The 134,277-nt window shown below is 42.2% G+C and overlaps 7 protein-coding genes and 1 long non-coding RNA gene across 11 annotated transcripts; 2 read left to right on the top strand and 6 right to left on the bottom strand.

Moving 5' to 3' along the window:
• Positions 1-4,589: 4,589 nt before the first annotated feature.
• Positions 4,590-10,789, bottom strand: rab9b (RAB9B, member RAS oncogene family). Of its 2 annotated transcripts, none has more exons than XM_063000346.1 (2): positions 10,714-10,789; positions 4,590-6,086 (listed from the first exon to the last, which is right to left on the bottom strand). In XM_063000346.1, exon 2 carries the CDS (start codon positions 6,055-6,057, stop codon positions 5,440-5,442), a length of 618 nt encoding a protein of 205 aa, XP_062856416.1. In that variant the 5' UTR covers positions 6,058-6,086; positions 10,714-10,789; the 3' UTR covers positions 4,590-5,439. The 2 variants fall into 2 exon arrangements, with proteins under 2 accessions (XP_062856416.1, XP_062856415.1); XM_063000345.1 differs by lacking the exon at positions 10,714-10,789 and adding an exon at positions 9,142-9,190.
• A 2,666-nt stretch (positions 10,790-13,455) lies between these two features.
• On the top strand, positions 13,456-17,809 carry fut11 (fucosyltransferase 11 (alpha (1,3) fucosyltransferase)). The gene is made up of 3 exons (XM_063000341.1): positions 13,456-14,155; positions 15,486-16,108; positions 16,936-17,809. The coding sequence occupies exons 1-3, from the start codon at positions 13,472-13,474 to the stop codon at positions 17,075-17,077; spliced, it is 1,449 nt and encodes a 482-aa protein (XP_062856411.1). The 5' UTR covers positions 13,456-13,471; the 3' UTR covers positions 17,078-17,809.
• A 3,589-nt stretch (positions 17,810-21,398) lies between these two features.
• Positions 21,399-39,099, bottom strand: znf185 (zinc finger protein 185 with LIM domain). The gene is made up of 26 exons (XM_063000938.1): positions 39,080-39,099; positions 38,894-38,974; positions 38,676-38,756; positions 37,640-37,693; positions 37,501-37,548; positions 37,289-37,381; positions 36,571-36,663; positions 36,312-36,410; positions 33,982-34,047; positions 33,556-33,615; positions 32,660-32,743; positions 31,637-31,711; positions 31,328-31,402; positions 30,301-30,363; positions 29,549-29,632; positions 29,385-29,453; positions 27,992-28,042; positions 27,855-27,890; positions 26,984-27,028; positions 26,672-26,734; positions 25,209-25,244; positions 23,986-24,057; positions 23,817-23,894; positions 22,975-23,031; positions 22,638-22,743; positions 21,399-21,757 (listed from the first exon to the last, which is right to left on the bottom strand). The coding sequence occupies exons 1-26, from the start codon at positions 39,097-39,099 to the stop codon at positions 21,659-21,661; spliced, it is 1,788 nt and encodes a 595-aa protein (XP_062857008.1). The 3' UTR covers positions 21,399-21,658.
• Positions 39,100-40,525: 1,426 nt separating this feature from the next.
• On the bottom strand, positions 40,526-40,974 carry LOC134319278 (uncharacterized). Its single transcript, XR_010013483.1, has 3 exons — positions 40,900-40,974; positions 40,664-40,690; positions 40,526-40,571 (listed from the first exon to the last, which is right to left on the bottom strand). It is a non-coding gene; the product is annotated as an uncharacterized LOC134319278 (long non-coding RNA).
• Positions 40,975-53,140: 12,166 nt separating this feature from the next.
• Positions 53,141-59,190, bottom strand: nsdhl (NAD(P) dependent steroid dehydrogenase-like). The gene is made up of 7 exons (XM_063000342.1): positions 58,986-59,190; positions 57,434-57,595; positions 57,163-57,309; positions 56,659-56,787; positions 56,406-56,548; positions 54,705-54,807; positions 53,141-53,720 (listed from the first exon to the last, which is right to left on the bottom strand). Exons 1-7 carry the CDS (start codon positions 59,004-59,006, stop codon positions 53,388-53,390), a joined length of 1,038 nt encoding a protein of 345 aa, XP_062856412.1. The 5' UTR covers positions 59,007-59,190; the 3' UTR covers positions 53,141-53,387.
• Positions 59,191-60,896: 1,706 nt separating this feature from the next.
• On the top strand, positions 60,897-64,962 carry cetn2 (centrin, EF-hand protein, 2). Its single transcript, XM_063000348.1, has 5 exons — positions 60,897-60,968; positions 62,477-62,635; positions 62,721-62,849; positions 63,649-63,786; positions 64,804-64,962. The coding sequence occupies exons 1-5, from the start codon at positions 60,966-60,968 to the stop codon at positions 64,891-64,893; spliced, it is 519 nt and encodes a 172-aa protein (XP_062856418.1). The 5' UTR covers positions 60,897-60,965; the 3' UTR covers positions 64,894-64,962.
• Positions 64,963-67,143: 2,181 nt separating this feature from the next.
• Positions 67,144-79,028, bottom strand: gcna (germ cell nuclear acidic peptidase). 2 transcript variants are annotated; one of them, XM_063000327.1, is made up of 13 exons: positions 78,944-79,028; positions 76,429-76,522; positions 75,904-76,087; positions 74,436-74,499; positions 74,254-74,303; positions 74,101-74,167; positions 72,751-72,830; positions 71,255-71,650; positions 70,968-71,127; positions 70,076-70,220; positions 69,459-69,594; positions 69,155-69,359; positions 67,144-68,135 (listed from the first exon to the last, which is right to left on the bottom strand). In XM_063000327.1, exons 2-13 carry the CDS (start codon positions 76,516-76,518, stop codon positions 67,904-67,906), a joined length of 1,809 nt encoding a protein of 602 aa, XP_062856397.1. In that variant the 5' UTR covers positions 76,519-76,522; positions 78,944-79,028; the 3' UTR covers positions 67,144-67,903. The 2 variants fall into 2 exon arrangements, with proteins under 2 accessions (XP_062856397.1, XP_062856398.1); XM_063000328.1 differs by lacking the exons at positions 75,904-76,087; positions 76,429-76,522; positions 78,944-79,028 and adding an exon at positions 75,103-75,179.
• A 2,501-nt stretch (positions 79,029-81,529) lies between these two features.
• On the bottom strand, positions 81,530-115,058 carry ogt.1 (O-linked N-acetylglucosamine (GlcNAc) transferase, tandem duplicate 1). 2 transcript variants are annotated; one of them, XM_063000320.1, is made up of 23 exons: positions 114,653-115,058; positions 112,211-112,361; positions 111,285-111,528; positions 109,727-109,795; positions 106,227-106,343; positions 106,059-106,138; positions 105,395-105,590; positions 105,073-105,213; positions 104,881-104,981; positions 94,461-94,614; positions 94,254-94,355; positions 91,539-91,718; positions 90,331-90,489; positions 90,163-90,252; positions 89,962-90,087; positions 89,711-89,881; positions 89,500-89,616; positions 87,107-87,271; positions 86,680-86,727; positions 84,385-84,537; positions 84,040-84,292; positions 83,822-83,945; positions 81,530-82,440 (listed from the first exon to the last, which is right to left on the bottom strand). In XM_063000320.1, the coding sequence occupies exons 1-23, from the start codon at positions 114,687-114,689 to the stop codon at positions 82,260-82,262; spliced, it is 3,159 nt and encodes a 1,052-aa protein (XP_062856390.1). In that variant the 5' UTR covers positions 114,690-115,058; the 3' UTR covers positions 81,530-82,259. The 2 variants fall into 2 exon arrangements, with proteins under 2 accessions (XP_062856390.1, XP_062856391.1); XM_063000321.1 differs by lacking the exon at positions 86,680-86,727 and having other exon boundaries at positions 114,653-115,056.
• Positions 115,059-134,277: the final 19,219 nt, after the last annotated feature.

Raw genomic sequence — 134,277 nt, 5'->3', positions numbered from 1 at the left:
AAAAACGAGTTCATAAATGTGCAATGTTGCCACAGGCTGATGTCACTGATAACGACGTGTTTTATTTTATAATGCAGGAGAGCTTCTCTTCAGGGTTTTAGTTTATTTTTTGCACATATACTACAGTATATGGACAAAAGTATTGGGACACCCCTTCTATTTACTAAAATGTGTACTGAATCAATCATATAAAGGGAATTTTATGCATCCACATTTCTATTCCTGATCCAGCATGAGTGTAGCTCGGTTTAAAGAAACTCCAGTGTCCTGCACAGAGTCCTGACCTCAACCCTACTAAACAGCTCTGGAATGAACTGGAACCAGAACCATATGAACCTTTTTTTGACCAAATGGGCACAAATTCCCTTAGACATACTGCAAACTTTTGTGAGAAACCTTCTCAGAAGAGCGGCTGTTTTTCTAGCTGAAAGGATCTAATACAGTAGCAGTCACTACATTTACATTTTGTAGATTTTGCAATGACAGTGTACACAGATCAGTATTGTGTTGGTCCCCCTTTTGCTGCCAAAACAGCCCAGCAACTGTGATGCTCTGTGTATTCTGACACCAATCAGAACCAGCATGAACTTCTTCAGCTGTTTGAGCTACAGCAGCTCATCTGTTGGATCAGACCACACGTGCATCACTGAGCCTTGGTCGCCCATGACCCTGTCGCCGGTTTACCACTGTTCCTTCCTTGGAGCACTTTTGATAGATACTGACCCCTGCAGACCGGGAACACCCCACAAGAGCTGCAGTTTTGGAGATGCTCTGACCCAGTCGTCTAGCCATCACAATCTGGCCCTCGTCAACTCGCTCAGATCCTCACGCTCGTCCATTTTTCCTGCTACTAACATCAACTTTGAGGATAAAATGTTCACTTGCTGCCTAATATATCCCCCCCACTAACAGGTGCCGTGATGAAGAGATAATCAGTGTTTTGGTCATATAGTGTATGATGTAACATGTTCTTACCTGGGTTTAATGTTTCTTTGTAAGCTAGAACAGATGAATAAAACACGCCACACGTTGTCGGTCGTTAGGTTTATTTATTACACGGGTTTTTGATATTCACATCATGTCCAGTCCATAAACAAAAGCAGTCTCGGCCTCGGTCATCGCGCCGGCGGATAGATGATGACATGAAGCACATAAAGAGAATACATGTGGCATGGCGGACATTATGTTCCGATTATATCAGGACGGTATTTGGAATAAACATCCAGTGGAACCCAAACAGGATTAACTATCAGTCTTAAAGCCTGTGCTTACACTGAGGAAAAGAACATCAATCAGACTGACCATTCTATACGTGTAAATGGATTTTTTATATAAGAAATAATGTCTAATTGCTGCCCTATTAAAGGAAAATACCAGACAAGTAAAGAACACGCAGTTATAAACTCATCCTGGTCTGTTACTGTATTTTCCTTTACCAGGACAGTTCGGATGGGCGTTAGCCTGCTGATCCCTTTGCCACATTTCATTTCCATCAACCGATTTATCCTGGTCAGGGTCACAGTGGGTCTGGTGTATACGTTTATACCAGGAAACATAGTAAGGCAGGAATATCTCGTATAGGGTGTCAAACCATCACAGACGTAGCAGATCGTGTCTGTTTAGACGTCCAGACGGCACCTCCGAGATTCGAACCTGGAAGTCATCGATGGTGGGGTAGCGTAACAGACCGCCGTGCCACACAAGCACCCCATAATTTAGAAGGAAAAGCCATAAACAGCATTTTGTAGGGGCTAGGTGATGTTTAGTCGGTTATATTAATTAAAAATAAGGATTAAACTTCAATTCCAACCTGCTAGCCAATCAGAATCAGAGATTTGACGTGGCCGTGGTACACCTAATGATGACAACCTGGGCACTCGGCATGCTGCGCTCTGCTACCGGCAGGCTGGGCGCCGATACGGACAATGATCGGCTCGTACGAGGGTGGGAGTGTCGTAAAGGATTCTTAATACCTGCTGCAGTTATGACCTCTGCTGGTCAATCGATGGTACTGCACTGCACAGAGACGGGGGATAATAGAGATCAGTGCATGACTCTCAGTGTGCAATACAGTGTTCATCTCCATATGAACCCGCCTCATGTAGGTGAAAAGAAGCGGTGGTCTGGGTCAGGAGTGGAGGTCTGCAGCAGTAGAGGAAACGAATAGCGATCAGGTAATTGGATATGATGGAAATTATGGAAAAAATACATTAAAAAGAAAGAAATGAATCACAGTGAGCTCAGTTTAACCCGGTGCCTCGATTTCATGCTCGGCCTCCCACAGGCAGATAAATATTGACTTCTAATACCGAGAATTAATACTAGTATTGCTGTACGTAACAGAAATAACACAGTGTCACGACTGCTTCACAGTGAACAGTTCTCAATAAATACCCACGTACCTGTGTGTACCTGCGATGCGTGAACATTTCCGTTTTTACATTCGTAATAAAATACAAATATAAATAGTCAAGAATCGACATCCTTTCAATAATCAGCCCACATATTAATACTTTTAATACATATTAAGTCTTTTCATCCATTCCAGTAAACATATTTTGTTTGTTTGTACGATTCCTTTGGCCTTTTTTCTGTAACTTAGGTGATTAAACCCCCTAAAAAAGCACAACAAATAAATATGTCATGTTTTTAAGCTCATCATATATTCATTTATTTGTGTGTGTATGTGTTGTGGTAGGTGGGAGAAAATCAAAGTGCCGAGTACAAGGCGCAAGGCTCGAACCCAGGTGGTGCAGCAGGACATTCCACTAGCACACCAGCGCCGAGTTTCTGAACTCCTTTCGACTGGGCGCCATCTAGCGGGCATAATTGGCAGTGCCTGCAGCAGACACGTTTCTGCTAGGGAGGGATGACCGGACTATGTTTGGGTGGGGTCTTCAAACGCTGTGTAAGGACGCTGATTGGCAGATGGAGAGGCGCCTGTGCAGAGTGCATGGGTGAAAAAGGGTTCCGTTGAGGGCTGCACGGGGGTCGGAGGAGGCGTGAGCAGCAATATACCCACCTCGACTGCAATCAGGGATCCACCAGCAGCAGAAGACAGATTGTTTCTAATATTTTGGACGACGGAAGATGCTCGTAATAGACGTTTAATTGCATTTAATGCGAGGAATTACACTCGTATACATAATTATGCTGACGTCCTAACATATTAGATACTTTTTAATATGTAGTGAGTGAGTTTGAGATGCAGGAGCACATCTCGGTGTGAATTAATGCAGTTTTTTAACCGTAATAATACTAATACAGTCAGTGCTGGATCTGTGCAGCCTTAGTGCATGAAGATAGTACGCTAGATAAAGCACAGTGGGGTGAGAAAATGCGGTACTTTATGCCACAGCAGCGAAGACGAGGACCATCAATCAGGTTAATGCAACACGGCACGGACTTCTCAGGCCCGAGCGAACTCGGAACTCCATCGACTACAGGAGAGACCAGCGAATATCAGGTCTGGTGCTGCTCACACTGGAAGAACAGGGGTGTCGTTTCAATAAAATTAAAATCCTTATATGTATTAAAATCGTACCGAAGTAACAGGACGTCTGTGTTAAACACAAGACGCCAGTAAATGTGCTTCGGTTGGTTGTTTTTTCAGTACATTCAAACAAGAACAAACATCTTTTCCAGCTTCGGAAGTACAAGGCAGCGAAGCGATGAGGCGTGGAAGTGCTGAACCCTTAAAAAACCCTAAAGCACGAGCGCTCCTGACTGTTACCTGCTCTGGAGCGAGATGCCGAGGACCGAACGTGAACACAAACGAACGTATGTGGGTTAACCGAGGCCTAAACGAAGCACGGACGAACTGTGTTATCGCAGACAGCATCGTCTATTTTCGTTACACCACGAGTACACACAGATCAGCCATAACATTAAAACCACCTCACTGTCCATTTTATCAGCTCCACTTACCATACAGAAGCACTTTGTAGTTCTACAATTACTGACTGTAGTCCATCTGTTTCTCTGCTGTTCTTCAATGGTCAGGACCCCCACAGAGCAGGTATTATTTAGGTGGTGGATGATTCTCAGCACTGCAGTGACACTGACATGGTGGTGGTGTGTTAGTGTGTGTTGTGCTGGTATGAGTGGATCAGACACAGCAGCGCTGCTGGAGTTTTTAAACACCGTGTCCACTCACTGTCCACTCTATTAGACACTCCTACCTAGTCGGTCCACCTTGTAGATGTAAAGTCAGAGACGATCGCTCATCTATTGCTGCTGTTTGAGTCGGTCATCTTCTAGACCGTCATCGGTGGTCACAGGACGCCGCCCACGGGGCGTTGTTGGCTGGATATTTTTGGTTGGTGGACTATTCTCAGTCCAGCAGTGACAGTGAGGTGTTTAAAAACTCCAGCAGCACTGCTGTGTCACACCACCACCATGTCAGTGTCACTGCAGTGCTGAGAATGATCCACCACCTAAATAATACCTGCTCTGTGGTGGTCCTGTGGGGGTCCTGACCATTGAAGAACAGGGTAAAAGGGGGCTAACAAAGCATGTAGAGAAGCAGATGGACTACAGTCAGTAATTGTAGAACTACAAAGTGCTTCTATATGGTAAGTGGAGCTGATAACATGGACAGTGAGTGTAGAAACAAGGAGGTGGTTTTAATGTTATGGCTTCAAAAATCTAAATCTAAACGAGTTCCAACATCAAAAACATCAAACACAAACATACAAAAATAAATTAATTAAATCTAAACCTGCATTAAACTCAATAAAAACAGGAAACACAAACGTAAACCGCTGACAAGCCGAGCGCGGACATCTGCGTGTTTTGAGGAACCGAGAGCGCCAGGAACATCGCGGCGGCTCTGTGACTGAAAAAAAACCCAGACACGTCTCAGGGCTGAAACTAGCGCACCATCGTACAGTCAGTTCCTCCTGCTCGTTGTACCCACTAACATGGGGCGGCTTTTAGGGCGTTGCGCTCATACGGACATTCGGGGGTTCGTCAAAAGCGTTAGGATTAGCATGATGTCTCTGAGATCTCGAAGGCTGCGAGTTCGAATCTCTCTGCTACGCGCAGGCTGGCGCTGCACAGAGGTCGGTGCATGACTCTCCGTGCGCGATACGGATCTCCAGGTGAAAATAAGTGGCGCTACTGGACAAGTGTCGGAGGGGGAGGGTGTTAGTTACAGCCCTCTTCAGTCAGGAGTGGAGGTCAGCAGGAGTACAGGAGGTGAAATGCGACCGGGTAATTGGATACGACTAAATTGCGGGTGTGGGGGGGGGGGGGGGGGGGTACCGGAAATATTCTGTACCGTAGGAACCCTTCAAATACTGCACCAGTAACACACTGCACCAGTCTACGTACCAACTGTACCTATGTAAACCCAGTAAAGACAGAACCAGTGCCCTTATCGTACCAGTTATCTTAGCGAGGTTAAAACTAGGACAATAACGCAACACAGCGAGATCTTCAGCAGCAGGACGAACGCGGTGCCTTGCGATTCCCGTGCAGGTCGATCATACTACCGAGCAAGGCGTGATCCACGTGGTCCTCGCTGGCCAGCACCTCGCGGACGGCGGCTTCGAAGGCGGCGCTCACGTTGGTATCGTCCTTGGCGCTGGTTTCGAAGTACGGGCAGCACCCGTTCTCCTGGCACCAGGCCCTGGCCTCGTCCTCGCCCACCTGCCGCTCGCCCTCCTCCGTCTTGTCCACCTTGTTCCCGAGCACCACGAAGGGGAAGCGGTCCGGCTCGCGCACGTCCGAGTAGCGCATGAACTCCTGCTTCCAGGCGCCCAGGTTGTGGAAGCTCTGAGCGTCGTCCACGGCGAACGTCAGCAGGCAGCAGTCGGCGCCCCGGTAGAACGGCGTGCGCAGGCTGCGGAAGCGCTCCTGACCCGCCGTGTCCCAGATCTGCAGCGTGACCGGGCGGCCGTCCACCTCCAGGTCGCGGTTGAGGAACTCCACGCCGATGGTGTGGAAGGAGTGCGAGTCGAAGCGGTCGCTCACGTAGCGGTTCATCAGCGAGCTCTTGCCCACGCCGCCGTCGCCGAGCAGGATCACCTTCAGCAGGAGGCTCTTCCCGCTCATGATGGACGAGACGGCAGGATCAACGTGACCTGAAAAAAATACTTTATTTATTTAATCATTACGGTTTTTAACGTCATGTTTTACACACTTTGGTTACATTCAAATCTAGCCGAGGTGAAACACTCCATAGTCTTTCCATACAATATCATTTTTTTGCATTTTCCCCCAGTTTTCCTCGCCTATCTAGTCATATCTAATTACCAAACTGCCTTTCGCTTCCTCTCCACTGATGCTGACCTCCACGCCGACCAAGCAGAGTCATGTTCATACAATATAATGATGAGAAACGCTAGTAAATGGCCGCGGTATAACACAGTCTTTACTGTCCTGTCCACTTAGCATTGTTGTCTGTCTGTCTGTCTATCTGTCTGTCTGTCTGTCTGCCTATTTATCTATCTATCTATCTGTCTGTCTGTCTGTCTATCTATCTATCTACAGTGTATCACAGAAGTGAGTACATCCCTCACATTTCTGCAAATATTTCATTATATCTTTTCATTGGACAACACTATAGACATGAAACTTGGATATAACTTAGAGTAGTCAGTGTACAGCTTGTATAGCAGTGTAGATTTACTGTCTTCTGAAAATAACTCAACACACAGCCATTAATGTCTAAATAGCTGCAACATAAGTGAGTACACCCCACAGTGAACATGTCCAAATTGTGCCCAAATGTGTCGTTGTCCCTCCCTGGTGTCATGTGTCAAGGTCCCAGGTGTAAATGGGGAGCAGGGCTGTTAAATTTGGTGTTTTGGGTACAATTCTCTCATACTGGCCACTGGATATTCAACATGGCACCTCATGGCAAAGAACTCTCTGAGGATGTGAGAAATGGAATTGTTGCTCTCCACAAAGATGGCCTGGGCTATAAGAAGATTGCTAACACCCTGAAACTGAGCTACAGCATGGTGGCCAAGGTCATACAGCGGTTTTCCAGGACAGGTTCCACTCGGAACAGGCTTCGCCAGGGTCGACCAAAGAAGTTGAGTCCACGTGTTCGGCGTCATATCCAGAGGTTGGCTTTAAAAAATAGACACATGAGTGCTGCCAGCATTGCTGCAGAGGTTGAAGACGTGGGAGGTCAGCCTGTCAGTGCTCAGACCAAACGCCGCACACTGCATCAACTCGGTCTGCATGGTCGTCATCCCAGAAGGAAGCTGACGCACAAGAAAGCCAGCAAACAGTTTGCTGAAAACAAGCAGTCCAAGAACATGGATTACTGGAATGCCCTGTGGTCTGACGAGACCAAGATAAACTTGTTTGGCTCAGATGGTGTCCAGCATGTGTGGCGGCGCCCAGGTGAGAAGTACCAAGACAACTGTATCTTGCCTACAGTCAAGCATGGTGGTGGTAGCATCATGGTCTTGGGCTGCATGAGTGTTGCTGGCACTGGGGAGCTGCAGTTCATTGAGGGAAACATGAATTCCAACATGTACTGTGACATTCTGAAACAGAGCATGATCCCCTCCCTTCGAAAACTGAGCCTCATGGCAGTTTTCCAACAGGATAACGACCCCAAACACAACCTCCAAGATGGCAACTGCCTTGCTGAGGAAGCTGAAGGTAAAGGTGATGGACTAAACCCAATTGAGCACCTGTGGCGCATCCTCAAGTGGAAGGTGGAGGAGTTCAAGGTGTCTAACATCCACCAGCTCCGTGATGTCATCATGGAGGAGTGGAAGAGGATTCCAGTAGCAACCTGTGCAGCTCTGGTGAATTCCATGCCCAGGAGGGTTAAGGCAGTGCTGGATAATAATGGTGGTCACACAAAATATTGACACTTTGGGCAAAATTTGGACATGTTCACTGTGGGGTGTACTCACTTATGTTGCAGCTATTTAGACATTAATGGCTGTGTGTTGAGTTATTTTCAGAAGACAGTAAATCTACACTGCTATACAAGTTGTACACTGACTACTCTAAGTTATATCCAAGTTTCATGTCTATAGTGTTGTCCCATGAAAAGATATAATGAAATATTTGCAGAAATGTGAGGGGTGTACTCACTTTTGTGATACACTGTATCTATCTATCTATCTATCTATTTGTCTGTCTGTCTGCCTATCTCTCTATCTGTCTGTCTGCCTATTTATCTATCTGTCTGTCTGCCTATCTATCTGTCTGTCTGCCTATCTATCTATCTATCTATCTATCTATCTATCTATCTATCTATCTATCTATCTATCTATCTATCTATTTGTCTGTCTGTCTGCCTATCTCTCTATCTGTCTGTCTGCCTATTTATCTATCTGTCTGTCTGCCTATTTATCTATCTATCTATCTGTCTGTCTGCCTATTTATCTATCTATTTGTCTGTCTGTCTGCCTATCTCTCTATCTGTCTGTCTGCCTATCTACCTATCTATCTGTCTGCCTATCTATCTGTCTGTCTGCCTATCTATCTATCTATCTATCTATCTATCTATCTATCTATTTGTCTGTCTGTCTGCCTATCTCTCTATCTGTCTGTCTGCCTATTTATCTATCTCTGTCTGTCTGCCTATTTATCTATATATCTATCTGTCTGTCTATTTATCTATCTATCTGTCTGTCTGCCTATCTATCTATCTATCTATCTATCTATCTGTCTGTCTGTCTGTCTGCCTATCTCTCTATCTATCTGTCTGCCTATTTATCTATCTATCTGTCTGTCTGTCTGTCTATCTATCTATCTATCTGTCTGTCTGTCTGTCTATCTATCTATCTAACTTTCTATCTGTCTGCCTATTTATCTATCTATCTGTCTGTCTGCCTATTTATTTATCTATCTAACTTTCTATCTATCTGTCTGTCTGCATGTATGTCTGCCTGTCTGTCTATCTATCTATCTATGTCTGTCTATCTGTCTATCTATCTATCTATCTATCTGTCTGTCTGTCTGTCTGTCTGTCTGCCTATCCATCCATCCATCCATCTATCTATCCATCTATCTCAAAGCATTTGTTTCCTGTTATCTCTTGCATATCACAACAGATGCCCCTACTCCCAAATCTCAAACTCCCTTTAAATTTCCATATGCAAACGACTCTTACTGTTCACCTGGAGTATCTACTTAATCCTGATCAGATAAAAAAAGCCAGACCTGTCTGTAAGTTGATGCCGAGCATGCTGAGCGAAGCCTGCAGTGACACATAACAGAAAAATCCCAGTGAACCAAACACCTGTAGTGCAGGAGTGTTTATCTGGCTGGACGACCCTGAGACTTTGGACAGATCGACTCCCTCTTACGGAACAGTGGGATTGGTTGACGACAGTCATCTGTATTTTGTATGAGAATGTCTGAGTAACCGGGTAAGACTCATTACTCTAATAATAAAGGTGATGTCAGCGACGCTACTTTTAGATGCATGGTCACATCTTGCAAAAAACTGCACCACAAAACTGTGGAAAACCTTCTACTGACTTATAAATCATGTTTGATTACTTAGTTAACTAGTCAAATGATTTGTGCAACTATGCACTAGTGTTGTTGCTGTATGTTATGCATAAATAAAACATACAACAACAAAATGTGGTAAAAATATTTCACCACAGCCATCTCCCCCCTCAAAAATAGCCAGTCACGTCTGTATGTAGTCTGTTGTGATGTGTCTAGAATCAAACTGGACCCAATATGCCTGGGTCAATGTGGGCTCATTATTTACAATGCCCAATGCCAAGTCCAAGGAACTCTCTCTGGATCTCTGTGATCATACGGTGCCAATGTGCAGATCAGGGATCAAGAATATAAGACAATATCTAAAGCTTTGAGTGATTTCATGATCACAATGGCTTCAATCATTTTCCAATCAGTCCGGCAGTGACAGTGAGGTGTTTAAAAACTCCAGCAGCGCTGCTGTGTCTGATCCACTCATACCAGCACAACACACACTAACACACCACCACCATTTCAGTGTCACTGCAGTGCTGAGAATCATCCACCACCTAAATAATACCTGCTCTGTGGTGGTCCTGTGGGGGTCCTGACCATTGAAGAACAGTATGAAAGGGGGCTAACAAAGCATGCAGAGAAACAGATGGACTACAGTCAGTAATTGTAGAACTACAAAGTGCTTCTATATGGTAAGTGGAGCTGATCAAATGGACAGTGAGTGTAGAAACAAAGAGGTGGTTTTAATGTTATGGCTGATCGACAAATAGTACTTTGTGAAATATAATAAGGATACTCCTTGACCAAGATTAAGACAAAAAACATCATCAGTTAATCAGAAATGCACCAAATATTAATTAATTTTTATAAAAACTGACTATAAAGAGTTTAATACAGAGGAACCTGGTACCAAACAGTAAACAAATGAGCACTACTTCGCGCATGCGCACACCTCAGTGACAGGCACTTTATAGCTAGCGGTTACTGAAAGTATTATTTTACACATAAAGTATATGCTTTTATAATAAAATTATAATGGTAACGTTTTATAAATATTATGTCGTTTTAGTTAGCGTTACGGACATAAATAAATCAATAAAACAGGCTATTGTAAATGTTAGAAATAGCGCTACATCATCTTCACTGCAGGTCTGCTGCTACTATAAGGAGAAATTAGGGTTAAACCAGCTGTATTTTAAAGGTTCAATAACAAATACCACATAACACAATAACAAAGTTCAATTACAGTTTATCAGTATTAATAAATCGCTGTTAATATTTTACCTCATTATGAACAGTGCAGTATTCAGTCCCTGCTGATCTGTAAACGCTCTGCTGCTGCGTGTCGCTCCTCCACCATCATCAGCCGCTCCGGGTCCTAAAGCCCGTCATTAGTATATACACGGATTCCCATACTACCATAAACAAACAAAACTTTATCTAACATGGACTTATTGTTTTAGACATAGTTTTAACCTAAAGTAAATTCATTCCTATATTTTCTTGACTATATTAAAACTCGAGTACTTAAAAAACAGACACTGGGCCGCTCAGGTGGCGCAGCGGTTAAAACACACGCTGGAACCAGAGCTGGATCTGGAATACATCGTATCGAATCTCAGCTCTGCCTGCCGGCTAAGGCTGAGCGGCCACATGAACAACGATTGGCCTGTTTTTCAGATATGGGCGGGACTAAGCCGGATGGGGTCTCGCTCTCTCATGACCGTTGCAATTACGACCTCTGCTGGCTGATTGACTGCACAGAGATGAGAAAAGAGTGTTCTCAGGGTGTGTCTCTCCGTACACAATGCTGAGCTGCACTGCACTCGTCAAAGTGTAGGTGATAAGATGCATACGGCTGCTGCCCACGTGTCGGAGGGGGCGTGGGTTAGCTTAGTTCTCCTCAATCAGAGCGGCGATCGGCATTGATGGAGAGGAATTGGGCAATTGGGCGCGATAAAAAGGGAGAAAAAGGGAAAAAGTGCATAAAGAAAAAAAAACAGACACTGAAGCATGCAACACTTCTTACAGACAGTGACAGGAGACGAGGATCAAACCCAAGTGCTCAGAAACCATGTTGCGGCACCAACTGGGTGCCCTTCTACCAAACTATCACCATAAAAAGAACCTTTTAATCCCAAAGTAATTTTGTGGCCATAAAATACAGTGCTGTGAAAAAGTATTTCTTCTATTTTTGCTATGTTGTCATATTTAAAAGTTTCAGATCCACCAATAATATTAATAGAGGACAAACACAACAACACAACACAAAATACGATAGATAGATAGATAGATAGATAGATAGATAGATAGATAGATAGATAGATAGATAGATAGATAGATAGATAGATAGATAGATAGATAGATAGATAGACAGATAGACAGACATAGATAGATAATTTACTGAATATAGATAAAAGACAGAAAATTCATTTAAATTCGGGTGGCACAACAGTCTATTACTTTGGCACAGCAAATTTGAGTAGATTTGTAAGAGAGTAAAAACCTTTATTTTGAAAACGCTAGTTCTACACTGCAACGTTTGCATACTTATGTTTGGTCTCAAATCGCACCATACTCCCTATTCCCTACAAAGTGCGTTTAGTGTGCCCTACATACTCTGTGCAGCTACTTAGTACACTTTGTAACGGATATTGTGTGATTTGGGACAAACCTCACCATATTGGTTAGTGAATCTCCAAAACGCTAGAGCTCATAAGCTGCTGTTGTGTGTAGATGAGGAATACAGAAGAAACTAAGAAGGAAAGTCTGAATGTAGTCCTTCACTGACTGAGCTCGCTGTTTCTGTCCTGTTTGTCAGCAGCTGAAGACCTAATGAGGTGAAATTTGAAGCGAAAGGTAATAAATTACAGTTACAGATGTATGCAAAAGTTACGAATAGAAAGGTTCACATTCTCTAATTCTGCATTGTACCATTTTAACATCGTGTTACTGCAAATGTTATTATTATTTATATTTATACACTTTATATTTATGTTTTCTAAACATATAATAATAAAAAAGAAGACTCACAACTTCATTAAATTGTCAGGACTCACTGGACTGTTTAAGAATTGTCATTAGGAATTCATTCATTCATTAATGGTCTATTTTACCATCTTTTTTATCCTGGTCATGGTCCCAGTGGGTCTGATTCATTGGACGAAAGGCAAGAAAGAGAAGAGAAAAGCCAAGAGAAATTCCTTGTACACCGATCAACCATAACATTAAAACCACCTCCATGTTTCTACACTCACTGTCCATTTTATCAGCTCTACTTACCATATAGAAGCACTTTGTAGTTCTACAATTACTGACTGTAGTCCATCTGTTTCTCTGCATGCTTTGTTAGCCCCCTTTCACCCTGTTCTTCAATGGTCAGGACCCCCACAGAGCAGGTATTATTTAGGTGGTGGATGATTCTCAGCACTGCAGTGACACTGACATGGTGGTGGTGTGTTAGTGTGTGTTGTGCTGGTATGACTGGATCAGACACAGCAGCACTGCTGGAGTTTTTAAACACCTCACTGTCACTGCTGGACTGAGAATAGTCCACCAATCAAAAATATCCAGCCCACAGCGCCCCGTGGGCAGCGTCCTGTGCCCAATGATGAAGGTCTAGAAGATGACCGACTCAAACAGCAGCAATAGATGAGCGATCGTCTCTGACTTTACATCTACAAGGTGGACCGACTAGGTAGGAGCGTCTAAGAGAGTGGACAGTGAGTGGACACGGTGTTTAAAAACTCCAGCAGCGCTGCTGTGTCTGATCCACTCATACCAGCACAACACACACTAACACACCAGCACCATGTCAGTGTCACTGCAGTGCTGAGAATCATCCACCACCTAAATAATACCTGCTCTGTGGTGGTCCTGTGGGGGTCCTGACCATTGAAGAACAGGGTGAAAGGGGGTAACAAAGCATGCAGAGAAACAGATGGACTACAGTCAGTAATTGTAGAACTACGAAGTGCTTCTATATGGTAAGTGGAGCTGATAAATTGAATTCACTACTCCAGTGACTTTGTTTCCTCTGTAGATGGGTGCAGCATCTGGGCTTGCACTTTTCTTCTGGCTCCTCCAGCTGTGTTTGCTATCATGCATGTGTCAAGAGCCGACAGACTTTGATGAGCGGGGTGCGTTCCAGCCCCAGAGTGCCCTCACCGACATGGAGTTCGTGAGCGTGAGCACCTACCGGGGGCCGGGCAACAAGGACACCCGCAGCAACAAGGAGCTGCCCATCCTTCTGTGGTGGAGCGCCAACCTGTTTCCACATTTCCCCGGAGACACCGAGCGTATAGACTGTGCCCGCTCGAGCTGCCTGGTGACCCGGAACCGAAAAGTCCAACTGCAACGGCGCACGCCGTCGATCATCTTCTACGGCACGGATTTCCGCGCGTACGAGGCACCGCTGCCCCGCCTGCCCCACCAGACGTGGGCGCTCTTCCACGAGGAGTCGCCCATGAACAACTATCTGCTGTCTCATGGGCCCGGGATCCGCCTGTTTAACTACACAGCTACTTTCCGCAGGGGGTCGGACTACCCGCTCACGCTGCAGTGGCTCCCCACTCTCGAGTACCTGCTCCAGCCTCCGTCTGTCTCTCTGGAGGAGAAGAACCGCTGGAGGAAGAGCGGTCTGGCCCCGGTGCTGTACATGCAGTCTCACTGCGACGTGCCCTCCGACCGGGACCGCTTCATCCGAGAGCTCATGAAGTACATCCAGGTAGTTTATTACATTTAAATTTACTGTATGGCCATAAAAATTGGTAACTTGGAAAACCAGAGCAGATGATTCACGTCATTTCTATTAGTACTTGTGCACTGCGAATTGGTATCCTAAAAAAGACCACTCCCATCAGGATGGAAATATCTTATTGTCTCATTATGTCTCATTAACTAAACTATATGGATGAAAGTATTGGGACACCCCTTCTAACCTTTGAATTCATGTGTTTCAGCCACAACAGTTGCTAACAGGTGAAATAAATCAATAAAATAAAGGAAATTATATGCTTCTAGCTTTGCAGCAACAGTTTAGGGAAGGCCCTTTCCTGTCCCAGCATGACTAAGCTCTATAAAGCCATTAAGGAAAGCTCAGGTTAAAGAAACTCCACTCAACAGTTTTGGAATGAACCGGAACATCAACAGTGCCCAGTCATATACTGTAGATGCTCTGTTGACTGAATGGGCACAAATTCCCACATACGTAATCCTTCAAATGGCTGTTGTTCTAGATAAATAGATCACATAGAGTTCACTCTATTTTAATACCATTAGTTTTTGAGCTCAGTGGTTAAGGTACGGGACTAGTAATTGGAAGGTTGCTGGTTCAAGCCCCACATCTGTTGGGCCCTTGAGCAAGGCCCTTAACCCTCAATTTCTTGCAATGTATACAGTCTCAATTGTAAGTCGCTTTGGATAAAGTAAATGTAAATGTGTCCAAATACTTTTGGTCATACACCGATCAGGCATAACATTATGACCACCTTCCTAACATTGTGTTGGTTCCCTTTTGCTGACCCATCGAGGCATGGACTCCACTAGACCCCTGAAGGTGTGCTGTGGTATCTGGCAGCATCTTGGTGGGGCCTCCATGGATCGGACTTGTTTGTCCAGCACGTCCCACAGATGCTCGATTGGATCGAGATCTGGGGAGTTTGGAGGCCAAGTCAACACCTCAAACTCGCTGTTGTGCTCCTCAAACCGTTCCCCAGCCATCATCCTGCTGAAGGAGGCCACAGCCATCAGGGAACAGCGTCTCCATGAAAGGGTGAACATGGTCTGCAACAACGCTTAGGTAGGTGCTACGTGTCAAAGTAACATCCATATGGATGGCAGGACCCAAGGTTTACCAGCAGAACACTGCCCAAAGCATCACACAGCCTCCTGTCAGTGCCTGGCTTGCCTTCTGTCGGTGGTCATAATGTTATGCATGGTGGGTGTATAGTGCATATCATACACTTGAACTCAATTTAGATCTTTGCAGATTTATTAGGGTTTTTCCTTTTATTTGTCACTTGTATGTAGATAGATTAGTTGTTTCTGTTTTTCAGGTGGACTCGTACGGGAAGTGTCTCAACAACAAGGCCCTACCCGAATACCTGGAGGACACCAGCACGGCGACTGGCGAGGATCCCCGCTTCATGAGCTTCGTATCCCGCTACAAGTTCCACCTCGCCTTCGAGAACGGCCTGTGCCCCGACTACATGACGGAGAAGCTGTGGAGGCCCATGCACCAGGGCTGCGTTCCCATCTACAGGGGCTCGTCCTCCGTCTCCGACTGGCTCCCGAACGACCGCTCGGCCGTTCTGGTCCAGGATTTCGCCTCTCCGCAGGAACTGGCCGAATTCGTCAAGTCTCTGGATGAAAACGACGCCGAATATTCGCGGTACTTAAAGTACAAAACGCCCAGCAGGGTCACCAACCTGCGCCTGCTGGAGGGTCTTCGGGACAGAGAGTGGGGCGTGAACGACATGAGCAAACCCAACTACCTGAATGGCTTCGAGTGTTACGTGTGCGATCGAGAGAACGAGCGACTGACCGCGGCGAAAATGCACAAGCGCGACCCTGAGACGTACCCGGCACCTCGACCGAAAATGGCCGATAACGCACACATGGGATGCCCGCTTCCCAGTCCTGGCTTTGGGACTGTAGAGGAGATCGATCCCAATGATAGGTAAGTAACACGGGTCCTGGGGGTTTGGGTGTGGTCCTCATCGTCAACCACTGTCTATTATGGTGATGCGGTGGGTAGCACTGTTGCCTTACAACAAGAAGGGTCTGGGTTCTGTTCCCTTCTGTCCTCCTGGTGTCCCAGTTTCCTCCCACAAGTCCATAGAAAGTGTGTGTGTGTGTGTGTGTGTCCTGTGATGGACTGGCGACCCATCTGGGATGTTTCCTGCCATTCGCCTAGTGAATCAGACCCACTGTGACCCTGACCACGATGGCTAAACAGACAGTGAATGAATGAATGATATTATATAACATATTAAATGTATTAAATATATATATTAAATAACACCTGATCAGCGGGGGGTTCTATGGGTGTCGCATTTGAATAATAAATGAGGTGCTGGTTGTGATACAGTCAGTAATTGTATAGCCATAAATTCATCTGTGTGGTAGGTCAGTGAACCAGTAATCAGAAGGTTGCTAGATCAAGCCCCACCGCCAAGTTGCCCCTAAACAAGGCCCTTATATCTCAATTGTGCAAACTGTATGGGTCAGGAGTAGCTCAATGGTTAAGGTACGGGACTAGTACTCGGAAGGTCACTGGTTCAAGCCCCACATCTGCCAGCTCGTCACTGTTGGGCCCTCGAGCAAGGCTCCTAACCCTCAATTGCTTGCAATGTATAGAGTCTTAGTCGTAAGTCACTTTGGATAAAGTATATTAGCTAAATGTCAGGTTCATTAGGTGTACCTAATACAGTGCCCGGTAAGTATGGCACGTCATGTAGAGCATATTAGCTGTTTAACCTTAACCGCGTTTGTTTTTGTGTTCAGCTGGTTGCAGACATGGCCGCAGGACTACTGGCAGAGTCTGGACCAGGCGGGAGGTCTGGTGTCACTGATAGCCCATAACGAGTCTGACCCTGGACGGCTCTGGCACCACATGCACAGAATGGCCGTGAGGAGAGGTCAATAACACGAGAGGTTTTTTTAGGAGAAGAATTTTCACATGAAGGACAAACTTTGGTTGATCCGCTGCATTTGGACCGGACGGAGCCACCGGCTGACGGCACTGAACCGCAGTGCGCACTACAAAACTCTCGCAGTCTAGTCATAAATCCAAATTAAAAATAAAACTCCATGTGTAACTACAGAAATAACACAGAAACAGAAAGTCTGAAAGCAAAAAAAGGATTGACTTGGATGCATAATCAAGGCTGCGTGGGATCAAACAGAACCAAAATCCTGTAAAAGTGAATCCACTTTATATTTTATATGTTTGCACAGTGAATGACTTGTTCTATTGTTTGCAGTATTATAAAATACAATCTTATTTAAGGTCTGCATGTAAATAGCATCCAGATGTGTTTATCAGTGCAGCTGTACTGAACAGTGGTTTATAAATCATTCATTTGTCAGGAAGCTCTAGCTGACATTTAAACAAAATCTGCTGTTCAAATATAGATTTTTCTCTTACGTGCTGGTATTTCTAGCATTTTAAATATGCATGTGTGTACATTTCATTTACAAACCTACAATAGTGTATAAGAGCTGCTGTCAAAAAAAACTGAGTTTTAATCTCAAGAATAAAGACAAAATGATTACAAGAATAAAATTGAAATTAGGAGAATGAATTCATAATGATTACGAGAATAAATTAGAAATGGTTAGGAGAATAAAATAAAATTATTAGGAAAATAAAATTAAAATTATTAGGAAAATAAAATTTAAATTAATAGGAAAATGAAATAAAAAATATTAGGAAAATAAAATGAAAATGTTTACAAGAATAAAATTACAATTATTAGGAAAATAAACTTGAAATGATTAGTAAAATAACATTAAAATGATTATGAGAATAAAATTACAATTATTAGGAAAATAAAAATTGAAATGATTACGAGAATAAAATTAAAATTATTAGGAAAATAAAATTAAAATGATTACCAGAATAAAATTATTATGAAAATAAAATTGAAATGATTACGAGAATAAAATTATTAGGAAAATAAAATTGAAATTAGGAGAATAAATTCATAATGATTAGGAGAATAAAATTGAAATTAAATTAAAATACACCAGTGGCTCTAATACACCGTCATACAAACCCCATTTCTTTATATTTATGTCCTTTTTACTTCTGTAAAGTATTTTGTAGTATTTCTAAAAGAAAACAATGACAAATGAAAGTGCTTTACACGTTAAACTTTATTTGCTGTCTGGTTGATGCAGTAAATGAAAGGGAAAGAAATACAGCCGGTATTTCACCACCATAAGTGTGTTCACAGTATTTAGAAACATACTCAGCTTCAAAAGTAAATAAATTGTGCCGAAAGACACGTTAATTCGTAACATAAGTATTAAGATGCTAGAAAAGTAAAACCCAGGTAAAATGTCAACCTAAAGCTAAAGGGGGAACCTCAAATCAGTGCTTTTTTTAGACCATTAAAACCTCCCAGTACCTAAAAATCATCTAACAGCAACACATATACATACTGGTTTTTGGACCGGGTGCGAGTAAATGCCAACTCTGCACTGGTCAGTATTTTGTTTCTCGTACTATTAGACCTTTAATACACTTTTATATGCTTTAATCATATTATTGTAAGACCTGTGTTAATAAGAACCTGTTTTGAAATATAACTGGTCCGAACTGGCTTGTTTACATCCATATTACAGACACTCCAACATGGGCCTTTAATCCACCCCCACCTTTACTGCTCACAACCGCTAACATGGCAGACTCCTATTCATCTCTATAAACTACTGCTGTAGGACAAGAATGTTTTACTTCATGCACCTCTAAAACTAGATGTCACAATAATAGCTGGCATAGTTGGCGCAACTAGGACAGTTAATGCCACACAGCCAAAACGGGTGCAGGGATCCATCTAAGTTTCCATCAAAGCATGCAGAAGGTGGACTGGCTAATCTAAACGTACTCTAGTTGTGATTAAGTATCTGATGCCCAGGAGTAAATTTAACACCCTGTCAGAGCTGTACGTCTGCCTGGCATACAGTAGTTCCAAGTGGATGGGTAGTGGATGGGTAACCGATGGGTATTACTTAATGCTAAACACACTCTACATTATTCAAATAGAAATACAGCTCGTGTTTTATAATACAAGTCAGGTATATATGTATGTATGTACAGTGTATCACAAAAGTGAGTACACCCCTCACATTTCTGCAGATATTTAAGTATATCTTTTCATGGGACAACACTGACAAAATGACACTTTGACACAATGAAAAGTAGTCTGTGTGCAGCTTATATAACAGTGTAAATTTATTCTTTCCTCAAAATAACTCAATATACAGCCATTAATGTCTAAACCACCGGCAACAAAAGTGAGTACACCCCTAAGAGACTACACCCCTAAATGTCCAAATTGAGCACTGCTGGTCATTTCCCCTCCAAAATGTCATGTGATTTGTTAGTGTTACTAGGTCTCAGGTGTGCATAGGGAGCAGGTGTGTTCAATTTAGTAGTACAGCTCTCACACTCTCTCATACTGGTCACTGAAAGTTCCAACATGGCACCTCATGGCAAAGAACTCTCTGAGGATCTTAAAAGACGAATTGTTGCGCTACATGAAGATGGCCAAGGCTACAAGATGATTGCCAACACCCTGAAACTGAGCTGCAGCACAGTGGCCAAGATCATCCAGCGTTTTAAAAGAGCAGGGTCCACTCAGAAAAGACCTCGCGTTGGTCGTCCAAAGAAGCTGAGTGCACGTGCTCAGCGTCACATCCAACTGCTGTCTTTGAAAGATAGGCGCAGGAGTGCTGTCAGCATTGCTGCAGAGATTGAAAAGGTGGGGGGTCAGCCTGTCAGTGCTCAGACCATACGCCGCACACTACATCAAATTGGTCTGCATGGCTGTCACCCCAGAAGGAAGCCTCTTCTGAAGTCTACACAAGAAAGCCCGCAAACAGTTTGCTGAAGACATGTCAACAAAGGACATGGATTACTGGAACCATGTCCTATGGTCTGATGAGACCAAGATTAATTTGTTTGGTTCAGATGGTCTCAAGCATGTGTGGCGGCAATCAGGTGAGGAGTACAAAGATAAGTGTGTCATGCCTACAGTCAAGCATGGTGGTGGGAATGCCATGGTCTGGGGCTGCATGAGTGCAGCAGGTGTTGGGGAGTTACATTTCATTGAGGGACACATGAACTCCAATATGTACTGTGAAATACTGAAGCAGAGCATGATCCCTCCCTCCGGAAACTGGGTCGCAGGGCAGTGTTCCAGCATGATAATGACCCCAAACACACCTCTAAGACGACCACTGCTTTATTGAAGAGGCTGAGGGTAAAGGTGATGGACTGGCCAAGCATGTCTCCAGACCTAAACCCAATAGAACATCTTTGGGGCATCCTCAAGCGGAAGGTGGAGGAGCGCAAAGTCTCGAATATCCGCCAGCTCCGTGATGTCGTCATGGAGGAGTGGAAAAGCATTCCAGTGGCAACCTGTGAAGCTCTGGTAAACTCCATGCCCAGGAGAGTTAAGGCAGTTCTGGGAAATAATGGTGGCCACACAAAATATTGACACTTCAGGAACTTTCACTAAGGGGTGTACTCACTTTTGTTGCCGGTGGTTTAGACATTAATGGCTGTATATTGAGTTATTTTGAGGGAAGAATAAATTTACACTGTTATATAAGCTGCACACAGACTACTTTTCATTGTGTCAAAGTGTCATTTTGTCAGTGTTGTCCCATGAAAAGATATACTTAAATATCTGCAGAAATGTGAGGGGTGTACTCACTTTTGTGATACACTGTATATACTATATGGACAAAAGTATTGGGACACACCTAACTACAATGCATTTTTGACTGAATGGGCACAAATTCCCACAGTCTTGTGAGAAGCCTTCTCAGAAGCTGAAACGATCACATGGAATACCAAGGTAACTCGATTTTAATAACGTTTGTTTTTAATAGGACGTCTGACAGGGCGGCACGGTGGCTCGGTGGGTAGCACTGTCGCCTCACAGCAAGAAGGTCCTGGGTTCGATCCCCAGGCGGGGCGGTCCGGGTCCTTTCTGTGTGGAGTTTGCATGTTCTTCCCGTGTCTGCGTGGGTTTCCTCCAGGAGCTCCGGTTTCCTCCCACAGTCCAAAAAACATGCAGTCAGGTTCATTGGAGACACTAAATTGTCCTATAGGTGAATGGGTGTATGGGTGTATGTGTGTCTGCCCTGCGATGGACTGGCGCCCCGTCCTGGGTGTTACTGTGTGCCCTGTGCCCATTGGAAAGCTAGGATAGGCTGACAAGCTCGTGGTCAGGTGTCCGAATACTTTTGGCCATATAATCAGTGCCCACAGCAGCAAATTGTCCAAGGTGGTACACCAGCGGTACTCAGAACCACAGCTCCATCTAATCAGACAATTTGTACAGCAAAGTATGAGAGCACATGCGAAACGCAGAAGAATTTAATTAGCACGAGCACTTTCTGTTCAGATAAAAAAACACAACGTTAGACTTAAAATGACACAAGACTTTTTACAGAGTCATGCAGGAGGAATAATCAGTCCAGAAATCGGATCTTAAAAGACGTTCTCGTAGCAGCTCTCACAATGGACCGTCCCGCGGTGCAGGAACATGCTGTGGATAAAATCACCCATCGGCTTGCTGCAGATACCACACTGCGGGAGAAAGAGAGGAGGGAAAATGAGATTAAGCCTCAGTCTAGCAAGAGTGGTTCAATCAGCGCTGCCTCGTTTTACCTCGTTCTTCAATAGAGCTGCAGGATAAATCGTTATGTATTGATTATATAAAGCAACATCTGCATTTGGTGGCCCTCAAAGGACCGATTGTAACGTATCCTGCTGTGATTGCAGTCTGCCTTTTAATTCTTGGACAGTTTGTTGTTTTTCTTGTTGTGTTTACACAGATCAGCCATAACATTAAAACCACCTCCTTGTTTCCACACTCACTGTCCTTTGTATCAGCTCCACTTACCACTTACATAGAAGCACTTTCTAGTTCTACAATTACTGACTGTAGTCCATCTGTTTCTCTACATGTTTTGTTAGCCCCCTTTCATGCTGTTCTTCAATGGTCAGGACCCCCACAGGACCCCCACAGAGCAGGTATTATTTAGGTGGTGGATCATTCTCAGCACTGCAGAGAAAGCTCTACCCACTAGGCTACCACTGTCCATACAATGTTAATCACTCACACTATATGGACAAAAGTATTAGGGTTTAAGGTACAGCAGGTGTAAAAATGAGCTGTATAAGGTAAAGCAGCTTTGCATCAACAGTTTAGGGAAGGCCCGTTCCTGTTCCAGCATGACTGTGCCCCTGTGCACAAAGCAAGCTCCATAAAGACATGAAAACAGCTCATTTTAAATATACAAATGCTCATTTGACTGAACAGGGACAAATTCCCACAGACATACTTCAAAGTCTTGTGAAAGCCTCCTCAGAAGAGCAGCTGTATTTGTATTTTTTGTTCCACCCAGGTTGTAAAATGGAAATGATTTAAATCATAACTAAAGCCGCTGTATAAAGCAGGATGTACCTTGAAGCACTCGGGATGACAGGAGATGTTGAGATGGTCGATGGTGATCTTGGAGTCGCTTCCCACGAGTTTGCCGCAGTACGTGCAGTTGGACATAACCTCCGCGCTAAAGCAAGAACAGCGGAAAAACATAAGCGATTATAACAGCTCGTTTTTATAGCTCATTACTGGCTGTGCTGCTGTTTGTTTCATTGCTGCTGAGCAGAATTTGCCCTTCCAGAAATGACCCAGAATCCTTCCTCTTCAGAGTCATTATCTACAGCTGTGTAATAACCTTTCTAACACCGTGCTCTGGGACTCGCACTAGCGTTAATTAGCCCAGCGTTGTTTATATTACCTGGGGGGGCTGCTGTACGCGTAGCTGGAGGTGCTGGAGGTCACGAAATCAAAGTCGCTGTGGGAGAAAACACACACAGATTGGAATTTTACAGACATGATAAGTACATTATAACACTCGCCTCACTGCACCGGCGGTGTAAATAAACATAATAAAAAAAACACGACAACAGCTCCGGGTTTTCCTCATTAGTGCAGCTCTGTGTGCAGCTCTGTGTTCACTTCTGTATACTGGTGTGTGCAGTTATGTGTGCAGTTGTAAACGCACTTCTCTGTTTACCTCGCTCTGCAGTTCTCTGTGCAGTTCTGTGTGCAGTTAGTTGTATGTGAATGCCTCTGTTTACTTCTCTGCGCAGTTCTCTGTGCAGTTAGTTGTATATGCATGTCTCTGTGTGCAGTTAGTTGTTTATGCATGTCTGTGCAGTCCTGTGTGCAGTCAGTTGTATGTGCATGCCTCTGTTTACTTCTCTGTGCAGTTAGTTGTATGTGCATGTATCTGTGCAGTTCTCTGTGCAGTTTAGTGTGCAGTTCTGTGTGCAGTTAGTTGTGTGTACATGTCTCTGTGCAGTTCTGTGTGCACTTAGTTGTGTGTACATGTCTCTGTGCAGTTCTGTGTGCACTTAGTTGTATGTGCATGTCTCTGTGCAGTTCTGTGTGCAGTTTTATGTGCAGGTCTGTGTGCAGTTGGTTGTATATATACATAGTGGTGCTGTAATAAAGTGTGACCTGGTGTCCACATACTTTTGGTTATCCCTGATATCAGAAGAATCCTCACAGATAAGAAAGGGTGGATGTAGACAATATTTATCATAAATGTAAATACAATAGAAGTTTAATCCATACCTTGAGTTGTTGTAGCGGCTGCTGCTGTAACTGGGCGGCTCAGACATGTTCACGTACGATTTGACGTAAACCACACTCCTGAGAGGGAAGAAAAATGCAAAATGCAAAATATATTAACACAAACTTTAATTAATGAGCATAAAGCTCTGATGTATGTGTGCATACATACTTTCTGGAGTCAAATTCGGGCTCTGGGGGGCTGTTGTTGCTGTACACTGTTTTGCTGGTATATGTGTAAGTTCTGTGTACAAATGAGAAGGAAACAATATTGAATTGAAGTATTTTTCTCCACATTACATGAAAACTAGAGACACTAAACACAAATGTGACCATGATAGAGATGTGCATGAGGTTCTGTCCTCACTTTACCTTATTGTCCATTTGCCACCAACAGAAATGCATTATTTAATAGACTGTGCTCGTCGTGACGTCTGGACTTTTCTACCATCACAACAAATTGACCAGCCTGCTGTGACCAAATACTTGCTATGCATACGTGTCCATTGTGCACTGATTGACCCAAGATGTAATTAATGCTGTGGGTATGATTTATTGAGTAGGAAATACACCGGACAGGTCACCAGTCCATCACAGGGCACACACACTCACATTTAGGACAATTTCCAGTAGGTCCAGTAAACCTGACTGCATGTCTTTGGACTGGTGGGAGGAAAACACCTTGCTGTCCTTCAGTTTCTCTCATTCATCTATATTCAGAGCTCCATTTTAGGGAATGAATGCACATAAAGACTTGGGGTGACATCCAATGTCAGAAGGTGGCACTGTGGTGCAGCTTGGGACCTGGGTGCCAGTGTAGCTTCACTTAACTGCCCACAGTTATGAGTGAGTGATCAGATCAGTGTGTTTTGTCCTGCAATCAGCTGACCCATGTCCACAGTGCAGAGTCACAGTGACCCAGACATTGACAAACCAATTAGTGTAAAATGAATTTCAGATTTCATGCTTTGGATTTCAGTGGTTATGTTTTAACAGCGGGCGGCACGGTGGCTCGGTGGGTAGCACTGTCCCCTCACAGCGAGAAGGTCCTGGGTTTGATCCCCAGGCGGGGCCATCCGGGTCCTTTCTGTGCTGAGTTTGCATGTTCTCCCCGTGTCTGCGTGGGTTTCCTCCGGGAGCTCCGGTTTCCTCCCACAGTCCAAAAAACATGCAGTCAGGTTCATTGGAGACACTGAATTGCCCTATAGGTGGATAGGTGTGTGTGTGTGTCTGCCCTGCGATGGACTGGCGCCCTGTCCAGGGTGTTACTGTGTGCCTTGTGCCCATTGAAAAGCTGGGATAGGCTCCAGCACCCCCCACGACCCTGATTGGATAAGCGGTTAAGAGAGTAAGTGAGTGCGTGAGTGTGTTTTAACAGAAGGGAAGTACACTTACGTATCCAGTGGTTGTGGGTCTGGAACCGCTGGCTCGCTGTAACAAAACACAAACCACACATGAGTTCAGTGTAAATAATTGATATAGTGTTTATGAAACAGTACAGAAACTTGTGCTTCTGATAGATTTGCTTATTATTTTATTATTGCGTATTGTTTTATAAAAAATTAATATTAAATATAAAGCAGGGGTGTCAAACTCATTTTCACCGAGGGCCACGTCAGCATTATGGTGGCCCTCAAAGGGCCGATTGTAACGTATCCTGATGTGATTGCAGTCTGCCTTTTAAGTCTTGGACAATTTGTTGTTTTTCTTGGAGGCTAAACTCTGTGTTTGGTGTCAAAATTCTAAATTTATTCTGTATATTTATAACGTATATCTACATTTATATTGTTCTTCTTTACCACAGACACGGCCTCATAACACAAGAGACGTACCGCATTCTCTTCTCCAAGCACACACTTGTTTTCACTTTCTCATCTTTCATTAAATTTCCTCCTTCTGCTTCAATTTTCAATTTTCTTTTCTTGGACATTTTGGGATTATTTGTAAATATTTCTCAGCGTCACTTGTTGGAAAACCTCATCAGTTAAACACCGATGTGAAACACGGTCATCTAGTGGTGGGATGCGGTCACTTTGCGGGTCACAAAATCGGCATGCATTGTGGGAGATGCAGTTTATGCACAATTTTACGGTGTATTTTAAGACAATCGTACGTCTTTGTGGGCCACATAAAATGACATGGCCGGCCGGATTTGGCCCGCGGGCCTTGAGTTTGACACGTGATATAAAGGAACTGAGTGGATGTATAAGTATACAGTATATATACATACATGCATAATACAGATTTATGACTGAAGTGCTTTTTTCCGGCTGTAAGGTTGACCGTGTTTAACATTTCACAGCCATTTCTCAACTCTTCGACACATTGCAAGTAGTACTCGGGTTGATGAACTACAGCTAAAGTAAATTGAATGCCTATTCTTCAGAAAATGAACATAGCGGGGGAAAAAAGCTAATGGTATAAATTAGCAAATTTACTCTAATAAGAGCACAATGTACTTTCATTAAAATCATTCTTACATGTGCAATTTAACTAAAAATAGTCCATGCTGCAGTTTTCCACATGACTTCTGGTGCATTACAGGTGCACTTATAGTGTCTGACAAAATAAATGAGGCGGCACGTTGGTGCAGTGGGTAGGGCTGTCATCTCACAGCAAGAAGGGCCCGAGTTTGATTCACCGGTCCTTTCTGTGTGGAGTTTGCATGTTCTCCCTGTGTCAGATTAATTACTAATTGGAGCTACTAAAATTGTTTGTGTGTGTGTGTGTGCCCAGTGATGGACTGGCAAACTGTTCAGGGTTTTTTCACTTGTGCCCAATAAAACTGACCCACTGTGACACCGACCAGGATAAAGTGGTGGTAAAACAGACAATGAATGAAATGAAATGAAGTTTACCTTTCCTCCGTATCCATAGTAGGTATTGCCCATTTGGACCATGGTGAGCTGCTCGTAGACGATCTAAGAAATAAAAATGTCGTACATTTTTAGTATGAATTCACTAAAGAGCCACTAGAAATGTCTCTTAAACTCTAAACGATTCTACTACAGAAATGTCAGGCTGGCTGTTCGCTACACACTAGCATGGATCTTTTGTTTTGGCAGCGTAATTAGGTCTAGGTCGCTGGGTAGAGCCTGCAGATCGATTATGTGTAATGTGATTATTGTATTGTGACAGAGGAGGAATGTGGGGAAGAGGATATGACTCACTTCTGCTCGAACGTGACTGAGACGGTCGACTGCTGGTCCTTTTTGCTGGAAAAAAACACAGCAAAGGTCAAACGTCAGACTGCATCATTTATACAGAACTCTCTTAGAAATGTGCTAATGCGTATCGTAAACTAATCATATAATCAATAGTATGTGAACGCTGCTTCTAACTAGCAGTTTCGGAAGTTTATTAGATTATTTACTACAGTAGGTCTGTAAGTTACATTTCTACCCTGCTAGAACGTCTAGTAAATAGAAGTATATACTTAAAAGAGGCATTTGCAATGGCTATTCTTGCACATTTAAAAAGATTTCATAATTGGGTGGGTAGCACTGTCGCCTCACAGCAAGAAGGTCCTGGGTTCGATCCCCAGGTGGGGCGGCCCGGGTATTTTCTGTGCGGAGTTTGCATGTTCTCCCCGTGTCTGTGTGGGTTTCCTCCGGGAGCTCCGGTTTCCTCCCACAGTCCAAAAACATGCAGTCAGGTTAACTGGAGACACTGAATTGCCCTATAGGTGAATGGGTGTGTGTATGTGTGTGCACCCCGTCCAGGGTGTTACTGTGTGCCTTGCGCCCATTGAATATAATTAGAAATGTGTTCCGAATAGTGATTGAAATTAATTAAATAAATAATTAATCCACACGGCACAGTGGTCACGGTTCAATTCCCTCCCTCAGGTCACTGTCCGAGAGGATCATGTCCAGTTCAAGCATTCCGGTTTCCTCCCAAAACATTGAGGAGGTGAACTGGCTGTTTAAAATTGCTCCTCTTGCTCCTGTGTATTTCTGTTTCTATTTAGTGCTTCTGGGTTTCTCTGGACCCACCGCGACCCAGCTCAGAATGAAGCAGCTGTTTTCTTTGTACACTTACCTATCAGACAGGAGAGGATCGAAGAGCTCTACTGGACTGCAGAGGAACAGAAAAGAGAAGAAAAGGTGTTGGGTCTGTAATAAATGTAATGTGCACACAGGTGATCGCATATGTCGCGTTTAAGCCCGAATTATTACCTCTTTGTAGTCTCGGCTGCCGCTGGAATCGGATCGAACGGATCAGCGGAGCTGAAAAAAACACAATTTCACACTGAATTCACTCTGAGAGGAGAGAATACACACTGGTACATGCAGATTTCATTCTGATGTGATTGGTAATCTGTTTCACGCAGGCTTTTCTGTTCCTGATCGGGGGTCGTGACACTGGTTTGTGCTGCCTTTAGTAAACTAGTTGTTGTATTACAGTGTTGTATAATTAGAGGGGGTCCTGATCCTGCTTCATACCCAATAATAATCTAATATCTGCATTTTATTGGAAATCTGAACTGATGCTTTGCAAGAACCCTAAGACATGATTAGGGTTTAGGTGAGATTTAAACATTTTGACCAAAATCACCACCAACAAACAGCGATAATAACCTAAAATTAGAGTACTATAAAGCTAAATGGTAACAGACATAACTGTTTTAATACAAATGTGATCCAAATTGTGTTTAACCTGTCTTAACCTCCCTGTTTTAAGTGCAACTCTAATTAAAAATATCCTGTATTACTAAGGGGCGACACATTGGCTCAATGGGTAGCGCTGTTGCCTCACTAAGAAGGACCTGGGTTCAAGTCCCTGGCCTTTCTGTGTGGAGTTTGCATGTTCTACACATGTTCACCTGGGTTTTCTCCAGGTGCTCTGGTTTTTCACCCAATGAACTAGACCCACCACGACCCTGACCAGGATCGAATCATGGTAAAGCATTATTATATTATTTTATTTTAAACTGTGTGTCACTGAACATAAATTGCTCTGAAATATAATAGGAAATATTATTTAGCTCATTTGATAGTAAACAATATGAAATGCACCATCTATCCAGGGTTCAAATCTCAGCTGTGCTATCAACCCATCGGGCGTCTGCATGGACATGATTGGATTATGTCCGAGGAGGAAGGGGGTGGATGGGATAACCCTAACTTGTCAGTAGAAATAGGAGGGTTGCGTCAGGATGGGCATCCGACATAAAAAAAATTGTGCCAAGTTTGGTATGAGGACCAGATGGTGCCCCCTACATTTACGGCATGTAGTAGACGCTTTTATCCAAAGCGACTTACAGTCTAAGCAACTGAGGGTTAAGGGCCTTGCTCAAGGGCCCAACAGTGGCAACCTGGCACTGGTAAGGTTTGAACCAGCGACCTTCTACTTACTAGTCCAGTAACTTAACCGATAGGCTACAACTGCCCTACATACGGGAGCCTCAGTTGTTTCTACTACTACTTTCAAATTACAAATCCCACCAGGCCATTTCAGACTAGATTATGGGCCAATTTTGGTCCCTGGGGTGCATTTTTACACCCCTGCTTTACTTCAGCTACTGAAACCTAATAATTAAATCCTGATTGAAGGAAAGGGTCACTGTACCTCTTCTTCGTCGTCACCCTGGTGGTTGTTGTCGTCTCTGTGGTGCTTCTCTTTTTGTCCTGGCTCAGTCTGTAATAAAGGTAAAACAGAATGTGTGATAAAAATACAGCATATAACATCATATTTTAATATTAATCAGTTTTATCTTGTGTATGACAACTCACTTGTCTGTGTTGGTGTCGATTGGAATGGCATCAAATGCCAGCAGGTCCCGAGATGTACTTGTCTTTTTGGATGAGGGCAGAGAGCTGAGGGAAGAACAGATTAGAAATTCAGACATTGGCATTCTCAAATAATAAAAAATAAACTACATATCAATAGTTTGTTAAACCTGTGACCTCAAACTGAAAATGCAGAAATACATTTTAGGGTGGCCCTGAATTTATTTCTTTATTTATTTTCTCTATCCACTCTTACCTGTTGATTTTACATGTAGATAAAAGTGATGAATAACAAACATACTAGTTATATTTGTGTATTCAAGTTTATGATCAGATCTGACTACACACAAGTTAAACATATAATGAATAGGGGCCAAGCATAATCATAGGCGGCACAGTGACACAGTGGGTAGAGCTTGGGCCTGGGTTCAATTCCCTGGGTCCTTTCTGCGTCTGCGTGGGTTTTCTCCGGGCGCTCCGGTTTTCTCCCACAAGTCCAAAGCCATGCAGTCCGGGCCAATTTTAGCTACTACAAATTGCCCTGAATATGTGTGTGTGTGTGTGTGTGTGTGTGCTCTGTGATGAACTGGCAACCTGTCCAACATGTTTCCTGCCTTTCCTGTAATCATACATCATCTCTATAGACCTTGACATCAAAATCAACTCACTATTTATTAACCGAGTTTAAAACCCTATTTAAAACAATATCTAAACTAATAAAAATGTAAATCCAGTGTATAAAAGTGTTGCTGTACCTCTTGGTCTCTGTCGTCCAAGTTGTTTTGGTCGTCTCCATCTTGCTTTGTGTTTTGTCTTTGCTGATTCAGGAAGACAGAGAAAATGTAATATTTCAATATTTTTTAATGTGCATATGTTGGAACAAATTAACCTCTAAGAGAATAGAACAAAATATACAGTATATTTCATAATTCTTGAATGTACAAGTATTAATATCAGTACCTACATATACTGTCGTTTTGTTTTTTGCTTTTAGTTGCTTAATATACCTATAAAAACATCTCTCCCTTATGGTACTTGAACCTTTAACCTTCCTATTAATAATTCAGTGCTCTAACCCCCGAGTCCAAATACGTACTGACGTCTTACATTTTGGCATGCGTTTACTGAAAATCTAAGATGAATTTACCTTCTTGAACCTTCAGTTCATGGGATGTTAGAAATTCCATTTTAAAACCATGGGCTTTAGGTAGTGTCCCACTTTCGCAGCTAAAACAGGCTCCACTCTCAAACCACGTCTTTATAGTCCCTGCTTCATGCTGCCTTGTAAATGGTCTTTCACAAGCTGATGTCACGAGGTTAGAAGTAATTGATTTTATATGCCTGTTATTACTGTTTGTGGAGTTATCAAAACATCAGCATGTGATAATAGTGCTGTGGTCGTGGTGGGGCTGTGATTTATTGATTGATTAATTGATGAGTTTGTTTTTTTGATACGTTTTAGAAAAGTTAGATTTAATATCAGATGAGCTGTGCTTGTGTTCTGTATTTTTTTTTTGCTGTGTTTTGCGAATTTAGTACTAAACTGATATATGCGAGTCCTCAGTGTATAATAATGAGCTCTCCATCCGGCATGAACACCACAAGCAGCACCAACTCGGTATTTTTATAGTTTACAGCTATTTTTACTTCCCCCTAAACTGTTTACTCCAACACCTTAAACTTTAAACTACATTCCTAAACAGGTTTTACTGAGTTTTACTGAGATTATAAAAGGCCAGTAAAAGTGTTTCATAAAGGTGCTTTTACAGGAGGAAAACTCACTTGTTTTGAGTGGGATTGTCATCAAATGTCAGCAGGTCTTGAGAAGTGCCTGTCTTCACTAATGAGGACGAAGAGCTGAAAAAAGAACCAATCAAACGTTCAGATCATCACACAGTTTGATATTTTTATAGTGCATAATATGAACAAAAGTATGTGGACAGCCTTCCTAATTATTCCAGTGTTTCAGCCACACATATTGCTATCATATTTGTAAAATAAATTAATTATTAAAATAAATTGTTTCGGAAAGGCTTGTAACTGTAAATGTTTCCATCTGATTTAATGTTATAATCATAAGTGTCACTGTACCTTTTCACCTCCTTCTTTGTCTGCACCACAGTTTTCGTTGTCTCCACTGTGGTAGTTCTTCTACCAGAGATTAGTCTGTGTAGCAAGAATGAAGCATCAAATTAGTAAACCAGCAGCATGTTTTTGCAATTATTTTGGTCTACAATTCTTAATTTCACAACACTTATCATACAATCAGCTCTATTTTTTTTTATTTATGGCCGGATATTTCATTACATCTATGATCTTAGCTCTCGATAAAACAGAAGAACATTTGCCCTGACGTCCAGAGGTTCTAAACTACTGCATGGATTATGCTGCAAAGATGCTGCAAGCTGGTTGGCTTTGGTCTTTGGATGTAGGGGATACCTGTCTTTTCTATCCAGCATGTGACGCCAGCCATTCACAGGTATCTGTGAGCTTGAATTTGTGCCTCTTTCAAGCACGCTGATCCGATCAATGACAAGAACGGGAGACCTGAGGGTAGCAGTAAAGTGCGGTACTTCTATCGTTCTTCTTTTATGGTTTGTGGTGGAAAAATGGAAGTCAGATGTTAGCTTTTCTTCGCAGTCCACAACACTTTTTCAAATCAGTTTTTCAGTCAAAATCTCTCCCTGCTTTCATGTAAAATGTTTGAGAAGTGTTGTTGTTTTGTGTTCAGGAATATTTACTTTACTTTGAGTGATTCATAGCTTGGTTGCTCACTAACAATACATTATGTAGGCATTTATGACATTGACATTATTGTTTATTAACCTCCAGGTCAACCAAGGAGGATGAAGGTCCCTGTTGAGTTTGGTTCCTCCTTGTAAATGTAGGAGTTTTTCTTTGCCACCAACTGTTGCCCTCAGCTTGCTCTACAATGTAAAGCTGCTTTGAGACAGTGGTTGTTGTAAAAAGCCCTATACAAATAAATTTGACCTGACTACACTGAGTAAATTGGCATGAACTAATTTAACGCTATTTAATTTGACTACGCATATAATAAAGTACTGAATTAACCACCGTGCTATGTCGTCATTCTTAAACAAATCAAAAGTTTACTTGTCAGTGCTGGTGTCGATGGGGATGACGTCCACCGCAAGCAGGTCCAGTGATGCTTTGGTCTTCTTACCCTTGGGAAGAAAGCTTTAAAAAAAAAAATACAAACATAAATCCTATAGCATCTGGATTACACAGCTGGATGTTTACATAGGTGCCATTTGAATGTTATATGGTAAAGATATGGTAAGGTAAACTAAAAACAAAATGCTTTGGTGTTTATGTACTTGTTAATTAAATATGTTTGTCTTATGTGATGGTTTAATTTAGTAAGTTGAATTCTGAGGTTTGCAGCTACGGATAGACAACAGTTTTATCCTCGTCAGGGTCACAGTGGGTCTGGTTTCCCAAAATCACCTGGTGAAATGCAGTAACACACCCAGGACAGGACGCAAATTTATCACGTAACCTCAGCCACCTCAGACATAGCCAAGCCAGACCAGTCAATAGCACCATTGGGGATTCAAACCTTGGATCCCAGTAGTAGTGGGCTAGTGTAATTTACCACTGTGCCACCAGAGTGCCATCTTAGTGTAACATATTTATTCATTAAAAGCCACTGAACTCATGTGGGGTGATTTGGTATGTTGATTACAAGTCATCCCATCTGATCCAACATGAGTGCCTGGTTTTCACCAATGTTCTTTGTACTTAATGGGCGTAAATCCCCTCAGACACACTCCAAGATGTTGTATTCCCAGAGAAGTGTGGGTTGTTAGAGCTGCGAGAGGGTGAGTTGGTGTGGTGTGGTTTGACATAAAACGGTGTCCAAGTACCCTTGGGAATATAATGTATATCTAATATATAGGGCAATGCGAAAACAGTATATTATGCTTTAAAATGCATTTCCTGAGTGTACTGGGTCAGTGCCGAGCAGTGAACAGTGGGTATTCTCTCACCTGCCAGTTTCTATTAGGTCTGAACCCGAGGGCACGGGGTCCACCGATTTCTGTGAAGTGCTGCACAGATGAAAGGAGAAGAGATGTGTATGTGCATTACTTATGTGTGAATGGAATACAAAATGCATGCTCATGATCACACACTGCACAGCAAAGTGCCCACTTCAGATCAGCATCAGCAGCAGTTTGCCTTTAAATACAGACGTACAAAAAGCATCTCCACCATTGGCAGAGCTCTGGTGCCCTCTGTTGGCACCGGGCTCATGTATGCTAATAGTACAGTACTTTATCTGTATGGCAAAAAAGCATTAATGTTGTAAAGAAATATTTAATGTATTTGCAAATTAAGCAAATAAAAGTAGTGACAGTCTATAAAAAGTGGGCATTAGTTCATTATACTTTAAATACCGTGAGCATCTTACTGACCTTTCATTCAAACCCAGCAGATCATCGTCATTCAGCCGGCTGTTCTCCTCTGGCTTTGGTTTAACACTGAATAAACAAAAACACCAACACACAAGATAAGAAAAGCCTCAGAGGGGATTTATGTCTGTATTCTTCTGCTTTAAAACGATTAGTGTGTATCTTTAATTAGCTTAGCATCTCTTAGTAGATTAGCACTTAGCCTATCAGCACTACATTCTACACACAATGTGGTACAGCTGTGATATTAAAAAAAACTCTATCTACTCAAAAAAGACAATATTTTAAGCTCAATTTATATATGTGGCATCTAGTTTATTTGTATAAAGTATAAAAGTACAAGTATATTTTGAAAAATGAAGTAAGGATTGTTCTATTAAGCATGTAAACCACTTTAACAATGGAGCCGATCCCATACCTACAGAAAAACAACATAATAATGTACAGAATAAATACATTTTCTTTCTTTTCTCTGAACATGATTTGTGACAACAGGTAAGTAGTAAGTTACACTTTGAATTTAGGTGAGGTTAAAAGTACTTTATAAAACCACAAGTAGATACACTAGTATCCTATAATCTTAGGATCTATGATTGCGGTGGTAGGCCAAAAAATTTGAAGACTCCTCCTAATTATTAGGCATGGCATGATTTTCTGATTCCTTGATTTATTGACTGTTACTAATGACTTCTTTGTGCCCATATAAATAGGGCTAGTTTGAGAGCACCCATTAAAAAGAACAAGGAATTGTGGTCTCTTGCCACAGTCAACAAGAAAATCCAAAAGATCTCTCTATGTATATCTCTGTAGTATACTAGTGTACAGTAAACATTCACTCAGGCATTCACTGTGTTTGCATAACTGCTATCACTGACATGTTAACAATTACATCCTTAATTAATATGGGTTTTGTTAAAGTGTCTCAACTTGTAATCGTGTCATTTTAAATCATTAAACATCTTGGTAGAGGTTCTGAGGTGGTGCAGCAATCTAATGTGCTAATCCACCATGGCTGAGACCCAGAGTTTGAATCTCAGCTGTTCTATTGTCCAGCCAGGTAACTACACAAACACGACTGGCTGTGTGTGTTGGGAGGGGCAGAGGACCTCTAATGTAAACAGAACTTATTTTTACTGAAAAGATGGTTCTTAGCTGGAAAAATGTAATCAAGCAACCACTTCCTAGTTAATAATAATAATGTATTCACATAATATAAATGTAATGAACCTTGTTTTAGGCGTGGCCTCTGGTTTAGGTTTGATTACAGGTGCTGTAGGTGGGACTTCCTTTGCTGTCGGTAGAGGTGGAGCGACCGGTATGGTGGCACTAAACAAAAACACACAGCATTCCAATAAGTGTGACACATCCATGTTCTGACTTATTATATCCAGTCATGAATAACATTCGTCATTGAGATTATGCTCTTAACATCACTGATGATCAGATCTTTTGCTATTTTTCCGTGCTGTAGAATAAATAATCTTAGTGTTTATGATTACTAATGATGTAGGCCAAAAATACGTGGAGACTCCTCCTAATTATAAGGCATGGCATGGTTTTCTGATTCCTTGATCCTTTGACTGTTACTAATGGCTTCTTTATGTCCATATAAATAGGGCTAGTTTAAGAGCAGTACAAGAAAACCCGAACTATCCTTCTATGTAATTAGTAGGTTTGTCGAGACAGTCAGATCTTGACCACTGAGAAACAGGTCTGCAATTAATTAGAATCTAATAAATAAAATGTGGATAACACTGCACACAGTCAAGCAAGCTGAACAAAAAAGAAGCTCCATTATTACTATTTTTTTCATCCACGTGATTAGCAATGTTTGTCCTTCTTTTTTTGTCCACTTGAGTTCTACTGGCAGTCATACAGCCCTCAAGCATAATATTACTATGTCCATGGTGGACAGTAGGTACATTGTTATTTAAATGTGGTTTAAATGCCCTAAACAATGTTTTTTCCATCTGACCACAAACCACAAACCCACAAAATAAGCACTAAACTTTAGATGAGTTTTAAAGGGCTGATTTATTTCTCCATATAGATGTAAAGCATGACTGTGGGGAGTTACATCTGTGTTCCATCAGCTTGTAATTTATAGCAGACCTGTTTTAAAGCTCTTATTTTAGAGTATAAAGTCACTGAAAGTATAACTTTTAATCATTTAGTCTCAGAAAAGTTACTGTACATGTCCCTCACTAATGTGTGTGAACTTTTAAATGAGTGTCTATACTATTGTAATCATCATAAGCTATGAGTAAAGTGTATTAAAATGTTTGCATAACTTTATACAATTGCATATCTTAAATAATATAAATGTAATGAACCTTGGTTTAGGCGTGGCCTCTGGTTTAGGTTTGATTACAGGTGCTGTAGGTGGGACTTCCTTTGCTGTTGGTAGAGGTGGCGCGACCGGTATGGTGGCACTACAAAAAAACCACACAGCATTCCAATAAGTGTGACACATCCATGTTCTAACTTATTATATCCAGTCATGAATAGCAGATCTATAACAATAATTCTAGCTCCATGACTGGTTTCAGTAAAATGTGAAATCAGCTCTAATGCGAGGTAAATATTATTCACCTTGGTTTTGGAGTGGTGTCAGGTGTTGTAGACGTTTGCTTTAGAGTAGCAACAGGAGCAACAATAGTGGCTGCAGCAATCGGCTCATAGATACTAAAACAGAGAAATTAAAACTAAATAAAATAAAGAACAGACAACTGTGGTAAATATAATTAGCTCTCAGATGCTATTTGTTGGTTAAGTATCAAGTAAGTGTGCTAATAATGAGCCACAACTAATAATGAGTGTCGCTGATGGTCACTGATGTATTAGTAGTGTTTGCATGTAGGGGTAACAATGTGTGGATCCATCTGTACGGCTCCAAAAAGGTTTTACTGCCTTCGAACAGACTGAGCTCCTCAGAAAATAGATCACAGAATGCTTATTAGCATATTAGCACATTTGGGCTAAGCACAAATCCATACAGCGAGCCTGCGGCGAGATGGCCAACAAAGCTAGTACATAAAGGGCCTTTTTATGCTAAATAAAGGGCGAATTAATGCTAATGAAGCATAGCAACTGCCTGATTAAAGAAAATGCCACTGTCTGTCATCTGCACATCTATTAAGCTATAATGGCATGGCAGGTGGGTATGATTCTGTGACCTGAACCCCCTGCCAATCTCTATAGCAGGTGAGCCCGTTTTACCCTATAAACAATTTCTACCGCTTCACATAGGCAAACATAGCAATTTACTGCATATTTAAATCCTTAATCTAATACCACAGACGTAACAAACCTCTGTTTAGGTGCGGGCTGTGGTTTGACTTGAGTCTTTGATGAGACAGACTTTTTGACTGAAGCTGCCGGTTCATCTACGCTCATCTCCAGGCTGCAGGTGAACACAGACAGTTATGTACAGCACAGATTCTCCACATGATTGTTACAATTACTTAGATTAATTAAGATTTGGTTCAATAAAGTTGCATTAATTGTTGCAGCCTGTACTACCTTTCTTTCAGAGGTGGCAGGTTGTCTTCATCGTCACTAATAACTACCCTACACACACACAAATAAAGGAATATCATTAATCCCAAAGCACACCATGTTTATTAGCCATGTGATTATGACTGCACAAAATACTTCATACCTTTTGGCAACAAAAGACTTGGGCGGTGAACTTTCTGGGTTCTCTGAAGTCGAACTAAAAAGATTTAAGAATATTGACACATTAACAAAAAAGTAAAGACCCCCAGTGAAAAATCACATAAATATGTACAATACACTGACAAAATGCCTTTATAAAACTATGTGGACACCCCATTCCATAACTATGGGCATTGTGTGTATATTAGTGTGTGTGTGTCTATTTAGTGAAAAATGCAGGTTCAGAACTGATGGTGGATGGGTAGGTCTGGTTTACAATACTTTCATTCATTCCAAAAGTGTTTATTAGGGTAAATTATAGTTATGCTGGTTACAAAACATGTCTACACTATTTACTTTCCCAAAACAGTAGAAGTTTATGATATAATTTTATATAAATTATTTAAACACCGGGCGGCACGGAGGCTCGGTGGGTAGCACTGTCGCCTCATAGCAAAAAGGTCCTCGGTTCAATCCCTAGGTCCTTTCTGTGTGTAGTTTGCATGTTCTCCCTGTGTCTGCGTCGGTTTCCCCGCACAGTCCAAAAACATGCAGTCAGGCTCATTGTAGACACTGAATTACCCTAAAGGTGAATGGGTGTATGTGTGTGTGTGTGTGTGTGTGTCTGCCCTGCAATGGACTGGCGCCCCATCCAGGGTGTTACTGTGTGCCTCGCACCCATTGAAAAGCTGGGATAGGCCCCAGCACCCCCCCTGTGACCCTAATTGGATAAGCGGTTAAGAGAGTGAGTGAGTGAGTGATTTATACACGTAGTAGCAATGGTTTTGGATGGTACAGTACACCTGAACTTGATAAGAGGGGTGCTCACATGCATTTCACCATATTATGTACTCTCCACCAAATGTGGCAATAATGCAACACAGGTTGGCACACTGCAATTTGTAAAGGACATAAATGATTAATCTAATGCTGTTTTACGATTTTAAGCTTTAGAAGGAGACCGAGGACCTAATTTCATATAAGAGGACTTAATTTCATATAAAAGGAACTCCCTTTGTGATAGGTGAACCTGAACGTACTCATATTTCTTTGCAGCTGAGAACACGTATGATCTCTGTTTTCCTGCTGAGCTCTTCAGGACTTTACTTGCAGCCTCCGTCCTAAAACACACACACGCATGTTAAATATGACCAGCAGGGTTCAGGCTTTATTTTAATCAGAGGAATATAATTATTGAAGAAAGATGTTAAAAAAAAAAAAAACAGAAGCTGAATAAATGGTAGGCAAATCTTCTTACCTTTTCTCCTGTTCATCTGCAGTGACCGCCGGATCAGACTGATCTGTCTTCTCTACACTTTGACGAACAGTGTAAGGAGCTCTGAGAACAAATAACATGGACACTATTTACTAACAACACGGAGCACAAAAGATAGATAACCAATGTGCCCAGACCTTTTAGTTCTTGCCAAAGCCCTTTATGTACTCTTGCAAATCGGACCACATGAGGCCAAATGCTTATTGTATTAAGAAACATACACTTCTAAGTGACATATTATTAAAATTAAGTTCTGCAACAGTTCTTTATGACAGAATGATTGAAGAATATACTCCTGCTGGGTCAAAAATATACACACAGCACATCTAATATATGGTTACATGTCCCACATAGTTTATTTGTTCACTTTGACCAGGCATTTTTAACCATCAACCAATTCTTGGCATGACTCTGGTTGGATCATTGACTCTACTTTACAAAACTGATTGTGTTTAACCCAGTTGATGGGATCAGTCCTTTGTAGTACCATCCACATTTCCTAAATAAGCTTTCAAGTGCTGATGTTGGCACAGAATCACAGCAGCTGCCTGTTTGACTGTGGGCAACATCACCAATGTCTCAGCTGCTATGAAATCATGGAAATAATGGTTTTCTTTCAGCATTAGGAGACAGATTGGTTGTTTTTTTTTACTCTGGCAGGAGACAACTGTGACAACCTGACTTATACGAACACAGGAATCACCAACTACAGTCAACAGGAATGTAGCAGTTCAAGCCACAAAGTTATATGATGTTACAGAACTGTCTACACCGCAGATCTAACAATCTAAATTAATGTATGGATATTTATGACCCAGCTGATTATGTTCATAACGCATGGTTTATTTATTTATTTATACGTTTTCTCCCCATTTTCCTCCTGATTTCCGCTGCTGAGGGATAACCGATTGCATCTGAGGAGAGCACGTCGCTGTACACGCCTTTTCCGACACGTGCACAGCCTTCCTCTTCCTGCCCCTGCATTCTGTACAGGCGTCTCTTCCGCCAAGCAGGGTCCTTACACAGCGTATGAAGACCCACCCACCGACACATAGAGTGGCCCCCACCGGTCAGTATTTGCTGCAGGCACTGTCAATTGTGCACGCCAGATGGCTCCCAGCCGACCACTGGCAACCGAGGAGTTCAGAATCTCGGCGCTGGTGTGCTAGCGGAATTTCCCGCTGCGCCAGCTGGGCGCCTGGGTTTATTTATTTTATTAAAAAAGGATCTACTGATGAGATCTGAGGATCCAGGGTTCAAATCTCAGCAGTGCTATCATCTGATTGGCTATTGTCTACTATTTAGTCTTGAAATGAGATGTTTGACAAGCTCATGGTCAGGTGTCCAAATATTTTTGTGCATATAATGTTGTGCCAACATTTGGAAGCCCATAAATAGTTCCATATAATTAAAACTTGATCATATAACATCAGATCTTCATTTCATTACATACATCTTCTTGTATTCCTCTGAGGTTTTTTTGTTGAAACTGGATCCAGATCCACTAGAATAAGGAAATAAAAAACAAGATTCATGATCACATTTCTGTATTAAAGCAATCTTCTCTTCTGTAATTAAAACAGGTAGCCGGTGGTGGACGTACATGTAACCGTTGGTGGATGTCGCAGCTGGTTTGTTGTCGCTCTTTGTGAAAGCACCTCTGCAAAATAAATTGTGTGGTTCATAATTTTAAAAAAAAACCCTGAAGATTCAATAGATTCATCACATAAACATGTAAAGATGTTTGCTTACCTGATCAGGTATCCTGAATTCTGTGTCCTGGAAATGCAGAAGAACAAAGATTACAGAAACAGTTTAGCTATCAGGTGCACTATATGGAAAAAAGTATGTGCTGGACAGGAAAGGTCCTTTCCTAAAATGTTCCTGAGCTCTATAATTAGAAAGAGTGTGCACATACGTTTGTCACTATAGTGCATTAGGTGTTAAGCTTTGGGCTCGACATTAGAGGGTAAAGTGTGAGATTTTACCTGTCGGTGCTTGTTGGAGGTTTTGTTTTGGGTTCAGTAGGTGTGTCTTCTACAGGCTCACTGTTCAGGCGACCTGACCGCACCTCAGCGAGCCTACAGTTGTAATAACAGCAATTGGGGCATGATGTACACATTATTAATAAAATAAACTTAAATAAATTACCTACACACTCTTAGCGGTGCAAACTCACCAGGGTTTTTCATCCTCTTCTTCGTTATTGGCCTGCTGCCGGCTGATCCAGCTGTTGTCCCCTTTCAGCGTCGTCCGAACCTTCGCTTTGCGTAAAACGGTCTTTCTGTCCCCCTCTAGACAAAACACAGTAAACCTTTCTTAAACAAGAAATGTACGCACTGGTTCATACAACAATAGAGGACAGGCCAGCCGTAGCCTAGTAGCCAAGGTGTTGGACTAGATGATAAAGTCCCTGGTTTAAGCCCCACCATGGCTAATCTACTAATGTTGGACCCCTGAGCAAGGCCCTTAATCGTCATAATAGCATCTGTTAAATATTAAAAATGTAAATAGCCTATTAATCCAAATATATGAGCTATGTATGACTAAAAATGGGTTAAAAGAAAAATTCTTGATAGTAACTTAAGTTTAAGAATGAGATTTGCAGCCGCTCAGGTGGAGCAGCGGTAAAAACACGCGCTGCAACCAGAGCTGGATCTCGAAAGTGCGTAGTTTCAAATCCAGCTCTGCCTTCACCGGTCAAGGCTGGGCGGCTATATGAACAACGATTGGCCTGTTGTTCAGGTGGGGGGGGCGGGATTTGAGACCGGAGGGGATACTCTCTCAGGACTGGGGCGGTTGCGCCCTCGGTGGCGCCTGCATGGAGACGGGAGGAGGTGCGGCGGAGTGTGTGATCCTCCGTGCACGGTGCTCTGCCGCGCTGCACTCGTCATGTGGGTGATAAGACGGTCGATTGGCTGTGCACGTGTCGGAGGAGGCGTGGAACGGCCTCGTCAGCCCCGATCAGGAGCAGGGACCGGCATTAGTGAGAGGATGATTGATGGGATGAAATTGGACGCGCTAAATTTATTTACAAAAATAATAATAATAAAATTTTAAAAAAGAATGAGATTTGCTCATAATTTGTAATTGCTATATTAATTAGATTGCAAAAACAAATCAATCCACCACCCGAGCACTTGAGTTTAAAGCTCAGCTGTGTTATCGACCTGGCCAGGCATCCAACAGGCACAATGTGCAGCACCTGAGGGAGGAAGGTCAGACGGGTTCTACATTGCTGCTACAACTGCTGCCTCTGCTGGCCGATCGATACACCTGCACATCAGAGGATCGATTCACATACGCCATGCGGCCCTCATGTCAGACTTCACCTCTGGCAGCAGCGGAGGAAGTTATGGGGAATTAGGGAACTGGACATGACTAAAGTGAAAGGAAATGATTGAAAATGTAACAAAAAAGTAAGAATTATTGGAGGAGGGGATACGTCCTGTGACATCCCAATTATTCTTGACCTTCAATCATTGTTTCATGCTGGAACCAGAACCACTGCGACCCTGACCAGGATTAAGCATGAAAATAAAATTAAATATCCACCCAGTAGAAGAAGCCTCCACAATTTTTGACCATGCATTCTGGGTTGGAATTTAGCAGACCCTTATCCAAAGCGACTTACAATTATGACTATAATTTTCGAGCAATTAAGGGCGAGGGGCCTTGCTCAAGGGCCCAACAGTGGCAACCTGGTCGGCATTGAGGCTTGAACTGGCAACCTTCTGCTTACTAGTCAAGTATCTTAACCTCTGAGCTACTACTTCCTATGTGTGGGAGCCGGGGTTCGAATCTCAAGCGCTGCTATCAGCTGGTCTGGCATCTACACACAGACATGATTGTTTGCGTCTGATCAGGGGTGTGGCCGAGGCCCTGTAATGGATTGGCATCCAGCCTGGGTGTGTTACTGCATTCCACCCGGTGAATCCGAGGAAACCAGACCCACCTCGATCCTGATCAGGAAAAAGCGCTGGTGAAAACATCAAGGAATGAAATGACAAACTATTAAATAATAATCAGGCTTTAATTAAACCACGTAGATCCGACCTCTCAGAATTCTACACATATAACGTGTGTAAAAATGGATAAATAAATAATTCTACTCTGTGTGAGAACGTGCATGTATTTCTTCCTGCATTCTGTGATGTGGAAGAACTGGTTTTGATAAACTGGTGTGAATGAGCAAATGAAGGAAGAAGTAACAGTACAGTATTCACGATAATTGCAATTACATTAGTCACAGCGATGTTGGGTTTGGCACCGAGAATTCTTACTAATTCTTAAGTTACGTTCATGTAAAAGGAAACAAGACTGTAGGGAGGGTAAAAGAACATGACTGTAGCTCACCTGTAGCCATGACTGGCAGCTTTATATCCAAAATGTCTTTAAGCGAAACCTGGTTTGAATAAAAAAAAGAAATAAACTTTAATACTTTAACACGTCATATTTAAACACATGTGGACGCCTGACCATGAGTTGCTGGACATCACATTCCAGTACCAATGGCCTTGTTCTATTCTTCAGAGAATGGCATTTGGAAGACGCTAAAAAGCCAAAGCAATTTACACAATTATAAGCAATTACAACTGTCAACGATAATTATTAAAGTTCAAGTTCTTAGGGTTTCTTTAATACCTTTAAAAAGTATCATGCAAATTAGCTCATAATCTGAGTGGGTGAAGCTACATAGTTCTTGAAGCTTGTTTGTAAGTCAGCGTTTTTTTTTTTTAAAAACCCTTTAAAAAGGTTTAAGGTTGCTCCAAACTTTTTCTACATCAAACTGAGGCCACTTTGGTCCCGGGGACATTCAGCATAAGCCTTAGATATTGTTTATACCCTTGGCCTGAGGGTATTACAAAATTACATTTTGGCCTTGTTATGCCATATACCTCATTCTGCCTAACTTAGACCTGTTGTCCCCATTAGTGGACACTTTTGTCTGCCATCTAGTGGTAGCAAAAGTACTAGATAATAAATAAGGTAAAACAAGATAAAAATGCATTGAGGTTAAAAAAAAAATTCACTTAACGACCCACATTTTGTCGGTGATTTTTACTGCAACTCAGGCAACACAAACAAAACACAAAACGATATATAATTAATTAATAAAAATGGTGGCAATCTGGTCCCAATGTGGTTTACAAGATGTAACTTAAAGCCTTGTGTACAAGTTTATTTTGCGTTTATGTGCCTGTTAAAATTTATTTTAAAATTCGGGGTAAAAGCTATATATACCATATAAATACGCTATGCTATAGCGCCATGATCAGACCGGTCGAGCTGACCTTGAGCACCTGAGCACCTCAGTAGTGGGGTGCAACTACCTGCTGACCAAGTCTCATGTCCGAATGACTTATGGTTTGGTCTGTGTGTTTCGTTTTATAGGAGAAAAAGAAGAAGAAAAATAATAGGGTTCCAGCAACATGGACGGTTTACAAAAGGAATCCTGGAGAAAAGGAAAACAACAAGAACCAAGAAGATGAGGATGGTCATAAAGAGACTGTGGGAGAGAGTTCCAGAGTTTGGGTTGCAGTGGAACTGAAGGACCTAGTGTAGTACGTGGGACAGCCAGCAGTCCAGAGCCAGCATATATAATAAATATCATATAATCAAAATTTCCCACCTGTTAATACTGAACTTGATCATTTGAAGTGGTGTCCACATATTTTAAGTTAGACAGGGCCTTTACTCTCTAAGATAACAATTCATCTCATGTTTAACCTGATTTAGACACATTTAGGAGGACCTACATTCTTCACCTATCAGGATTCCTGAGTAATAGTTCCACCCTGCCACTGAACCGGTCTCTCCACTTTCATCACACACTCTTACTCACACACACACACACACAAACACATATTTTACATAACAGTAATCAGTGAGTTTCAGTTACATCTTCCAACCACCTATTTTGTTCATTCATTCATTAATTGTCGTCTTTACTACTGTTTTATTTTGGTAAGGATCGTGGAACACTGGAGAACATGCAAACTGGAGGCAACAGAGCTGCCCAATGTGCCACCTCCTGTGCGGCACGCCTCATTTATTTTGTCAAACACTATAAATGTACCTGTAATGCTTTAGTAGTCATGTAGAAAACATTAGCATGTGCTATTTCTTAGTTAAATTGCACATGTAAGAATTATTTTGATTATTTGAGTACTTGGTGCTCTTATTCTAATAAATTTGCTATCAAATTCAATTTAGCTGTAGTTCATCAAAAATAGTTCATCGGCTATTATTTGCATGTGTCTAAGATGGCTGTAAAATGTTAAAAATGGTCAACCTTATAGCCCTTCTTGACGCAACCCTCCTATTTCAGGACATGGGACCTGCATTTAGAGCGCACGGACACCCCCAACATTCCCCTTCCCTGCCGCCCTGAACATTAGCCAATCATGTCCATGCAGACACCCTCGTATCTCCGGACCTCAGTGCTAGTGGGCTGGCGTACTTTACTGAAGAACCTAGTGAACCCTGAAGGACCTAGTGAACTGCTGCGCCACCTGAGTGCCACATATGTTGAGAATAAAAACAAATCTTGATGTCATTTATTTGATGTAACTGTTTTAAAATATTTATGAAATTTAATACTGTGAAAAAAGAACAAAAATAATCGGAATATATTATTGATTATATTGCGACTCCTGGCCTTTAGGCAAAACTGTGGTTCATGTTTTAAACAACTTTTCATTCTTACTCTTCTGCTTTAAAAATATATATATATAGAAATTAATAGTAAATTAAAAATAATAATACATGTATAAATACATTAACACTACAGATTGTTGGCTTTTCTGTATGTTTTGGGAAAGGGGTAAAACTGGATACCCAGTAAAAATTCTGGAAGAACCAAACAGCTGGCCTGTTTGACCTTACCAGTCTCTAATGTTATAAACTCATTATTTATTTGTATTAACCACTTCAAATCAGGGTCTTGGTGGGTGCAGTCCCACCTAGGAACTCTGGGCACAATGTAGAAATGCATCACATGCACCCTTCTGCATGCTTTTTGAGGTAGAAGGGAAACTAAAGAAGCCAAACCAAACTTTCTTCAGCTGTGTGTCGTCTGCTGACATATTCAATAGGCCGCTAACACTCTGCGTCATCACTTTTTATTAAAAAAAGTCTTTTTTATGTGCTGCCCTATCCTGAAAGTGTCATCACTTATTATAAAATACATTTGTTGGGCCCCAGGCTTGTTTGTTTGTATTTGCTCATCTGTCTGAACATCATAATATTTTACTTTAACTTATAATGTCTTTTTTTTTGGCCTGGAGCCCCAACAGGATCTCTCATGACTCTTGTTAAATACATATTTGAATAAACTTTCATAATAAAAGTGTGTGGCTTTCACAGTGGTCAAAACTGGGTATCGTTTTTAATTCTTATTTTATTCAGTACAGCTCGAGCCCTCAAGTGCTGAATAAAGTCTCTTGTTTACGTACTGTTGTAAGGTTGTGTGTAAGGTTGTAGAAGGTCCCAGTCTTGGGTCTTGGGAAAACCATACAAACACCATTTCAAAAAAGGTTGGGACGATTTATAAAATGCAGGAAGGAGAATTTCCATTGTTTTCACTGACCATCCTCATTGTATTTTGTAAATGTAAACACAATTTAAATATAATGCCTGCAGCACGCTCAAAAAGTTGGGACAGAGGCGTGTTACCGCTGTGTTACATCACCTTCCCTATTAATTACACCCTCCTTTCATGTTGCTCCAAATTTCGTCTCCAAACCCACTGTCCCTTCTTTATTGGAGTCTTGAAGTCACGTTTGAAGAGACACGCTACCACTAGTGCAGGTGCTTCGACCAGACAGTAGAGGGCGCAGTTTTGTTGTCATCAATTCCTTAATTCTGGTCAGGGTCACAGGAAAACACCCTGGACAGGGCGACAGTCCATTCAGACACCCCTCTTTCCCAGACGTTTATTCCTTAAGCAATGCTAATCATGCATGTAAGAGCGCCTGGTCAGGTCAATAGCACCACCTGAGGTCTCTCAAATATTCACACAATGGTACCTTCACACATATGCAAGTCATTAATGATGTGGGCACTGATGCACCCACATGGCATGACAGATGTGGGCTTTCGTACCAAGCTAAATCATAGCTAAACTCATCTGACCATCGCACATACTTCTGCAGTCTTTTGGTCCTTTTGAGATGAGCTCAGGCCCAGAGAACTTGGATGTACAGCTTTCTCTTTGTGTAATACTTTTAGGTTGCATTTCTTGATGTAGTGGTGGACTGTGTTAAGTGACACCAGTTGTCCGTAGCTATATTCATCAGAGTAGCATGATGTTTTTCTTTAAGCACTGCCATCTGAGGACTCGAAGATCATGCACATTCGAAAGTGCTTGAACTACACGACCTGAGTTTCCATCAGATTCTCTAAATCTTTTCACAATATCATGAACGGTAGATGGTAAAACTTCAATATTATTTGTAATCTTGCATTAAGAAATGTTCTTTTCGAACCTGAGCCATGATTGATCATTGTTTGCAACAGCTGATCCATGGGTGGATCCTTCTTTTATACCCAATCATGATTCCCTCACCTGTTAGAAGTTCACCTGCTCTTTGTGGAATACTTCAAAACTGTTTAACTTGTGTGAATGTTCTATAAACCTTTTACTGTTATTTTGCTCCATCCCAACTCATTTTTAATGTGTTTATATTTACAAGATATGACCAATTAGGTCAGTCAAAACATTACAGATGTGCCCAGATAAATCATGCTGGTTTGAACAGTGGTCTCTTTACCAAGGTCTAAAATAAAACCAAAATTGGCATCTTATGATGATAGGAAGTATGACTGGATGATTGTATATAATCTTTTTTTTTTTTACTTTTGTGTACTCCTATATATTTAGGCGACGCCCCAGCAGATCTGATCAGCATACCTGACTTAGATGCAAACCTCCTATTTCTACCCAGGTTTGGGACCTGCACTGAGAGCGCACTGACAAGAAATGAGCTAATCATGTCCACACAGATGCCTAACAGGTCGACAGCACTGCTGAGATTGGAACCCTGGATCCCCAGATCTCAGCAGTAGTGGTCTAGTGTTTTAAGATCAGCATTTTAAAGCCCGACTAAAGATTGTTGCGGATTACAAAAACGAATATCAGGAGCAGAAACTTCTCTTGCACAGTGTCCTATAACCCTGTGGTGAAGTAAACCTTGGCTGACAGTAGACAGACGTGTTCCAGCAGCTTCGAAACCTTGGCAGACTTATTTTTATTTTGGTGGTTCTTGGATTACATCTATATGGACAAATTTACTCTTATCATGACTTTGACAAAGAGGTCACTAATGTAGGCATACCGTATTACACACAGTTGGACGAGCCCTATTTATATAAAAAGTCGACTATAGTTAATCAACAAACTGTGTGACACTCGTCTCAAACAACCGTAAAATTAAACTGTAAAAACGTTCTGAGCCATATCATTCTCATTCTATGAGAATACGAGTACATTTAAAAGATTAATGAAAGATTAAACAGTGTGACGTTTGGCAAACAAGTCAGAGTCAACCGTCAAACAAGTGCAGTGACAAAGCAAATGGTTATACAAGGACAAACAGGTACAACGAGCCTCAAAGTAAAAGTGCTGACATTCTTATCAGTACTATCTATGAGAAAATAACAGTAATTACCCAAAATACTCGTATTTGCCCCAGTGGAAACAGAAAAAGGTTTGAAAATCTACTAAAAACTCCCATTCTGTAATAAAATCTTACCTTGATTCAGAACAAACACATCCAAAAGTGGTGTAAATCACCTCACTCTGGTTCACCAGCTCTTAATAGAGAAGATAAAGTCAGCAGAACTATCTGTACTGAGTCGGTCTACACCAGCCCACATAAACACACACACTGTGAGACTGAGAGAGGTATTTCTCTTCTGGTCGGAGCAGATCCGGGCGTTGGCACTGACAGACTAGCCCAGCCAGTTGGAGTGGCCTGGCTACCAGCACTGGGTGTGTATGTGTGTATGAATGTGTGCATGAATGTGTGCACGCATGAATAAGGAGGCAACACGAGTGCTTTTATTTGGCTAAATCTCTAGATTTTACACACATGAAACACAGCTGTTTAGAAAGGCGTGTGCGATACGGATCAGCAGATGTGTCATCCAGAGAGCTCTCTCGTTAACCTATAATGTGACCAGAACCTGTTGTGGTAATTAACTCTGGTTTCAAGGAGATACAGGATGTGTGATTGGTTTCACTGGGACCTCGGATCAGTCAAGCTTACAGCATGTATGGTCTTAACTAGGGTATGGCAGCATGGGAATACAGCAACATCATCAGCTAATAATCATCTAGATCCAGTGGCAGCATCATCACAAACAACATCTTTAAAGTGGTAAAGGTGGTTAACAGTTCCAAGTACAATTATTTGAAATTCTTTAGTCCATTTTGGTTCTTTACAATGATGTAGACTTCTGAATTTCATTTAAACTCTGCTCTAAAACTGTCCATCAAGCATTGTATCCAAGAGAGATAATGCCCATATCATCAATGACCAAGACAAGACCAAGACAAGAGCAGGATCCATACCAACTAAGACCAAAACACAACCAATGCCAATACCAACCAAGACCAAATCAAGACCAAAATCCATATCAACTAAGAACAAGCACAGAACCCGTACCAACTAGGACCAAGACAAGAGCAGGACCAAAACACAACCAAGGCCCATACCAGCCAGGACCAAATCAAGACCAAGATCCATACCAACCAAGAACAAGCACAGAACACATACCAACTAGGACCAAGATAAAAGCAGGATCCATACCAAAAAAGACCAAAACACAACCAAGGCCCATACCAACCAGGACCAAACCAAGACCAAGATCCATACCAACCAAGCCAAGCACAGAACCCATTCCAACTAGGACCAAGACAAGAGCAGAACTTCAACCAGCAGAGACAAAAACACAACCAGGGCACATACCAACCAGGAACAAATTAAGACAAAGACCCATACCAACTAAATCCCATACACCCTGAAACCGAAACACAACCAAGAGGCATACCAATCATAAACAAATACAGAAAATGGTGCATACCACCCAAGACTAAAGCAAGACCCTGTGACATTACCCAAGTCCAAACAAAAAGGAAGTCTAAGACCCATGCAACCAAAACTCTTGATGAATAGGCCTGCAGATCCAAATCAAAGAAAGGCCAACACAGATACCACCTTAATCCAAACAAAATACAAGGGCACAAAGGGAGACCAAGATGAGACCAAGACACATACCACCCAACACCAAAACAAGACCAAACTCTGCCATCCTGACCCAAAACTACTACTAATACCACCTAAGATGAAAAAAAAAACCAATGTCTCTTATAAGTGTTTGTAAACTTTTAACTTTTATTGTATTAAACCCCCTTTAGCACGTTACCTAAAACCTTTATTTAGAGTGTAACAGAAAACCAGGTGGATGCATCCACCAACACAAGTGCTGAGCAGATCTTTGGAGAAGTGATGACAGTCATATTGTCCTATGGGTTGTAGTGACGTTGCCAGTAGCAACACAACACTGAGCGAGGGGGTGTGGCCAAGCGTGCAGGTAGCAGTGACACACCCACACCTGTGGCTACAATTGGAGATGAAGGCGGTTTTCTAGAATATTCATAAGCCATTCAGGTGCTCAGGTGAGTCTCACAGCGCAGAACAGGTCAGACCACCCAAACCTATAGCTATGACTAATTGTTTGACAAGAATGTAAGAAATCTCACCAAGATCTTCGTAACTTACCCCAGTCACCACCACGCCAAGAACAGGAATGCCAAAAATGTGTGACAGTGCCAGTGTGGTCGCTGTGATGTATAAACAAGAGCGGCAGGTAATGAGCTGAAAGGATTGATGGTGGCGTCGTGATTGAGGGCGTGGTCCTGCGTGGAGTGTCACAAGACTAAAAAAGGCAAGAACAGACTACCTGCCCATCCCAGTCGTCTGGAACGTTCTTCACGGTGTAATCAGATCATTCAGTAAATATCAATGACTGCATATAGAGCAGCTTCTAAGGTGCGTTATTTTAATATTTAATAGTAATGTAATATATTATTACATTTACTATTACAAATAAGGTAAAATATTTAAAGAACATGGTGAAACCTGGCTGAAACAATTTAATAAAAACAGGTGGACCATAAGACCCAAAATCTCTCACCCAAAAGCACTCACTCACTTTTTTAACCGCTTATCCAATTAGGGTCACGGGGGGGTGCTGGAGCCTTTCGCAGCTTTTCAATGGGCGCAAGGCACACAGTAACACCCTGGACAGGGTGCCAGTCCATCGCAGGGCAGACACACAGACATACACACACACACATTCACCTATAGGGCAATTCAGTGTCTCCAATTAACCTGACTGCATGTTTTTGGACTGTGGGAGGAAACCGAAGCTTCCGGAGGAAACCCACGCAGACACGGGGAGAACATGCAAACTCCACACAGAAAGAACCCGGGACCTTCTTGCTGTGAGGCGACAGTGGTATAATGGTGCCCGACTTAATACTGGGTCATAAATACTGAAGGTGTGTGGTGTTTTGTAAACCTAGCCACTACAGAAAGGGGGAGACAGATCAGTGCACCCTCGGTTCTGGTCCCAAGCCCGGATGAATGGGACAGTTGCGTCAGAAAAGGCAATTGTGCCAAGTCAAATATGTGGCTGAATGATCTGCTGTAGACGAATAAACAGTCTAAACTACAAACATGGGCAGTGGTGGTGATTAAGTGATCAGAGGGTCGCTGGTTTAAGCCCTATCACCATTAACATGCCACTATTGGGCCCTTAACCCTCAATTGCTAGCATTGTGGTCAGTACAAAGATCTGCTAAACAGCATAAATGTAAATGTAAACATGGCTGACTCACATTTCAACCTCTATGTCAGCACATGAAGCTAACAACAACACTATGTTTTTACAGGTAACTGGTCATAGAAAAACATTTAAACTGTAAACTGTAAAGCTGGGTGGCCAGGGTCCTTTCTGTGTAGAGTTTGCATGTTCTCCCTGTGTCCATGTGGGTTTTTTATCGGGTGCTCCGGTTTCCTCCCACACATCCAAAGACATGCGGTCAAATCAACTAGAGGTACCAGAAATTTCTCTAATCAAAGTGTGTATGAAAATATGTGTGTGTATGGGTGCCCTGTAATGGACTGAATCAGACCCCCCATGACCCTGACCAGGATAACGTGGTGCTAAAACTGACAATAAATGAGTACTTTAATGCCTTAGGTAAATATATATATATATAAAATATACAGGCTTGAACAAATGAGCTGCCCCTTGGCAGCTAGTTTACCGGATTAAATAGGTAAGTTATAAAATAAAAACTAAACTAAACTTCTGCTGAATTTAAACAATTAAAAGCAGGTAGTCTGGAGCTGAAAGGGTGGTTTTCTGTGTCAGGAGCTGGAAAATATGTTATAAACAAAACAAGGAAATGCACACCATCAGAAAAAATGTAAGGTCATCTGTAAGGTCATCAGGAATCAGAATAGTTTCCTAGTTACAGTCCTGACCTGAACCAAATAGAGATGATATAGATGATATGTGCCTAATTTAATTTAATTGAGTAAAATAAAACAATAGAAAAGCTAAAAGTTATTAAGAATACTAATAATAATAATACTTGACATTGGTAACCTAGTGATGCTCTGTGTATTCTGACACCTTTCTATCAGAACCAGCATGAACTTCTCCAGCAGTTTGAGCTACATCTGTTGGATCGCTGCCCACGTGCATCAGTGAGTCTTGGCCGCCCATTTACCACTGTATTGATAGATGCTGACCACTGCAGACCGGGAACACTCCACAAGAGCTGCAGTTTTGGAGATGCTCTGACCCAGTCGTCTAGCCATCACAATTTGGCCCTCGTCAAACTCGCTCAGATCCTCACGCTCGCCCATTTTTCCTGCTTCTATCATCAACTTCAAGGATAAAATGTTCACTTGCTGCCTGATATATCCCCCCACTAACAGGTGCCGTGATGAAGAGATACTCAGTGTTATTCACTTCACCTGTCAGTGCTCATAATGTTATGCATCGTCGGTATATATATATATATATATATATATATGAGAAATAAAGGCATTCTATTCTATTCTGCTTGTTGGCTGTGTTAATATGGTGCTTTCTTAAAGAAATTACATTTATTTTATCCACATATTACAATGTCCAGTATGTGTGATAACTGTTTAATGATCTGAAATGCTTTAGTGAGACAAAAAGGTTCATTTTGAACAAAAGTATCACAAAATATGGACAAACACCATATTACGATTATAATACTCCTTATGGCGAATGCTAAATCGCTAAAACCAGGCACCACTAATGATGCTATAAAAATATCTCTATATTTATTTACTTTCTGAGATGGGTATTAACCAATCCTGCTGTATACAAATTCAACTCCACACACAGTCCTCATTATAATACACTAGGCTTCTCGTCTCAGGTGAGGGTAACTGGCGACAGTCCGGGCGACGGCCTCCTTCAGGCTCACCGGCGGCTCGTACCCCATGTCCCGCTTGGCCCGGGAACAGCTGTAGTAGTGGTGGGTACCGGCCAGAGCCACGCGCATGGGGGTAAAGGTGGGCTTTATGCTCACCAGGGGGCGCAGCAGCAAGGTCAGCAGCCACAGCAGCATAGCGATCCCGTAGACCAGAGCGTAGGGCAGGTGGTAGCGCGGGGCGCTGTAGCCCAGGCCGACCAACACCTGAGACATGAAGTCCCAAAAGCGGATGGGCTCGTCGTTGGTTATGTGATACGCCTGTGAGACGATGGGGATAAATTAATAACAAAGATAAATATAAAGTGTGACACACACAAACTGTATTAAAGCAACCTTTTTATGCCATTGTATGTGTCATTTTTTATTTCTTTAGAGCATTTGTAATCTTGTTTTCTGGCTGTATATAGGGCTCACCACAGTGAATCTGGTCAGTATTTATGTGTATTACAATTTCCAGTATGTGTAATAACTGTTTAATGATCTGAAATGCTTTAGTAGGGCAAAAAGGTTTAAAAAAGTTCATTTTCAGCAGAAGTATCACAAAATATGGACAAACGCCACAATTACGATTGTAATACTCCTTAATCCGCAAATGCTAAATAGCTAAAACCTGGCCCCCAAATAGTTTTAAAGCAATACTTTCACACTACCCATGTTTACAACCCCTTTTATTCCTCTCTGAGCTTGGGACCGGCACTGTGAGCGCAATCACAACTGTGTCTTCCAATAGCTAGGCTGTATAGACCAGCGTTAGCCAATCGTGTCCATTCAGCACTGCTAAGATTGAAACCCTGGATGCACAGATCTCAGCAGTAGTGGTTTAGTGTACTTTATGGCTGCGCCACCCAAGTGACTTTCAACCAATAAAAAAATCTTTATTTAGTTATTTTGACCAGATATTCATATTTTTTAAGCCTTTTGAACAAGAGAGATCTGTGAAGAAGTCTGAAGAACAAAGTTTTTCTAGAGCAAGACCAAACCCAGCTTATATTTTATGGGCCAATCGATGTGTCCTGATTATAATGCACAAAGAAATGTTAGTAACTTGAACAGGCTGCATTCCAAACCCAATCTTCATACTAAATAGTATGTCTAATAAGTGCACTACCAATTGTACACACTCTACCAACAATATGCTCAAACATCCACTTCACACTAATTTATTCAGGTTTTCCTTTCATTTGTCAGTCAGTGATACAGATTTATAAACACACACACTCACTCACACACACACACACTCACCTTTCCACACAGCGCAGAATCTGCCTTCAGATGCTCAGCAGCCAGGATGTGACCATGAACCACATTTTCCACGTATGTGAAGTCCACCAGGTTAGAGCCGTCTCTACAAATCAAACACGGAACGGCTGTTCAGTGTCTCATGTATGAACGTGGTGAGACTCATTCCACAAAATAACAAACACAGGAGACCTGCCGCCACCCTGACCAGGATAAAGCAGTTAACGCAAATAAAATTAAATAGTTTTCTTAGTTCCGAACACTCAGGTGGCACAGTGATCAGCGGTAAACAGCCTAGCCACTGTGAGGTGCACTTATCGGTGCGCTCTCAGTCCAGGTCCCAAGCCTGGATAGAGATAAGAGGGTTGAGTCAGTAAAGGGCACACGATGAAAAAACTGTCTGGCAACCCCTAAACACCAGTGCAACCAAAAAAATAAATAAAATAAAAGTATTTACATTTTAAAAAAGCATTATTTGAGTGTATGAACGCATTTTTTTATTTTATTAATTACGATTGTAATACTCCGAATTCGCTATGTGAGCGTCATTGTGTGGCAGTAGAACTGGAACACTGTACTATTGGTGACGACCGGTAGTATAAGTTACTTTGTCTGCTGTCAGTCTGTGGGATAGTCTTAGTATTTAGTCCTGTAATCTCCCCGTTAATATGTATAATTAATCCCTTATAATAATCTCTCGTTTTAATTTCATATTCTCTAAATTGTAGGGTATAATTTACTATATTTTCTTTTAGTTTTCATGTTCTTAATTGCTTATCTCTCTTGTTTTAATTTCATATTCCCTAAATTGTAACTAAATGTTTGCAAGAAGTCTTTCTGAGGTTCTAGATCTCAGGAATGTTTTAATGCTTTTAATTAAATAAATAAACTTGCCTTGCCTAATAACTCTGCCACCTAGTGCTTCTGTGCTTTATTGCAACTATAAGGTTCTGCAGCATTTTAATCACTTCCAGTGTTTTAATTTACATTTACATTTACATTTTCAGCATTTAGCAGACGCTTTTTATCCAAAGCGACTTACACAATGAGCAATTGAGGGTTAAGGACCTTGCTCAGGGACCCAACAGTGGCAACTTGGTGGTGGCGGGGCTTGAACCGGCAACTTTCTGTTTACTAGTCCAGTACCTTAACCACTGAGCTATCACTGGCCCCTGGATCACTGGATCATTTTAATGATGAGGTAAATGCTAACAAACTCTTAGTTTTAAACACTGATACATCTAAGTTTCATTCCATTCAAGCTATTATTTTATTAATACAAAAAAATAAGCAAATGACAGCCATGTAACACCTGTAGCAGGACAGGGAACAGAGCACTAATGAATATGTTTCTTTTCCACTTTCTAACCTTGTAAAACGGCTACAGTCTATGCAGGAAACTTCCACAATAACTTAATTTAAAGGCACTCGGGTAAAACAACGTGAAGCAGGTTCAAACGTCAGCGCTGCAATCAGACAGACGGTGTCTATGCAGGCATGATTGACTATGTCTGCCATGGATTGGCACCCTGTTCACTCAGTGTTTCCCGGTGTACCTGGCCAGAAAATGTTGTTAATTCACTTATTTTAATAAAAAAGTTATTTCAGTGGTGTAAAGAGATTCATCTGTGTATGACATCCCAGCCTACTGTTGTACAAGGGAACCAGTTCCCCTATTTCTCACTCAAGGTGGTTCTTACTTACCCGATGATGAATTTCATCTTGCCCCGGCGCGCTGTATCCACCAGAATGGGCACAAGCTGGGGGTCTCGAGGTCCAAAGATTCCATGAGGACGGATTGCAACAGTGAGAAAACCCTTCTCCTTACTGCACGCTTCCAGGACGATCTGTCAGTCAAATAATAATAAAAAATAAGGATAATTTCCATTGTCATATTGTTGAATTATATTTTTTATCTGATTAATATGAATAAACCCAGGAGGGAAGACGTATGTACCTTCTCCTGCTGGATTTTGGTTTCTGTATAGTAATCGATGGGCTTTTTGGCGTACGGTAAATCCTCCTTTCCATTCTTGATGTCCGTTCCTTCAAACACCACACTGGCACTGCTGGTTAGGACTAGTTTCTGCAAAACAAACAATATTGATTTATTATCAAGCCACGACATTGTACGCTAACACCAGGTCAACTCTAAATGTTTTTCCTTTGGCTGCTCCTGTATTTAGGGGTCGCCACAACGGATCTGGTCCATTTACGAGGCCTGATTCAACCCTTCTATTTCTTTTTGGGCTTGGGACCGCCACTAATAGTGCATTGACAATGACTAGACTGTTTCAAGCTCCCACCGACCAATAGCACAGCTGAAATTCGAACTCTGGCTGCCCACTTCTCAGCAAAAGTGAGCCAGCGTACTTTAACACTGCGCCACCCGAGTGCCCCAAATTCATTTTTCTATTTCTTTTATTAAAAACAACCAATCTGAGGGTATACGTGTCCATACCTGCACTCCAGCCTCTTGGCAGGCATCGATAATGGTGCGTGTGCCCTCCACGTTGACCTTCTGGAAGAGACTGCGATCATCACAGGCCGGGGAAGGAGAAGCACAATGAAACACCAGCGGCACATCCTTCAACACTGTAAGCAAAGCCTGAAAAAAGAACACAATATCAATGCTTTTCATCTACACATTGTCTCAAACCACATACTACTTTACAAAATTACAGCTACGTATATCAACCTGCACCTCCCAAGAAACCCCAGATTCAACTCACCTGTTTGTCACACAAGTCTCCTTGGTGGAATGTGACCCCAGGTAGTTCGTATCTCTGTGCAATATCAAACACGGCCACCGAGTAACCTTTCTGCACCAGGCGCTCGACGAGGTGCCTCCCCAAAAAGCCAGAGCCGCCGATTACAGCACACCGTTTGTTGCCCTGTTTACATGAAAATCCAGTTAAGAATAATGTTTAAGGTTCTAAGGTGGGTTTATGGATTCCACCTAATAAGCAACATAAGCAGCTGATCAGGCTCTCAAAGGCAACAGCTGGTCGAGCGTCTACACCCAGACATGTTTAACTCTCTGAGGCCCCATGATGGATTGGTATCATGTCAAGGTGTGTTACTCCAGTGATTCTGGGTCCTGACCAGGATAAAACAGTGGTAAAACATGAAGGTGACTACATGTAACTAAAAAACATCTGATCACCTACACAGGTATTAAACCTGGTATGAATACTTTTTTTAAATCGGTCACTCTTTGGTCGCTGCATGTGAGGAATTTGGCATGTTCTTCCTGAGTGTGTTTCCATCAGAAAGTGTGGTTTCCTCTGACCCCCAAAAACATGTAGTAGGTGGACTGGCCACTCTAAATTACACCTAGGTGTGTGTAGGTGTGTGTGTGTGTGTGTGTGTGAGAGAGAGAGAGAGAGAGAGAGAGGGTGTGTGTGTGAGTGAGTTAGTTGATTAGTTAGTTAGTTAGTTTCAGTGGCCTTGCAATGTACTGGTGCACAGTGTATTTTCTATTTCTGCCCTAATCATTTCGGGTGACACCAGACCCACTGTGGCCTTACCAGGATCTTACAAACTTACTTTTTTGCTGGACCTAAATATAATAATAATAGTAATGATGATAATAATAATAGTAATAATAATAATAATAATAAAAATAGTAATAATAATAGTAATAGTAATAATAATAATAATAGTAGTAGTAATAATAATAAAAATAATAGTAATAATAATAATAATAATAATAGTAATAATAATAATAATAATAGTAATAATAATAATAGTAATAATAATAATAATAATAGTAATAGTAATAACAATAACAAAAAAAGTAATAAGAATAGTAATAGTAATAATAATAATATTAGTAGTATTAATAATAATAATAATAATAGTAATAATAATAATAATAATAATAATAATAATAGTAATAGTAATAATAATAATAATAGTAATAATAATAATAATAGTAATAATAATAATAATAGTAATACAAATAATAGTAATAATAATAATAATAGCAATAATAATAATAATAATAATAATAGTAGTAATAATAATAATAATAGTAATAATAATAATAATAATAATAGCAATAATAATAATAATAATACAAATAATAGTAATAATAATAATAATAGTAATAATAATAATAGTAATAATAATAATAGTAATAATAATAGTAGTAATAATAATAATAATAGTAATAATAATAATAATAATAATAGCAATAATAATAATAATAATAATAGTAATAATAATAATAAAAATAGTAATAATAATAATAATAATAATAATAATAAAGGTTGTACTCACTGGTCTGATTCGAGTTGCCATACTCACTGTACTGATAGAAGTAAAAGACTGTAATAAAGACTTTTTTACGCAACTTTTACGAATTTAAATGTACGTATCCGTCTTATTACAACGATTTATAAAGTAAATCCACAAATAAAAACACTAGACGAAGAAACTCCTCACATTTAAACCGACATCTTTGACATGTGTACACATTAAACAAACCACCTTAAACATAAGAAACGCGTTCGTTCATAAATACTAAGGCGGAATCTCAAATATCCCCTTATGCTCTTGATAGGTTTACTATATAGGCTATAAAACGGTGCCTTTTATAGTCTTCGTAGTGCACTCTGTGTTCATTAGTAAACTATTTGAGTAAAAACCAGTGAGCGGATCAGCTGATAGAAGAGAATGCTGCGATTGGCTGCTCTGATCGCGGTTCTCAAGGTAACGGGTACGCTCGACCAATGACAAGATGAAACGTCAAATTACACCATTGCTTGAAATAGTCAGTGAATGGCGCCACATAAGTGACCGCCTTCTTCAAATTGAGGGCTGTGTCTCAAATTGCAAATAGGGTGCTTACTAGGTTGCTTATTTTTGGATTATTTCTACATTTTACGAGTACAAACATATAAATATTATAATTTATTTGACTTCTTTTAATTACAGCTTAATATATTATATATACTATAACGTATAGGTTCACATTATGCAATTTGAAAGACAGTTAGGGACTAACAAGTAAGTGCATAGTGCAAAATTTGAGACAGAGCCGGGGTAAACGTCAAAAGACAGGCTTCATCCCTTAAGGTCAAAAGTTTACATACAACCTGTGATAGACATTCTGTTTTTATCTACGCTTTAGCATGGTCTGGGTCGCGGTGGGTCTGTTTCAATGGGTGAACTGCAAGAAACACCCGGCATCCAGCATCCAGCCAACCACAGTGTGCATCATCCTGCATCCTGCATCCAGACAACCACAGTGCGCATCATCCTGCATCCAGCATCCAGCCAACCACAGTGCGCATCATCCTGCATCCTGCATCCTGCATCCAGCCAACCACAGTGCGCATCATCCTGCATCCAGCATCCAGCCAACCACAGTGCGCATCATCCTGCATCCAGCATCCAGCCAACCACAGTGCGCATCATCCTGCATCCTGCATCCAGCCCACCACAGTGCGCATCATCCTGCATCCAGCATCCAGCCCACCACAGTGCGCATCATCCTGCATCCAGCATCCAGCCCACCACAGTGCGCATCATCCTGCATCCAGCATCCAGCCAACCACAGTGCGCATCATCCTGCATCCAGCATCCAGCCAACCACAGTGCGCATCATCCTGCATCCAGCATCCAGCCAACCACAGTGCGCATCATCCTGCATCCTGCATCCAGCCAACCACAGTGCGCATCATCCTGCGTCCTGCATCCAGCCAACCACAGTGCGCATCATCCTGCATCCTGCATCCAGCCAACCACAGTGCGCATCATCCTGCATCCTGCATCCAGCCAACCACAGTGCGCATCATCCTGCATCCAGCATCCAGCCAACCACAGTGCGCATCATCCTGCATCCAGCATCCAGCCAACCACAGTGCGCATCATCCTGCATCCTGCATCCAGCCAACCACAGTGCGCATCATCCTGCATCCTGCATCCAGCCAACCACAGTGCGCATCATCCTGCATCCAGCATCCAGCCCACCACAGTGCGCATCATCCTGCATCCAGCATCCAGCCAACCACAGTGTGCATCATCCTGCATCCTGCATCCAGCATCCAGCCAACCACAGTGCGCATCATCCTGCACTCGGTACCCGGGTGTCGTGAACCATCAGCCATGACTCCTTCTCATCTGTAGCTGAAAAATCTCTATAGAATCCGTACAGAACTAAAAGTGTTTGGTGCACATTGAGCTGAATACGAATCTGAAGACAGAAACGTGATCGTTTGGTTGCTGATCATTTGGTTGCTGTTTTTTCGGGCAGAAATGGTGAGTCGGTGCAACATTATCAGTCTGTAATCGATTATCCAGCTGGTTAATGTACATAAGCCACTGAGATTCAGTTCATTTACTTTATTTATTGCATTTTTTTGCAGTGCAAACGCTGTCACATCTACATCTTACATACTGTATGTGCTGCATAATCAATTACTCAGGCATTACGACCTATTATGTTTATATACGATTTATTTATTTACGAGCTATCAGATAAAATAATGTAGATCAGTTTAAGTTTTTGCATGCAAAACGTTTAGTCAGTGTTAAAGTATGAAACTGAAAATGCAGCGTCAGGTGTAAATGATATAAAATTCACAATCACATCTAAATATATCATGCACAGCACAAGCTAACACAATCAGATTAATTAAAGGGACTCTGGTCAACATTTATCTGGGCAGAAATAATTGGAAAAGACAATAAATTAGAACAGATGAAACAACATGATCAAATCAAGATTTTAATATTAAGAAAACAGGATCTAAAACACAGAGCCAGGCTGGCTTGTTTACATTCCTCCTGCCACTCATCCATATACATGCGCCCAAGAGGCCTGTCATTTCACTCACTCACTTTCTTAGCCGTTTATCCACTGGAGCCTATCCCAGCTTTTCAATGGGCGCAAGGCACACAGTAACACCCTATACACACACACATTCACCTATAGGGCAATTCAGTGTCTCCAACTAACCTGACTGCATGTTTTTGGACACGGGGAGAACATGCAAACTCCACACAGAAAGGACCCAGACCGCCCCGTCTGGGGATCGAACCAAGGACCTTCTTGCTGTCAGGCAACAGTGCTACCCACCGAGCCACCGTGCCGCCCGGTCTGTCCTTTCATTTTCATTTTGTACCAAAACATTTTTGATCATGTTTGTATGTAGATGCCTGTCTGGACAATTGCACTGCTGGGGATTCGAACCCTGGACCCCAGCATTAGTGGACTTATTTATTAGTGGAATTTACTGGTGCGTTCCCCTGAGTGCCTTATTCCATCATAATTACAAATAAAAACATGGCAGACACCCTTACTAAATGGCTAAATTTTATGATATTATGGTCAAGTGTGTGTGTGTGTGTGTGTGTGTGTGTGTGTGTGTGCGCTATTAATTTATGTCTAGACTGCTGTGCCACAGAGTGTCTATGTGGGTTCGACTTTCCACCGGTGCTATCAGCCAGTCAGACGTGTATATACAGAAATGATGGGCTATGTCTGCCTGGGGAGTCAGTTGATGGCTGAGGGCTCGCAATGGATGTTACTGCAAAACAAAAGTGGTTAAATACTTAAATTATATACCAAGACAATATGCAAATATCCTATATGAATGAATCTGTATAAAAATAGAAATGTGACTATAAATGTGTTTCATTTTCTTTCATTTAGCTTCTATGTTGGATGTGCTCGTCTAATTATTAAAAAAATCATTATTATTCCTTTTGCAGCCTTATCACAGAATGATGCATACTGACAAGATTCCACTGTTTATTCTCTACAGGCCACCAGCGCTAAAAGGCCGTCGCTCGGAGCCGTGGCTCCTCGTAAGAAAACCAGTCCTAAACCAGAACTGACGGAGGAACTGAGGCAGGAGATACGAGAAGCTTTCGAACTGTTCGACACAGACGGTTCAGGATACATCGAAGTCAAGGAGCTCAAGGTGAGATCCTGAAATATGAATAACATACAGTAAGTATATTCAAGATTGCATTTTTCTTATACTGTTATGCATTTTTTCCAACCAGGTCGCCATGAGAGCGCTCGGGTTCGAGCCCAAAAAGGAGGAGATCAAGAAAACGATCGCAGAGGTGGATAAAGACGGCACCGGCAAGATTTCCTTCGATGACTTTCTTACAATCATGAGTCAAAAGATGGTAAGAGCTTGTGTCAAGTAATACCTAGTTCACACTACACGATTTTTGCCCTGATTTTCGCTCGCCGACTGGTCGGTGCTTGATTTGCCGGCGTTGATTTGCCGGCGCTCGCCGAGCACTCAGCGACTGAAGAGAGAGATTCAACTTGTCGAATATCTAGATCTGAGTTGCCCGACTGGCAGTGAGTGCTGTGTCGAACAGCCAATGAGAACGCAAGATACGGTGTGAGGGGAAACACAGGGGAGGAGTGTAAAAAGGTGGGACAGGGGCGTAATATACCAGAATACATCAGCACACACACAAGTTTTACAGTATTTCTGACCTTATCGTTCTCTACAAAACACCCACGCTGCATTGCAAACAATATTTATTAACCTCCAACTCACTTTAGAACAATCCATGCTGTTCACGTTGCCAAATCCACTCAGATTCATTTATTTTTCCTCCTTGATTTTACGCTGCACATCAGCACACAAACTTTGATCGCTCGCTACTTGTTGACGTGTATTTTTGGACGCGGTATCATTAAACCCCTCGTCACTTCTCGCATTTGTTTTCGTGACAAAACGTAGTTTGGTCGGTGATAGATGGTGTAGTGTGAAACCTGCTATCGCCAATCAGTCGTGTAGTGTGAAATACACACCGACTTGAAAGACTCCCGATTACAAGAAATCCAGTCGTGTAGTGTGAACCGTACAGCGACCCGACAACTTGGAAAGTCGTGTTAGTGTGAACTTGGCATAAGAGTGACTGTATTAAATAAAAATAAAAATATTAATCTCTCGCTGAACTCTTCAAGGCTGAGAAAGATTCCAAAGAAGAAATCCTGAAAGCTTTCCGACTGTTTGATGATGACGAAACCGGCAAGATTTCATTCCGCAACCTGAAACGAGTGGCCAAAGAGCTGGGGGAGAACCTCACCGACGAGGAGCTTCAGGTGAGAGTTTAAATAATGATAAAAACGTGTGAATTTAGATCATTAGTACAGTTGGTTTGGGTGAATGTGAACACTCAAGTGCTTGAGATGTAAGTGGCTCCACTATATTTAACAATAGAGTACACAGGCTATATTATTTTTAGGCAAAAGTTGGCAGCAGAATTACTACAAATTCCATTTTATTTTCATCGACTTTATCCTGATCAGGGTCGCAGTGGGTCACCAGTGAAACATGAGCTAGGAATACTCTATACAGGGCACCACTGCAGAGCGATTGGGTGGCTTCGGCACCCGCCTACCTTACTTTTCCCCAGGGTTCGAATTTTAGCTGTGCTATTGGCCAGTTATGCATCTGTACGGACATGATTGGCCGGAATAGCCAACGGGAGGTGAACTTGTCAGTGCGCTCTTAGTGCAGGTCCCAAGCCTGTATAGAAATAGGAGTGTTGCATCAGGAAGGGCATTCGGGCAAAGTTGTGCCAAGTCTAGTATGAGGATCAGATCCGATGTGGTGACATCTAAAGAAGGGGATACAAAATAAAACTTAATTAAACTACCAGATTTTAGTAAATTATTTTAGTAAAATTATTTGTAAGTTTGCACTTTTATCCCTGCTCTGTTTTGTATTTTTACAACAATAAGTTGCTGACTGGGCGGCACGGTGACTAAGTGGGTAGCACCGTCGCCTCACAGGCTAATTGGAGACACTGAATTGTCCTATAGGAACCTAGCCGCTGGGGTGCATAAACCAGTGCACTGTAGTGCCGTGTAGTGCCCAAGCCCGGATAAATAGGGAGGGTCGTGTCAGGAAAGGCATCCGATGTAAAAACTGCGCCAAATCAATAATGCGGATCACGATCCGCCGGCGACCCCTAACGAGAGCAGCTGAGGAAATAGATTGAAGTTGCAGACTGTAACACCACTGTGTATTAAAGTTAAATTACTTCCTGTTTTCTATCTTTTGCTTTATACTCAAAGTTTCTTAAGACTTTTCCTGCTTTAATATGATTCCTTTAGGAGATGATTGACGAGGCAGACCGGGACGGTGATGGAGAAGTGAACCAGCAAGAGTTTCTCCGTATAATGAAGAAAACGTGTTTGTACTGATTGGGTGGAATGTGGCGTTAAAGAAATACTTCAGTGTTCACAACTGAATCTGTAGCATAAAAGACAGAAAAAGAGACACATACAATCAGTTAAATGATTTTTACTTACAAAAGTCCTGTAAAATGTAGTATGTTTGCTTCAGGCTTTCTGTAAACATGCCTAGAGAAGGATTTCCCTTATAGGTATAGGTAAGTGAATGTCTGAGTGATGCCCTGCAGTGGATTCGCACCCTGCTCAGGGGTGCCTTGTACTTCAAACCCACCCAAACCCTGATCAGGATGAAGTGATTATTAATATTTGAACTGAATTAAGCTTTACGTGCTACAGATGCAGTAGGAATATGTGTTAGATTAAAATGCTGAAGTATTTCTTTATGAGGAACATGGGAGCCTCTGATTACAAAACTGCAGTTTATTGGAAATATTTTAATGATGGATGAGCACAGGGCACTGAGGATGGTAGAGTAGCATTTAAACACTATAGTATCTGTACCAGTGCTCCTACAACAGGCTCGTGGGGTGTCTGGTGCAGCCAGAAACATTTCCTTCTGCCTGCCAAGTGATCTTTTTAGGCCAAAATAAAAAGTACAGGAGTAAAAAGATAATATAAAAAGATTTGGGTAAAAGAATTAATTGATATAACAAATTTATCATGAATAGGTGGCACAGTGGGTAGCGCGGTCACCTTACAGCAAGAAAGGCCTGGGTTCGATTCCCTGGCCAGGCAGAAACTCAAACCAATATATTGATTATATTATACATACAGTAGATCAGCCATAACATTAAAACCACCTCCTTGTTTCTACACTCACTGTCCATTTTATCAGCTCCACTTACCATATAGAAGCATGGACTGTAGTCCATCTGTTTCTCTGCATGCTTTTTTTACCTGCTTTCACCCTGTTCTTCAATGGTCAGGACCACCACAGAGCAGGTATTATTTAGGTGGTGGATGATTCTCAGCACTGCAGTGACACTGACATGGTGCTGGTGTGTTAGTGTGTGTTGTGCTGGTATGAGTGGATCAGGCACAGCAGCGCTGCCGGAGTTTTTAAATACCGTGTCCACTCACTGTCCACTCTATTAGACACTCCTACCTCGTCTGTCCACCTTGTAGATGTAAAGTCAGAGACGATCGCTCATCTATTGCTGCTGTTTGAGTCGGTCATCTTCTAGACCTTCATCAGTGGTCACAGGACGCTGCCCACGGGGCGCTGTTGGCTGAATATGCTGAGAATGACCCACCACCTAAATAATACCTGCTCTGTGGTGGTCCTGTGGGGGTCCTGACCATTGAAGAACAGGGTGAAAGGGGGCTAACAAAGCATGCAGAGAAACAGATGGACTACAGTCAGTAATTGTAGAACTACAAAGTGCTTCTATATGGTAAGTGGAGCTGATAAAGTGGACAGCGTGTAGAAACAAGGAGGTGGTTTTAATGTAATGGCTGATTGGTGTATATTAAAGATGAACAATTTATATATTGATATACGAATATTAATATAAAGAAAATGTATATTAAAAATGTCCTAAGGGTAGTAAAATGCATGATTTTTGTACCTTTTGTGCGTGTCATGGACCTCAGACGAAGTGTAAGTTTTTTAGATACTATATCATCATACATGACTAGTATGAACACTTGTAAAATACATACTAAAGGTAAAAAGTCGTTCCCTTGAGGGTCAAACCCAGGCAACATGGAAAGATCATTTGTAGTCGTCGTATTTTTCCATTTAAAACCAAGTATTTCCACAGAAACTTTAACGTCAAGCTTTTCACCCTAATTTGTGCACCCGTGTTGCTTTCTGTCGTGCCTACAGTGGCCTTGGTGGCTCATATCAATACCGTCTGTAGCACCGAGCCTCGAGCGATGGGTTGTTTTAGCTATTACGAATATTTAGCTCGATTGTGCTGCTTGTTATTCCCGGGACTGAAATTTCAGGGAGTTTTATGGTGAAGTTGTGAAGTTGTTGTTCCGATCCCACCGTGTGCCTGAGCTTTGAATAGATCCGCTTCTATTTTCTTGTGGCTGTATTTCTTCACTTTGTATGAAATTTGTCCTGTTTGTACCGTCTGATCTTAAACGTGTAATCGATGTTTTATACAGATAAGATTCACTGTAGAATTAAAGTGTAAATCAAAGCACGTCAAGCTGTTTTTTTTTTTTTACATCTCTGGGTGTGATTTCTTCTGTAGAGCAACTTTAGGGAAGCTGTAATGGATTTCCAGCAAAAGCATTAAATAAGGAACAGGGATTTTAATCAGAGTCGCCCACAGTGGCCACCCAAACACAGTATTTATTTATTTTTTAATTTTCTATTTTTCCCACAATTTCATCCCGATCTAGTCGTGTCCAGTTACCCTGATTGCGTCCTCTATACTGATTCGACCCTTCACCGCTGACTGAGGACGCCTCTCAACTGACATACGCCCCCTCCGGCACGTACAGTCAGTACAGACTGCATTTCTCACCTGTGTACGGAGGGCCACACCCCCATCAGCATTTTTCCTCAGCCCTGTGCAGGCGCCATCAGTCAGCCAGCAGGGGCCGCAGTCGCACCAGTTATTAGGACCTATGATCCGACTTTTTACCCCTATGAACAACAGCCAATCGTCGTTCATGCCGCCCAGCCCAGTCGAAAGGCAGAGCCGAGATTCGATACGACGTATTCGAAACCCCAACGCTGGTGCGCTACCGTACTTTACCGCTGCGCCACCTGAGCGGCTCCAAACGCATTATTGATTGATTTACTTTATTTATATATGGAAAAAGTATTTATAAAAACATCTCAGGACAGAAGAAAATACAAACATTAAAATCACATTGAAAGGACACGATAAAACAAGACAGACGAAATAATTCAAGTCACATTAACAACATGTCAGTTCACATTATCTTAGAAAACAAACAAACAGGTAGTTAAAGTCTGGATTGTGTTGAGGTACGCAGGAGCAGCAAGACTGACCATGAATGATATACCATCAAAAGTCTGACTGGTAGCACCCAGACGTCAGCTCTGACTGAGGCGCGTCTTACTAGCAAAGTCGGCGCTGAGCTTCCTCATCACGTCGGCGTGACTCTGACCCGTCAGCTCCTGTCGTACCGTACCGTAGTTCTCCTTCACGAAGTTGGCGAACGGCGTGGGGCCGCGTGGTTTGGACGGGGTGAGCAGGACCAGCTGGCCTGTGCAGAGCGCGCACACGAACTTCTGCGTGTCCAGGGACTTGGAGTGGCGTCCAATCCTGGAGATAAACACAGTCGGAGCTTCATTGTAATTAAGCATCAGAGCCTTAATGACATTGTTTGAGGATTTCAAGACCTAAAATATCAAGGTACGTGATGAATTATGGCCAGGTTGCTAAAAAAAACTTTACTTGTATGCTTGGAACGCGAAACTGTACACAAATATAGGATCGACTTCCTGTCCTTGCATACGATACATGTGCAAACTGAGCCTGGATAGCATTGTGATGGCTTGATACGCAATATACAGTAATATACAGCGGTGACACATGCTAGCACACCAGTGCGGACATCTCGAACTCGCCAGTTAGAATCTCAGTTATGCTACTGGCAGGCTGGGCACCCATACAGACAATGATTGAGTCTGACAGTGGAAGGGCCTGAGAGGATTCCCTATAACTGCTGCAATTACGCCCTCCACTGGCTGATCTACGATGCCTGAACAGAGACGGGAGACATAGGAGACTCTGTGCGCGATACGGATCTCCGTATGATCCCGCCTGGTTAATTTATTTTCTTTTATTATATTATTAGGATTTTAACGTCACACTTTGGTTACATTCATGCCAGTACAGGTAGTTACTGCTTACACAAGATTCATCAGTTTAAGTGTTTAATGTCAAACACAGTCATGGACAATTTTGGATGAGGAATAAAGAAACCCACACAGACACGGGGAGAACATGCAAACTCCAATCGAACCCAGGACCTTCTTGCTGTGAGGCGAGACTGCTGTGCCGCACAATCCGCCTGGTTCAATAGAAAAGAAGTGGTCGGCTACTGCACGTGTGACTAACGTGCATCCTTTCATGGTCAGGAGTGGAGGACTGAAGCCGTAGAGGAAGCAAAATGTGATCGGGTAATTGGATATGACTAAACAAGGAGAGAAATTGAGGGGGGAAAAGAAAGTTAATTAATTAATCTAATTAATAACTGCCATAACTGTAGGAGAAACCGGTCCCGCCATGACCCTAACCAGGATAACCCTCATGGAATGTAAGGTAAGAACGACACTCACATGTTTTTACAGCGGTTGCACTGGTACTGGTACTTATAATTGATGTCGTAGCTGTGGCAGCGGGTAACCATGGGCAGCTCGGGGTGAGCCAGCGTGGCTTTACGCGCGTAGATCTTCCAGAAGGGTCCGTGCCCGTCTCGGACGTTATTGATCAGCCAGGTGGCAGCGTGGCACATTTCATGAACCAGCGTGTCCCGTAATCGATCTGCACAGAGAGACAGAAATATCAGCTATGAGCTACGAGGAGCGCGTACAGAACCTCGTCTAAACTCTGATCAGGAATGAAATCGTGTGTAACAGATACCTGCGGAGTCACAGACTTTCACCGACAACTCGATACGAGCGTAACGTTGTCCAGTGACGCGTTCCTGCCCGGTGATGCAATATCCTGCGGTCTTCCTCATTTTGGTGTTCCATTTGATGGACATGTCAGTAGGCAGCTGAAAAAAATATTAAATATATATATACAAGCATAGTAAGAGTGCTTGATTAGCTTAGTAAATATAAAAAAAAAAAGAAGAATTATTTTCTTTTTTTGCATCAATACGAGGGATCCATCACTTTTCTACACAGTCGCCTCCTGATGCATTTTTGCAGCGTCGTACCAACTTTTTAATGCCGTCATGGTTGAGCGCGTAGCCACTGATGCGCCGCTGCTTTCACATCATCACATGAAAATCTTCTTCCCCTTAAAGCTTCTCTGAGCGTCCAAAAAGGTGCAAATCAGATGGAGCTAAATCCGGACTCAGACAGGACCGACTCCTCCTCCGACTCCTCCTCCTCCTCCTACTACACCCTCACCGCTTATAACCAAAATAAAAGTGCTGGAACTTTTTGAGAATCCCTCGTATGTAAAACAAAAAGGTGACCAAATGTAAGGCTTAGTCACCTGGTTAAAAAGAACTAACGGCATCTGCTCACCTTGCTCTCGAACACACTGCTGTTATAAAGCCGGTACAGTTTGCTGGTGAGCTCCTCCTTGTTCTGCTTAAAGCTTCGGCAGTACACAGAGGTGGGGTCGGACAGAGACGTCAGAAAACAGCCCGGCGTTTTACAGCCCGCCACTCTGTCGGAGAAACACAAAACTAATTCAGCATCACTGAATCACCAAGTTCACACTAACACGACTTTCCGAGTCGTCGGGTCGCTGTACGGTTCACACTACACGACTGGATCTCTTGTAATCGGGAGTCTTTCAGGTCGGTGTGTATTTCACACTACACGACTGATCGGCGATAGGGGGTCACGCACTACACCATCTATCACCAACTGGAATCGCAGGCGAGCTTCTCTGCTCTCACAAACTACGTTCTGTCACGAAAACAAACGCGAGAAGTGACGAGGGGTTTAACGATAGCACGTCCAAAAATACACGTCAACAAGTAGCGAGCGTTCAAAGTTTGTGCGCTGATGTGTGAAATACTGTAAAACGTGTGTGTGTGCTGATGTATTCTGATATAAACTATATTACACCCCTGTCCCACCTGTTTACACTCCTCTCCTGTGTTTCCCCTCACACCGTATCTCGCGTTCTCATTGGCTGTTCGACACCGCACTCATTGCCAATTGTGCGACTCAGATCCAGATATTTGACGAGTTAGATATACTTCTTCAGTCGCCGAGCCGCTCGGATCGAGTAGTTCGCACACAGCGATCGAGAGCCGAGTTTCGATCACCGAGCGAACGCCGAGTCGCTCCCTAGCTGCGACCGGTCAGCGAGCAAAAGTCAGGGCAAAAATCGTGTAGTGTGAACCAGGCATTACTCGTATCAGAACCAGCCAACGACTGAGATCAAATAACCTGCAGGACCTACCTGCTGCTGGGTCCTCCTCGCGGCTCAGTCTGGCTGACAGGCCTGCTCACGGGGAGCTGTGCTGGAGTTTTATTCACGTAGGATCCTTTAAGTGGCCGTCCGTCTCGTTCCTTCTGTACCCTCACGGACGGAGTCACGCGAGCTGCTCCGACTTTAGGCTCTATAGAATATAAAATGAGGCTCCCAGTAACCAAGGCAGCTTCTAATTTTAACGAATTACCCATTTTTCGGGTCGTGTTACCGCTGGTTCAATAACAATGATAATAATAATAATAATATTTTATTACCTGAAGGTTGTGGAGAAGCGTTTGTGCTGCTGCTCCCCAGCTTCTGGTTCTTCCTGATGCGGTCGAGTAAGGACTGGAACTCATCGTCCGAGCTGCCCGTGTCTTCGCGCCACCTGCTTCGCGTGGGGGGAGCCGAGGCCGGAGCGGGCGAGTGAACGGAAGCCGTGGTGAGGGGCGATGGAACGTACGGGGTGGTTTTGGGTTTATTTTCTTTAGGTGGGGGGTCCTTTTCCTGTGAGGACGGCCGACTGTGGCGGGTCCTCCACGTGCTCTTGATCACGATGTCGCCGTCGTCGTCCGAGTCACTGAGAAACACGGGGGAGTTGAACTGAGGAGGGGGCGGCTTCTCCAGCTTAGGGGCAGGCTTGGGGGTCGGCTTGGGGGTCTTCGGGTTGGCTGTGTATAAACAAACGCCACTGCTATTAGTTATTCTGCCCAAACTTGAGTTGGTTTAAATATTTAACATCATTTTTGGACAAAAAAGCCTGGAAACCAAAATTCCATTTATTCTAAAGGTGCTGAATGTGGTTAAGGTGAGGGCTCTGTGTAAATCAGACCTCATCTTTGAACCTTGGACCCTGATTTGTACACGCAGGACCTTGTTAGAAGCATATAATTCATTTATTTACCTATTTGCTGGGTTTTAACACCATGTTTAACACATACACCAATCAGCCATAACATTAAAACCACCTCCTTGTTTCTACACTCACTGTCCATTTTATCAGCTCCACTTACTATATAGAAGCACTTTGTAGTTCTACAATTACTGACTGTAGTCCATCTGTTTCTCTGCATGCTTTATTAACCCCCTTTCACGCTGTTCTTCAATGGTCAGGACCCCCACCGGACCACCACAGAGCAGGTATTATTTAGGTGGTGGATCATTCTCAGCACTGCAGTGACACTGACGTGGTGGTGGTGTGTTAGTGTGTGTTGTGCTGGAGTTTTTAAACACCTCACTGTCACTGCTGGACTGAGAATAGTCCACCAACCAAAAACACCCAGCCAACAGCGCCCCGTGGGCAGCGTCCTGTGACCACTGATGAAGGTCTAGAAGATGACCGACTCAAACAGCAGCAATAGATGAGCGATCGTCTCTGACTTTACATCTACAAGGTGGACCGACTAGGTAGGAGTGTCTAAATAGAGTGGACAGTGAATGGACATGGTGTTTAAAAACTCCAGCAGCGCTGCTGTGTCTGATCCACTCATACCAGCACAACACACACTAACACACCACCACCATGTCAGTGTCACTGCAGTGCTGAGAATCATCCACCACCTAAATAATACCTGCTCTGTGGTGGTCCTGTGAGAGGGTGAAAGGGGGCTAACAAAGTATGCAGAGAAACAGATGGACTACAGTCAGTAATTGTAGAACTACAAAGTGCTTCTATATGGTACGTGGAGCTGATAAAATGGAAAAGGAGGTGGTTTTAATGTTATGGCTGATCGGTGTATAGTGCATAAGCAAAGAGAAACGAAGTAATTACCTTTATTAGTCGGGGGTTTCTTTTGCTCTATGACAAAGTCGTCGTCGGAGGAGAGGTCGTCCACTATGAACTGTTTAAGGCTGTAAAAAGGAAATAAAGTTTTGGATCTATTAAATCAAGAACAACACAGTGTACAAGAAATGTATTCCGGTCCTGATATCATCATAAGTTACTGTAGTATAAAGCAGGTTGTTCAAACTAAGAGACCCAGGTAACACAAACGACGCATCAAAACAAAACACAAAACGAAATATACTTCATTAATAATAAAGGTGGCGATCTGGTCCCACTGTGGTAATTTATTACCGGGCTGCACAGATAGAATAAATAATTAGAGATCTACAAGAGCAATTAAATTTCCAAAACTCTTAAGGTGTTATTGTCTCTTATCACCACCAGGTGGGAGCGTCTCATTGCTGCGAAAAAAACTCAGGATTCACACTGATTTTCCATTCTACAGTTAATCTATTTTAAATCCTCCCGCCCCCCCGCCAGTCTGTGAAATTATATCTTATATGAAATGGTCTGTGGTGCAGAAAAGGTTGGGGACCACTGGTTTACAAGATCTAACATAAAGCCTCCACACGGGGGCGTTCGAGTACAAGTTAATTGTGTTTACGTGCCTGTTAAAATTGCGTCAACAGATTTTTTTTGGTTTGAAACCCTGGTATAAAGTATAAAACTATTAATTTGTTCATCTTCAGTAGCTACTTCATCCTTATCAGAAAATATTGGGACAGCATGGAAAACACAAATAAAAAAAAAGCGGTGTTTGTTACATTTACTGGGACTTTTATTTGTGTGCAGACAGTAAAAACCCGAGATATTTCTTGTTTTATCTGATCAGATTCATTTCATTTGTTAGTTTACATATTTTGAGCAGATAAAAAAACCTCCCGAGCCGATTTTAAACCCAGGTCTCAAGCATTCGGGTGCCAACCAGCCAAATTACCAGTAACTCAGTAAAAAGTGCTAAAGTGAGTGGTTCATATTATTATTTATTTATTTTATTAGGATTTTAACCTCATGTTTTACACACTTAGGTTACATTCATGACAGGGGGACAGCAAGAAGGGCGGTCTGGGTCCTTTCTGTGCGGAGTTGCATGTTCTCCCCGTGTCTGTGTGGGTTTCCTTAGTATCTCTAATTCACCTCACTTGCACAGCTTTGTACTGTGGGAGGAAACCGGAACTCACGGAGGAAACCCACAGAGACACGGGGAGAACATGCAAACCCAGAGCGCTCCACCTGGGAACCAAACCAAGGAGCTTCTTGCTGTGAGGCGACAGTGCTACTCACCGAGCCACCGCGGTTCATATTATTATAAATCTTTTGTATATTTCTACCAACCTGTCGTCACTGCCACTCACAGACTGAGGCCTGGGTTTAGCCTTTGGTGTTTTCACCTGGTTCAGGACTACAAGAGAAAATGATTATAAATTAATAATCTGTTTAACACAAACAAGCATGATGTTAATAATCAACACAATAAAAACGACTCACATTTCTCAAACTCATCATCACTGTCTGATGATATAATGGGAACCTGCTCCCTGAAAGAGAAAATATGCTCAGTGTGTCGGTCCTGAATTAAAATTCTTTTACTGTTTCAGACAGTCGGATCTGCACTGTTATCCGATTATGATTGACTATGATGATAATAAACAAACGAAAGCTTTTCTGACCTTGCTTTCTTGGCAGATGAGATTTGTCTGCAGGGAGGTTTGGGAGTTGCCTTCGCAGCCAGAACTACAAAAAAACAAACATATTTACGTTTTATTAATGTTATTCTGGTATTTCCAGCAATCCAGACATGAATATTATATCTAAATCTAATATTTATTTGTAAATATTATATAAAACAATATGTATTTGTATGCAGACAGTCCTCACTTAACAACCGAGCTCCGTTCCTATGACCAGGTCGTCAAGCAAATTGGTCAACATTTATTTATTTGTTATTTATTAGGATTTTAACGTCATATTTTACACACTGGTTGCATTCATGACAGGACGGGTAGTTACTGGTTCAAGTTCAATATCAAACCCAGTCATGGACAATTTTATATATCAATTCAGCTCACTTGCACGTCTTTGTACTGTGGGAGGAAACCCACACAGACACGGGGAGAACATGCAAACTCCACACAGAAAGGACCCGGAGCGCCCCACCTGGGAATTGAATCGAGGATCTTCTTGCTTTGAGGTGACCGTGCTACCCAACGAGCCACAACTGGTCAATAAGTGAGAGTTTTTATTTCACCTGAATAAAAAAAAAGCTCTGAAGGAAATTTACTGCACAATAAACTATAAATTTAGAGAAGATATGATGTAAGTGTAGTGAACACCAACCGACTGCAGAAATGAGACTGAAACTGAGTGACGCAAATTCTTGCATAGAAGACAATACCGTCTGGGCGTGAGTCTGAGCGGTCATTAAACATGCAGGTCGTTAAGTCACGAGCGTCTGTATAAGGGTTAATGAAAGAGTTTGGACATAACTGGTTAATATAGTGTTTATTAGGGACGTTTATACTTACAAAAATAGTCAAACACCACAATTTGTTGCACAATATATACAGATCAGGCATAACATTATGACCACCTTCCTAATATTGTGTTGGTCCCCCTTTTGCTGCCCCATACGCAACAACCTGTGATGCCCTGTGTATTCTGACACCTTTCTATCAGAACCAGCATGAACTTCTCCAGCAGTTTGAGCTACAGCTGCTCGTGCATCACAGAGCCTTGGCCGCCCATGACCCCGTTGTTCCTTCCTTGGACCACTTCTGATAGATACTGACCACTGCAGACCGGGAACACCCAACAAGAGCTGCAGTTTTGGAGATGCTCTGACCCAGTCATCTAGCCGTCACAATTTGGCCCTCAGATCCTCACGCTCGCCCATTTTTCCTGCTTCTAACATCAACTTTGAGGATAATAAAATGTTCACTTGCTGCATAATATCCCCCCCACTAACAGGTGCCGTGATGAAGAGATAATCAGTGTTATTCACTTCACTTGTCAGTAGTCATAATGTTATGCCTTATCGGTGTATGTATGTCATTGACGTCGTGTTCAGTTATTATTTCTGCGTCATAAAATGTGATTACGTTTTGTTAAACAGGGCCATCATTTTGGATGAGGACTCACTTCGATCGAAATCTTCATCGCTGGAGTCCAGCAGTGCCTGGTTCGAGTGCACGTTTCTGTTTCCGTGCTGATTCTCCTTTTCCGAGCCGTCACTGTCAGACAGAAACGACGACTCTTTCCTTAGCGTGGGCTCCGTGTCCGGGCTGATCACGGCATCATGTCTGCTCTTTAAACTCTTACTCAACTGTGAGGGGGAAGCGAGAGGACTCGGGGTCAGTGTCAGTTTCCATACAACACAAGATGATGAGAAGTTTGTTCAGGATTAAATGTTGTACAGGAATAATTCATCATATGACCATATTATCACACTGGAAATTCCAATGTACTGGTATCAAAGCTGACAGATGCAATTCCTCAACCTCCCCATCCCTAATAAATATAGCCTGATGATCAGCATTACACACAATGCATGTTAAACTGACTCACATGATGCTTAACAATTCTGTCCTTCATGTTTGTTTACATTATTTGTTACATAATAATTTGCTAAACATAAGCCAGTGCACCTTTATTAAGAGTAAATACCTCCTCTGCAGCTCGATCCAGAGCTCCAGGTTTATCCCAGCCCAGTTTCTGTGCCACTCTCTCAAACAGTCGCTGAGTACCGGGCTCCATCACTCTGCACCAAAAACAAAAAACCAGGTTCAATTCCACACTTACTATACAGCAGCAACAAGTAAATACAGCGGTGCCTTGAGTTTCAAGGTATTTTTTCCTATAAGGATGTTTGGGAAACCTGTTAATGCGTCCATGGTCCCAAGGAACTGCATATACGTGTATTTTAGGCTCATGTAAAATAATGAGGTTGTTTTTGACACTTAAATAACACAAATATAATATAAACACACTGAAATAAAACGCTAATTCTTACAATTTCTCAGAAGCTGGAGCTGTAACACAAGTTTAAAAGTGAAACAGGGAGGAAAATCCAGATGAACACAGATACATGTGGAGCCGTAACCCTGGATCTGACGCTTATTCCATTACACGTTGAGTCTAAGAGTACAAATTTCTCCACAAAGGGCATCGAGTTTCAAACACTTCGAATTTAGGGGGCGTTGAGTTACCAGGTCCAGTATTCAGTCCAATATTCACAGGGTTCAAATCAGATACTAAACTAAAAACCTGACTTTTAAGATTACGTATTAAATTGCTTTCAGTACAAGGTCCAAACTGCTAAACAATATGGATGTAAATGAGTACAAATTTTAAAAAGCCAAAGATAAAGAGACGTGTTTATACAACTATGAAGTGAAACACTGAAGTAAAATAAATAATAAAACAACATTTTAAAAATCTGGAGAGGAAACAGTGCTGATCACCTGTTTTTGTGTGTCTGCTCAATACAGCTGGTTTACAGGTTTTGGAAAATGGATTTAACTGTAGATCAACTTAATCAGCTTAACCAGAATCCGCTTAAGAAATCTTTTTGACATGTATACACTGTATTTCAATGTTTTATATTCTTTTTGTGTTATTTTCAAAGCTGATTCTTACAATTTCTAAGAACCTCGAGCTGTAACAAGTTTAAAAGTGAAACAGGGAGGAAAATCCAGATAAACACAGATACATGTGGAGCTTTTAGAGGGGAAATTGGATTTAACTGTAGATGAGTATTATCAGTGTAATCACAGAGCTCAAACATTCACCTACGAATAATGAAACTACATTTACAAGAACATGTACACCGATCAGCCATAACATTAAAACCACCTCCTTGTTTCTACACTCACTGTCCATTTTATCAGCTCCACTTACCATATAGAAGCACTTTGTAGTTCTACAATTACTGACTGTAGTCCAGCTGTTTCTCTACATGCTTTGTTACCCCCATTTCATGCTGTTCTTCAATGGTCAGGACCCCCACAGGACCACCACAGAGCAGGTATTATTTAGGTGGTGGATGATTCTCAGCACTGCAGTGACACTGACATGGTGGTGGTGTGTTAGTGTGTGTTGTGCTGGTATGAGTGGATCTGATAGAGTTTTTAAACACCTCACTGTCACTGCTGGACTGAGAATAATCCACCAACCAAAAATATCCAGCCGACAGCGCACCGATGGGCAGCGTCCTGTGAGCACTGATGAAGGTCTAGAAGATGAGCGACTCAAACAGCAGCAATAGATGAGCGATCATCTCTGACTTTACATCTACAAGGTGGACCAACTAGGTAGGAGTGTCTAATAGAGTGGACAGTGAGTGGACACGGTGTTTAAAAACTCCAGCAGCACTGCTGTGTCTGATCCACTCGTAGCAGCACAACACACACTAACACACCACCACCATGTCAGTGTCACTGCAGTGCTGAGAATGATCCACCACCTAAATAATACCTGCTCTGTGGTGGTCCTGTGGGGGTCCTGACCTTTGAAGAACAGCATGAAATGGGGCTAACAAAGCATGCAGAGAAACAGATGGACTACAGTCAGTAATTGTAGAACTACAAAGTGCTTCTATATGATAAGCGGAGCTGATAAAATGGACAGTGAGTGTAGAAACAAGGAGGTGGTTTTAATGTTATGGCTGATCGGTGTATAAAACCCTAAATCCAGGTTAAAGAATCTGGACACCCCTGATCAAATGATCAAATTTTCATATATATACAAATAAACTTGCCTTGCCTATTGTTTTAAATATATCGCATTTAACAAATATACATCTTCATATATAAACATATTTTTAAATAAAGTATTTTTAACAAAGTGTTCGTTTATTTTTAACACAAGAAAGTCAACAAAACACGATGTGTCCAGTTGTTTTTGCCCAATATTGTATTTTTCTCCATTACATTTTACTATATAATATATCCTAATTTATTTTTATGCTATTAGAAAGCAATTTAATATAAATAAATCCCATAATAAGATCATAATTAAATAAAAACGTGTTTGATTGTAATGGTAGTAACGCTGTTTAAAGGTAAAGCTAATGTTTGTTAGCTTGATACTTTACCTAGTCTGTCAAAAACACATTAAACGTATTTAACCAAACTAAACTAAACTAAAGATTATTAATACTCTATAAAATAAAACACTTTACCTCTTTTAAACGAGCAAATTCCCCTAAAAACAAGCAATTTTAATCCAAAACATCTAAAACTGAACCTCAAGCATAAAAACAAAGCAGAACCGAGGATTCAAATCTCCCTGTCCGGAAACGGTCACCCAGCTATGACAACAAGGCCGCGATTCAATCTGCATCGATCATCCCTATTCCCTAGTCCCTACGAAGTGTACACAAATCGGTGAGCGCTACTTAAATTCAATTCAAAGGAATATAATCAAAGCAGCAATTGGATTTAAAACGCAGTTTTTAGTATTACATTATAATTATTTTAATCTAATCGTAATAAAGTAATAATATTATGCAGTGTTTGATATTTACATGACATTTAGAAGGAAAAAAACAGATGACTGTAAACGGCATTTTTCTTTGAAAGTAAAAATATGGTAAATATGGTAAATAATCTCTGGAGTTTATTTATTTTGTTTATTTCAAAAAGTATAGTTGTGAAGGATCTTTATTTATCAAATAAATACTTTTCCACACTTTGCTGCCGCTAAAAACGACCCTACAAAGGGGACTCAACAAGTGCACTACATAGGGACGACAACCTCAGTTTGGACCACAACCCAATTTTACAGTGACTGGCGCCACCTAGTAACTACCTTGTTGTATTAACTTTCTTAACCTTACATACAGTATTTATGATTTATACAATGTTAATTATGTTAAATTATCTACAACGTCAAATAACTTACATTCAGGTTGGTCACATATTACATTAACCTGTACAGTCAAATTGCAGTTCTGTACCTTGTTGGTTGGTGCTAAAACACACAAATGAGGTTCTGACCTTTCCTGCTGCTTCAGCTTTGAGGGAACAACAATCCGCCTGCTTTTATTTGTTTATTAGGATTTTAACGTCATGTTTTACACTTTGGTTACATTCATGACAGAAACGGTAGTTACTCGTTACACAAGATTCATCAGTTCAAGTCACTTGCACGTCTTTGGACTGTGAGAGGAAACCGGAGCTCCCAGAAGAAACCCACACAGACAGGAGGAGAACATGCAAACTCCACACAGAAAGGACCTGATCCACCGCCCCACCTGGGGATCGAACCCAGGACCTTCTTGCTGTGAGGCGACAGTGCTACCCACTGATCCACCGTGCCGCCCAATTAATTTATTAAGGATTTCAAGTGAGTCAAACAGAGATGTTTAAAGAGTAGGAGATTGAAAAGGGACCAATGTGCCTTTTCCACGTTCGTAAATCCTGTATCCCACATGTATCGTTTTTTCTACTGCCTGCCTTAAAGTTCAGTACAGTACGGTCCAGATCCAAATCCAAATCCAGAACTGTCCATGGTGTACCGAACATGTTACTCTCGGTTTCTAACTGCACAAGAGATCCTGCAAAAGTTGATAATATAGATAACACTGGACGTGTTCTCTCAAATTTCTGAAGATTCTGTTTGAAAAATCAAGTCTGCAATGATTCTTGCCCCACTCATACAAGCCCACCTTGGTACACTTGGTCCATGTCAAGAATGGAACCCAAATTTACCACAGGTACTTGGGGTTTGCCACCTAATATGGTATCACAGATTTAAAAACGTACTGTACTAAAGGGTGTAGTGGAAACGTGGGACAATGCATTTGATCAAGGTGAGTTACCAAATGTGACCATTCATTTTTGCATTTGTTTATTGACATTAAATACATTAAATCTATAAAGGGAGATTAAAATGTATACACGTTATTAAACAAGCAATGCAATAAAGCAATGTGTAGTATGATGCTCAAAAGGTGATTTATATTCATCCCTTGACGTCTGATAACTTAAACAGGTTCTTCTTGTATACATTTTGCCCCCCCTCTGTTTGTTTGTATGTATATAAGCATACAGTATATATTCATTTTAATTCTTGCCACTTTGGGATACATGTTCTTTTTATCACTTTTGGATGGTTACTGTATGACATTTCAACACGATGTTGTTAAAACCCCCCAAAATGTATTCACTGTCATTCTAACTACATCAATACAACAGTGTCAACAATGTCCAGATTAATATTTAATACAAACAAAAATGAATAGTTGTTACCATGTTGTGAGTGTAGTTGTGTTTGCTGGGATCTTTTATTTGCTTTTTATAGTTTTAAAATAGCCAACAGGTACGAGGCTGTTTTACAGGACTAGGTGCACCCTATGGTGCAGACACTCTACTGAGAAGATGCTTGATCACCGGGATGAAGTCAAGCACGATCCAGTGCACCCAACCACCAGATTTAAACACCGAATAAATTCAGAAGAATCTGGAATTTCTTGCAGAATGCAGTCAGACTAAATTTGTTTATTAGGATTTTAACATGTTTTGCACTTTGGTTCCATTCATGACAAGAACGGTAGTTACTCGTTACACAAGGTTATATTGAACACAGTCTCCAATTCACCTCACTTGCATGTCTTTGGACTGTGGGAAGAAACAGGAGCACCCGGAGTAAACCTACGCAGACACGGGGAGAACATGCACACAGAAAGAACCCTGACCTCCCCGCCTGGGGATGGAACCCAGGAGCCCCAGTCACACGATTGCACATTAATGAATCAAACTCGGTCTGAGGGTTTGCCACATTTCTTTATTTTCATTTTCGTAAGAGCCTTGCAACTTCACTGACAGAGCATAAATAAAAGAGTCACTAGGAAGACCGTGTACAAAATGAAGACGGATAAGAAAATACTTACCTATAACCTTTAGGGTAAAAATAATAATCTGCAGGCCTTTTAAAAATGGGTCGAGAAGGTCTTTGTTTTTCCTACTGATTTCTTTCAACTTTCTTTTTTTTTTAACCACAAAGCAGAACAAACAAGATTTCTTATTACTGGCACGAGCGCTTGTGATCGTCTGAGTATCGGTCAGAATCGACCCGTCATGATGAGCAGGTTAAAATAGATAAAGACGCAGATCTGCTAACTAAAAAGGCAAAACGATTCATGTCGGCACATCAAAACCGATCGTTCATTTAGCAACACAAGTTCAGAAGTACGACACGGTCTGTCTGACCACCTAGGAAGGAAGGAAACTCACAATCTGAGATCACGATTTTGACAGGGGGGCGGCTCCCACGTACACTTCCACACACAGAACAGAACGGAAGCCAGCCGGCGTGAGCGAGCGAGCGGATTCGCCGAGGAACACGAGTCTGTGGCTACGAGGTCAGATGGGAGTGATGGTGCTGAACCGCAGGCTCTATAGAGTCTCTGACACTGAAGATAACTGAGGAGGTGTGATGGTTAGGTAGTTGACTGAGGAGAACGGGACCGGGGGTTTAGAGGACGGGGGGACGGTTCAGGCGCTCTCGCTGCTTTCGCGCAGCAGCATCTTGACCAGGTGATCGGGTTTGGCTCCGTTGGCATAGTGCTCCCACATCTGCAGGTAGAGGCATTCCAAGTCTATGGTGTACTGCTTGGTGTTGAACAGGGGGCTGCAGATGCGCTGCTTCCAGACTCGCGAGCGGATCTTCTTCAAGCTGCGGGACGAAACGAGAGGAACGAGTTTAGATGTGCACGGATGCCAATACTAACTACACTATATGGTCAAAAGTATTGGGACACCCATTGTCTGCGACTGTAGCGCGTCCAATTGCCTGACTGAGTCATGCTTCATGCTTCCTCTCCACTGATGACTGAGGAGAACGAAGCTAACCCACGCCCCCTCCGACACGTGGGCGGCAGCCGTACGCATCTTGTCGCCTACACTTGACGAGTGCATACGCGGATCAGCACCGTGTACGGAGAGCCACACCCTGACAGCACTCTCTTCTCGTCTCTGTGCAGGCGCCATCAATCAGCCAGCAGGGGTTTGTAGTGAGACCCTGTCCGACTTAATATCCCACCCCTATATGAACAACAGCCGGCAGGCAGAGCTGAGACTCGATACGATGTATTCGAGATCCCAGCTCTGGTGTTCTAGAGTGTGTTTTTATCGCTGTGCCACCTTTGCTACCCCTTCTCATTACGGACTTCATGTGTTTCCACCACAACACTTGCTAACAGGTGTAATAAATCGAATATATAAAGCTTCCGACTTTGTTTCTCTTGGTTTTAAAGTAACTCCAGTGTTCTGGACAGAGCCCCGACCTCAGCCCCACTCAACATGCCCAGGCATACAAAAACTCTTGACTTAATGGGCACAAATTCCCAGAGACATATTCCAAAGCCTTGAAGGAAGCCTTCTCAGAAGGGCGGCTGTTGATCTAGCTGAAAAGATCGCAGGTCCCTCTATTTTAATACCATTTGTCTTTGAAACAGGATGTTCAACAAGCTTAAGGTCAGGCGTCCAAATACTTTTGGTCACATTTCTATCATGCAATGCTTAAATGAATGACTTTTACTTATTTAATAACTTGGCGATGATGCCAAAAGGACGTTTTTCTATGCTGATGCTGGCATCTTTATTGCGCTCAGGTGGCCCCAAGATGGACTGGTGCCCTGTTCATGGTGTTTCCCAATGGAATGGGACCCACCACGACCCTGACCAGTATTAAGCAGTTGATAAAATTAATCTTTATATATACTGTATATCATAACATAAATTCACATCATGCTAAATAACATGGACCAAATAAACCAGATGTTTATTACTGTATGAAATCAAGTATGTGGACACCTGGCCATATTTGTCATATATACATATACACGTGTACAGTACAATGACATTTAAGCTTGTTTGGAAGCTGGGGTCAGAGCCCAGGGTCAGTCGTTGTACGACACACCTGGGGCAGACGTGATTAAGGGCCTTGCTCAAGGGCCCAACCGTGGCTGCATAGCAGAGTCTGGATTCTACCCACTAGGCTACCACTGCCCTACAACCCATTCCAAAACCGCTGGCAGGAAATCACATCGACTCACAACTCCATGTCTGTGCCGAGCTTGACCGCCACGTCTTCGTAGTCCTGCCGACTGTGTGCGATGAGCTCTAGGCATCCCAGGCAGGTGAGCTGAGAGGCGGCCACCCGGGAAGCAAGCGTCTCGCCTGCGAAGGAATCGGACACGAACGTAAAGCCGACACAGACGTGATAGAATTCCTCACGTTTCTCAGACCTAGACACCCTTATATTATGACTGACCTGGCATGGTGACCATAGGGGTGCCAGCCCAGAGCACGTCCATGCCGGTGGTGTGCCCGTTGCAGAGTGGCGTGTCCAGGCAGACGTCGGCCAGCTGGCCGCGCCTCACGTGCTCCTCCTTGGGTGCGACGGGGGAGAAGATGATGCGGCTGGCGGGCAAGCCCATGTTCTGGGCGTACTGCTGGATGTTGGGCTCGCCCACAGCTGGAAACCGCAGCAGCCACAGCACACTGTTCGGCACGCGTTTCAAAATCTGACGGAAGAGATAAAGAAATCAAATGAGCAACGTGACAGGATCGTTTACTTCATCCTGCGCCAGTTCTAGTGTCGGTTCTACACACTTACATTAGCCCACATCTGCAGAGTCGGCGGGTCGATCTTGTAGAGCTGGTTGAAGTTGCAGTAGACGATGGAATCCTCGGGTAGACCATACTGAGAGCGGGTGGTCACCACGATCGTTCTGGGAACTTCCTCTCCTGTGGCGGCCTTGTTATTAATCTTAAAAATAAGATGCGACGTCAGAATTCTGCCCCGAGTTAAACAGAGGACTGGCACATGCTTTGTGCTAATTAGAGGATGTCTCAAGACGATCTATTTCCTCGGGGGCTCCCGTTAGGGGTCGCCGGCGGATGGTGATCCGCATTATTGATTTGGCACAGTTTTTACGCCGGATGCCCTTCCCGACACGACCCTCCCTATTTATCCGGACTTGGGACCGGCACTACAGTGCACTGGTTTATGCACCCCAGCGGCCGGGTACCTACAGGACAATTCAGTGTCTCCAAATAGCCTGACTGCATGTTTTTGGACTGTGGGAACGCAGACACGGGGAGAACATGCAAACTCCGCACAGAAAGGACCCGGACCACCCCACCTGGGGACCGTGCTTAGCCACTTAGCTACCGTGCCGCCCTACTGTTTATTTGCTCAATTTAACAGAATGAAATGCTATACAGGTGTGTTCATCTGGAATTTGACCAGACTGGTTTCATAAAACTGTATTTCATCATTTGTTGGATTGAATACAACATTAGTCTTCGACATCTTGTGGAGCCCAACCCGCAGTGACCCTGACCAGGCTAAAACGCTTGATGAAAATGGGGGGGGGGGGGAAAGCACCACCACTCCCAAATTACATGGTAAGCATCTTCATGATGAACTTTGGCTGAAACACTTGAATACAATTCTCATGTACAATGGGATGTAATGTGTTTGTTTATTTAGTAACATAATTGTTAGATGTGGCTCTAAAAACAACCAATTGGTCAGTTAGTTTTAAAAATATATTAGAGGGGAATTTCTAGCTGTTCAAACATATGCACACTTGCATCAACCTTCTATAATATCAAAACAACACAGTAAAACTGGACTAAAAGAAGGTAACACACATTTACAGTATTGTGTGTAGTGACCTACACCCTATACAACATATATATATACAGGGGTTGGACAATGAAACTGAAACACCTGGTTTTAGACCACAATAATTTATTAGTATGGTGTAGGGCCTCCTTTTGCGGCCAATACAGCGTCAATTCGTCTTGGAAATGACATATACAAGTCCTGCACAGTGGTCAGAGGGATTTTAAGCCATTCTTCTTGCAGGATAGTGGCCAGGTCACTACGTGATGCTGGTGGAGGAAAACGTTTCCTGACTCGCTTCTCCAAAACACCCCAATGCTGACATTACCCTGGATACCGTGGCTCTTGATACATCACAAAGACTTGCTGTCTTGGTCACAGATGCGCCAGCAAGACGTGCACCAACAATTTGTCCTCTTTTGAACTCTGGTATGTCACCCATAATGTTGTGTGCATTGCAATATTTTGAGCAAAACTGTGCTCTTACCCTGCTAATTGAACCTTCACACTCTGCTCTTACTGGTGCAATGTGCGATTAATGAAGATTGGCCACCAGACTGGTCCAATTTAGCCATGAAACCTCCCACACTAAAATGACAGGTGTTTCAGTTTCATTGTCCAACCCCTGTATATATATATATATATATATACACACCAAATCATGTGAGTAAATACTGAAGAAGCATCTACAAGCAGTAAAATACAACAGTAGAGCAAAATAAAAACAGTTTCTGTTTGGATTGCTGCTAATTTTACAAGTGTTGTAAAATAAAAGCCAACATTTACCAGCTTTATTACTGATTACATTTGATGAGTAGAATTAAGGTTTAAAACATACACAAGATCCTCCCTCAGTCGATAAAACTTGACTGCTACAGTGTCACATTAATATGCTGGTACTAAAACTCTTATAAAATTTTACTAATTAATTGCAGTTCTGAACATATTTCCCAGGGATTCCTTGCGCCCAGTGTTTCCCGGTGGAACCAAACCTGCAGTGACCCTAACAGGGATAAAGCGGTGGATAAAAATAGGATAAAAAAAACAAACAAACATTTTTAGTCTAATAACACAATCTAATAACCAAATAAAGTGCAGGGCTGAAATACGAATCCTGTCAATTTCCAGAAAAGATGAACGGAGGTTAAACGAGAACACGCTAAGATGTCTGGAAAAGCAGCAAACTTAAAGAACTACACATGGACTGGATCAGCATTTGACAAGATATTCAGAGGTATAAATACTTAATCCTTTGCAGCCTTACTAAGTGTGTCATACCTGCAAGGCTACAGTCCCAGATACTACAACCTCCTCGACTGTAAAAATCTGGAAAACAACAACATATTGACATTCCATCTGTCAACTACAGCTCGATTCTCTTTATTAGATGATCTTGGGTGTGATTGAAGCATCAATTAAGATCGCGTGCAGAATTACGAGAGCGGAACAGAATCAGCTTCTGCAGCTTCTTGCATTAACGAGCCCCATCACAAACCCATAAAGAAAATCCTGGTGAGCTGTCTAATGTTTGATGCCACTGTTCATTAGCAATTATTGTCAATTAGGACGAATAATGTTAATCTGTTTTAGACATTTACCAGTGCACTCCCAAGCCACCCGAAACCCGAGAGCTGTACCCCACCCCATGCAGAGAGAAGATCGCTTCTACAGACACCAGATTGTTAAGATCAGCATTAAAGCGTACCTGGGTGGTAGCTAGGCCGTTGCTGACGGTGAATCCGTTGATGGTGACTTGAATCTGGCCCTGGTTGATCATGTTAATGATGGCCTCGGCTGCTGTGTTCATGGGGATGACTGGCATGGAGAGGGTTCCATTGCTGTCTGTGGTCTCCTGGCCATCACACTCCATCTAAAAAGAGGACAAATAATAATAATAATAATAGTTTAAAATCATTCTGCAGCCTCTTATTCATCTAAGGTGTGGGTCACTAGGCTGTCACTAGGCGTACTTTTGGTATAAGGATACATCTATGTTCCCTTTTGATACCTCATTCTCATGTATCAGCAGCTATCGAGTACTGATACCATCTCTAACGTGACTTCTTGATGTTTGCTTATTATAAAATTACTTAGTTAGTTTTGGCAAACAGGCTGTTTTGCATTACAGATTAAGCGTGTTTTGATGACATTTCAGACATTTACTAGTTAAAAACCCTGACATTTAAGGCCACATCACCCAGCTTAACTCCTGTCCAACCTTTTATCATCGACTGATGCATTTTTTTGTATTTTAGAATAGAACGCCTTTACTTGTCATATACACTGATCAGGCATAACATTATGACCACCTTCCTAATATTGTGTTGGTCCATGTGACAGCAAATCTGCTGTAATATGTTACCGTTCTCCACCAAACGAGCTAAGAACCGATATCAGTGGACCAAGTGTGAACAAGACCCTAGTTAGATAGACAGACAGACAGACAGGTAAATAGATAGACAGACAGATAGACAGAAAGACGGATATATAGACAGATAGATACTTAAACAGATAGACACACAGGTAGATAGGTAGACGGATAGACAGGCAGACAGGTAGATGGATGGATAGATAGAAAGACAGACAGGTAAATAGATAGAGAGACAGATATATAGATATATAGACAGATTAAAAAAACAGACAGACATAGACAGACAGATCGACAGATAGATATATTGATTGATAGATAGACAGACAGACTGAGAGACAGATAGATAGATAGACAGACAGGTAGATAGATAGATAGATAGATAGATAGATAGATAGATAGATAGATAGATAGACAGAAAGACAGAAGGAAAGACAGATAGATAGATATATTGATTGATAGATAAAAAGACAGACAGGTAGACAGATAGACAGACAGAAAGAGATAGATAGATAGATAGATAGATAGATAGATAGATAGATAGATAGATAGATAGATAGATTGATAGATTGATTGATTGATTGATTGATTGATTGATAGATAGATAGATAGACAGAGACAGAAAGACAGACAGAAAGACAGATAGATATATTGATAGATAGACAGACAGATAGACAGAGACAGAAAGACAGACAGAAAGACAGATAGATATATTGATAGATACAGACAGATCGACAGACAGAAAGACAGATAGATAGATATATTGATTGATAGATAGACAGACAGATAGACAGAAAGACAGACAGACAGACAGACAGAAAGACAGACAGACAGAAAGATAGACAGACAGAAAGACATACAGATAGACAGAAAGACAGACAGACAGAAAGACAGATAGACAGACAGACAGAAAGACAGATACATATATTGATAGATAGACAGATCGACAGACAGAAAGACAGATAGATAGATATATTGATTGATAGACAGACAGACAGACAGACAGACAGATAGACAGACAGACAGGTAGGTGGATAGATAGACAAATAGATAGATAGACAAATAGATAGACAGACAGACTGAGAGACAGATAGATAGACAGACAGAAAGACAGATATAGATATATTGACAGATAGACAGACAGATAGACAGACAGACAGGCAGATGGATAGATAGACAAATAGATAGATAGACAGACAGACAGACTGAGAGACAGATAGATAGATAGACAGACAGGTAGATGGATAGATAGACAAATAGATAGATAGACAGACAGACAGACTGAGAGATAGATAGATAGACAGACAGGTAGATAGATAGATAGATAGATAGATAGATAGATTGACAGGTAGATAGATAGACAGACAGACAGACTGAGAGATAGATAGATAGACAGACAGGTAGATAGATAGATAGATAGACAGACAGGTAGATAGATAGATAGATAGACAGACAGGTAGATAGATAGATAGATAGATAGATAGATAGATAGATAGATAGATAGATAGATAGATAGATTGACAGGTAGATAGATAGACAGACAGACAGACTGAGAGATAGATAGATAGACAGACAGGTAGATAGATAGATAGATAGACAGACAGGTAGATAGATAGATAGATAGACAGACAGGTAGATAGATAGATAGATAGATAGATAGATAGATAGATAGATAGATAGATAGATTGACAGATACAGGAAATTAAAGATTTGTTGGGTTCCTCACTTACCTTGATAACTTTTACATCAGGCAGACTATCCAGAAAAGCCTTGAGATCGATGCCGTTCAGCACAATTCGATTGTCAAAAATGTGCCCGTTAGACTTGAAGTCGATTACGGCTTTTTTCTGTAAAACATAAAGACAAACGCACCGAGAACGATTACAAGAGCGCTTACATATAATTCAGCTGATCTCAAACTTAAAAACTCTCTTATCTTGCCTTAAGGTGAGGGAACATGTTGGCATGGTCTCCGATGAAGAACGTGTTAGGCATGTAGGCCAGCTTCTCCGAGTACTGGTCGGCCACTTCGACTGGAGACGTGTCCTTATCAGAAACGAGGTAATCCATGAAAGGAGCTCCGCTGGTACCCGGGTAGCCGAGCCACATCGCCTGTGGATGAACGTCTCGTCATGTCACGGCATTTTAACCACCGCGATGGAGCAAGTGTAACGTTTATGAGCACGTCCTACCTGGACGGGGGCTGGGCGCAGGGCGAACAGCTCGTTACGGGCTCCCTTGGTGTAGCCGTTCATGTTGACCAGGATGTGGACCCCGTCTTGGTGGATTCTGTCTGCGGCTTTGCCGTTGCAAGGGATCTGTGCGACACATGCATACAAATGATCAGACTGCTGCGTGGAACAGCGTGTAGGGCGTGTTTGGGCGTTTCTTACCTGTGAGAGATCGGTGAAGTGATGAGCCTCGGCCACGACTTTCACTCTGAAGTTGGTGCTGTCGTCAGAACTCAGAGCATAGCAGAAAACCTACATGACGAATTCATCTGGTTAGGAAATGACCGCCCGAGTTATGCACAAAATGACCGAGACGTGAAGGGAACGCACCTCAAACTTCTCCGAGTTATGCATGCCTGGGATAGACTGCATGAGATGAGAGGTGGGGTGGTTGCCGAAGTCGGAGCTGACGTAACCGACGCGCAGCCGTCCGTTACTGGCTTTCAGGTCCTTCGGATGCTCGTAAGCAGGTTTGTGAAGAGCGTTAATCTGTAGAATAGACACACAATGTATATATGTATGTGTGTGTTCACATTTGTGGGCACTCGTGTGCACATGCACAGACAGGCACATCCACTTATATTTTCTTACATTTTTTTATATTTGCACTGTGGTTCACTTTATAATTTATATTTTACAGCTGTTACTTATAATCTACACCAGCCTTACGATGTAAACTGAAATAACACCTCCATATCTATCTGTCTGCCTATCTATCTATCTGTCTGTCTGTCTGTCTGTCTGTCTGTCTGTCTGTCTGTCTATCTATCTATCTATCTATCTATCTATCTGCCTATCTATCTGCCTATCTATCTGCCTATCTATCTATCTGCCTATCTATCTATCTATCTATCTGCCTATCTATCTATCTATCTATCTATCTATCTATCTATCTATCTATCTATCTGCCTATCTATCTATCTGTCTGTCTGTCTGTCTGTCTGTCTGTCTATCTATCTATCTATCTATCTATCTATCTGCCTATCTATCTATCTATCTATCTATCTATCTATCTATCTATCTATCTATCTATCTATCTGCCTGCCTGCCTATCTATCTATCTATCTGCCTATCTATCTGCCTATCTATCTATCTATCTATCTGCCTATCTATCTATCTATCTATCTATCTATCTATCTATCTATCTATCTATCTATCTATCTGCCTGCCTGCCTGCCTATCTATCTATCTATCTATCTGCCTATCTATCTGCCTATCTATCTGCCTATCTATCTATCTATCTATCTATCTATCTATCTATCTATCTATCTATCTATCTATCTGCCTATCTATCTATCTATCTATCTATCTGCCTATCTATCTATCTATCTATCTATCTATCTATCTATCTATCTATCTGCCTATCCGTCTGTCCGTCCGTCCGTCCGTCCATCCATCCATCCATCTATCTATCTATCTATCTACCTATCTATCTTTAGACAGCCACAATGCATTCTATTTTGCAGGATGTTTAATAAAAGCAGAACTAAACACACAAACATTTGCCTAGTTGAGAATTACACAGTCGATTGTGTTACCTTGTCCAAACAGAGGTTGCCGTGTCTCTCGGCGATGGCTTTGCGGAAGCCGTGGGAGAGCGGGTACAGCATGCTGTGGTGAGGGTGCACCGATGGCAGACGGTTCTTTTCCAGCTGGTCGGCCACGATGCTCACCAGCTTCTTCATGCGCTCGTCGTAGTCTGTCCAGTCACACACGATCTGAAGAGAAAAGTCGTCAAATTAATCTAACGGTTCAATTTTAATGGTCTGCTCTAGGGCTGGGCGATTTTACCAAAAAAATAAATCTCGATTATTTTAAAATTATACCCGATTGTCGATTACGATTTCGATTTTTTTTTGTTCTTGTATAATGCAATTAAAATAAGACTCAAATTTCTTTTTTTGCATTGTAATTAAAGGCTGCAGAAGTGCACAAATAGTAACAGCACCACATATAATTATTCTTTTAAGGGACACAAACTTTATAACAATAACGATATCACAATAATTAACAATAATTAAGACAAAATAGATCTAAATTATCTATATCCTTATCTATCTATATCTAAGAATAGCTCACAAACAACTTTTATTTTAAATAATGTTCAGCAGAACCTCCTTACATTAGGAAAAAAACTACAAAAAGTTCTTTACAGGTTTCTTAAAAGGAACACGAGCCTGTACTGTACTGTGCTGTTTCCACCACTGAGTGAGTCTGTATCAGTATCTACATTGGGGGGGGCATCAAGTGATCACTCAGCTCAGCTTTGATTTTGTCCTCTTGTGATTTGGGGGGTGGATACAACATTTTAAACATGTAAGGATGTGTAATGTGTCATTTTAGTCCCATAAAACTTTCAAACTGTATTAACCACTATTATGTGTCGTAGAATGATTCGATTCTATTGAACGGCCCTTTAAGCCAAAATAAAAGAAACCGATTCACGCATTTGGGAGTCGTTACATACATACGGCTCTTTAAAAGGAACCGAGACAAAAGATCCGACTCCCTATCGCAGAATTCACTGCCGCAGTTTCCCAGACGCGATTTTTTTACTCAGTAACGGATGTGATTTAAAATGTAGCGAATTACAATTCTTAGTACAAAACTTACTTAAGTAAAAGTAAAATTACAGGCTGTAAAATCTACTTTAAAAAGTACAAGTACACAAAAAAACGACTCAATTACAGTAACGCGAGTAAATGTAACTCGTTACTTTCCAGCCAATCCTGATCGCTCTCATCGGCTCCGTATTTTGATTCAGTTCAGCGTTGTTTGATTCAGTGAATCTTAATGAAACTCTTCTGTTTGTGTCTCGTTTTGCCGATCATGTTTGCGCTCCTTATTACTGAATCTAACCGTTACCGTGTATAATCCTTGTTGTCTTCCGTTTACTGTTTTGGTTTTCGCTGGTTTTGGACTCTACCTGATTTTGTACACTGTTTTCGCCCTTTTGATATTAAACTTTCCCTGATTTATATTCCGCGGGCGTCTGCTCAGTTTCTGCTTCGTGACATATTGGTATTTTAATTAAAATATAAAGTGTGTAAACAATCGCGATTGTCACATTCTAACATCGGGTGAAAACGTTCATGCGAATTAACCGAATTAATCGTGAAAATCGCCCAGCCCTAGTCTGCTCAACCGTTTGGTTGATCTTACTTTGAGTCTATAGATACTGGAGTAAAAATCAGCTGTATTCTGGACAGATCTACTCCTTGGTTGACGTGCGTTAAACTCTAAAATATTGGTAGATGGTTTGGAATCTAGCTGTGCATCATTTTTGTGATCATCTCAACTGTTTGGTAGGAGCTCATTAAAAAAATACTATGTGCACTAGTAACAAAATATTAATTGTTTTTTGTCGGTATATCCCCAAGAAACTAAGAAATACATATATTTATATTCTGTATTTTGTGCTTATGCCTTTTCTCCCGACTTTAGCGCATCCAACTGCCCGATTGCGTCACGCTTCCTCTCCACTAATGCCGATCCCTGCTCTGATTGAGGAGAACGAAGCTAACCCACGGCCCCTCCGACCGGTTGGCAGCAAGCGTATGCATCTTTTCACCTGCACTAGGCGGGTGCTAATGCGGATCAGCACTGTGTACGGAGAGACACACCCTGATCGACGCACTACTTCCCGGCCCCTGTGCAGGCAGCAGAGGTCGTGCTTGCATCAGCTATGAGGAGACCCAATCCGGCTTACTACTACCCCACCCCTATACGAACAACAGGCCAATCGGGGTTCATGTGGCCGCTCAGCCCAGCCGGATGGCAGAGCTAAGATTCGATACGATGTATTCAAGATCCCGACTCCGGTGTGCTAGCGTGTGATATATATTTCATATATGTATTTCCCCCTTGCAATTTATAGTCCGGTCATCCCTCCCTAGCAGAGACGTGTCTGCTGCAGGCACTGCCGATTATGCCCGCTAGATGGCGCCCAGCCGACCGGCGGCAACACCAAGTTCAGAATCTGTTTTGAATAAGGGCAGGGCAGGGCAGGAAACTACATTTTATTAATTGGCATCATCCTGCAGTTACGCTCCAGTGCGCTTAATATAAAAAAGAGCTGCAAAATGAGTCAGGCTGGTAAAGCCCCGGACAAACAAGTCAAATAAGCTGTCTGACATTTTCTTTAGGGTACAAACGATTCATGACTGTGAATCATGTGAAGGCAGCCAGTTATTATTGTTAGTATTATTACTCGAGATATTAATAGACACAGAGTGATCACAGAGTGTGCATACCTGCAGACAGTGAGCGAGGTTGCAGTACGCATCAGGGAAGTCGGGCTTAAGTTTCAGGGCAGTGCGGTAGGACGCAATAGCTTCTGGAATGTTCCCAGAGTCCTTGAAGCAAAATGAACAGGATTAAATAAACAGATCTGAATTTAAATACATAAATAATAGATAACGTTTCTGTACATGAATCGATGAATCGTTACTACAGAACACCTTGTGTATGGAGGCCAAGTTGCTGTGAGCATCTGCGAAGGCTGGGTTGATCTGAATGGCACGTGTGTAGCACTGCAGCGCTCCCTGGACGTCCTGCATCTCTTTGAGCGTGTTGCCCATGTTGGAGTAGGCATCGGCAAAGGTGGGGCTGATCCTAAAATAATGATAAAGAAGAAAGATATCGAGTATACTGAGATATTAAATATGTTACCAGGGAACAGAGAGCTATAGTACAACTAGGCATATAGTTTTTAACTTGTGCTGTATAGTTTTTTGACTTGGGTTGAACAAAAACAATAATAACTAGAGAGTGCATTTCCGGAGAAAATGCGAGTGTGATTGCCGTGTGCCGGTCGGGCGGGCGCGTATCCTAATGCTTTATCCAACTCGGGGTGTCATCAGTGAGCTTTACGATTTAGAATTGGAACAGCGTCGATATCTCGAACTTTCAAAAAATGAATGGAAGTGAATGGGGACAAAAACCGGGCGTGGCAGGTGGGCGTGGGTTCGAATCCCCATGCTGTACCTGAGTCGGGGTTACATCAGGGGGCTTTACGATATAGAGTTGGAACGGCGTTGATATCTCAAACTTTCAAAAAATGAATGGAAGTGAATGGGGACAAAAACCGGGCGTGGCAGGTGGGTGTGGGTTCGAATCCCCAGGCTGTACCCAAGTCGGGGTTACATCAGGGGGCTTTACGATTTAGAGTTGGAACGGCGTTGATATCTCGAACTTTCAAAAAATGAATGGAAGTGAATGGGACCAAAAACCGGGCGTGGCAGGTGGGCGTGGGTTCGAATCCCCAGGCTGTACCCAAGTCGGGGTAACATCAGGGGGCTTTACGATTTAGAGTTGGAACGGCGTTGATATCTCGAACTTTCAAAAAATGAATGGAAGTGAATGGGACCAAAAACCGGGCGTGGCAGGTGGGTGTGGGTTCGAATCCCCATGCTGTACCTGAGTCGGGGTTACATCAGTGAGCTTTACGATATAGAGTTGGAACGGCGTCGATATCTCGAACTTTCAAAAAATGAATGGAAGTGAATAGGGACAAAAACCGGGCGTGGCAGGTGGGTGTGGGTTCGAATCCCCATGCTGTATCTGAGTCGGGGTTACATCAGTGAGCTTTACGATATAGAGTTGGAACGGCGTCGATATCTCGAACTTTCAAAAAATGAATGGAAGTGAATGGGACCAAAAACCGGGCGTGGCAGGTGGGTGTGGGTTCGAATCCCCATGCTGTATCTGAGTCGGGGTTACATCAGGGGGCTTTACAATTTAGAGTTGGAACGGCGTTTATATCTCAAACTTTCAAAAAATGAATGGAAGTGAATGGGGACAAAAACCGGGCGTGGCAGGTGGGTGTGGGTTCGATTCCCCATGCTGTACCTGAGTCGGGGTAACATCAGTGGGCTTTACGATTTAGAGTTGGAACGGCGTTGATATCTCAAACTTTCAAAAAATGAATGGAAGTGAATACGGCCGAAAAACCGGGCGTGGCGGGTGGGCGTGGGTTCGAATCCCCATGCTGTATCTGAGTCGGGGTTACATCAGTGAGCTTTACGATATAGAGTTGGAACGGCGTTGATATCTCAAACTTTCAAAAAATGAATGGAAGTGAATGGGGACAAAAACCGGGCGTGGCAGGTGGGTGTGGGTTCGAATCCCCATGCTGTATCTGAGTCGGGGTTACATCAGTGGGCTTTACGATTTAGAGTTGGAACGGCGTCGATATCTCAAACTTTAAAAAAATGAATGGAAGTGATTGGAGCCGAAAATCGGGCGTGGCAGGTGGGTGTGGGTTCGAATCCCCATGCTGTACCCGAGTCGGGGTTACATCAGGGGGCTTTACAATTTAGAGTTGGAACGGCGTTGATATCTCAAACTTTCAAAAAATGAATGGAAGTGAATGGGGACAAAAACCGGGCGTGGCAGGTGGGTGTGGGTTCGAATCCCCATGCTGTACCTGAGTCGGGGTTACATCAGTGAGCTTTATGATATAGAGTTGGAACGGCGTTGATATCTCAAACTTTCAAAAAATGAATGGAAGTGAATGGGGACAAAAACCGGGCGTGGCAGGTGGGTGTGGGTTCGAATCCCCATGCTGTACCTGAGTCTTGGTTACATCAGGGGGCTTTATGATATAGAGTTGGAACGGCGTTGATATCTCGAACTTTCAAAAAATGAATGGAAGTGAATGGAGCCGGAAAATGGGCGTGGCAGGTGGGCATGGGTTCGATTCCCCATGCTGTACCTGAGTCGGGGTTACATCAGGGGGCTTTATGATATAGAGTTGGAACGGCGTTGATATCTCGAACTTTCAAAAAATGAATGGAAGTGAATGGGGCTGAAAACCGGGCGTGGCAGGTGGGCGTGGGTTCGAATCCCCATGCTGTACCTGAGTCGGGGTTACATCAGGGGGCTTTACGATATAGAGTTGGAACGGCGTTGATATATCGAACTTTCAAAAAATGAATAGAAGTGAATGGGACCAAAAACCGGGCGTGGCAGGTGGGTGTGGGTTCGAATCCCCATGCTGTACCCATGTCGGGGTTACATCAGGGGGCTTTACAATTGAGAGTTGGAACGGCGTTGATATCTCGAACTTTCAAAAAATGAATGGAAGTGAATGGGGCTGAAAACCGGGCGTGGCAGGTGGGTGTGGGTTCGAATCCCCATGCTGTACCCAAGTCGGGGTAACATCAGGGGGCTTTACGATATAGAGTTGGAACGGTGTTGATATCTCGAACTTTCAAAAAATGAATGGAAGTGAATGGGGACATAAACCGGGCGTGGCAGGTGGGTGTGAGTTCGAATCCCCATGCTCAGTGGGAAGTGAGCGTATCTAAATGCTGTATGTGAGTGGGGTTACATCAGTGGGAAGTGAGCGTATCTAAATGCTGTATAGAAGAGCTACAGTGTGCGTTTGGTGGATGGGGGGGTAAATACTTTATCTTTAAATCCTAGCTCTCGATTTGAGTATAGGAAAATCCCATTCTAAAAAAATGAATGGAAGTCAATGGGACCAAAAAACGCTACAAAAGCGGGCGTGGCCGGCGAACGGGCGGGCGGATCGAAAACGTGTATACAAGCGCTCGATTCCCGTATGGGCCGGACGATTTGGCGCTGGAACGGGGTCGATATCTCGAAAACTGCGGACGAAGAAACGCGGACAAAAAACGGGTGGAATAATAATAATAATAACTAGAGATGTGCATTTCCGGAGAAAATGCGAGTGTGATTGCCGTGTGCCGATCGGGCGTGGGTTCGAATCCCCATGCTCTATCCAACTCGGAGAGTCATCAGTGGGCTTCACGATTTAGAGTTGGAACGGCATTGATATCTCGAACTTTCAAAAAATGAATGGAAGTAAATAAAGCCAAAAAACGGGCGTGGCAGGTGGGCATGGGTTCGAGTCCCCATGCTGTACCCATGTAGGGGTGTCATCATTGGGCATTACGATTTAGAGTTGGAACGGCGTCAATATCTCGAACTTTCAAAAAATGAATGGAAGTGAATGGGGACAAAAACCGGGCGTGGCAGATGGGCGTGGGTTCGAATCCCCATGCTGTATCTGAGTCGGGGTTACATCAGTGGGCTTTACGATTTAAAGTTGTAACGGTGTTGATGTCTCAAACTTTCAAAAAATGAATGGAAGTGAATAGGGACAAAAACCGGGCGTGGCAGGTGGGCGTGGGTTCGAATCCCCATGTTGTATCTGAGTCGGGGTTACATCAGTGAGCTTTACGATTTAAAGTTGGAACGGTGTTGATATCTCAAACTTTCAAAAAATGAATGGAAGTAAATGGAGCCGAAAAACGGGCGTGGCAGGTGGGGGTAAGTTCGAATCCCCATGCTGTACCCAAGTCGGGGTTACATCAGTGGGCTTTATGATTTAGAGTTGGAACGGCGTCGATATCTCAAACTTTCAAAAAATGAATGGAAGTGAATGGGGACAAAAACCGGGCGTGGCAGGTGGGTGTGGGTTCGAATCCCCATGCTGTACCTGAGTCGGGGTTACATCAGTGAGCTTTACGATTTAGAGTTGGAACGGCGTCGATATCTCGAACTTTCAAAAAATGAATGGAAGTGAATGGAGCAGAAAAAACGGGCGTGGCAGGTGGGCATGGGTTCGAATCCCCATGCTGTACCCAAGTCGGGGTTACATCAGTGAGCTTTATGATTTAGAGTTGGAACGGCGTTGATATCTCGAACTTTCAAAAAATGAATAGAAGTGAATGGGGCTGAAAACCGGGCGTGGCAGTTGGGCGTGGGTTCGAATCCCCATGCTGTACCCAAGTAGGGGTTACATCAGTGGACTTTACGATTTAGAGTTGGAACGGCGTTGATATCTCGAACTTTCAAAAAATGAATGGAAGTGAATGGGGACATAAACCGGGCGTGGCAGGTGGGCGTGGGTTCGAATCCCCATGCTCAGTGGGAAGTAAGCGTATCTAAATGCTGTATGTGAGTGGGGTTACATCAGTGGGAAGTGAGCGTATCTAAATGCTGTATAGAAGAGCTACAGTGTGTGTTTGGGGGACGGGGGGGGTAAATACTTTATCTTTAAATCCTAGCTCTCGATTTGAGTATAGGAAAATCCCATTCTAAAAAATGAATGGAAGTCAATGGGACCAAAAAACGCTACAAAAGCGGGCGTGGCGGGCGAACGCGCGGGCGTATCAAAAAGTTGTATACAAGCGCTCCATTCCCGTATGGGCCGGACGATTTGGCGCTGGAACGGGGTCGATATCTCGAAAACTGCGGGAGGAGAAGCACGGACAAAAAACCGGCAGAATAATAATAATAACTAGAGATGTGCATTTCCGGAGAAAATGCGAGTGTGATTGCCGTGTGCCGGTCGGGCGGGCGCGTATCCTAATGCTTTATCCAACTCGGGGTGTCATCAGTGGGCTTTACGATTTAGAATTGGAACGGCGTCGATATCTCGAACTTTCAAAAATTGAATGGAAGTGAATGGGGACAAAAACCGGGCGTGGCAGTTGGGCGTGGGTTCGAATTCCCATGCTGTATCTGAGTCGGGGTTACATCAGTGAGCTTTACGATATAGAGTCGGAACGGCGTCGATATCTTGAACTTTCAAAAAATGAATGGAAGTGAATGGGGACAAAAACCGGGCGTGGCAGGTGGGTGTGGGTTCGAATCCCCATGCTGTATCTAAGTCGGGGTTACATCAGTGAGCTTTACGATATAGAGTTGGAACGGCGTCGATATCTCGAACTTTCAAAAAATGAATGGAAGTGAATGGGGACAAAAACCGGGCGTGGCAGGTGGGCGTGGGGTCGAATCCCCATGCTGTATCTGAGTCCGGGTTACATCAGTGAGCTTTACGATATAGAGTTGGAACGGCGTCGATATCTCAAACTTTCAAAAAATGAATGGAAGTGAATGGGGCCGAAAACCGGGCGTGGCAGGTGGGTGTGGGTTCAAATCCCCATGCTGTATCTGAGTCGGGGTTACATCAGTGAGCTTTACGATATAGAGTTGGAACGGCGTTGATATCTCGAACTTTCAAAAAATGAATGGAAGTGAATGGGGCCGAAAACCGGGCGTGGCAGGTGGGCGTGGGTTCGAATCCCCATGCTGTATCTGAGTCGGGGTTACATCAGTGAGCTTTACGATTAAGAGTTGGAACGGCGTTGATATCTCGAACTTTCAAAAAATGAATGGAAGTGAATGGGGCTGAAAACCGGGCGTGGCAGGTGGGTGTGGGTTCGAATCCCCATGCTGAATCTGAGTCGGGGTTACATCAGTGAGCTTTACGATATAGAGTTGGAACGGTGTTGATATCTCGAACTTTCAAAAAATGAATGGAAGTGAATGGGGACAAAAACCGGGCGTGGCAGGTGGGTGTGGGTTCGAATCCCCATGCTCAGTGGGAAGTAAGCGTATCTAAATGCTGTATGTGAGTGGGGTTACATCAGTGGGAAGTGAGCGTATCTAAATGCTGTATAGAAGAGCTACAGTGTGTGTTTGGGGGACGGGGGGGGTAAATACTTTATCTTTAAATCCTAGCTCTCGATTTGAGTATAGGAAAATCCCATTCTAAAAAATGAATGGAAGTCAATGGGACCAAAAAACGCTACAAAAGCGGGCGTGGCGGGCGAACGCGCGGGCGTATCAAAAAGTTGTATACAAGCGCTCCATTCCCGTATGGGCCGGACGATTTGGCGCTGGAACGGGGTCGATATCTCGAAAACTGCGGGAGGAGAAGCACGGACAAAAAACCGGCAGAATAATAATAATAACTAGAGATGTGCATTTCCGGAGAAAATGCGAGTGTGATTGCCGTGTGCCGGTCGGGCGGGCGCGTATCCTAATGCTTTATCCAACTCGGGGTGTCATCAGTGGGCTTTACGATTTAGAATTGGAACGGCGTCGATATCTCGAACTTTCAAAAATTGAATGGAAGTGAATGGGGACAAAAACCGGGCGTGGCAGTTGGGCGTGGGTTCGAATTCCCATGCTGTATCTGAGTCGGGGTTACATCAGTGAGCTTTACGATATAGAGTCGGAACGGCGTCGATATCTTGAACTTTCAAAAAATGAATGGAAGTGAATGGGGACAAAAACCGGGCGTGGCAGGTGGGTGTGGGTTCGAATCCCCATGCTGTATCTAAGTCGGGGTTACATCAGTGAGCTTTACGATATAGAGTTGGAACGGCGTCGATATCTCGAACTTTCAAAAAATGAATGGAAGTGAATGGGGACAAAAACCGGGCGTGGCAGGTGGGCGTGGGGTCGAATCCCCATGCTGTATCTGAGTCCGGGTTACATCAGTGAGCTTTACGATATAGAGTTGGAACGGCGTCGATATCTCAAACTTTCAAAAAATGAATGGAAGTGAATGGGGCCGAAAACCGGGCGTGGCAGGTGGGTGTGGGTTCAAATCCCCATGCTGTATCTGAGTCGGGGTTACATCAGTGAGCTTTACGATATAGAGTTGGAACGGCGTTGATATCTCGAACTTTCAAAAAATGAATGGAAGTGAATGGGGCCGAAAACCGGGCGTGGCAGGTGGGCGTGGGTTCGAATCCCCATGCTGTATCTGAGTCGGGGTTACATCAGTGAGCTTTACGATTAAGAGTTGGAACGGCGTTGATATCTCGAACTTTCAAAAAATGAATGGAAGTGAATGGGGCTGAAAACCGGGCGTGGCAGGTGGGTGTGGGTTCGAATCCCCATGCTGAATCTGAGTCGGGGTTACATCAGTGAGCTTTACGATATAGAGTTGGAACGGTGTTGATATCTCGAACTTTCAAAAAATGAATGGAAGTGAATGGGGACAAAAACCGGGCGTGGCAGGTGGGTGTGGGTTCGAATCCCCATGCTCAGTGGGAAGTAAGCGTATCTAAATGCTGTATGTGAGTGGGGTTACATCAGTGGGAAGTGAGCGTATCTAAATGCTGTATAGAAGAGCTACAGTGTGTGTTTGGGGGACGGGGGGGGTAAATACTTTATCTTTAAATCCTAGCTCTCGATTTGAGTATAGGAAAATCCCATTCTAAAAAATGAATGGAAGTCAATGGGACCAAAAAACGCTACAAAAGCGGGCGTGGCGGGCGAACGCGCGGGCGTATCAAAAAGTTGTATACAAGCGCTCCATTCCCGTATGGGCCGGACGATTTGGCGCTGGAACGGGGTCGATATCTCGAAAACTGCGGGAGGAGAAGCACGGACAAAAAACCGGCAGAATAATAATAATAACTAGAGATGTGCATTTCCGGAGAAAATGCGAGTGTGATTGCCGTGTGCCGGTCGGGCGGGCGCGTATCCTAATGCTTTATCCAACTCGGGGTGTCATCAGTGGGCTTTACGATTTAGAATTGGAACGGCGTCGATATCTCGAACTTTCAAAAATTGAATGGAAGTGAATGGGGACAAAAACCGGGCGTGGCAGTTGGGCGTGGGTTCGAATTCCCATGCTGTATCTGAGTCGGGGTTACATCAGTGAGCTTTACGATATAGAGTCGGAACGGCGTCGATATCTTGAACTTTCAAAAAATGAATGGAAGTGAATGGGGACAAAAACCGGGCGTGGCAGGTGGGTGTGGGTTCGAATCCCCATGCTGTATCTAAGTCGGGGTTACATCAGTGAGCTTTACGATATAGAGTTGGAACGGCGTCGATATCTCGAACTTTCAAAAAATGAATGGAAGTGAATGGGGACAAAAACCGGGCGTGGCAGGTGGGCGTGGGGTCGAATCCCCATGCTGTATCTGAGTCCGGGTTACATCAGTGAGCTTTACGATATAGAGTTGGAACGGCGTCGATATCTCAAACTTTCAAAAAATGAATGGAAGTGAATGGGGCCGAAAACCGGGCGTGGCAGGTGGGTGTGGGTTCAAATCCCCATGCTGTATCTGAGTCGGGGTTACATCAGTGAGCTTTACGATATAGAGTTGGAACGGCGTTGATATCTCGAACTTTCAAAAAATGAATGGAAGTGAATGGGGCCGAAAACCGGGCGTGGCAGGTGGGCGTGGGTTCGAATCCCCATGCTGTATCTGAGTCGGGGTTACATCAGTGAGCTTTACGATTAAGAGTTGGAACGGCGTTGATATCTCGAACTTTCAAAAAATGAATGGAAGTGAATGGGGCTGAAAACCGGGCGTGGCAGGTGGGTGTGGGTTCGAATCCCCATGCTGAATCTGAGTCGGGGTTACATCAGTGAGCTTTACGATATAGAGTTGGAACGGTGTTGATATCTCGAACTTTCAAAAAATGAATGGAAGTGAATGGGGACAAAAACCGGGCGTGGCAGGTGGGTGTGGGTTCGAATCCCCATGCTCAGTGGGAAGTAAGCGTATCTAAATGCTGTATGTGAGTGGGGTTACATCAGTGGGAAGTGAGCGTATCTAAATGCTGTATAGAAGAGCTACAGTGTGTGTTTGGGGGACGGGGGGGGTAAATACTTTATCTTTAAATCCTAGCTCTCGATTTGAGTATAGGAAAATCCCATTCTAAAAAATGAATGGAAGTCAATGGGACCAAAAAACGCTACAAAAGCGGGCGTGGCGGGCGAACGCGCGGGCGTATCAAAAAGTTGTATACAAGCGCTCCATTCCCGTATGGGCCGGACGATTTGGCGCTGGAACGGGGTCGATATCTCGAAAACTGCGGGAGAAGAAGCACGGACAAAAAACGGGCAGAATAATAATAATATATTGAAAACGAAAATAACAATAACAATAGTGTGCTTGCATTCTGCAATCACACTAATAATATGACTAACGGATAACAATAGTATGATTGCCTTTAGGCAATCACACTAACTAGAGATGTGCATTTCCGGAGAAAATGCGAGTGTGATTGCCGTGTGCCGGTCGGCGGGCGTGCGCAGGTCGGGGGCGCGCATGCGTTTAGAAGTGGTGCGGTGCGTGGGGTGTGAATACTTTCTCCCAGACAGGCCACTGTATCTGTGCACAAGCTGTGGTGTGAGCACAAGTTCACTCTGGGTGTGTTTGAAAAGCCAAACCTGTAAAAAAATGCATTTCTGCACGTTTGTACTGCTTACAAATCAGTACTCATTCATTTACATGTGATTATCACTGCAGGGGCCATGGTATTGCGCAATCTATGATCGGCTGTGTCTCATTTACAGATTTCAGGCATAGTGCACTCAGACTTCGGTCCCTCTTTTAGCATTTAGCAATTCCCATTGATTTCAATGCATCCGTTAGCCTTGAAGCTAACGGATATAAATATCTTTGTTTCTGTTGCAGCGCGAACGATATGACGCTCACTGCAAAGTCTAACTGCACTATAATTTCATTCTGTGCAGCGTTTTCATCTTAAAAATCACTAATACTTTAGTTACAGACCAAAATAAGTCAGATTTTTTGGCGGCCGCCATTTTCTATTCTCAGAACGGCCTGAAGATGCCGTCTACGTCATCACGTTGACGTTCTGTGGAAAGCCAAAAGTGTCAAGATTTTTGTCCAAAAATTCGGGCAAAAACGGGCATAAATGCCACACGGATGGGCGTATCCGGATGATTTTTTGGATTTGGGCGCTAATTAATGACCCGGTCGATCAAGGGTTGGAACGGCGTTGATAGCTCGAAATTCATTTCAAAATGAATGGGAGTCAATGGGGAAAAACGGGCACCTTAAAACGGGCACTGTGCCCACAGTGTTGGTTCGATCAAAAAGTTGTATACAAGCGCTCTATTCCCGTATGGGCCGGACGATTTGGCGCTGGAACGGGGTCGATATCTCGAAAACTGCGGGAGAAGAAGCACGGACAAAAAACGGGCAGAATAATAATAATATATTGAAAACGAAAATAACAATAACAATAGTGTGCTTGCATTCTGCAATCACACTAATATGACTTTCGGATAACAATAGTATGATTGCCTTTAGGCAATCACACTAATAATAATAATAAACATGCCTGATTGCTTCTTTGTAGTGCATGAGGGCTTCCTGTAGTTTGCCCTGCTGCTGTAGGACACTGGCAAGGTTGGAGTGGGCTGCAGCAAACTCTGGGAAAACCTGTTTTACACGAAACAACACTTAGACCTACATCAGACTATATTTTGGAAATGTATAATCCGTATATAATATGGTGTGAACCCTTTCTAACCTCCAGAGCTTTCCTGTAGAGCTGCACAGCGTCCTCGATGTTGCCCTGCTCGCGTTTGATGTTGGCCAGGTTATTGAGCGAGTCGGCATGCGTCGGGCAAAGGCGCAGAGCTGTGTTATAGCACTCCTCAGCCTCAGACACCTAACAGGACAAAACGGTCAGTCTTATACAACATCCAAAGACAAAACCGTTCTAGAGAGCAGATCTACAACAGTAGGTTCAGAAAGCTGATAATCTGTAATTATAACATGAAGTACGACACTATAATTATATAGACATTAATAAAAGTATAGTGTAATCTGAGAGAGAGAGAGGGAGTTACATTGCCCTTTTCCTTCAGCGCGTTGGCAAGATTGCAGTAAGCATCGGGGAAGTGTGGCTGCAGCTCGATGGCACGCCGATAGGTGTCGATGGCCAGATCGATCAGACCCTGCTCGTAATAGACACAGGCCAAGTTGCCGTGGACCACGGCGTGGTTGGGGCTCAGGCTAAGGGCTCGCAAATATCCAGCAACAGCTCTGTGAGGAAAACACCACTGCAGATAAGGACCATAGATCTCAACCAGCATTAATTTAGACACCATAATGACTGAAAAAAGCCTGAAAATTTCCAACAATGTCGAAATATTTGTAGGGATGTTCACATTAAAACCAGATTTGCCACTTTGACCATAAACCCAACCTAAAGCTAAACTGGGTAGTATTTTTATAGTAGCAGATCTAACGGTTTGTAAGATTACTAACAAAAATATTTGTCCAATTTTAATCCTTGAACTCAAATTTACAATGGCGTTGATTCTAAGCTAATTAAAATTGTTTATTTAAGCCACAGTGTCTTATCTTAGAAAGCTTCTGACTTGTTTTTCTACAGACACATCCCTAAAACACTTTTCCAATAACTACAACGGTCATTTCTATTAAAGAGTAAAATAAAATAACACATACATTAAAACAGTGGTTAAATATTCATTCAGAAAAAGTCATTACCTGTCGAAAATGCGAGCTTCTTTAAGCACATTGCCCAAATTGATGTAAGCATCCAAAAAGTTGGGATCCAGAGTCACAGCCTGGCAAAGTAAATAAACACATTAATAAATTGTACAAGGTTTGTTAAGTGCGAGTGTCTGTAAAAGGCACGAAGCGACGTCCATTTACCTTCTCAAAATGATGAATGGCCAACCAAATCTCTCCCTGGGCGTTAAACACACAGCCCAGGTTGCTCCACGCCACGGCGAAGTTTGGCTGCGTCTCGATTGCCTTCAGGTAGCAGGCCTTTAATAGGTTAACAATGAAAACAACAGGAGGAAAAGAGAGAGGGAGAGAGAGAGAGGGGGGCAGAGGAGAGCAAAAAAGAGGGACATGGGAGATGTGGGGTCAAAAAAATAAGAAATTGAATAAAAGAAAGAAAAACAAAAAGGGGTAGAAAAAAGCCAGTTAGATTGCGTTCTCAGATAAAACAAAAAGTGAGTCTGCAGCGTGGGCTCGCGGGCGCATTATTCTGCTGCGCTAAGCTGCATGCTTTTTCCTGCGCTGCGCAAATCCGACCGGCACCTACACTCCGACTCACATTCTACAGTTATGGTCTCCACGAAAACACGTTGAGACGTTATGAAATAAACAGAATCTGATATTCTGCTTCTTCCCAACAGTCCAGATTTACATGAGGACTTGACCATGTCCTGGACAAGGAGGTTTCATGAGAACTAGAAAGAGCTGCATTGTCCAGGAAACATTTACTGACACTGACCTTTGTAATGTAGCTTTTCTTTATGAACAATGAAACTTTAGCCAGTGAAAACACATCCTAAGGATGCTTTAATAAAGAGCAGTTGCGATTATTAGATACAGACATCATGAATGATTAAAATGTCGACAAATTGATGACCTGACAAATTTACCAGGAGTTTAAGCACAACCTTAAATGCCAGCCTGTACTGTAGGTGAAGATCCCTGTAATGCAAGCGCAAAAGAAGCCACGAGTGTGGCCGCTGTGCCTCGCTGCGCCGCTGTCGCCGCTTTTCGCTGGCGCCTGTGCCGACGCGGAATACAGACCACAGACCAAAGCCCCAGGCACTCCTTAGCCCACCAGACTGGCACACTATCTAAAACCCACCACTGTTTAGATACACAACGAGTAATCGCCAATGTGAATTCGATTGAAATACGATTGTTGGATTGTGGTGAGCTTAAAACAACCAGCTAACATTCTGAACGTTTTCCAGTATCGTCCTGTGCTGGGCGGGGGGGGGGTCTGCTGGCGGGGCGGATCTGTAGTCCGTAGGTCGGCATGGGAGGGGGGGAAGGGAAGCGTCTGTCGCGCGCATTTGCTTTGTGTCGCGTTTGTGGCGCTTTGTCGCTGCGCACCCTTGCGTCGCTGCAGACTCACAGCGCATCGTCGGCTCAGCGGAACGCTGCAACTCCAAATCAAGAGGAAAAATAAAATGATAAATCAAAGCAACAGGAAAAAAAACAATTAACAAGTAAGAGTTAGAGGGTTCTTACTGTTTGTTTTGTTTGCTTACTGCATCCAATCCATTGCTCTTTTAATTACTACACCAATGTTAAGTTGTAGAGATTTTTAATAATACTTAGAATTTCGCATTAATTATTTTATCTTATTTTATTTTCTGTTCTTCTAAGGTAGCCACAAGACAGAAGAACTCAGGTATTCTTTTGTTGGCAGTTACAAACCCGTTACCATATTTTTGGACTCGGGAGAGCGACCACAGCTGGAAGAGGAGGAGAGGACTGATGATGCCCTAGTGTTCCTTTTTCCGTCGGACCGCACCTACGCAGGAATAGTGTCACCCACCTGAAACCTTCTAAATAACAATATCAGTGGTGGAAAAAACCAAAAGAGACAAAATAAGAAAACAAGAACGTTAGTAAAAGTTGGCAATCAATACATTTGTTTCATATGGATGTAAAACTCAATACACAAAAAACGAACCAATGAAAATAACGCTCTCATGCATTTCATACGATTTCTAACTCTCAAGTGATAAGAAAATGCTTGTAGGGAAGAAAGGCTTTAAGTTATGGTTCAATCTGTGTAATTTTTTGTTTCTATTGTTTACTTATTGTCTTAAGTGTATTAAAAAGGAGGGAGGCTAACTGGCTTGATCTTCCTCAGATTAACTGAGCACATTTCCTTAGACAAATTAATCATAGCATTAATGGAGAGACAAATGAGAAGATCATTTCTCACATCATTTCCTTACATGTTACCATGATAGGCTGAGTTACATGGTGTAAATACATTGCTTTATCCTGTCCTGCTTTCTTGCGTCCTGCCCAATGGGTAAAGAGAAAAAGCCTGTGGTTTAATGATTTGTATCTAGAAGCCTCCAGCTCTGAAATAAAGAGGTCAATGCTTGTGCTACGCGTGTGTATTTCTTTCTCTCTATCATTCGCATCTGACGCGTGCGGTGGAGTGCAGATAAGGAGCTGCCTGCCTGGCACAGCCCAGGGCTAAGCTCACAGTGCCGCCATAGGATAGCATTAGCACGACTTCCCGAATAAAGCACTGGGAAGGGGGTGTCTACGGCTAAACAGGTAACGGTACGGGTATTAAGTTATGTAAGAAAGAGCACTGTGGAGCCCATGGAAGCATAATTGGTTTGGCTGACGGGTCAGGAAAGCAGCTCTGAGCGCGCACACTCCACGGTCCCTAAGCGAGCGCGCGGGGGGCCGGAGCAACAGAGCTGATGTGGAAGGGTGCTGAACCCTGACGTTCTGCCCCACTCCGCCCCCCTGGGGCAGTAAATAAGAGGGCTTCCAGCCTGAAAGAAGAGATCTCTCTCTCTCTGAGACTTTAATTTACAACAAATCGAGCATTAAGAGAAACGTGTAAGCAATGTGAGGGTCAGAACGGCCTTAATTGTGTGAGGAGGAATGAAAAGAATCAGCAGCACTAGCCATGAGTGATGCTTTTTAAGTATGAACACAATATAATTTGGCAAATATTAAGACTAGTCTGGAAGCCATCTTATTTTTAGCATAGCAAAGATCACTAGCTTCTTAATCAATTCACCTTGTTTTGTTTAAGACCGAGCCAGCATAATCCCTCCATAGCGTAATTAACAAAAGCATGTCTGAACACCAACGTCTATTTAAAGATTTCTCGTTTGGAGCCAGCCTTTCTTCCTGTATAGAGGGGTACTGACGGGTAACGAAGCTAAGAGAGAGAAGCACGAGTGAGAGGACTGGCAAAGGATGGACAGAATGGAGGTACTACTACTCAATACGATAAAAAAAAAGCTCAATCGAATAGTGAGCTCCCTGTGATTGACGTTAAAGTCTTCAGGGAACCTGCTCCCACTGATACGTCAGAAATCAGAGCAGCCAAATGGTTAAATTTGGAAGGTGAACTGCGAGCATCTGCGCCTGTTAAACTACCAAGCCGTGATGCTAGGCCTGCTAAACAGCAGAGCGAGTGGTGACATGGGGCTGAAGTGGAGCACAGGTGTAAAGATAGGGAATAAAAGATAGAGCAAAAACAGGGAGCTGAGAAAGTGTTCTGTACGGAGGACAGGGAAGCACTCGCTCCCGATAAACAAGCTTAAGAGTTTAAAATAAATCAACAATCTAAAGAAAAACAAAAGAGGAAATAATCACACTGTGCCCCATGCACGAGCTGACATGTCAAAACAGACCTTTGCCTCTTCCAGACGCCCGAGAGCTTTGAGAAGGTTGCCCAAGTCACTTCGAACACAATACAGATCCTGCAACGACAAACAAAAGTGATCATGTTAACCACAAACCCGACCGAAACAGTTGGCTTGTTATTAAATAGACTTTCCGAGTCGTCGGGTCGCTGTACGGTTCACGCTACACGACTGGATCTCTAGTGATCGGGAGTCTTTCAGGTCGGTGTGTATTTCACACTACACGACTGATCGGTGATAGGGGGTCACGCACTACACCATCTATCACCGACTGGAATCGCAGGCGAGCTTCTCTGCTCTCCCGAACTACGTTCCGTCACGAAAACAAGCGCGAGAAGTGACGAGAGGTTTAACGATACAGCGTCCACAAATGCACGTCAACAAGTAGCGAGCGTTCGAAGTTTGTGCGCCGATGTGCAGCGTAAAATCAAGGAGGAAAAATAAGAACAGCATGGATTGTTCTGTAGTGAGTTGGAGGTTAATAAATATGTTTTGCAATGCAGCGTGGGTGTTTTGTAGAGAACGATCAGGTCAGAAATACTGTAAAACGTGTGTGTGTGCTGATGTATTCTGATATAAACTATATTACGCCCCTGTCCCACCTGTTTACACTCCTCCCCTGCGTTTCCCCTCACACCGTATCTCGCGTTCTCATTGGCTGTTCGACACAGCACTCGTTGCCAGTCGGGCAACTCAGATCCAGATATCTGACAAGCTAGAAATCTCTCGGTCAGATCGAGTTGTTGAGTGAGGGAACGCCGAGTTGCTCCCAAGCCGGCAAATCTAGCGCCGACCAGTCGGCGAGCGAAAATCAGGGCAGAAATCGTGTGGTGTGAACCAGGTATTAGTGTGATTTGGTTTGTCAGACAGTGTTGGATCGGATGGTTAATGCATTTCAATCTGATTTAGTTATTTCTTTCCTTTCTAAGTTCTTTAAACAAAGTAGGCAGAGAATCTTTTAGAAATAATTTGAATGTAGTGCCAGTACGAATATTAATATTATATTTAAGTAATTCTGCTTTTCCTCTTAAATTGGTACAAATACACCAAACTCTTAGTGTTTAAAGCATTTATATTCATTAGTTTCTTTGCAGTAGGCAATTATTTTTCTTCTTATTGTTATTCCACCCTTTATTCGTCTGCGGTTTGAGATATCGATGCCGTTCCGACTCTAAATCATCTGGGCTGTTGAGAACATGTTCAACCGTTCACCCACCACGCCCGTTTTTATACCCATATTTTGCCCCATACACTTCCATTCAAATTTGAAAGGCAGGTTGATCTACTGCACTTCTGCATGCATGACCAAAAGTATTCGGACGCCTACCACTGCTGAGCTGCAAACACACTTTAATTTTCTTCAGGAGTTGTACATTTCTGTTCTATTACTGGGAACATGATTACCAGCATGCATAGTGCAGTTGGCCAATGACCCGATGATACACTAAGCAGGCTTTATTTTTACCACCTGCTTTAGTCGTTTTTGAATACGTTCGAGATCGCACTATAACACCGCCGGCATTAAAAATGCTCCGTAACCTCTTACCGGGTTGTACTGGAGAGCAGAAACGTAAGCCTGCACCGCTCCCTCCATGTCCCCTGCTGCCACCAGCGCAGCCGCCAGGTTGATGTAGCCGTCGATGAAGTCGGGCTTAAGCCGGAGTGCGTGGCGATAGTGATCTATAGCTTCCTGCAGCTGTCCGCGCTCCTTGAACACGTTGCCCAGGTTGGAGTAGGCCTCGGCCAGCATGGGGTTCTGCTTGATGGCTAAAGTGCTGAAGTGGGCTGACCTGTACGTCACAACCGAAACAAAGAAGTAGAAACTAAAATAAGATTCTGTCACTAGGATTGTGTTCACCTCATTATGTCATAAACTTTTATCTTTTCACTTTATTAATTAAAAAGTAAGCAAGCATCACGGAATTTAGATGTTTCGTACTATGAGTTCAAATCCCGATGATGCCACAGTCATATGGGAACAGGTGTTAAAGTTCCTCTTCCCTGTCAAATTTAGATGCATAAGTCTAAACAAATAGTAATTTTAGCACATACAGGGGCAAAACAGGGCACTTACCCTTACCCCAGCAACTTTAGCTGCACCAGGGCATTGCACAAAAATATAAAAATGCTGGCTCTGTGTGTCTCAAAGGATGTCCCAATGAAACTAGCCTTAGTGGTCAAAACCCTCAAAGATTTAGTATGTACATGTATTTTTACTTATTTATTTATTTAGATTGTAATGCCATGTTTAACATGTAAGTGTCATTTTATGGCAAGATAGGCATTATGTTTCTGTCTGCTTATTTAATCTTGTCTTTATATTTTGCTCTATTTTATACGTTTAGTATGCAACCAACTACCAAATTATATAACTGAAACCAAATCATAACATCGTATACAAAATTCAGTAATATTTGTTATTCCCAAGCCCTGTAGCCCTGAGGTAATACCAGCATTTTTCAGATGATTCACCTGTCAAGCCTACGGCACTGGAAGTGGATGGAAGAGAGCAGCAGAAGTACGCCGGTATTGTCTGGTTCCTGCCGCCACAGCTGCATACAGTGCCGCTCCGCTGCCTCAAAATCTCCAGACTGGTACTCGCGGTGGGCCAGCTCAGCCAACCCTTGGAAGGAAAGCATATGTTTTGTTGGTTCTGTTGCACCAACACAAACCAAAAGGATGTTTGTTTTTTTTTTCTAAAATTTTTCCAACATTTTCCATGTTAGAAAAATGGAAATAAAAAAAAAAATAAAAAAAAAGACAAAAACAAAGATGAGGAATATTTCATACTATCGTCATGCATATTAGACAGCGTTCTGCATGAACAAGTTTCTCACGTAGTAGCGGTTCAATATTGGTTTATCCATTTATATATTTAGAGGATTATTTGGAGAAACTCATTCACACAAAAAACACTTGAAAAAAAGTGAATAAGGATGAGTTCAGAAAGAGCTGCTCACTGTATTACACTTTTACAAAGTCTGCAAACCGGTAACACGGCTCATGAGAACAGCAGCATACCAATTAAAATGCTTTTAACTGAAATCATGCTTAAAAAAATAAAAAAGATGCAGGTGGAGAGGGTGGGTATGAAAAACATGAAACAGTGGTGATTACAAACAATTAAATCTGACATTAAGTCCACTGTTCTTCACCTTTTGACTGAAGAAGAAACAAGTTAATAAGAAATGAAAATCTGCCGGTGATTCATTTTAAACATTTGCATGTCGATTCCTAATCCACAGCCTTCTCGCGACATTTATTTATTTATTTAACGTCATGTTTTACACACTTACATTCATTCATAATAAGACGGGTAGTTACTGGTTACACGAGATTCATCAGTTCAAGTCTTTAGTGTCAAACACAGTCATGGACAATTTTGTATCTCCAGTTCACCTCACTTGCACGCCTCTGGACTGTAAGAAAAAAACGGAGCTCCCGGTGGAGACACGGGGAGAACATGCAAACTAGGACCCAGGACCTTCTTGCTGTGAGGCGGCAGTGCTACCCACCGAGACATGGTGCCGCCACACACAGCATTTAAACAAAACATCGTTAACAAATTATCCACAGATGCAGATTGACGACTTGCATGCTCCTGCTGCAATCAGATAAAGAATTAAAGACTACAAATTCACGTGTGTGTGTATACGTCTTCAACCACTGCGAGGATTTTGAATTAATCTGATCCTAAAGAGATTTGCACATTGGGAATGTCAACAAACATCTGGTCACGCCTCATTTAGCTCTATGTTATTACTCCAACCTTTCTGTCGTTGTGTAGAGATAAATACCGGCAGCATATCTAAACATACCTACAGATCATCCTTAGTAGCAGAGCCTGATGGAGATGAAAGGCATGGTAATTTATTCATTCGTTTTTGCGAATTTTTATACTTTTTAAAACATCTTCAACACTTGCAGTACTGTAAAAGAACTGTACTGTTGCAGAACTGTTCCGACAGGCAATTATATAGCAGAACAAGAAGGAAGGAACTGGAACAGATGAATGATTAGCCTCTCCAAACAAAGATCAGAACTTTCCAGACTATGTTCTCCTCTCTGGTTCTTTTCGGATGTGAAAGCTGGACAACATTTATTTATTAATTTATTAGGATTTTAACACACTTTGGTTACATTCATGGCAGAAACGGTAATTACTGGTTACACAAGATTCATCAGTTTACAAGGTTTGGTGTCTCCAATTAACCTGACTGCACGTCTTTGGACTGTGGGAGGAAACCGGAGCTCCCGGAGGAAACCCACGCAGGAGAACACGGGGAGAAAGGACCCGGACCGCCCCACCTGGGAACAAACCCAGGACCTTCTTGCTGTGAGGCGACAGTGCTACCCACCGAGCCACCGAGCCGCCCCGAAAGCTGGACAGTAAAAATAAAACGGGACATGAAGAATATTGATGCATTTGAACTTTTGACTTAAAAAGAACATAAACAATCTAATACTCAGACAAATGAAACTTAATCCCTCAATAAAATCAAACCAGATAAGCAAACTGAAGACACATTACGAGAAGAACCAGTTCGTTGGGTTAGACAATTATGCTTGAAGGTAAAAGAGGAGGAGGACGACCAGCAAGAAGATGGATGAACGAGTCATTAAGAAGCCTAAGAACCCAAACAGAAGACAGAATAATCTGGAGAAACACTATTTATACTATTTTCGCCTCGACATTACATAACAACAACAATAATAATAATAATAATACATGTTTGTGTTGCTTAAAGCATTTTGATTAATTCATAAAAAGGTAAATGACATTTGTACCAAAGGATAAACATATGGGACGAATAATTGTGATTCCTACACAAGGCATCAATGAATATCAAGCAGTTCTATCTTAAAGTAGGTTTAGTTCGTATTTATTTAAGGTAATTTGATGATTTTGTTTACCTGTGCTGTCGGCCACGTTTCCCACGGAGCTCGCCATCTCTCCTCCTGTGCTTGGGTCTTTCTGAACGGTCGTCAGGGTGACAATTATAAACGTCAAATTCTAAATATTAAGTGTTATTGCTACCGCGAGTGAAGCAATTTAATTAAACCTAATTAAAAGGTGCAGAATGATGTCAGGATGGTGACAGAAATGCAGCCTGTTCTTTCTTCCTGCCCAGCTAGCTAGCAATATGCTAATTAGCTAAATGAAATATGACCTCAAACGCAAATTACAAATACACACCAACGTCTTTAGCACTGTTAGATATTCCTCCGTAATGTCAATTTACGAGATTCTGGTTCCAATTTATGTGTAAGTTTCAAGAAAATCTGGTAATCTACAGTTTATTTTCAAAGCGCGATAATGCTGCTAACAACAGCTTCAGCCGAAATGGCGGTTGTAAACGGAACTACTTTTTTAATATAAAAGTAGAGCCACAACTTACACGTTTAATTTGCGCGATATTTTGAATCTTAATCATATTTTTATAAAATAGATATGTTAATTAGACTATATCGAATACATATTAATAGGATATTTTGATTTACAAAGAAAGAAAAATAATTCGTTTCTTAACAAAAGCGGAGGGATCTGCTTTTAAAATGGCCGTGCTTAGATTCACGCTGATTCAAGTATCACTGCGCCATCACTGCGGCAAATCAGCGAAACCAGTCTGTTCGATTCCCAAAACTCGATCGACTCTTTTTCTGGTTCAATGCACTCTGACTTCCGAACAAGCTGGGATTTCAAAGCATTTTCATGTCCTGTACATGTGTATACGTATTCATGACAAATAAAATCATTACATTATATTATATTCTCTCTAACGTATGGAATCGATTCAAAAGCTTTGGAGTCGACTCCTGAATCGGAGACGTCATTCTTGTTGGAATCGATTCCCATCCCTGTGGACAGGAGCATTGGGGAGGAGGCTGTTATGGCATCACCTCCATCGGTTCAATACAGACAATGGATTAAGAGGCTCTTGTAAAAAGAGGCCGACACGCATTAGTCGGTGATATAAAAGCTTTTTATGTCTTAGTATTTGAATGGTCAGCCACAACCAATCAGAAGCGTTTTTAAACTTTTAGGGGCCCTAAGCAAACTCCTCTTGGCCCCTCCACCAAATTCCCACAGCTCACCTACCCCCCTGAAACCCACTTTTGTTACATAGACTAGTTCATTCCAAAGAAAGACAGATTTTCTTTATTTTATCTGAAGATTAGACCAGTTTACACCACAGTGTAACCGATGATGCATGATTGTAGTCACTTGGTCAGGGTCACAGTGGTTTCAGCAGTAAATAGAAACCCTGGACACTAGACAGGACTACACGCTGCACAAGGTGCCAGTACCCACACATGGACAGCATTCCAAACTCCTTACTAAAAGTAAGCCTAGGATTGAAGGGCAGTTGTAGCCCAGCGTTAAAGTACTGGACTAGTAAACGAAAGGTTGCTGGTTCAAGCCCCACCACTCAAGGTTGCCACTGTTTGGCCCTTGAGCAAGGCCCTTAACCTTCGATTGCTTGGACAACACACTGTCAAAATACTGTACTGTGCTTTGGATAAAAGCGTCTGATAAATGGCAAAAATGTAAAAGGATCAAACCCAGGTCCTCAAGCACCACGTTGGCATGCAGCACTTACTTTACCCCCCACACCTTTTTACCACCTTGCTGGCTTTTCAGAATGCTCCATATGATTTAAAAATAAAATAGACCTGGCTCCCAGTGATCCCCTACTGTGCCCCAAACCAGTAAAAGAGGTGGATGACAATGAAATGAAATTAGTAATAATAATAATATTAATAAATAACCTTGTTTACTCTGTCCTGTTGTTGCAGAAACAACCAGACTAAGCCTAATTCTTCATGGTGGACCGTTCTGAGTATTTTATTAGGCCTATTTATGTAATTTAGTCTTTGTGCAAACAGCCAGCAGAGGGCAAAAGAGTAAAGCAGTTTAAACCAAGCACAGAACTGTATCTGTACCCTGTGAAGACGTTAAACGCTGGTGCTTTATAGTAATACAGTCGTGTGTGCATGTGTTATGTATGTTAAAACACTTTTCATATACAGTAGCTCAGGAAGGCTTTGATAAAATCGTGTAGACAAAATTAGGTACAAAGTAGGAAACCCAAAAACGAGCAGAATGTTGGCCCACCTGGACTGGGTGTGGGAATCACTGGGTTCAGGATCCTCCAGTTAAAAACACAGTTATGTGTTAGGATTATGGCACTTGCAGTATGTTTTTTTACAGGTTGAGTTAAAAGTATAATGTGTAATACAAATTTTAACAGGATTATGATTTCATAATGCAGATTTACTCACTAAAACTAACCTAGGACTGCACAATATAAAAAATAAAAACATGAAAATACTCTTAAAGTCAAATTTTTAAACAAAATGCGTGTAGCTTTATTACATTTTTGTCATGTATAGTGCAGCAATAAAACACTATTATCACACAAGCTTACATAAAACAGCACTTTCCTTTATATTATTCACCAAGAGTAGGTTTGGACAGGGATTAACAGAAATCCATGATAATCCATGAAGCCAAAATAACAAAAACAAAGTACTAAAAAATACAAAATCATGCACAGTCTGCAGCAAGAAAAGTCAATAGAAAAAGGAAAAGCGAAGAACTGAGAACTGGCTGACACAATATAACAGCTGCTCCGGCTGTCTGCTAGAACCCAGTTCACAGTTCTAATAGGTAGGTAGGTAGGTAGGTAGGTAGGTAGGTAGGTAGGTAGGTAGGTAGGTAGGTAGGTAGGTAGGTAGGTAGGTAGGTAGGTAGGTAGGTAGGTAGGTAGGTAGGTAGGTAGGTAGGTAGGTAGGTAGGTAGGTAGGTAGGTAGGTAGGTAGGTAGGTAGGTAGGTAGGTAGGTAGGTAGGTAGGTAGGTAGGTAGGTAGTTTCTAGAAGAAGAAAGATAGGGAACCCTCAAAACAAAATGGAAACAGCAATGGACGAGCGGCACCCCTTAAACCCACCAAGCTACATAATTTACAAGTGGGTCCAGTCTGGGCAAGGAACATCACGCCACATCTGGGACAATATGCTGTTCCAGGACTTTTCCATAGTGAGGCCCAAAGCACCGCAATGTACAATTCTGAGTTATACGGTGATATGGACTTCTGGAATGTACTATTGCAAGAGGATGAATGAGGATTCACACACACACACACACACACACACACACACACACACACACACACACACACACACACACACCATTTAACCTACCACCTGGTTTTTCACAGGAATTCCCCTGTGTGAAAGGAAATGAAAGGAAAGTGTCGTGGAATGCAGTTTCACTTTAGCACAGCTGTATGAGGGTCTCATTTACTGATTAAAAGTTTACTTACACTTGCAAGACAGCAGGCATAGCTATCATTGGTTGTTTTTTTGGTTGTTTAAATTTAAATTTGCCAAATGTTAGTTATTATGTTAGTAAATGTATTGTGGCTGAATTGTCATTGAATTAAAATATACAAACAGCAAATTATATGAATAATTTGGTGGTGTAGAAAGTTCTATCATTTATGTAATGTTACATGGCCTCTTAATTCCTCAGTATTTATTATGGTTGTCTACAACTGGTACCTTCTCTGTGCCCATATAAATAGGTTAGTTCAGCTGAACACATTAGACTGAGTTAGTGTTAGGAATCCTATTTATTTATTTTATTTATTAGGATTTTAACGTCCTTGGACTGTGGGAGGAAACCAAAGCTCCTGGAGGAAACCAACGCAGAGACAGGGAGAACATGCAAACTCCACACAGAAAGGACCAGAACCGCCCCACCTGGGGATCAAACCCAGGAACTGTGAGGTAACAGTGCTACCCACCGAGCCACCGTGCCCCCGTGTTAGGAAAGAATGCATAACAGAACGAGCACATCAACTGAGATTTTATCACAGCTCTGGAATAACAGTGAGCCACCATTACAGGTCTGGTTTAGTTGGAAAGCATATTATACATCAACAAAGGCCAACTTGATTACAGAAAATGACCAGCTCATCAAGTAGACAGCAATGATGTCCACCTCAGCACTGATGTGACCTCCACCTCACTGTTTCATGTCCATTTAAAAGGCTTAGTCTTAAAAAACAAAACAGAAGCCGTGAATACACCCTAAACTATTCCCTTCTGCTTCGTGCCCCAGCCTCTTGGCCTGATTGACACGTCAAAGAGCTGCCGAAGACTCGGCCCGTGATACAAGAGTCTCATTAACTTCTTGTGTTTTTATTTCCCTCTCAGAGCTCGAACACAGCGTTGTTTGCCTCTTGTCTGGGCTGTATGGGAAAAGGTTGACATCATCGGTGCTGATGGGACGGCGGTGTGAGCTTAGTGCACCCCAGTTAAATGTGGGAGCTCGTCCTGCCCCCCTTCGCCCACCGCGCTGCTCGGACGTTGCCTGGGAAAAGCTGGTTGTGAGGAGTGATGTCATGCGTGTGTATTTGGCGATCGTATCTGACATGTTTTATCTTTGTGCACGGCTGATCAGACCAGGCTGCGCTGCCCTGTTCGCTTTTGATGTGCCAGGGTCCGTTTTTCCAACACGTCAGCCCGTTCACACAGATATTTTTGGCAACACGTGAACCCACTTTGTCTGAGATGTAGGTTTTAAAAGGGTGATACGAGTTTTGGCCACATGGCTCCAAAATTATTGGAGCATTTGTTAATTGATTAGATTTGGTAATTTTGTTAATTTGCTTTCATTGTCTGATGTCACATCCAATAGCCCACGTGAGTTTGAATCTCAGCTCTGCTACTGGCAGGCACAATGATTGAATGCTGAAGGGGATTCTTCATAACGGCTGCAATTAGGACCTCTGCTGGCTAATAGATGGGGCCTGCACAGATACTCGTGAATCTCATTGCACAATACGGATCTCCCTATGAACCCACCATGTACAGATGAAAAGAAGCTGACGGTTGCTTCACATGTGTTGGAGGGGGCAGGTAAAATGTATGCCCTCCTTGGTCAGGAGTGGAGGTCTGCATGGATACGACTAGGTTAGCAGGAAGATTGGGAAATTGCATTAAAACCATTTGCGTCCAATTGCCCGATTGCGTCACGCTTCCTCTCCACCAATGCCGATCCCCGCTCTGATTGAGGAGAACAAAGCTAACCCACGCCCCCTCCGACACGTGGCCAGCAGCCGTATGCATCTTGTCACCTACACTTTGACGAGTGCAATGCAGATCAGCACGGTGTACGGAGATTCTAAACTCCTCGGTTCGAAACGCGGTGCTGCCACCGGTCGGCTGGGCACCATCTAGCGGCATAATTGGCAGTGCCTGCAGCAGACACGTCTCTGCTAGGGAGGGATGACGGACTATGTTTGGGTGAGGTCTTCAAACGCTGTGTAAGGACCCTGATTAGCAGATAGAGAGGCGCCTGTGCAGAATGCATGGGTGAAAAAGGGTTTCGCTAAGGAGGCGTGAGCAGCAATATACCCACCTCGACTGCAATCAGGGATCCCCCAGCAGCGGAAGACAGATTGACTACACTAAATTGGGAGAAAATGCATAAATAAAATATATATATTAAAATAATATGCTTTAGTTAATCTATAAAAAGTGTAAAAATAACTAACTTTTTTAATCTTTAGGGTGTAATTGATATGATTTTATTTGGTGCACAGAAATAGGAGGGCACAGGAGGTAGTGTAAATGCTGCAGAGCAAAAGCAGACTTGGGAACCTGGGTTCATTCCTCACCTCAGTTTTAACTCTCTGTAAAGCTTTTCACCTGTTTTCAGTGTTTATGTGAGATTCCTGAGGATGTTTCCACAACAGACGGAAGCCTCATCTGTGTATTAAATTGTTTCCATGTGTGAGTGAGTAGGTGAATGTGAAGTAAAGTAAATGTCTGCCTGTCCTGCATTGCACCCACTACAACCCTGACCAGGATAAATTAATACGTCCCTGGACTGGTACTTTCGTTATGCTCCGTCTCTCTTCTTGTTTACCTTATAATCACACCAACCCTGACTCACCCGGTCACGTTAAACCTGTGGTGCACCCTGCACGGCCATGTGATTCAGCTTTAGTCAAGTCCAATCCCAGATCCCACCCCGACCCATCCTTTAATGCGTACGCTCCCGGTGATGTCCTGAAGAGTTAGCGGAGCAGAAAAAAACAGACTGAGATTAAATACAGTGACTAGCAGCTGCAAGCTCTTAAATATCAGGTGTCAGGGGTTTGATTCACACCTGTAGCCTTTATTTAATGCAGTTGTTTGGTGGGGGAAGTGATGCACCAGTTTTATAGCTGTCTACTTTGTGGTTGCCTGGACGTACAAGTATGCCGATAAAAGCGCTTTGCTTGTAGTGTTTGTAATCTCTAGCTTTTTTATTGCTTTGGAATGGGAAATTGGGTTGTGTTTCCTGTAGATCCATGGTTCATAGCTTTTAATGAAGTCCTGCCTCGAGCTATTGTTCAGACCCCGAGCTGAAATGTTCAAAATTCCCACGTGGCTAATCCAAACTCACACATGCATTTCTTAAGCACCACAGAGAAGCTGTACTGAAGTGAAAGATCATAAACACCTTCAGGCATCATTACTTCAGTTTATTTACTCACGAGGAAACGTTCTGCCACGGCCAGGATGTTAAGTCTCCTAAATCCAGTCATTTGTCAACTGTGAGACCCCCGAGTTATTCCCTGACCCCTCCATCATACTTCATACTTTAAAAACTACTTTTTAAAGTTATGAAAGAAGTAAAATGTTTAATTAAAATTGTCCCATAATGGAAATTCAGTGGGTGGTTGTTGAATTATCTTGTTTACATTTACATTTTCAGCATTTAGCAGACGCTTTTATCCAAAGCGACTTACAGTTGTGACAGTATACAATCCAAGCAAAAGAGGGCTAAGGGTCTTTCCTAAGGGCCCAACAGTGGCAACCTGGTGGTGGTGGGGCTTGAACTGGCAACCACAGATTACTAGTCCACCAATTATCAGTCCACTAAACTACAACTGCCCCAAAGTTTGCATAAGGGCCCAACAGTGGCAACCTGATGGTGGTGGGGCTTGAACTGGCAACCACCGATTACTAGTCCACCGATTACTAGTCCACTAAACTACAACTGCCCTAAAGTTTGCATATAGCAGACGCTTTTATCCAAAGCCACTTGTGTGACAACTGTGACAGTATACAGTAATGTCTAAGCTATTGAGGGTTAAGGGCCTTGCCTGGGAGCCCAACAGTGGCAAACTGACAGTGGTGGGGCTTGAACCAGCGACTTCTTGTTTACTAGTCCAGTACCTTAACCACTAGGCTACAACTGCCCTTATTAAATTCTGTCGTTAAATTTTAGATATATGCATAATTATAAAATGTGCAACACAAAAAAAGAGCTTGTGGCACAGTGGGTAGCATTGCTGCCTAACAGCACATTTCTGTGTGGAGTTTGCATGTTCTCCCTGTGTCTGTGTGGGTTTCCTTCAGGTGATTTGGTTTCTTCCCACAAGTCCAAACACATGCAGTCAGATAAATTGGAATGGGTTATATTCATGCCAAAACAGCCTTCACAGGAATCTCTCTGTATTTGACCTGCTGTGCAAATAGAAATATTGTGATTGTTATTGTAGCATTAATTTGGTCACAAATGCATCATTCCTTCAGCAGAAACTCCCACCGGTCTCAGTTTTGCCATTTCTCATTCAAGTCTAGACATAAAAAAGCCAGGAATTCATTTAGAGGACTTTTTTCTGTGTCTGTTCATCAGTGAGGAAGTGAAAGTTTCCTGTTTGATTAATGATGTCCTGATATGTGACACACCTGATCTCTCTGGGAGTATTCAAGCCAGTTGGGAGTATATAATGAAGTTCATTTTCTTCACTTTGCTTCTGTCTAAAGAATGCATTTAAATGAAGTTTTATTGCATGACCATGTCTGCACATTTTCATAACATTTGTTTGCTTCTTGCAGTGAAGGTGTGTATCCTACACGCCTCATAATTATGTGATGAGTTTACAGATATTTCATTCATACTGACTTTCCTCAGGCACGTTATTTATTTATTAGGATTGTACAGTGATGTTTTACACTATAGGTCCAATCATGACAGGACAGGTCGTTACAGGTTACCCATGATTCATTCATTCAGTTCAATGTCAAACACCATCACGACCAATTTTGTATCTCTAGTTCTCCTCACTTGCACATCTTTGTCATGTGGAAGGAATTCGTACCGTGGGAAACCCACGCAGACACTGGAGAACATGCAAACTCCACAGAAAAGACCTTCTGGGAATCAAACCCAGGACCTTCTCACTGTAGCCCACCCACGTTATGTACTGATGATTTAAAGCGTCTTAGTAAGGTGTTGGAGCCACCTTGAGAAACCAGGCCAGCTTTAACAAGTACAGCGGTACCTTGAAACTCAACATCAGTTAATTTTGGGACTGGTGTCGAGTTTTAAAGATGTTGAGTTTCAGGGTATTTTTCCCATAAGGATGTTTGGGGAACCTGTTAATGCATCCATGGTCCCATAGAACTGCATATATTTTAGTCTAATGTACAATAATGAGGTTGTTTTTGACACTTAAACACTAAAAATAACACAAATACAATATAAAAACACTGATAAAATAAATAAAACAATAAAAATACAATAAAAGCTGCACTTTAGCTTTACTTCTTTAGTGCTTATTTATGCTTCTTAATCAGAGAGATGCTTGATCTTAGAATACTGTATTTCAGTACCGGCGCATTCACATGAGAAGCAGCACGATAGATTTTGTACTGGAAAGATGGAGCATCTTTTTTTCCAATAAAGTTGTGTTTTGTTAAATGTGATGGGGTGTCATCCTGGAAGAGACCACTCTCATCAGAACACAATGATTTTTAGGTGATTGTTCCAAACAGATCACTTTTATTGGACATCTTAGATATTTATTTTTGCCATTTTGATCTACCCTTATTTCAGCATGTTAAATACTTAATTGTATAATAATCATTTGGACTTATTGTGGCTTTATTAAACGTGTATATTTAAAATGTAAAATACCAATCCTGCTCTGTTAGCTGCCTGCCAGACATCACTGAAGATTATCTGACCCGTGTTCGGCCATGTGCGAACTGGCATGTCGTTACTCCTTTGTACAGAGAAAGTCATCCTCTCTTATGCACCTCGCCCAGAACATAAAGCTGGATCGCCGCCCTGAAGCGTGCCCCTCCTTTTCCTACCGGTTGCATAACAGACTTGCGAACCTTGCGAGACGTGTTTGTGTTCAGCCGGTAAACCGTGCCCGTCCTTCCCCAATAGAGAATGCGTTTTGGCTTTGCTCCGACACAATTTGGCACTTGTACACTAGTACTAATGAATTTTCCTGATAAATACTTAAGTACTACAGAATTCCCTAACAGGAACTCCAGTGCAGTGCTCATGTCTGCACAAGATCTCCGTACGGACATTAGGGGGGTGGCCGAGGCCCTGCGATGGACTGGCATCCTGTCCTGGGTGTGTTAATGCAATGCATCCAGTGATTCAGCAGGAACAGGACCCTCCAAGACCCTGATGAGAGTAAAGCAATGGCAAAACATGAAAATGAAAAATAATAATAATTGAAATACAACCTTAAGCAGCTTATAGTAGTTTTACAGATATCATGTTTTATTAAAATTGGAATTTATTTTCTACCTGTCTGTAAATCTGTGGGGTTGAAAACTTGCATATGTAGGTATTATCACAGTGTACCAGACTTGGCACTGCTTTTACACCAGATGCCCGTCCTGATGCAACCCTCCTATTTCTGTCTGGGCTTGGGACCTGCACTGAGAGCGCACTGACGAGTGGCTAGATAGCTCGACTGGGTCACTCACTCACTCACTCTCTTAACCGCTTATCCAGTTAGGGTCATGGGGGGGAGGGGTGCTGGAGCCTATCCCAGCTTTTTCAATGGGCGCAAGGCACACAGTAACACCCTGGACGGGGCGCCAGTCCATCACAGGGCAGACACACACATACACACACCCATTCACCTATAGGGCAATTTAGTGTCTCCAATGAACCTGACTGCATGTTTTTGGACTGTGGGAGGAAACCCACGCAGACATGGGGAGAACATGCAAACTCCACACCGCCCCGCCTGAGGATCGAACCCAGGACCTACTTGCTGTGAGGCGACAGTGCTACCCACCAAGCTACCGTGCCACCCGGAGTAGTGGGTCAGTGTAGCGAACTCAATACTATGGATAAATGGCAAAAAACTTTTGTCCTATCACCTGCTGCTATCAGTATTATAGTCCGTGATTCAGTATTCAGCCATAAAAAAGAGTATTTTGCCCAACTGACTGTGTTACTGTGTGGCTTGCGCCCATTGAGAAGCTGGGATAGGCTCCAGCACCACCCGCGACCCTGACCCTGAAAATGAATGAATGAATGAATGAATAAATATAATTATAAGGTTGTGCATGATCCCATCCCGTTATCCACCCTTTACTTCTCTGGTCAGCTTGTCCTGTTTAAATAATTCCACACCAATGTAATTAAAGGAAACAGGGTCAAACTAACAACCAACCCAGTCATATGAAACATTTAAACCACCCTGACGTTTTCTCCAGTTTGAAGTCATAAATTGTTTTCTAATAGCATCCACACTGTTATCTCCCTCATATACATGTGCTTTATGTCATATATCTGATTGATAAAGGTTTTTCGGTGTGGAAGTCTGCAGGGATCTGTGATCTGTCCTCGTGAGCCTGTGAGAAAAGGAAACGACGCTTGACCTGTGGCGCTGGTGGAAGAGCCTTAAGAGGAAGGTGCAGGAAAAAGGTGTTAACGTCACTTCTGTAGCAACTCACGTACAAAGTCGTGCAAAGAAAGCAGACAGGTTCACACAGGGACATAAACTGTTAGAATCTGCCAGGAATCTGTATATTTTAATACTAAATATGTGTGTTCTTTTACGTAAAAAATATACATGTCCTAAATTTTGTGAAGCATTTACTGTGAGGCAAAACAATCTTAGTTAAATTATTCATTACAGTGTAATTAATTCTAACCTATTTCAAATGAACTCAAAAAGCATGATTTTAAATGCTATATAAGGGCTGATTGTAGGTATAAACATTGATTTTGGGGGGCAAAACCCTTGTAAGCAGTTTGCTGGCAGCACATGCATGTTAAGTGCAGTGGTGACCCAGGGCTGCAGTTTTCAGGCTTTGTGGATATTAAGCCTGAAAACTGACGGCAGCAGGTGATAGGACAAACATTTTTTGCCATCAATGCGCTGAACAAACATGATTAGTCAGGTTCTGCTGGCTGTCCTATTAAGACAGCTGAGAAGGATAGTTGTAGCCTAGTGGTTAAGGTACTGGACTAGTAATCGAAAGGTCACTGGTTCAAGCCCCACCACTGCCAGGTTGCCACTGTTGGGACCTTGAGCAAGGCCCTTAACCCTCAATTGCTTAGACAACATACTGTCACAGTACTGTAAGTCACTTTGGATAAAGACATCTGCTCAATGCTGGAAATGTAAATGATAGAAAGGTATTAATATTTACTTTCACTCTGTAGTTTACAGACCCACAATTATTATTATTATTATTATTATTACTATTATTATTATTATGATTGCCGTTAGGAATCACCAGATACGCACATACTTAACCCGAGAACTTCTGCTCCACTGCATGATTTGGCAAAACTGTCAGCTGGATGTAAAAGTCTTTATTTTGGAAACAGATGATGTATAAGACCTGAACTACATAATTATACTTGTTTACCCATAACAGTGATCATGTGGGAGAGAGCATTAAGTAACGGTTCATGCAGTTCTGTCTGAGCTTTTGGACTGAGATTTGGGGGCTATACTTTAAATATTAAAACATTTTTAATTTAATAAGAATGTTTTCAGGTTGGCCAGTACTAAGAAAAGAATATAAAACTCATTTACATGTAACTAACTACCTTCTAATCAGCAATCAAACTACTAACTGCTTAGTAATTTGCCAGATTACTTCAGCAGCCGCCACATTACACTGTATACACAATTATTAAACATCTATGCAAGACGTATTTTGTAAAACACATTTATCAATTCTTAGGTGTAAGACATTTGAACCTAAAGTTGGTTGTATGTATCTGATTAGACATGAATAGTGTGCGAAGGACTCCTTGAATGTTATAGGGAGACAGAAATGCACGTTGCCAAGTGGTGGAAAATTAAATAATTATGCAATAAAAAAACAAGTCAAAATATACAATTATATCAGCAGCAGAATGGTTTTTAAAAAATATAATATTTAAGGGTTGACATAATGTTAATTAAACAAAAGCGAAGGTAGAATGTGTTTACTACAATCATTAATATTTAAGTGTTATTCCTCTGCTATTTTGTGGTTTACATTCATTTTAAATAGAAATTATCATTATTTATTTGTTTTTTCCTTGCAGAAATTTGTTTTTATGCATTTTCTCCCCTTTTCTCCCTTTTTTAGCATGTCCAATTGCCCGGTTGCGTCACGCTTTCTCTAACCAACGCCCCCTCCGACACGTGGACAGCAGCCGTATGCATTTTGTCACCCACACTTTGACGAGTGCAGTGCAGCCCAGCGTTGTGTACGGAGAGACACACCCTGAGAGCACTCTTTTCCCATCTCTGTGCAGGCGCCATCGATCAGCCAGCAGAGGTTTTAATTGCATTAGTTATGAGAGAGAGACCCTATCCGGCTTTTTTTAATATCCCACCCCCATCTGAACAAGAGGTCAATCGTTGTTCATGTGGCAGAGCTGAGTGAAGTGTTTCTTCACGCACTAATTTAAACCCACTGCTTGGGTTTCTATAATTTTTCCAACTTTATCCCACTTTTTAGCCAGAATGATAAAAACTCTTAACAGAAAAGAGTTATATAAGATATATATATATACTATATATACAGTGTATCACAAAAGTGAGTACACCCCTCACATTTCTGCAAATATTTCATTATATCTTTTCATGGGACAACACTATAGAAATAAAACTTGGATATAACTTAGAGTAGTCAGTGTACAACTTGTATAGCAGTGTAGATTTACTGTCTTCTGAAAATAACTCAACACACAGCCATTAATGTCTAAATGGCTGGCAACATAAGTGAGTACACCCCACAGTGAACATGTCCAAATTGTGCCCAAAGTGTCAATATTTTGTGTGACCACCATTATTACCCAGCACTGCTTTAACCCTCCTGGGCATGGAATTCACCAGAGCTGCACAGGTTGCTACTGGAATCCTCTTCCACTCCTCCATGATGACATCACGGAGCTGGTGGATGTTAGACACCTTGAACTCCTCCACCTTCCACTTGAGGATGCGCCACAGGTGCTCAATTGAGTTTAGTCCATCACCTTTACCTTCAGCTTCCTCAGCAAGGCAGTTGTCATCTTGGAGGTTGTGTTTGGGGTCGTTATCCTGTTGGAAAACTGCCATGAGGCCCAGTTTTCGAAGGGAGGGGATCATGCTCTGTTTCAGAATGTCACAGTACATGTTGGAATTCATGTTTCCCTCAATGAACTGCAGCTCCCCAGTGCCAGCAACACTCATGCAGCCCAAGACCATGATGCTACCACCACCATGCTTGACTGTAGGCAAGATACAGTTGTCTTGGTACTTCTCACCAGGGCGCCACCACACATGCTGGACACCATCTGAGCCAAACGAGTTTATCTTGGTCTCGTCAGACCACAGGGCATTCCAGTAATCCATGTTCTTGGACTGCTTGTCTTCAGCAAACTGTTTGCGGGCTTTCTTGTGCGTCAGCTTCCTTCTGGGATGACGACCATGCAGACCGAGTTGATGCAGTGTGCGGCGTATGGTCTGAGCACTGACAGGCTGACCTCCCACGTCTTCAACCTCTGCAGCAATGCTGGCAGCACTCATGTGTCTATTTTTTAAAGCCAACCTCTGGATATGACGCCGAACACGTGGACTCGACTTCTTTGGTCGACCCTGGCGAAGCCTGTTCCGAGTGGAACCTGTCCTGGAAAACCGCTGTATGACCTTGGCCACCATGCTGTAGCTCAGTTTCAGGGTGTTAGCAATCTTCTTATAGCCCAGGCCATCTTTGTGGAGAGCAACAATTCTATTTCTCACATCCTCAGAGAGTTCTTTGCCATGAGGTGCCATGTTGAATATCCAGTGGCCAGTATGAGAGAATTGTATCCAAAACACCAAATTTAACAGCCCTGCTCCCCATTTACACCTGGGACCTTGACACATGACACCAGGGAGGGACAACGACACATTTGGGCACAATTTGGACATGTTCACTGTGGGGTGTACTCACTTATGTTGCCAGCTATTTAGACATTAATGGCTGTGTGTTGAGTTATTTTCAGAAGACAGTAAATCTACACTGCTATACAAGCTGTACACTGACTACTCTAAGTTACATCCAAGTTTCATGTCTATAGTGTTGTCCCATGAAAAGATATAATGAAATATTTGCAGAAATGTGAGGGGTGTACTCACTTTTGTGATACACTGTATATATATATATATATAAAACACACTCGCTGTGTGCTGACTCATTTGTGTTCTGCGTGTATTTTTAGGGGCTTTTTCTCAGGGCATGAGGTACTTCGGTCTCCATGTGTGAATAATGACCTCATGTCATTTATTGCACTATAAGGAAAGTACAGGGATCAATTACTGAGGACCTTTCACTTTCCTTCTTACAGAAAGAGGCCGGATACAAATAAATCATGTTTTACAGGAAAGACCACCTGTGTGGTCAGCATCGGCTTATCAGATCATTTAAGTAATCTGATTATTAAAGTGGTCACATTATACATTATATATATATATAATTTAAGCTCATTTTATACAAAAATTTTGATATGTATATATATATATATATATATATATAAAAATTTTAGTATAAAATGAGCTTAAATTTGGGGAAAATGGTCATGATTGTACATAAATCTGTTATGCTGGTAATAAAATACTGTGATGTTATTTATTATAAATGGAATAAAGATAATGTGCTGGTGTTAGTAGTACTCGCCCTTAACAATACTACTAAATAAAAATAATAAAAATAATGCAACTAGTTTGGGTACTAGCAGTAAATCTATTAAAAGAAATATAATCAGAATAAAATTAATTAATTGTGACTGCATTATAAATTAATGGAGTGGATTTAATTTATTCAGTTTCAGATGTTTCATATGATGTCCTTTGGTTTTACAAAATATGTACTGAATCCAGGTGGACAAACATAATTACTTCTAATATGTTTTGCACTCATCTATAAGAGAATGTAAACATATCAGATTATTTCGTAGATTAAAACACAGTGCGAACAGGAACCTGGTCTCGATATACTGCACACGGATCCCTCAGAAACATCAGCACCCATCAAGCATTGAGTTATGAACTTCTGCATTCCAGTCCAAACTGCATGATAAGGAACTAACTAAAGGTTACTGAACCCTGAGATGAAGTAACATTCGACTTGTCATGATCCCTGACCTGCAGAGAGGGGTCAAGGGTAAATCAGTATAAGCATTTTAACATCACTAGTCTCTTGCTGAAGTGGGCATTGCGTGCCCAAAGGAATCATCTGACCATCCAATAAAAACTAAGAAATATCTGTTCTGTGCTGCGTTCCTATTGGCCGTTTTGATGTGTGTGGGTGTGCTTAGTCAGTGCTCCTCTTTCACATAATCGCTATTCGCCCACCCAAAGATGACGTCCTAGTAACACCTATTTATTGGTACCAGTCCACTTATTAGTACTCATTAATCCCTCGCCCCAGTGTCGAGTTCATGGCTACAACCTTGCACGACACACACTCATCTCACTTCTCCTTCAGGATATTTAGATTACTCCCAACACATCCCACATGAGGAATGGTGTTCCACACATTAGTCATCCAAGCTGGGCTCTGAGTAACCTGGGCTGGACTGGGATGGGCTGGGCTGCGGAAAGGTCCTTTCTGGTGCACATTTGTTTAAGTGCCTGAACCTTTGTGAGGGTTTTATGGTTCTGTTCCTGCTAACGGGTGAAGCTGCTTTGATGTGAACGTGAGATCTTTCTCCTGAAGACCTCACACTGATGTGTGTGCATTAGAAGAAATATTAGCCACCTTCTTGTTGGTTTTACTACGGTATCTCTCAGATATTCCCACTGACCTAATTGTTAACCAGATTGTGTGGTGTTAAGATTAGCCCTGGTCTGTTAGTGCTGGTTTACACTCGTGTGAAGATGCACGTAAACAATGGCTGTTTATCAGTTCGTTTCATTCATTCATCTTCAGTAACAGCTTTATGATGGTCAGGATCATTGTGAGCACTCACCGTAACCTTTGTTACTGTACTGAAGCACATTTTCTACATATTTGTACCTTTATTTACTTTTTACTCCTTCAGTTCAAAAGAAAAATCTATACTTAATATTCTCTATATTTTCAATCAACTATTCGTTCCTCTAGAATTAAAAACGTCATTTAATTAAGCTGCCAATAAGTCATCAAGCAGCAACTCCTTGTCGTTCAGTTCACCATCCTTGGTTTAATTTGATTAGCAGAGCAATTAAAAATTAAAATTTAGTTTAAAACCATTAAGAACTGGGTTTTGTTTCAAGGTTTTGTGTATATGCTACAGCAAATGACATTTACTTTGACTTTTATTTGATTGCAGACAGGATGAACCTGAGATATTTCATGTTTCAACTTCATTTCATCTATTAATAAACATCCATGGAATGTTGATTCATCTGACCACAATACACGTTTCCACTGTGTGATGGTCCATCCTAGATGCCCCAGAGCCCAGGGAAGTTGACGCCGCTTATGGACATGGTTAACATAAGGCTTCTTTTTTTGCACAGTAAAGTTTTAAGTATCATTTGTGCAGTAACTCTGTATTGTAGAGCTTGATAAAGATTTGATGAACTAATCCCTCACCCATGTGGTTATATCAGCTAGTGTTGAGTGGAGGTTCTTGATGCCGTCTGAGGGATGGAAGATCACGAGCGTTCAGATTAAGCTCGCACCCTTGGCCCTTACGCACTGAAATTCCTCCTGATTCCTTGAATGGTTGAATGATATTCTGCACTGTAGAGGGAGAACATGCAAATCCCTTCCAATCTTTCTTTGAGGTTCATTGTTTTTAAACATTTCAATAATTTTCTCACACATTTCTGGACAAACTGGATCCTCTGATCATCTTTACTCATCAGAGACTCTCAGCCTTTCCTGGATGCTGCTTTTGTACCAAACCGTGATCACAATCATCTGTTCACATCACCAGTTGTTAGTCACCTCATTACTCGCCCTAAATAGCTCCCGTCCCAATTTTTTTTTGGAATGTGTTGCAGGCCTGAAATGCAGGAATGGATGTTTATTAATAAATGAAATAAAGTTGAGCAGATAAAACATGAAATATCTCAGCTTCATCCTGTCTGACATCAAATAAAAGTCAAAGTCAATGTAAGGAATGTGTTTTATTTATTTATTATTATTTATTTTAGTTGCATCTTCCATACTGTCCCAACTTTTAAAATATGCTATAGGGCATAAAGTATGTGGACACATAACTATGGGCTGATCTTTTGTGTTGTATAAAGTGTATTTTGCATTTTGGGGCCACAAATGAATAGCTATACTTTATTATTATTATTATTGCTATTATTATTATTGTTATTATTATTATTATTATTGATATTATTATTATTGTTATTATTATTATTATTGTTATTATTATTATTATTATTGCTATTATTATTTATTTATTATTATTTTATTAATTTTTTTTATTACTTATTATTATTATTATTTTATTATTATAATTATTATTGCTATTATTATTATTGTTATTATTATTATTTTTATTATTGATATTATTATTATTGCTATTATTATTATTATTGTTATTATTGTTATTATTATTATTATTATTGATATTATTATTTATTTATTATTATTTTATTAATTTTTGTATTACTTATTATTATTATTTTATTATTATTATTATTATTGCTATTATTATTATTGTTATTATTATTATTATTGTTATTATTATTATTATTATTATTGTTATTATTATTTATTTATTATTATTTTATTAATTTTTGTATTACTTATTATTATTATTTTATTATTATTATTATTATTGCTATTATTTCTCAGAAAGAAGGAAAATTACATGTCATTATCTAAACTACTTGTGCTCTGTTTATGTGTTTACATATGTAATTTTATTTATTTACTTTTACTGTGTTATTGTTATGTGATGCTAAATGTAATTTATTAACTAGGGTTGCCAGATTTCAGTCATCAGAACACATGGCAACCATACTGTCAACATAATAATAATAATAATAATATATTTTATTAATGCACAGCAGTTCCTTAAATAGTGGTCTGTGGAATGAGAAATTATACCAATGTAAAAATCGGAATTTGTGCCCCATCTCAAATGCCCCCAGGTCTCTAAGCTTCTGGTTATCATGTGATGGAAGGAAAGTAAGGAACCATGCCAACGGTAGGCAGCAGAACACAATTCTAATAAGCACTTAGTTTATCTGTGTGTGTTTTTATGTACATACTGTGTTATTAAGAGCGAGCTGGATTTTTTGGGGCCTCTCGGTTTAGAGTTACCTGGTGTAAACACTGAAAACATTTAGGCTGAACATGAACCGTGTCATTACTGCACCGGCGCTCCTGGACGGTTTTTAATTCTTGTTTCTGCTCTCATTTGGTCTCAGTCATTTATTAAGTGAAAAAAGTACCTGATATAAATAATGTGGTGCTTGGGTGACACAGCGGTAAAATACGCTAGCCCACTACTACTGCGATCTGGGGGTTCAGGCTTCTCAGTGGTGCTATCAGCCAGTTGGGCATCTCATAATAGCATTTTGTAATAGTGAAGCTCGTCAGCAGCACACAGACCCTATGTTAATTCATAATAGTACTGTAGGCAACTAGACACCTCTTCTAAATCAATTATGTAAAGCAAACACCATGTTTTTAGCTTTGTGGCCGCAGTGTGGGAAAGTCCCCTTCCTGTTCCAGCGTGTTTTACCCCTGTCCACAAAATAAAGTCTAGAAAGACCTGGTTTCATGTGTTTAGGTGGTGGATGATTCTCAGCACTGCAGTGGTGTGTTAGTGTGTGTTGTGCTGGTATGAGTGGATCAGATACAGCAGCGCTGCTGGAGTTTTTAAACACCTCACTGTCACTGCTGGACTGAGAATTGTCCACCAACCAAAAACATCCAGCCAACAGCGCCCCGTGGGCAGCGTCCTGTGACCACTGATGAAGGTCTAGAAGATGACCGACTCAAACAGCAGCAATAGATGAGCGATCGTCTCTGACTTTACATCTACAAGGTGGAGCAACTAGGTAGGAGTGTCTAATAGAGTGGACAGTGAGTGGACACGGTATTTAAAAACTCCAGCAGCGCTGCAGTGTCTGATCCACTCATACCAGCACAACACACACTAACACACCACCACCATGTCAGTGTCACTGCAGTGCTGAGAATGATCCATCACCTAAATAATACCTGCTCTGTGGGGGTCCTGACCATTGAAGAACAGCATGAAAGGAGGTAACAAAGCATGCAGAGTAAC

Source organism: Trichomycterus rosablanca, chromosome 8 (assembly GCF_030014385.1).
Source record: "Trichomycterus rosablanca isolate fTriRos1 chromosome 8, fTriRos1.hap1, whole genome shotgun sequence".
Taxonomy (NCBI): domain Eukaryota; kingdom Metazoa; phylum Chordata; class Actinopteri; order Siluriformes; family Trichomycteridae; genus Trichomycterus; species Trichomycterus rosablanca.
The sequence above is the reverse complement of the archived record's forward strand: the minus strand, read 5'-3'. Positions and strand labels throughout refer to the sequence as shown.

Coding starts and splice junctions, on each gene's coding strand:
- rab9b (XM_063000345.1), bottom strand. CDS start 9,166: ATGCTCGGCATCAACTTACAGACAG. Junction 6,087..9,141: donor CGGCATCAACTTACAGACAG/GTCTGGCTTTTT, acceptor TATTTTTTTCAG/GTCACGTTGATCCTGCCGTC.
- fut11 (XM_063000341.1), top strand. CDS start 13,472: ATGGGTGCAGCATCTGGGCTTGCACTTTTCTTCTGGCTCCTCCAGCTG. Junction 14,156..15,485: donor AGCTCATGAAGTACATCCAG/GTAGTTTATTAC, acceptor TCTGTTTTTCAG/GTGGACTCGTACGGGAAGTG. Junction 16,109..16,935: donor GAGATCGATCCCAATGATAG/GTAAGTAACACG, acceptor TTTTGTGTTCAG/CTGGTTGCAGACATGGCCGC.
- znf185 (XM_063000938.1), bottom strand. CDS start 39,099: ATGTGGTCCGATTTGCAAGA. Junction 37,694..38,675: donor TCAGCTGCAAAGAAATATGA/GTACGTTCAGGT, acceptor AAATCTTTTTAG/TTCGACTTCAGAGAACCCAG. Junction 34,048..36,311: donor GAGGCCACGCCTAAACCAAG/GTTCATTACATT, acceptor TTGTTTATTCAG/TGTTAAACCAAAGCCAGAGG.
- nsdhl (XM_063000342.1), bottom strand. CDS start 59,006: ATGGCAACTCGAATCAGACCA. Junction 56,549..56,658: donor CCAAAATCCAGCAGGAGAAG/GTACATACGTCT, acceptor TTTGACTGACAG/ATCGTCCTGGAAGCGTGCAG. Junction 53,721..54,704: donor ATTCTGCGCTGTGTGGAAAG/GTGAGTGTGTGT, acceptor ATCGTCTCACAG/GCGTATCACATAACCAACGA.
- cetn2 (XM_063000348.1), top strand. Junction 62,636..62,720: donor TCGAAGTCAAGGAGCTCAAG/GTGAGATCCTGA, acceptor TTTTCCAACCAG/GTCGCCATGAGAGCGCTCGG. Junction 62,850..63,648: donor CAATCATGAGTCAAAAGATG/GTAAGAGCTTGT, acceptor GAACTCTTCAAG/GCTGAGAAAGATTCCAAAGA.
- gcna (XM_063000327.1), bottom strand. CDS start 76,518: ATGGAGCCCGGTACTCAGCGACTGTTTGAGAGAGTGGCACAGAAACTG. Junction 74,500..75,903: donor CGATGAAGATTTCGATCGAA/GTGAGTCCTCAT, acceptor GTTTTTTTGTAG/TTCTGGCTGCGAAGGCAACT. Junction 72,831..74,100: donor GTGAGTGGCAGTGACGACAG/GTTGGTAGAAAT, acceptor TCCTTTTTACAG/CCTTAAACAGTTCATAGTGG.
- ogt.1 (XM_063000320.1), bottom strand. CDS start 114,689: ATGGCGAGCTCCGTGGGAAACGTGGCCGACAGCACAG. Junction 94,356..94,460: donor ACTTGGCCTCCATACACAAG/GTGTTCTGTAGT, acceptor TTTTGCTTCAAG/GACTCTGGGAACATTCCAGA. Junction 91,719..94,253: donor ACCTCGCTCACTGTCTGCAG/GTATGCACACTC, acceptor TTTTCTCTTCAG/ATCGTGTGTGACTGGACAGA.